The following is a 122,427-nucleotide window of genomic DNA, read 5'->3' on the forward strand; positions in this document are numbered from 1 at the left end:
AAAAGGCTGGATCTGAGTTATAACAGAATTGGGATTTTGGAGCCTGAATGGGTCCCAGTGCTGTCTGAGAAACTGAACACTTTAATAGTCAATCATAATAGCATTAGCAGCATTAGCACTGGAAGCTTTTCCACAACTCCGAATCTGAAGTATCTAGACTTGTCATCCAACAGCCTGAAAACACTGGGCAGCCCTGTGTTTCAGGAGCTAAAGGCGCTGGAGGTTCTCCTGCTGTACAACAATCAAATAACACAGATTGAGTCTTTAGCCTTTGGAGGATTGTACAAATTACAGAAACTGTACCTAAGCTACAACTTGGTCTCGCATTTCCCACTGGACTTATACGTTGGAAAACATAAACTGACAGACCTTGTGCTGCTGGACATTTCCTTTAATCACATCCAGACGATGCCTATTCAGCGCCTGAGTTCAGTGCCAGCCAAACAACTTAGTGGAATTTATCTTCATGGCAACCCATTCTATTGTGACTGTGTCCTGTACTCCATGCTAATCTTCTGGTATCAAAGGCACTTCAGCTCTGTGGTGGACTTCAAAAATGAGTACAGCTGCTTGTTGCAGTCAGACCCAAGAGGTCAAAATAAACTGCCTTTACTGCACGACAATGTTATGAATTGCTCTGAAAGTACTGTCAACAGCTCTTTCCAAGCCTTTGGGTTTATTCATGATGCCCAGGTTGGAGACAGGCTGATTGTACACTGTGACAGCAGAATCAGTGATACGGGCACACAGTTCGTGTGGGTTAGTCCAGACAATACATTGCTGGAGCCAGACAGGGAGACGGATAACTTCAAAGTGTTTCCTAATGGCAGCCTGGAGATAACAGAAGCCCAGCTAGAGAACTCAGGCCTGTATTCCTGCATTGCGATAAATAAGAAAAGACTATTAAATGAAACCATAGAAGTCAGAATAAATGTCAGCAATTTCACAGTGAACAGGTCCCACGCTCATGAAGCATTTAATACAGCTTTTACCACCCTTGCTGCGTGTGTGGCCAGTATTATTTTAGTACTGCTGTATCTCTATCTGACCCCCTGTCCATGTCAATGTAAGGCGAAAAAGAAGAAGAGGAAGCTGAACCAAAGCAGTGCCCACTCATCCATACTGAATTCTGCACTGCCGCAAGAGCTGCCAGCCGACGAGAAGAAGGCTAGCACTGGTAAACGGGTGGTTTTCCTGGAACCCGTGCACGAACCAAAACAGAGTCAGAATGGGAAAGTAAAACTGTTTCCTAATGACAGTGTCATTACAGAGAGTATCTTAAAAACTACTCGAACAAAATCCGACTCTGACTCTGTCAACTCTGTGTTCTCAGATACACCTTTCATGCCGCCAGCGTAGTTTGCTGCCTGTGTTTGTATCGTGCAGTTCCATTTCTGAATACCTCCTTTGCCTGTAGCAACCATCAGGACAAACAAATAAAAAGAGATAAAATGTTTTAAAAAAGGTATGTTTTGTCAGTCCTTGAACTGCGTCTTCTCTCTGTGCAGGCCATGCAACAGTGATATCTCATTTGGGAAAAGCAAAGAGCTTGTCATTATTTTGAATGTTTTTAATGCAAGCTTAGCCTTAGTTTTACTCTCTGGTCCATACACAGCAATTTCTCATGCATGTTTAGAGACACTTTCAGTGCATATAGCTGACTGCAGAGGCAGAGGCTGACCCCTATGCAACACCAAGTCATGCTGATAACTCAGCTCTTCTGAAGTGTGCGCAGAAGCAAACTCTCATGGCTAAGGAGAAAAATGTCCAGACTTTCTGCAATTCCTTTCACAGGCTCATAAAATCTTTACATATAATCACTAGGGGAAAAAAGTCATGATTTTTCTTGGAACGCCTGGCACAAAAGGATTAAATTTGCTACCAAATTTACCCTAGTAGCACTGGGTAAACGTTTGTGGCCTTCAGCCAATAATATATTTGCAAATAATTTCTTGAAAATATTAAATGAAGGGCCTTGTAATCATTTTACTCAAAACTTAGTAATGAGATTACTTGCAAAACATGCTTGTATTTGTTTATAAATATTTCATGTGATGAAAACAGGTAAAAGTAAACATGCTACCTTTGCAGTTGCCTTAGTCAAGAAATGGTAGTTGTCAGGCATGAGGACTTACACAATCAGCAGTCACTAATTAAGCTGTGATAACCCGATTGATTATAACCAGCTGTCTTAACCTCCACTGCTCACTGTATGCTTGGCATCACATGTGGCAAAAAAATCTGCCACCGTCACCAGGGCTCCTGCTTCATCTTAGGGGTGAGTGGCTTCTCTTCAAAGATGATTGTGAAGTCAGGGAAATATTTTAATTCATTACTTCAGTGGCACATGGTTTCTGCAGCCTTATTAAATTTGCTTCCTGAAGTTTTTGCTTAAAAGGGGAAATGCAGTATTTGGACAAACTCATGAAAATATAAAAGACTTTATACACTGTAAATTCAGAAAACACTGATTTTACCTAGACCTGGCCCTTGTCTTGTATGTACTGCTTTCTTTCTTGCATGTGTCACAGTCAAAGTTTATGAGTCTGGTAAAACTGCCCTGGACTGGTCATGCAATGTAAGTTGCAGGAAGCATGTTATTGTAATGAGCATACTGGCCTATTAGCTTTTTCTTTTTCTGGTCTATTAGCCTTTTCTTTTTCTGTTATATCTGCGTTTTAGTTGCTTTTTTTTTTTTTTTTTTTTTTTTTTGGCTTGCTTACCTTTGGGCTGGGCTGGACTTTTCCAATCTTCCTCACATTAACAAGCAGCAACTTTAAAGGAATTTTCCAAATAATTACAACTTACCAAAGACAAGTTAATGGAGCATGTCTGTCTCATTCTATTTTGGGGGAATATACTGAAAGGGTAAAGGATAAACTAAATCAGACTCAAAGGGCTACATGGTATGGCAACTGTAATTTATTTTCGAGAAGCTTACTGTAACAGCCACTTGCCATTTTTTGTGATTTATTTTGAGAGGCATGTCAACATGCAAAAGCTTATATCTGGCTGAGCCAAAGCTACCAGCAATTGATTTGCTACAGAGAAATCCTGATGTAGCTAATTGTTTGAAGACAAGCTATGTGACAAATAGATTAGCTCAGGAAACAGTGTCTCTGTATTGTGCACAAAGTATGTGGAATTATAAAAATGCTGGAGATTTTAACTAATATATTCAGGGAAATAGAAAATGGAAATTATTTTTCTAGGTAGAGGATAATAAATATTGAGGAGAGGAAGATGACCAGAAGTTTGTGTCTTTTATTTGTACATTTATCTGTGTAAATTTAAAAATAGTTTCTGCTGTCAAGCAGGTTAGGTTCCTTTCATAAAGCTTTTCCCTCTTTCATCTGCGTGCATGCAATAACCCAAAATCTATATTTTTATGTACAAAGTATGATGGAGAAACAGTGATTGTCTTTGCCAAAATCAGGCTGGTCATCTGTCAGTGTGGCAAAGGTTTGACATTGTCTCCTTCTCAAGGATTTTTTTTTTTTTTAAGATTTAACTAAGCTGCCTGATTTCCTAGTATTTTACATGTATGGTTGGTGAGTGGGTAGATGTCCTCTGTGTTGTGCAAGGAGATGATCAGTGACCCAGGGCCAAAAGGCTGAAATGGTGGTGAGGCAGAGGGGGAAGCAGAGAGACAAGTACTCCGCAGACACTTGTACAGATCACTTACAGCTCTGGGCAGATGTTATGCTCTGTTGTCGTACATGAGCTTGATTGACCCAGATTTCAGTGTTTACACAAGAGCGCTGATGGTCAGTTCCAAATTGGACAGAAAAAGAAAACAGGCAGTTGTCAGTATGTCTGGGAGGCAGACACTCTTCTCCTTAGCAGCTACAGCTGAGCAGGTGCACTCCACTGCTGTTTCCAGCACAGGGCAGTGGGAGTATCACGTATCGAATTCACTGAGCATGTTAAATCTGTATGGTAGTCCTAAACAAAAAAAAGGTAGAGATCCTTCAGCCTTTCCTCCACAGGGCTGCTGCCCTGCAGCAAAAGCATGGGGATTTGTGGGATCAGAGTAATCCTGACAGATGACTAGAGAAGCTGAGCATTGATCTAAACAGCAGATATTCACTGTGACTATTAACTGTGTATTTTACTGACTCCTTCAAAGTGCTCACAGTTGACACCACAAGTATGAACAAAGTGGTAAAAAAAAAGAAAAAAGCTTTTGAAAAGAGATGGCTTTTTTGCTGCTTCTTTACGTTACCATAGCCTCATGAGTTCAGTAGGTGCAAGTTTAATGAAGATTTTTAATCATTAATGAATATTTATCATATAGCACCAACACCATAATCCATAGCCCCAGTCCTCTCTCATCTTGGAAGGCTGTGGAAAGCCAATGCAGCTCATCAGTTTCTTTCTTTCCACTGCAATGTGAGCCCCGCCAGGGCTGTGAGCAGGGAGCCAGTGCTGCCCTCCAGCTCCATGGCCTTGCAGCATGCTGGTTGTCACATGGGCAGGAGGGGCTGCCCAGATGCCACACCTGCAGCTCCGCTGTGCTCTACTCTCCTAGAGAAGCTTTGTTGACAGGCCTGTCCTACAGCCATGTCTTTCCCATTAGCCTGTGTCCTGGATCTCCCTGTGATGTTTCCAGCAACTACAAAAAAGGTGAATGATATTTTTAATGCAGAGAGAGCACAGTTCTGTGAGGCACTGAATGCTCTGGCACCAATCCAGACACATCTTAAAATGGGTTTGCAGTAAGGCAGAGGTACCAAGCTACTGGCAGGAAGTCTATGGCTGGGGGTGGGGTCACTCACTGCCTCTGCAAGATGCCTGGAGTAAGATATTCCCCACAATGCTCTGATAACTCCAGGTGCTTTTGCTCTCCCTTGTCTTCTTTCCAGTGCCTGAGACCATGCCACACAAGGTCATAGGCAGAGCTCTAAGGTTTAGTTTACCACTGTGTCTTTTTTGGGGGCTCCTTGGAATATACATCCTCCACCACTTTAATGGTGATAAGCAGCTTTTCTCCTACTCAATGGCCTATTGCATTAGTTCCAGCTGTCTCATGGATCAAAAATAAGGGTAGCATCTGCAGGCAGCTCTGGGAAATTGTGTCCTTGCCTTTGTCTGGTTCCAGTACCACACATGCCTGCAGACATCAGCTTCTGTGGAGTGTGTTGGAAACAAGTCATGTAAAGCCAGCATGAAACCTCTCAGGTCAGTCCGGAGTGCAACAACAGCAGCTGCACAACCACATCGTCCCTGTGTTCTCTACCTGTAGTGGCAGGAGACAGGTAAAGCTGCTTGCTGGTCATCTCTTCTGACCTTGATAAGATTCAGTGTCTGACTCAGACCACCTCACTAACAATGAACACGTACAGTATCTGACTACCCCTCAAACACACTGAGCAGCTGCCATCCATGCTGGAAGCTGAGGGTGAACCAAAGTGCTTTCCTGACACCAGCCTTTACCCTGCAGTTGGTTTTGTCAGCCAATACTATGTGCTTTTAGCCCAGTAGTATACCTCCTGCTTGCCAGGCAAGTGGTGCTCCAGGTTAATAATGTGTCTATCTCCTTAACATCACTGCTTCGAAAAAATGGGATTTCTAATGACTGCTAGTTCTTGACAGTGTCAAAGAACTAACAGATTATATAGCTCATTCTTCTGAACAGCTAAAACCCTAGGGAAAAATTGTGATTAAACCAAAAACTTTTAATTCCGGATTGCACAAGATGATTTCTTCCCTCTAGAGTAAATCCACCCTGTTCAGAGTGCTTTTATACGTTGTCTAAAGCTTATTCCTACACACCCCTCGTGTCTCTGAACTGGGTGAAAATAAACCAGCCTTTATGGGCCACATCATATATTGTGGTCGTCTCTAAAGTAATGCAGCAATGACACTCCCCGTGAACTGCAGCCACTGGCCATCCCACCCAGCACACACTTCTGTTCTCATCTTCAAGGTTGAGTCGTTGCCATTTGGCCATGGCAGGTGCAGGGACCTTTTCCAGCTTCTTCCTTCGTAGTTTTCAGTGTAAGGACTGGCTTCCTGAAGACGATTTCTGGGTGTACTGCAAAGCTGCTGTAAGGGATTACTTGAATTGATAAATTAACTACTTCCAAGTGGCTTCTAAATAGTGAGAGCTGACATTGGTAAGTAGGAGCTCAGGATATACATTCAATTTACAGATTTAGCAATTTAGATTTTACTTTGTTTTTGCTCTTTCTGGTAGATAGTACTTGAATCATTAAACATATAGAGAAAGAGAATGCATATTTAAGGACTTTTTTTCTTCTGATACTCTTTTTCCATTTGTCCAGTGGGGCTCAGGTTTGAATAAAAGGAGAAATTTGAGGTTGAGGGGGATAAGGAAAGAAGTAATTTGATCCAAAGTTCACTTGATATTTTAAAGGGCTAATATCTTAGCTCTTGTCTTCAGTGGGTACATGTTAAAAATAAAAAAAAACCCACCAAGCACTTATTACCTAATACAAATTTAATGGGTATTTTGTAGGTTCTGTATGTTAACAGAGTTCTGACAGTAATAAAGCTATGAAAATGATCCATACAGAAATCAAAGCGTAAGAGTATTATTAATAGTTGTTTCTGAACAAGGGGCATCCCAAATTTGCTGAAGTGGTCATATCATAGAAAAAAGGACCATACATCTCTTCCTTACTTAAAAGAAATTTCTAATATTAACATTAAAGAACTGAACAGATGCAATGGAGAAAGTATTTTTCTTGTGAATTACTGGTTTAGGTTCTGATTTTATTAGGTGGATTCTTTGCCTTGTATGAATCTATTTTCCTTTCCTTTGCAGAACAACGTAATTAACTGGAATAATATTTTCTCATTTAGTTCTCCTAATGAAGTCTACATTTAGTAGGGAAGGCCGGGAGGGTCAAGAATGATATAATCAGCTCAACATCACCGAGATGTCAGGAAAAGTTAGTTGTGGATTTAAGTATTCTTTGATCAAACAGATTATTCAGGCATAAACCTATGGGTTGTTTTAATTTAACTGATATTTTCTGTCTCATTTGAATTAATTCAAAATGGCATATTTTAGGTTTTTTTAAAGGAGAAAGACTATTCCTGCAACATCTTGCATCAACTTAACTAAATTGATATAGAAACCATCAGTGATGTGAAACAACTCTGTTAGCGTAAAGTAACTCTGGTGTATAGAGAGGCTGTCCAGTCTATATGAGTATTTCTCATGGCAGCCAGGGGTCAGCTGCATTTCCTAGGCAAGCTCGAGCCAAACTTCATTATACAGACCTTTCCTAGAGAATCAGGAAGATGTTTTCTTCAATGAGATTAGCTTAACAAACTCAGTTGCAATCGCTATTTAGACCTTACCACAGATCCCATTTTGAATTCAGTGCTTTTATTTGCACTTTTGAACTATGCATGGAACATAATAGGCTGCTGCAGCATATATTCCTGATAGGGACATCAGGAGAGGGAAAGAGCAGTTGAGGGCGAGTGAACATGTTTGTTTGAGAGCTGCATAATGTGCTACGCTGCCAATTTCTCTCCTCAAGAGTTAATGGTCCTAAAATCAAAATACTCATCAAATCCAAACCAATTTTAGACACCCTCTAGAGAGGGGCAGGAGGCTCTGATATGTGAGAGCCTCAGCAAGTGCTGCCTTTGCATAAGAAAGATGTCCTTTCACAGAAACAAAAGGATTTCTAGCACTTTCCCTGGTAGCTGAGGTGATGTTGGCAATAATAGACCACAAAATAAATTAGCTCTGATAAGCACTGCTGTTGCCTGGAGCAGCTCAATTAGCCTTTTGCCTTTGGAGCAAGGGTTTATAGCGCTAGATAGAGCCTCAGACCAGGCAACATCTGACTTTTGTCCTCTTTGCTCTTTTTACCTGACACCAGAATCAGAGAGCCACTGGATTTGTTATATGTATTTATTTTACGCGAGTATTTAGAACAAACAAAATCTTGAGCCTTTTTCCAGGCAGTCCACCACTGCCTGTAAAAACACTGGTGGAAGGGAAACAAAGCTTTTCACCACTCAGATATGTAAGTCAAGGCTGGATCCTGTTGAAGGAGGTATTTTGCAAAAGAGCAGAGGGTATACTTGCTTCTCTGACCTTGTTCTGCTAAGCAAAAGTTAATATATTTGAGCTATTGCCTGAAATAATTTCAAATCTGATTTTTTAAACTGCGTTCATGAATGCAAGTGAATGACATTTGTTGTTGCAACTGTATCAGCTGATTTGTAATTTGGGGATGAAAGAATTTTGTTTTCTCTCTTCTCCTTCCCTTTTTGTCCATAAAATGATAATGCAACTCTTTTTCAATGCATGTGTATCCCCTCCCCTTTTTATTTTCAAGCATGGATAATCAGCCCATATAATTTAAACAAAATGATCATGTTGCGGTGAATGGTCTCTGTGATCCATATTTTCTGTAGAGATGAGCCAATTTGTTGAGTATGCTGTCCTATATATCATTTCACATTTTAAAAGTATATTTAGACATGCTGTTATTATTGTTACTACATTTGTGGCATGTAATTTTTCTAAAATTTCCTTCCCATTACAGATTAAAAAAAATGCAGTAGGATGTCAGAAAACACTGCATTTACTAAAAACAGTCATTTTTGTCCTTTAACGCTGTAATGTTTTGTCTTTTAGCAGTCCTGCCTAGTAATTCACACCTAATGCGGAGTCAGAGGGCTTTCAATAGCACCTGCTTCATATCAGTTGTGAAAACACACTTCTTCCCTTCACATAGCAAGGAAAACACTTCTAAGAGTGTGGAAGATACGTTCTGATCAGTTATTCACTAAGAATTTTATTATAGGGTTGGCAGTGTGGCTCTTGGCATTAAAATTTCATATTAAAGAAAACTAATTCTCATTAGTGCTCCGTGTGGAAAATTGCTGTTCCAAACTGCTGTTTGCTGGACTGGTTGTGATGAATTCCCAACTCAGTCATGTGCCTGTCACCTCGTCTAAGTGCCTGGGAGTGATAAGAATGCACATGGCCAGCTCTCCAGCACGGCCAGACCCTGTTCCTTTTATATTCAGCAGGGAGAATTGTTGGAAAGCATGCCAGAAGAATCAGTGTGCTGTGTACTTGGCACATTCATGGTGATTTATAATTGCTTCATAATAAAGTGATAGAAGGAAGTTTTAAAATTCTCATCATTATGATGCATAAAAATGTTATAAAGCTGTTCTGTCATTATTATGTCATTTTCATATTCTTCAAAAATATCAGTAAACCTCTCACTATCCAGTATATACAACAGTATCCAGTTAGGCCTATACAAGATACCATGGGCACTGGTAATAAGTCAAGAGTTACGGAGACATTTCCTGAAGCTCTGCTACAGATTCTGCTCAGTAAGGCATAACTTGTAAAATTTATGCTCATCTACTACAAGGAATTGAGGACTACACTAGCTTTCATTATCTGTGTGGTTATGTCACCTGCTGTATTATGCAGGGTGCATTTCACAGTGATGACGTGTGTGAGAGGGCCCCTCTTTCTTATCAAAACTGTTCAAAAGCAGACTGAAGACTAGGCCTCAGAGGAGTGCTGTTTTCTTACTGCCCAGAAGCAATGAGCTTCTTTTGTGGAGAGCGCAGGCTGCAATTTTTTAAAGATAGAAGCATTGCAGTGGGAAAATTTTGCCAGAAGAAGAATACTACCCTTTGAATTAAAGGTGGTAAAATAATGTTCAGAAGTCAAAAGTGAAAAACAAAAGCAGTACCTGAACCTCTCTAGGGGCTCAGGCTTTTGAAAATATATTAAAATTTTATACTGTCTTAGTAATTTTCTCCTGCATAGAGAACTGCTGTCTTAATAAGGCAGGTGCAGATCATTCATCCCACAAATAAGACCTTACACGTGGACAGAAAAGTACTTTCTGGTTATCTTTAATTGTCACCACATCATGAGTTCAAGCCACATTGCTCACAGTAGCTAGACCATGTTAATATTTATCCATGGTTTCCCTAAGAGGCAGTGGATAACTGGACTGATTTCTAAGAGTGGCAGAGGACTAGTGACCTGGAAATTTCTATAAATTTTTGTGGTTTTGAATAGATTCTCTTACTGTCTCCAAGCCATCACTTGTAAGATGCTGAAATGTTGTCACTGAAGTAGGAGCATTTAGGATTTTTATTTTTCCTCTGCAGAAAATGAAGTAACTAACTTAATTGTGCCCTAAAGACAGAATGTAACATTTTCTTCTTTAGAGATGTATTTGCAATAGGGTATGTGTACTGCTGTCAGCTTTGCCAATTAATATTTCACCCTTGTAGTGGGAGGAGAAGAACTGACACAATAAGAGGGGAAAATGCATGTGTATCTCTGGAGACTAAATATAAAAGATGACAGTTGCTCTATATGGTTTCCTAAACAGCCAGTATGGGAAACTGTGTTGTCATGGAGGGCAGAAGAAACACAGCTCTTTTAGACCAACTGCATGCTGTCAACAGAATGTACAGATGCCACATTTCAGGTATTCCAATACACTCATATAGAGCAAAGTAGGATTAGCCTTATCTTTCTGATAAGGAGTGCTTCTCTTTCCCAGAGCATATGAGAGGAGTTTGACCAGGCTTATAGGCCTTAAAAAAGGAGCTTAAAGTATGTCTAGGAAGCTGTAAGGTACTGTTCATGATTACTGATAACCACTGTGGAATACTGTGTTAATGGTCTTTTGGTAATATCTGCTTTAAAATCGGACTCTGAGCATCTTGTGGAGCTTAATTCATTAGTAGCTGCAAAACATTTTGATTTCTGGGGACAGGAAGCATTACAGTAGCCTTACAGTATAGTATGTTGGGGTCTTTCCATGCCTTGGATGCTTTTTGAATGTTTCTGTGAAGGGCAGTAAGCATACATTGCACTTCAGGGAGCAAATACGTTCACAGGTGGGTATTTATTAATGTACAGTGTCTGTGTTTTCAAGGAGATCATTACATTCTTGCTATGACTATTGCATTTTAACACAAGAACTCCCATACTGTAGCCTGCTGCCATCTACTTAGGTTGAAGAGAGATCTTTTCCTCCAGAAAAGGAGGCTTAGAGCTTCAGAAAGCCTTTCTCTCTGCACTGACCACACAGGAAAATGGAAGACTAATATCCTTGAGTATACATTAGCATGCAGGAATGTTGCCATAATGGACCATTTAGGTCTAGCTCTCTGAATTGTTTCAAAAGGCCATGCTCTTAGTTGTGACAAGTGCTTTTTCTGTGATATTCACACTGAATGACTCTCCAAAAACTGACATACGAAGCCAGTCCTTGAAGTTGAGCTGTGTGCTGTAGTAGCCAGAAAGGAGCTTTACTGATCAGTGAAGATTGGATGCCAGCTGACCTTTCCAGCTGCCAGAGAAATGCTGATTTTGGCTGTATGGAGTTGAAGCCTCTTACTGCTGAGAAAAGTTGTCATCACTGACTGCTCCATGGAGTAGCACTGGCATATTCCTGACATTAATCCACTGACACAACTAGAGTGTAGGCTTTGCTTTCTGTCAACTGTACTCCCTTATTTGAATAATAGCAGCATCTGGAAGTTTTTCTGGAGGTTTCTTTACATTTTGATTTTATTTAGTTTCTACACAAATTCATGAGTTTAAGCCAGACTTAACTACACTGTCCCTATGCAACCTCTTTTTCCTTTATTTCCTTCTCTCTCTGCCTCATGGGCATTACTCATAACCACAATGAGGCTGTGATGTGCACATGTCAAGAGGTCTAAGGAGGCCTTTTGCCCCTGAGGAGTCCCTGCAAAGGTGAATAATATCCAGGTATGATATGACAACGTAAGACACGTCAATTTATGACAGAATTTAAAACTGACTTTTGATATTCAAAGCAGGGTTTCTTGAATGTTTCAAAAATCCTCTGAGACTGTCAGTAATCTTTACATGAACAATATATATAAATATACTGTGTCTGTGAGCAATTTTAAGTTTTGCAGCTGAAGCATAAAGGCACTTCAGTGTTCTATCATTGTTTCCAATTTAAGAATCTCAGTAACAAAACCCTCTAATTTAGTCACCCACAAACCAGCAATCACCACTTCAGTGAGGTTGTTAAAGCCAGAAGTGAGCTAAATTTTAGAAGAAAGCACAATGAGAGAAGCCTAGTGATCAGTAAAAAGAAGTGTGACTTGAGTTTCCGAAATACTTAATCTACGAAATAAAGCACATCAGGAATTGTGGAAGGAGCTACGTCAAATGTACAGTGACAAACTTACAGGAGATGACTTAAAATATTAGGAGCAAAGTGCATTGCAATTGCATCAAGACCTTCCTAAGAACCTAAAATCAAAGGGAGTCATACAAAAAGTAGAAATAAGGAACATAATTAGATACGCATTTAATAGGAATGGAGAAAGTTCAGAGGGTAAGATGTTAACATTATTTTGGAACATAAAGGTAGCAAAATTATGCAAGGTAAAGTAAGAGAAGCAAAAGAAGGGCAAAGTAAAGCTTCATAACCTAACAGGCAATTCACAGAGTACTGAAGTGTTCACTGTCTTCACATAAAAAGATTAATTTCCGATCAGATACTTAACTACATTAAATTAAATGTGAAAATAGGAGCATGACCAGAATAGTGATAAGTTAAAAAATGTATGGATAAGTTAAGTGTAATTGAAGCCATCAGGTCCTGATGACATTCAACTTCACTTCTTTAAAGAAATACGAAAAAATCTCTGAAATGTGCTGTTATCTTTGAAAACTCGCAAAAGATGGGCAGATCCCATGCAAGACAACCAAATTCAGTACCTACGTTTAAAAAAGAACCAAACCAACTGCAAACAGAGAATTATAGATTATGCAGTGCAACAGCAGTTCCTGGAATTATTTTGGAAGAGGTGGTTAGGTAATCAATTCATAAGTGCCTGGAGCGTATTAAAATGGTAAAAACAGCTGACAGATTTGACAAGAACGAATCATATTGACCCTGTTCACTGCTGACAAGTTAACTGGCTTTGGCTGAATAATAAGGACAGCCTTTTGGCCACAAGGACAGTGAAACAATGGGGGAGACTATTGACTAACACTATTGCAGCTTTTTCTTTCCTTCTTGTGCTAGAGGACTTTCAAAAACAAGTTAGGCACACAACTTCTGTGAAGGTTATAGGCATCTTTGATCTGTCTTCAGTGTAGGGTATTGCACTAGGAGAGCTGCAAGATCCTTTCCAGGCCTGTAGTGTTACATCACCAGTGTTTGTTTAGGTCCCCTTTGCCCCATGACTTGCATGATGTGTTTTCTGCTCTGAATGCAGGTTACTGAAGATTCTCTGGGATTACATACAAACTCTTTCATCCAAAGTGATCTGAAATTGAAATTGTTCATGCGTGCTTCATTTTCCTTGGGAAACTTTAGCAGAAAACAAGCACTCATTTTCCTCAGAGGTTTGTCTTGACTTTGCTCCTTAAGTTTATACAAATAGTATTCTGAAATCTGCTCTTTCTCAATAGTGCCTCTGAAATAAATGTCATAAACAGGATGACTGATTAATTTGTTGGGGGACAAACTGTGGTCACTCCATTGCAGAACTGAATGTAATTTTTTCCTGAAACTGCCTCGCACTAAACATGAGCATGTTGGGAAAATCCTGGGCCATGCTATTGCTTTTGAAGCAGCTCCAGAGTGTCATTTGGACTCACTTTTCAAATATTTCCAGGTCACTGAACCACAGTATTGCCTTAGCTGTAAATGCTGATCATTCAAGATGAGTCTTTCTGTTTCACGGTTTCTACCAGTGCAGGCAGGTTTAACTTGGCCTTGGAGTACAGAGATACATTCCTGGGAGCTTGTAGGCTAAGGTTTGCTTTGCAGTAAACAGTCCAGCATGAAAGAGAGATGTGGTCAGTGGGATTGCTGCCAGGATTTACTATGACTCAGCAGGAGGAAACTGTACAATGTGGGTTGCACTTCTGAAAATGAGAGAGGTCTGTTTCCCCTCTCCAAATGTGGGCCTGTCACTGCAGAGTGCCCCAAAATGGAACCAAATTACTCCTCCCCACTCCCCTGAATTTGTGAGAGTGTAACAAGTTTTGAAAGACAATGTCGTCTTTCACTGTGTCTTACACATCTCATTTGACTGTCTTATTATTTAATGGTGTTACAGGTATGCAATATTTCAGGTAGTAAAATACTTCATCCCCAAATGGTGGGCAATCCTCATGCATTTCCAGTAGCACATCCTCTAAAAGGAAACATTAGTCTACTGAGTGAGCAAGGTAGAGTCACTCCACTACAGCATCTCCTTACTACATTTTCTGCCTGGTTTTTTTATGATACAGCTTCTTTAGGAAAAAAGGGAAGATACTAAAATATCATTAATAAGTGGAATATATAAGTGTTCAGACCCAGTGAAAGTATATTTTGCTGATCATATATTAATAAAACCAGAATTAGAGTCTGAACAAGCTTGTGATATTAAACACATCTTTAAAAACTGTTGTTTTATTAAAAAAAATGAGATTTTACTAAAAACTAATTGGCAAATTTCTTTTTAAAGTGGGAGCTCTTAATACAAGGTATATGTTAGCCTCACACAGATTTAGGCTTGATTGTGCTCTTTCAGATGGTTGCATCAGAGCATCAGAATAAACTATTAATAAAATTACAATAAACTAAATTGAGAGCAGAACTAGGGCCTTTAATATAGTCAGTAACCTCTTGAGATCCCAACGGCAAAGCAACAACAAGATGGAACTTTGCACAACTAGTAATATCCTTAATTTTTAGCCCAAGTATGATATCTGACTGAGAAATTTTGGATTTCCCACATTATTTTTTTCCTATTAAACTTCAGTATTCTGGACACATTCAGCCATCAGAAGCATGAGACTGGGCTCCTAAATAATTTATTTCATGTACTTGATGGAATAAAAATAGATAAGTCTTAACAGTGTTTAGCTGAACAATTTCTTTTTATGTAAGAGGATGTTTCCCATCCTTTAGGTTATGGACACTTGGCACTTGTGAGACTCTCAGATACCTTTGCAGGGAGCTGTGTGGGAGAACTGTAGATGATAAAGTCAGCTCTGGAGAGCACAAAATAGTGCCAGCTAAGTGGACAGTACTTTGGTCTAGGCTTCTCTTTTGACTCACACTGGAACTAACTGTATTTTAAGCAAGGAATGAGCCTTTATACTGAGTATCCTATATCTTGAGATTATCTGTGTGTCTTCAAGCAAAGTTACTGAGTTCACCTATGTCTTGATGTTTCACAGATAAAATGGGACTCTGCCTCAGTGTTTTCTGCATGTGGCCCTTGCTGCATATCTTCTTACCCCAGGTGTAGAAACAGAGATCTGGAATAGCTGCTTCCTGGTGTCAGGTAGATGTCTGGGAGGTTCGGCTCTAGATGAACTTTCAATTTTCTGTACATTTTGTAAAGAATTTTTTTTTTAATAATCAGGTTCAGCAGTTTCTTTTGAGAATATGATGCTATTGCAGAAAAGGGCAACAGTTTGCTCAGGTTAAACATGATGCCAGTCGTGGATCCCATTTGCATCAGTAAAGTCAAATCAATTCATTTCAGGTCAAGCAGGTTTAACTGAGATCAGACTCAGCCCTTCATAAGGAATCCTAATTGTGACCTTCCAGTACCCAGAGGGAGCCTGTGAGAAGGATGGAGAGAGACCTTTCCCAAGAGCATGGAGTGACAGGACAAGGGGGAGTGACTTCAAACTCAGAGTAGATTTGGATTAGATATTAGGGAGAAATTCTTCACTGTGAGGGCAGCTAGACACTGGAACAAGTTGCCCAGAGAAGCTGTGGATGCCCCCTCCCTGGAAGTGTTCAAGGCCAGGCTGGGTGGGCCTCTGCACTACCTGGTCTTGTAAAAGGTGTTACTGCCTGTGGTAGGGAGGTTGGAACTAGATGATCTTTAAGGTCCCTTCTAACTCAGGCCATTCAATGATTTTATGATTATATGACAGCCCATGTTCCTGAGGCTGAAAGTCACCTACATTTATGCATATTGGATGCATCTTTCAGACAGAGAACTCGTACTGTGAGAGATGTTTTGCTTCACTGAGCAGCATTTCACAAAATATTCCAACTGCCTCTCATATTTTCCAGATGCAATTTCCATTCGATTATCTTTTCTCCTACACATTATTCTGAAAGAGTTACACAAGGAAAGAAATCTCATCACAATGAAAAAACTACTTGTGATCAATATGTGTGCACTGATTAAGTTCCCTGTGGAGTCCTCAACTCCGTGTCATTCCTCTGAGCACTAGATTTTGCCTGTATATCTCTGATGTAGCCAAGATGTGTAAAAATTAATGTAAGCTGACAACTTGTTATTAGTTACATGTCTGAAGAGTCTCAAGTGGATTGGCTGTTCCTCCCCAAGTCAGTTGTGTCTGAGCCTTGCTAACTGACTCTAATCTTCCTGGTGCGTATACTAGCATATTAAGGGGCAAATGGTGGCTAGAGCTAGGGCTTTTGAGCCATATCATGCCAAAACAATTTTCATTAAAGCCACCTGCTATCATTATATTTCCTCAAGCCCAAATCCTTATATAATAATAAATGTATTTCAGAGGCAGTCCCAATGCTCTGCTCTGTTCAGTGGCTGTCAGAGCTTTTGCTGTGAGCTGGAAGGATGTGAATGCTGGCTTCTTGTGCAAGAAACAGGGCAGCCCACAGCTCTTGAGTGCCCAGAAAGAGATGGGGCACATCACTCTCCCACCAGCCATCAAGTGGACACAGAGGAGGGGCCGGGAGAAGGGAAAGAGAAAGGCTGGGGGCAAGAGGTAGAAATGTGAAAAGGAATGAGAGCAAAAAAGGTAATTAGAGAGGCCATTGCTCAGGTGTGAGCTAAGCCATCCCCATGGCACAGGAAGCTCCAGGGAAGCTGGTTGAGGTGCCTGAAAGCATGCTGGAGCTTGGGTGGTGTTTTGCTGCACCAGCTCCAAAAGGAGCCAATCTCATGTTGTTTGGATGCACTGTGCAAGAGTTTATACAGTTGTTATAAGCTATTTTGATTTAAGATCATTTTACTGTGATAATTTGAAAATATATAACATTGCATAGAAGGAAATATGTATTTCATGCTACATTTACGCATACAGCAAACTGAAATGAAAATAAATAAAACCAAAAATCTGTATTTCTGCGTAGCCAGCATAAAACATTTTTGGTACTACCATGGCCGTTTCCTTGTTGCAGTTTTTTCCTGTTGCAATTTATTCAGCTTTTGATACGTTCTTGGTAAAGATCTGTTCTTTGGCGTATTTCCAAAAGAAAATTATTCTCTAGAAAATCCTTCAGTCACCTTTATTAAAGGTAGCCTCTGGTAACCACCATCAAACCATTCTAGCTAAAATAAAACACATTCTCAGAGGAGTAAATCTGAAGCTGTGAGGGATATGGAATAAAATTAAATGTTTAATGATGATGATTTCATCTCTAACTCCTCAGGGAGAAAAAAAGCTGAGTAAAAGACCCATGTGTGGGAAGAAGTGGAGGGAAGGTGAATAAATAAACCAGAAGAAAAAATGTAGGGCAATTATTTTGTATAAAGCAAGTCTTTTAATTACCATGTTGAATTATGTTAAGATATTTCTTTATTATAATCAGAAGACTTTAGTAAATAAAATAAAAACAGGACATAAAGAGAAAACATTTCTGGGAGCACTTGTATAGTATGGAATAGAAATGGGAGCAGGTGCCCACAGTATTTATATACTTCAAGCATAACCCAGTTTAGTTTTAAGGACTGATGTTGGCTATATATTTCCATGGGAATGCTTGTACCTGTGACATTGGAGTACTTGAGACCTCCTTAAAAATTTATGGGGTTAAAATATTCCAATCTTTTCCTCTCACCATGGGCTAATTTTATACTCCATTCCAGAAAATAAAAATACCTGGCAAGACCTGGTGTTTTGAGCACAAGCAACAGCAGTGAGCAAGTAACTTCTGGCCTGGAGTTGAAGAGCCACAAGGTTACATCTGTCTGTACATAGGCATTCCCCAATATTATCCATGCATCTTCAGTATGACAATCTGGGATAAAGTATACCAAATTAGTCTCTGTATCCTTTCTTTAAAAGCACCTCACATTTTCCTAAGATTCTGAGGATATCTGTGAAATGGAGAAATTTTTCTGTGTGTCCTTTGTCTTATTTTCTCTCTTGCAGACAAACTTTTAGTAAGTTATATACTCAGTCCATGAAGATACAGACTGACTGAGATTTCAGAACAGGCTGAGTTACAAGTGTGTAAACCTAGAGTGACAGCTGCACAGTCAGTGATGTTCCTTTAGTTTCAGGCTGGTTCAGCTGAGAACAGATTCCAGCCAAACTGACATTTATGTGCACAGAAAATGTAGGTCTCCTTCCAAAGACCTGCCACTGCATGTATGAGGGATGTGTGAGCAAGAGGCAGAATTCCTGCAGGATTCTTCTACATCACAGATTGTCAGGTATTCAAACAGTTAATTTATGACTAATTTCTGTGGCTACACTGTGATTCCATGAGTGGAGAACATATGGTTTACAAAATACTGTCTCCTCTGAGCCACATCACTGTAATTTCAGCTAAGGTCAAATTTTACAGATTAGGTATAACCCTTCTAGAGTCTGCCTTATGTGTCTTGAGATCTGGAATTTAAAAATAAATCAGCTTATCTTAGCCCCTAAAAACATATATCCTTTCAAAGAATGTAAGCCATGTGCACAGGATGGAGAACCATGTTTTGGGATGTGGTTATTTAGAAAGGTTTCGAGGTTCATGGGAGAAAATCAATCATACTGAGGCATGAGTGACTGGGCATTGTCCAAAGCACTGTGCTGTCATAATCCTTACAAATTCAAATGGGAAACCCAAGTAGGAGCAGGACAGTAGGTTCCTTTGAGCCAAGAGTGTCCACTTTCTGGTCACTCATCCACATCTGTCCACTCATTGAGAGGAGCGTTGAGAAACTCTGAAGAATTCAATTGAGAATAACAGATTATAGAAGAGAGGGAAGGGAAGGGAAAAATCATTTAGGAAAGTATTTAAAGTCTGTTCCCAGCAGCTTAGTGGGCTTAATTTGTTGAAACCAAGGTTAGGAATGTCATGAGCACATCTCAGAGAAGAATTTATTCCACCTGATCTTAGCTGATCTAGTGTCACCTAGTGTAAGTCACCTCTTCCAGGCCTCTTGTGTAACTGAAGGAAAGTGTCATCACCCCAGGATGCTTTTCCTCCAGCAGAAAACAAATGTCCCAAACAACCTGGATAAATCATTATCTGTCTCCATGGGCCACGAGGGGAAAGTAAATTATTTATTCAGACTAGACACCTGATACTGAGACAAGTGAATTAAAAAGAGATAAATCTCCACATACACTGCATGGGAACAAAGCTATGCAGTAGCTTACTGGAGCAGGCCAGGGTTTAATGAGATCTATCAGCTAAAAGTTGAAGATAGACTAATTCAAGCTATAAATAAAGCAAAGGGCTTTAAAAACAGTCTAAACACAAATATCAGCTGTATTGATTTACTAGAAAATGCAGCAGATCCTTCATGACTGTTCATTTTAAACACAAGTTTTGTTGTTTTTTTCCATAAAATGCTTTAGCTCAAAAATGTAATTTCATATGAGTCTCCCATTAGTTTAGTAATGAGATTCAACTGCCCTGAGGTAGGGATCTAAATGTAATTCATTTACAGCTCAAATCAGCACCTCAGGCTGAGGTGCTTTCCTTAAAAAAAATAAGCACCTTCAGAGGGTACTGTGTTCAATCCTAAAAACAGGGCAGAGAAATTGTTTACCAGCAACACCTGTCTCCTTCCACTGTTTCTAAAGTGTGAGCTGGGCAATTCACATTGATATGGGATATCGAACTTCTATCTAAGTGAGATGATTTTCATACTGGATGGTTTCTCCTGGTCTGACAGCTCATGAAACTCTGACCAAAGTGATAGGCAGTGCTGTCACATCCAGTCATAGTTTGTACATATTCCTTCTCACTCATGCAGATCTTGTCATAAAACAGAATTCCCTCAATTTCCCTTATGCATATAATTTTCTTTCAATGCTCTTATATTTATGTGTTGACTATTGAAATACAATTATGTTGAGTTACATGACCATGTGGGAACAGCAATATTTTATTCATTGATTTGATTCCAATGCCCATTCTAAGCGAGATTAATTTATTTCCAGGTTTTTTTATGGAAAACAGAAAAAACTAAGCTATTCCCAGTTTTCTACTCTAGAAAGTCCAGTAAAGCAGGATAATCAGGACATTTTATTAGTGCATCCTCAGCTGCAAGAGTTCATTTGAAGAATCATCAGGCCTCTGTCATAATAGCATAAGGACAAAATAATGGTCATTTATTCCCAGCCCAGCGTTAGAAAACTATTTGTTCCACTATCCTGAATAATTTTAAAAGAAGGACATGTGAAAACAATGCTCTTCCTATCCTAGGCCTTGTCCTCTACTGTTCAGCCCTTTGTTTAGAGGGAATCTAAAATACCACTGCGTGGTTATATCTCACCTTAATGCATGCAGACAAAATTTCTCTCTCCACTCTCCATGTAAATGGAGACATTTCACAGACATTTTTAGAGGCACAAAACAACCTCAAAACGCCATCTTGTACAAAAGAAAGGCACTGATAGCAGATGTTTCTTCTGACTCTTGACTGATAAGAATATGACTCTTTCTGAAGTCTCCAAATTGCCCTTCATTAAATGCAAAAAGTGGTTTCAGAGTTCTCCTTCTTGCAGGCTTTGAGTTCATGCATTGGATCAGTTGCAAAGGTGACAGTGAAAAGCTGCAAACTATCCCCCAGGATCAGCACCACTCTGTCTTTCCTGCAGAGATCCTCTGAGAGAACGATTGTGTTTTGCAGAGAGAGGCAGCACAGTCTGTGCAGAAGAACCACATTTATCCCTCTGCTGAAGTGCTTTATGCATCTGCAGTGCTGGGACCAGATTTGCCTCTGCATGCCAATTTTTCAAAAGAAAAGCCTTGCCTTTTCCAGATTAGTGGTGAAATATGTTTCAGCAAATCAGCCAGACAAGCAGATCAGATACGCTTCCATCTGTACTGAGCCTGGACATAGACCTTAAAAAAATCCTCCTTCACAAAAATTTCTGTGACAAATTATAACATCTATTCACCATTGAGACAAGAAACCCTAAATATGGGAAGAACATGGTTAAATGTACCTTGAGAAAATTAGTGATAAGCATCACAAATTTGTGAGCAGATCAACACACGAGTTGAGGGCACCATGTTTTTGGGGCCATAGGATGCGTGCTCTGTGGAACAACTTGCAGCAACAAGGCCATGTAAATTGACTCTGCTGGCCCTGTTTCCTGATGGGGACACTTGCAGGTTCCAAAATGCAGAAGCTGAGCAATAGAGAAGAAGAGAAGCATACCTACAGTGAAATTCAGCAGAAAACCCCAGCCATGTCATTAGCTGGTATCTACATCTGAACTGGTCATCTAGATTTCTGTGATAGCTGGTGAACAGAAGCATTTGTCCGGGACGAGTTACATGCTCTTCGTGGTTCTGCTGACTGTGAAGCACGTCCCTACGGCTAGCTCAGGTATGGACTCCTGTGAAACCTATCCCAGAAAAATTGTCTGACAGTGCAAAGCCGCTGGGGCACAAAATTACCTGTGATAGAAGCATCAGCCCCATCTTCTGTTCTGTGTGCACGATTGTGGCTGAAGCACGCTGTGTGGCCTCTTCACAGGTGGAAGAGAAGGTTTAATCCTGCTCAACAGATGTTCCTCCCTGATTTGAGGCTTCTCCACAGGATCAGACTTCGCAGTGAACTCTTATGGGGGTACAGTCAGTCATAATCATGCAGTGCTAGAGGGAAATGCTTACAATAAAAACCACAGATGTTCATCACAAAATATGGCTTCATCAACCACAACATACTACAAAAATATACAAGGTCTTTAAATTGCAGAAAAGCTTAGGTATCTATGAGCCACTGAAGGAAAGTTCTCTTGGTAGAGAATATTCCAAACTATATAACCTGTGAAGCCTCCACATTTACCTAAACTTGACATTTCTGCTTCTTTTCTTTGTGTTCTTTTTGCACAAAGCAGGCAGCTGACAAAAATGTCACCTCCTTTCAGTTGCTGTGAGAGTCTGGGGAAATACATGCACGTGGAACTGGTTTACTGTTCTCTAAATTACAACAATAACATTATATTATTTTGTGTGTGTGAAAAAGAATTAATCTATCAAGAGCGAGACCAGAAGGGAACAAACTTCTTGGATGCACAAAATCCCACATTTGGGTTATCTCAAAGCCAAGTATATCTGAAACAATTCTCCAGAAGAACAGAATCAAATGAGGAAGAATAAAGTGTTATTGGCTCAAGAAGTCTTATCCATGAGTAATATGAAACTTGCTTTTAAACTAGTACTATAAAATTCATGATGACTTTCTTTCAAGGAAAGTAACAGAAAACAATTTCGTGTTTTTAAGTGAAATTCACACATTAGGCAAATTATTTTCAGATTAGTGGACCAATAATCTTGATTTTAATTTGACTTCTTTATCCTAGCTTCAAATAATAGAAGACTCACTGTGCTGTAAAGTATTGATATTGGCTACATTACTATGACATGTACTATACCTCTGGCTCGCCTTTGGGTAACTCGTCATATATGCACTCCCTACCAGCACTGAATTTGTCAGGGAATTAGAATAGGCAAGGGATGAAGTGAGCAGGTACTGGAAGTCTGCCACTGAGTAGTCACAAGTCCCATCCACTTGCAGGAGTGATCTTGGGCTGTGTTGTTGTTTAGGAACAGCACTCCCTAGTTCAGTGCCCCCCTACAAGGAGACTCTCCCAAATCAGATGTCGATTGATTCCTTCCCTCCCCCTCCAGTGGGAGACACAAAAGGCCGAGATTATGGGCTAAGAACAATTTACTGGAAACAGCAATGAGATAAGAAAATGAACAGTAACAGCAACAATACTAATAGCAGCAGTGTACAAAGAGAGGGCAATTTACAAGCAGAATGCTCACCAAGCTGAGACCATGAACAATGGTAGAAGGGCCCGACATCCACCACATTTTCCAGTGACTGGAAATGGTGTCCCTTCTCTCAGAAGTGTGAGTCGTTTCCCCCACCCCAGACATGAGGTAAGATGGTATGGGGTGACAGGATGTATTTGCCATGCCCACATGGCTCCAAACTATCCTCCCAGAGCTACTGGGAAAATTAACCCTGTCCTTGGCTGGAACTAGGACAGCCTGCCATCCATTTTTAGAAACACATAGTGGCTAGAACCCAACTTCTGGGTGTTCAGCAGCAGAAATATGGGAAATGCTGCAGGGTTCAACATTACCTTCAAGACCACCGTTCTCAGTGGACTATAGCAAATGGATGGAAGGCCCAGAAATCCCACTGAAGAAAGCCGGTGCACCTCCCTTTTTGAGATACTACAGATCCCTCTGATTTCGGGAGAAACACTCCTAGTTGTTGGAGGGAAGTCATCAGCCCTTCTTTCCTCATCTATGGCTCTGGACGGAACAGTAGGTGCATCTCCAGAATCCTCAAAGACTGGCAGAGGAGCAGGTGGGAGAACAGCCCATGGCATGCTGAGCTGCCCAGCAGGTTCCTCTCATGCACTCCAGGATACTCTCTTAGCAGTGGCTGGGGTTGCCATCTGGATGGACACAAATCTGGACTTTAGAATGGCCACAGGTTAACATTTGGAGGAAACTCTGACTTCTACTGTGTGTTTATTCTGGGGATACAGTTACTTTCTTTCCTAGTTATTTCTGCTTCTCACACTTTTCATGGTCCCTACAGAAATGTTTTCTGGCTCTGCAATGCTGTCAGTAGGCAGGGTCACCCCGTTTGTTGAACTTGTCATTTTTTTCTAGCACAGATAGAAAGTCAGCGATGTCACAGGATTTGCATACAGCTTGCACTTCAAGCTTAGCCTTTAACAGGATTACAACATGACTGACATACAAGAACTGATTAGAGGGAACATGCAAATATAGCCACCAAATGCACAGGTGCTCACTGCAATTTGATAGAGGCCAAAATTCACAGTGCGGTGCCAAGTTCATATGGTTCACAGCTAATTCAATGATACCTCTTACCCACAGGCAAGTTACAATCACACCACAAGAATTTCCTGCCATTTCTGTCTTTTCCCCTCAATACTCTCCAATATCTGTTTAATACTCCAGCTGCACAGCATTTAAATAGCTTTAAATGGCCTCCCGATTCTCAAAGCAAAGATTTTCAGCCTTCCCATGCCGTAAACTAAAGTAATTGAATTACCACCTTTCTCATACTCTAAGCACATCCTGTTTGTCCAGGTACAAAGACAGCAAGGAACACCATGAGCTCATTAATTCTCTTTCCAACTCTCAGCCGAAAGACCAGTCACTAAGCAGAAGTAACCAGCAACATTCCCTCTTGATGCACTAGTTCAGCACATGTTGCTGAACTAGTGCTAGTGAGATGTTGTTTCCTAGGAGCTGGGCAACCCTGCTGGTACACCAGAATTTTCAAAGTGTCATTTTTTAGTAGCTCTTAAATAACTCCTATCACAAATATTCACTCAATCAAGCTATTAGATTCTGAAACAAGAATATTAGTATTTTGCCTATGTAATACTAGAGTTAATGTTGAGAAGAGGTTTTTAAACAAGCATTTCTAATTTCACTGCAGCTAGTAATTACTGTTATGGCCAGTGATATGTTTTGACTACCATGCCTCATTTGCAGCAACCTTAAGTTCAGAACTGAAATACAAAGCAGGAAAACAGCAAATATTTGAATGACTTCCTGGGTTCTACGACAGCATTTTCATGTTTCCTCCAGTCAGTGCTAAATGACTGTTCCTCAGTTCCAAAGGAAAGCTCATATCTTTTTATTGATGCTGATTGCTTCTTTCACATTAAATGTGTTTCAGCTACAACTCTGTTGATTTAGACACCACAAACAGGTCTATAAAACCTAATCTCCACACATCTCAACCCAGTGTCCCTGTATCCTATTGACCAGACAAGAAGGGCAATCTCTGTGCAGAGGGACAGTATAGACTTTGTGAATGTGGGAGACTGTAAGCAGGTAAGTTAATGACACACTTCTGTGATTCTTCAGGAGTGATTTCTTCATTATTTAATATTGTTATCTCAATTATTTGAATGTCATTACTGTTAGCCATGGCTGTTAATAACTTGCTGTTGCCTTATCTCATGATCTTCTTTGCTACAGTACTAAGACAAAGATTTGCCTCATCTAATTTACATGTTCATCACGCAGTCTAAGCTAATCAGCTAGATTTTCCATAACCAGTGAAATATATCTAAAATACATATCTTAGTATCTTTGAAAAGCTTGCTCTGTGATGGTGTCTGTTTCTCTCGCCTTATATGAAAGACGCTAAATGACTGTCTTTGATAGTCTAGTTCCCCTGTGTGTTCCTAATTTAGCTTTGACAGCTAGAGTTAGGCAAGACAGATTCCGTACTAAATTGCCTTTTAGTCTTACATTCCATGACCTATTATAATTAGCATATGTAATGTAAGTTCTTCCTGATTTCCTTCTAAAACTATTTATTTTAAGCCATGGGTTGCTTGGTTAATTCATACATCAGACTTGGTCTTTCAGAGCTGTGCCACTTTAGTGAAACAATGGAAATAAAGAACAATGTGATTTTAAGACAGAGCAAAATTGTGCATTAACCAACTTTGCACAGGAAGGCCAAGTGAAAATATAGGGTAAACACCTGTTCAGAAAAATTATTCCAAAGGTGACCACCATCAGCCAAACTCCCCTTCTCCCTCATTCAGCTCCTCTCACCAATCACATGACTTCAGAATACAATTATGTAAGAAATGTTTTCACAGTATATTTATTTCCAGAGTCCCTTTATTACAAGGATTTGTTTTCTCTTGTCTAGTGCTTCCAGTTTCATCACTGAATAGAACACAGAGTATTTGTAGCTATGCAGGTAGCAAGGATCCCTGCTAGATCCATCTTGTATTAACCCTTCAACATAAAAGGGATGAAGAGCACCTCAAACCAGTCCAGCCCCAGTCTTCACTCCAGGCAACTAAGGGGAGAAGATCAACAGCAAGTCAAGCAAACACATAGATGACCTGTGGACACAGTACATTTAACAGGAATTTTTGATTCCTCCATAGTTCTGTCCAGGACAACTTTACACCTGTCTTGGCTCAAACTGGACATGAAAGCAATCATTTTTAAAATATCATCATTGCATTACTTGAAGGGACATAGTAGTAAAAACAGATTAAGACTATCCTGGGTCTAGAGGATATTGGGTGATTAGGTCCTCTGGTCTTTCTGCAAGACCTTACCCCGCACAATAAATATACAATTCCTGTTGCAAATAGCAAAGTTAAACACGTTCTTTGCAAACTCTGCAGCAGCTGGACCATGGAAAGGTCAGCCATGTGTGCAGTGGGTCTTACTCTGAAAGGTCACAAGAGATGCAAATAACAATGATATTTAGGGTGGTCCACACCACTTCTCCCTCTGGAAAATGTACACTAAGTCCGTCTGGCCAAACCTCTCCCCATCCTCCCTGTGTGCAGAGAGGGTAGGATGAAGGGTCAGCATTTTGCTAGTGGCTCTCTGCTAGGGGCAGTGCTCTGAGGGATGTCCCCTGCCACTACAGGCAGAGACGAGGCAGAGAGCACATCTGGGTCACATTGGGTCCACAAAAGTGCATTACAGACATAGCCAGACTATCTTTCTTAATGCTTTTCTGGTTTTAAGTATTTTTCCTTTTTTATTTTTTTATTCAAAATGCGTATACTACATATGTTCACCAAGGCTCTGAAATACAAAAATGCTCATATGGAAAGATAGGGTGTTTACACTTATTGTACTTTACCTCACGCTCTGCAGTTAATCATGCCTCAGATTAAACCCCTTAAAATCTAACATGAGTTTAAGAATAAAAATTATAAACTCATATGTAACTACTTCAGGATTGAGACCCAACTCATTGACGGCCATTGATCATATTTTTTCAGACATGGGAGAATAGCCGTAGCATTGCACATTAAGCTATAAATAACAAAGTGATAAAATCAAAATAAATTTTAAATAATCTCCAAATAGTATTGTAATTGGTGGGTTCCAGGAAATTTCACTTTGCTGTTAAGAAAATACCGTACCTTTAAGAGTTCAGTTCCCTACCTTTTAAAGAGTTCGGTTCTTATTAGTGCATCTTAATCTGTTTCTTTGCTGCAGGAGAGGTCTGACAGTCCAAGTCAAAGCACCCTTTAGAAATGCTGAAGCTCAGTGAAGCAGAGCAGGGAACACCCATGCAAACTCCACTGCTGGTGGGAATGAGCAAGTCAGGCATGTGCATCACAAAGTGACACAGCTCTTAACTGATGAGAGAGACTGTCAAAAGTCCTGAGTGGGAAAAGGTAACATCTAGTAAGGTCTTCTGTTACTGAGAGCACTCTTTCTTGTTTGTTTTACTGGAAATACTTAGCAAGACAAAATGCATTTGAAAGCTGCTGATACCTTCTGGTCTATTTAATGCCTCTCAGTCCCCTTTTCTACTGAGCTAACTGTCTGTGCACCTTTGTGAAGATTAAGCTCTTTATGCATACTTGTGAACTGATTTCCATTTTAAGGTAGACAGAATTAAATAAATTATCTAGGTATATATTGTATAATAGTATACATAAAATAAGCTGGAATGGTCGCACTGAATCACAGGAAGTTATAGAAATAGACAAAAAATCAGACCCACCTGCATAATTAAAGAACATCACCAATAAAACAAGGAGGCAGAGAAACACATTTGTATCAAGTTTGTTTAAATGCCAGCAAGTAACAGTGCACAATAGACAAATTTAGCATTTTGCCGATGAGAATATTTTTCAAATTAGCTGTTGATTTATTCCCTACAGCATGGTGCTTGAGAGGTTGGAAGGAAAAGTCTTTTATTCTCTGAGGATTATTTCCAGCATCCTCCAAACCCAGAGGCTGAGCAGAAGACAGATGGACTGGAGGTGATCTTTTGCCCTTCTCTCCCAGCAATCTCTCAAGGCTGCTGCCCCAGCACCTTCAGCAGCATGTGCAGGAGTGTTGGTGAGCACCAGGTGTGGACCTCAGCTGTGGCTCTCATTTAAGTTTCGTCCCACTGCCAGCTGGTGACAGAAGAGTCATTTGTCCTTATGGCCCACACTCAGCCAACAAACACACAGCTACCACACATGGGACATGAATCAGCTGGACATGCATTTTAATTTCATTACACTGGAGGGAAAGAAACCCATGTTCTTTCTATGAACTCTTCTCAGCAGCAGAGAGAGCCACCCTATATGCAATCACTGCTAGATAATTTTTTTTAATTGAGTAAGGCACTCAGAGATAAACGACTTTGCTATTAGTGCAGTGCAATGAAAATAAAATCCATGGCAGATGGTTGCCAGTGAGTCTTGCTCAGACACTTCAGATAAAAAGGGAATGGCAGAGAGACACAAGTGTAAAACAGAAATCGGTGGAAATTAGCAATGTTATGAATTCACCACTCTCTTACAGACTCCTTTAACCGCAGGAAAGTCAAGGTAATTGCAGATTTACTGCTTTCTGTTTCCTCCACTCTAAAAATTTTGTTTAAGTCTATTTTACATACAAAATATACTTTTTACTTAAGTAAAAAATTAAATATAGATGTCTAGAAACATGAAATAAAAGTATAACATAATATGCCTCCTTCACAGAAAAGGAAATAGTAGAGAAAAGTTTTTTAATATAATAGTTAGATCTTATTGTAGAGTTGTAGAGTCATTGCAAGAGATAACTATTGTCATCTTAAACACCAAAGACGAGTTTTAGAGTCATGCTGTTTGGACATATATTTTAAGCAAGAGGCCTGAAACTGGAGCAGAATGGAAAAATAACTATTTTTGCAAGCATCTCACACAAAGACAGACTAGTTCCATTGAAGAGTAGTATCTTTTATTGATTTATTTTATATTTAATTAGAACAAAACCACTTACCTCTGTTATAAGGATGTCATGAAAGACAAGAATATATGATTTAATATTCATGCGTGTGCCTATGCACATTTAAGTGCCAAGTTTATTTCAGCATTTTACTATCAGCTATCTCAATGTTCCCACAAGTAATGGTCAGCCCAGCCAAAAGCTGCCTGTGATAGAAATTGTGAGGAGTCCCAGGCTAACAGCATGCTGTGTAACTACGTATTTTCTTTTATCAGCTTCAAAATGGATTTTTTTCAATTTCACAGTAAGTTGCCTTGTTCTTCTACTATGGAGATGAATAGAAGTGCTATTTTTGTACCACATGTTATATAATTTTGTCAAATATCTTCATTAAACTAAATCAGTCCTACTCTTTTCAGAATCTACTACCTTCGTTTTTGGTTTTAATTGCATCTGTCAAATAAATTTCTAGATATTGATCAAAAATCTCTTAGAGCAGCTTTTCTTCCTGTAACTCCAGCTTCCAGCACTGAGGAAAGAAAAAGCGCATGACAAGATCTAGGTGTATTGCTCCTTCATTTCCCTCTTCATCACCCCCTCTAGTTTTGTGGTGGGGAAGTCCCATCAAAATACCCTAATTACTCACTGACTTATATTTTTATGAGAACAGAAAGAGGTTTGGAGAGATCTTCCTTGCACCATGGCCGTCTGACATCTGCGCAGTGTCATCCCCCATGGGGATGCTATCAGCCTTAGGCTGTGGCAGTGAACATCATAACCCACCTCTAGCTCCATGCCCCTGTCCACCATGGAAAAGGGGTGGGAAAAGATGAGGATGTATGACAAAAAAAATTATGGCAGAAATTTGTGACAAAATGGTATGATCATATGTCAATGACAAAAAAGTTAATGATAAAACAAGGAATGAGAATGCAAGGCAGATAATTAAGTGTACAAAAATAGACAAGATCCATATTGTAAAAAGTAAAAAAAAAAAATTACCAAGAACTGCTTATTTTTCACAAAGCCACAAAGGACAGCATTCTTACCATCATTTTTTCATTAAAATTTATTCCAGTAATATAGATGCCCAGACCAACTTCAACCTACATACTATGCTGTGCAGCTACCACTTGTTTTGAGGACTCAACTTGAAGAACATCAGAGCAGAGTCAATGCCACTGAAGCAGGGTCTCTGCTGGTTGAGTTTCTACTCCAGTCAAACAAAGAGCAGGAATGCCTGCAAGCCCCCACTGCATCAAAAGGTACAAGTTTAATTCCCCAAACCAGAATGATGCTCTAGATGGAAGAAAAGTGTTGGGAAAAATACATATCTCTCAGGAAGACTTTTGATTAAATTGATTTTGTTCCATAAAATTTGGGTGCAGTTTTCCCTCCCAGTGCTACCCCAAATCCTGTAAAAGCTGGAAAAGATGGCTGACTCTGTCCTTCCTCTATCACTGCTGTTTCCTTATATCAGGGCATTTTCTTTTTTTATTTTCTTTTTTACCACTACTAAAACAAATGAAGCAAATTAAGCCAAAACTTCAAGGTAAAATTTTTAGCCACCTTATCGGGGAAAGTTAGCAAACCACTTCTGTTTTTTCCTCAAAGAAGACAGGACTTTTTATCCTACAGCTCTATCAGTGAATCATTACTACTTCATCTTTGATTACATTACCTTCAAAATCAGTGCAACTGTCCTTCTACCAAATACTTGAATACCAGCAGGAATTTGTGACTAAATTTTCTGTGCCTTTTCCCCTTCTCAGTTGTTTGTCTGAGTGTAGCATCTTTTGGTCTTCGTGATGATATGGAGTGTTACCACCTAATATGATCAACTAAGAAAATAGTCTATTTTACTTTTTTGACTCACTAGCAACTGCAAAATGTAGTATTTCCTGGCCAGACTAAAAACTGAAACATTTTGAAAATATTGCAAAATCAAGTAGTAGAATTATTTGCAGCTGAGCAGGATTTTTTTTTAATTACAGAAATATCGTAAGTCACTGTGCTTTCAGTGCTGTCCATTTAAAAAAAAAGTAGTTATTTTATGAAATCAAAGGAGAGCAAGTAATTTCAGTTTGGAAAGTAAAGCATTTTACTTTGAAAAATGTTGAAATTAACCATTGTGACAAAGGGTTTTGACTATTGTTTCAAATATGCAAAATAACAAAAGCTCACAAAATATTTCAGTATCTTTTTACTTTCATTTTTTCCCCAAGCCATTTTTCTACATTTTTCCCTCAAAACATGCCCTATAATTCTGTTTTTATATTCTTGTTCATACAAAGCCGTATTCTTTCAGACCTACTCATTGCTGATCTCTTTTACCCTCTGGCTATTGAGGGAAACAGAGAGTGGATATGATTCCTAATAAAAAGCATGGGCTTAATAAATTTATCAAAAAAAAAAAAAAATTAAATCTGTTTTCTAACCTTCACCCAGCTCTGGTCTTTGTAAAAAAGTGATAAAGGAAATCAAAATTAAGCTGATGATAGTCCCAAATACGGCTTAATCAGCTACAGCAAGTGAGGTGATCATGGTTTGAAAAGTCCATGGTCTGTTACAAAAGCTTCCTGGGCTTTTTCTGTCCTAGGATAAACATTTTTCCCCAATGTCTCATTTGTCAAACTGCTGAAAAATGACATTATGCTTTTTTTTCTCAAGTTATAAATGTATTACAATTGACATTCTGCCAGAGAGAACTTTAAACCCATACATCTTAAAAATAGCTCAAACCCCTAACCTTTCTCACATAATTTTCACTCTCTTGAGCTATCAAGTCTATTTGTCTTTTGCATTCATAGGTGATCTTTCACCTTTGTTGTCAGGGCTCATAACAGTGAGTCAAAGCAGATAATAAGAAGTTCTACTTAAAACTTAGTCCTGCCAGAAGCTAGTACTGTTGTGATAGCCACAAACAGCCACAGGTGCAGTCCATGTGCTTGGTATCATGAGAAATGCAAACTTTGCAAAATGCCTTAGGGGCCTCGTCAATTCCTAGAAACAACATCTCCCAAAGAGGTTGGGAATAACACTGTGGTCTCCACAGAATGGACTTGGAAGGTGATTTCAAAGACCACAGCAAAGCGTAATCAAGGACATCTGAAACAGATCTGTAAAAGCAAATGCTTGCATTAGAACATTTTTATTTCTAATTCTGCACCTTGTTACAACACTGATATCTTATTAAAATCAATGGAGTTTGACAAAAGAATTAGACTACAACATTTTGAGTAATATAGTTCATACTTCAGTAATATGTGAGAGAGATTGAAAGCATCAGTACATTTCTGAACATATAAGTGTACACTCTACTTTTAATAGCTACACTTTGCATTTAAATTGTTTTATGCACTTCAGTACTTTGGGCCTGATTCCTCTTTTATCTGTTTTTATTCTGTGAGTTCACTTGAATAAAAATACAGATTAGGTGGCACTGAAAGTATTATGAATTTCTATTCATTTTACAGAATTTTAATGTCAGAATATACCTTATACTATTTCTCAAGGTGTTTTCAAAGTGAAATGAGTGAGAAAAAATTTTGCAGAGACTTTTATAAGAGCAGACTCTTGTTCCTTGTTATTCCCCATAGCGGCAACTTTTTTTGTGATTGCAAGTTCTTACCAGTTTTCTTGGTTTATTGTTTCTAGCCCTATTATGTTTATAGAGGATACAGATTTCATTAACTCAGCATATAAGGCTTATCTCTTCTTATTTTTTAAGTTGTCTCAGGGCAAATAGTGCTGTTCCTGGGGGAGAGTTGAATTGCTTGTGTTGAATTTAGTGCATCCATAACTCCTTCAGCTTTGTATTGTAACATACACAGGGGTAAAATCCATCTTTCAAGGTCTTTACTGCCTGACCAGGCTGGGAGGAGAGGGCATGATGTGGAGTAATTTTCCACTACTCTTTTTCCTGTTTTAACCAGTATTTATCCATTTGCTTTACTTCTTTCTTCAGGCAGATTGTGGTGGTTGAAGGCAAAGGTTTACCTGGTGCTCAGAGGTAGCAAAGAAAATGCCTCAAGTGCTTGCTAGTGCAGTCTCTGCTCCCATCAGGGCTGAGAAGGGCATGGCTTTGCGACATTACAGTGCTCTGTGAACTTGGTTAACCTCAGTGCATCCTCTGGGTGAGTGCATTTCAGCTATGCTGCAGGTGCCGATGGTGCCCCCAGGGACAAGAGCTTTCCTGAGCTCTGGCAACACAGCTGAGTGCCTGGAGCAGGACGCAGCTCTCCCAGCGCTCCCAGGGAGGGAGATGAGCTCCTCCACACAGGAAATTGTCAGAGAATCTCAGTTGTAAACCTGCTGTCCCAAAGCTCAGGCATTGCCTGACAAGGCTGGAAGCCCAGTGACACCAGGGATTAGTCAGCCTGTGTGCATCTCTGCTCGTGGGGAACACTGGTTTCATTTAGGTACATATGGACTGACCTAAACACTGCTTTTAGTCTTGATAAATTGTTCCAAAAGCCTCTAAGTGCATTCACAAAATCATTTTCTTCAGTACATGCCACACACCACATCAGGGCTGTGTTCAAGGGCCAGCCTGAGAGTGCCGGGTAATTCATTTGGTAGCACTTCGACCAGGCAGATAACCTGCAGGCATGCGCCACTCTTTGGATTCAAAGTCCCACGTGACTTTTTCCCGTGTCTTTAGGGAGAAAAGGTGGCCAGAATTGAAGGGTTTGTTCAGCCTGGAGAAGAAAAGGCTGAGGAGGGAATTGCAGCAGTCTTGCAAACTCTGCTCAATGATCAGTGTGGCAAAAAGACACATTAATGGGATACTAGGGTCAACAGTTGCTGAACTCTCGCTTAGATATCAAGGAGGCCTTTCTAATAGTAAGGATCACTAATGACTGGAAACGTTGCCAGTAATGATTTAGGTACATTTAACTCCGCCTAGGGACAAAGGGACAGACTGCACAGCCTCTGAAGATCCTATTTTACTATTAATTCATTTAGATTAGGCATTATGGCTTTTAATGTACAGGGCTTCAGTCTGGTTGTACGTTTTATCCATTCTGGTCTTTGGCTTTCTTTCACTGTGGAAATGAAGAAATCTCTTTCTCAGTCTGTAATTTGACATAAAGCCTTTTTCAGAAGCTCAAGCCGGCATATAAACTAAGCAGCACTGAGGCTGCTCAGCCACAGCCTGTCATGGCTCTTGTCAAACTGCAGAAACTGTGGCAGAAACACAGAAGAGCTGAGGCTTGAGATGGGCTAGTGCAACCCCCCTGCTCAGGTAGGGTCATCTTGAGAAGGCTGTCCAGGATCATGTTCAGATGGATTTGGAATATCACGGAATCAATTAGGATGGAAGAGGCCTCTGAGATCTGGGAGACCTGGGAGAAGAGGCCAACACCCAGCTGGCTACACCCTCATTTCAGGGAGTTGTAGAGAGTGATAAGGTCACCCCTGAGCCTCCTTTCTCCAGGCTAATAAAGAATGAACGCTTCCCAACCTCTCTGGGCAACCTGTGCCAGAGTTCAATCACCCTCCCTGTAGAAAGCTGTTTTCCTGTGTTCTGAGGGAGTCTCCCGTATTTCAGTTTGTACCCACTGCCTCTGGTCCTCTCACTGAGAACCTCTGAGATTAGTCAGGATGCCTCTTCCTTTCTCTTGTTCATCAGATATTTATACACATTGATGAGATCCCTCTGGAGACACCTTTCTTTTAGGTTTAACAATCTCAGCTGTCTCGGACACTTCCATGTCAGATGCACCCATCCCTTCATGCTCCTTTGCTCAACTTGGTTCCTGTATGTCCCTGTTTCTCTTTTACTTGAGATCCCAGCACTGGACCCAGTACTCCAGGTGTTTCTCACCTGGAGTGGAGATAGTGACAATGAGAGAAATAATAAAAAGAAACATAAATTGGATCTGAAATTCAAGGAGAGGGTAATTTGTATGAGGCTGTCACAAGTGTCCTGCTAACTGCATGGGATCAGTCAGCAAGATTTAACTGTGATGACTTCATATTTCTAAAGTCACCTTTTGTCAGCAGAATATGTTATTATTCATTAGCCCAAAGGAGGGTGAGATAAATTCTATTTAAGAAAAATTTCTTTTTTCTGAGAATGCAAGTCTTCTCTTTTTATTGTTTTAATTAAGTTAACTTCCTATTTTTTCCTAAACTTCCCAGCAGCATTATTAAAAACAAAAACAACTCAACAGACAACCATTGCTTGAAAGGAATTCTTGCTCCTCATTCAATATTGAATGAACCATAGAACCAGCCACTAAACTGCAGTATCTTGCCCAGAGATATTTTACACTGTGTATAATACCTCACTACAAGAACACCTTCCTCTTCCCCATCTAATTAACACACTATCTGTCCACAGGGCTTTTTTAGGAATTTTTAAACCACTTACAATTGAAATGACACAATAAATGATGAGAGCTGATTGCAAAAGAATACAGAACAGTTCCTAATGAACAGGAAGAAGATCCTGAAAGCATATAAAGGCTTACAGCAAGTCCTTCAGACAAACCCTTTTTTAAATTAGACAGGAATGTTTAATTTTCTCGCAAGGATAAAAACATTCTTCATTCTGTCAAACCAACATATAAGCTATAAAAATAATATATATTCTGTCATCCTATCTGGCTGTGTCCCAAAACACAAGGGTTTTAAGAAGAAAGGTACTTGGAACTAACACGTTTGTTATGAACATCCCTCAAGACCCAGAATATGCTTATGAAAGGAATTGAACTATTATAAAGAATTTTATAATTCCATTTATTCCCTCTTAAATAAACTAAACAATAAAATTCTAATTACTGATAATTCGAACCACTCCTTAATAGAAAGCTTTATTATTTTAAGAATAGAACATTTGGTCGTAACACGAGTGAAGCATCTGCAGTAGGAGACCAAAAAAGAAAGCAAAGACTGGGTTTATCTACACCCTGAAGAATGATGGTGTATTTTAAATGATTTACCAGAGCCCTCTTTCTCCATCCTTCCATTGGATGTCACCTCCTCACATGCTGTGCCCCAAGGATGCTGTGCAAAGCACACTCTTCACTCCCAGGGGGTTGCTGGCAGGTGGGGTTGAGAAAGGCCCCAGCCTGCAACCCATGAAGGTGCTCAGGGCACAGAAGTGTGTTACCCTTGAGCCAAAGCCCTTTGGTGAGACTTTCCTCAAGCAGAAGCTTGGCTACACCTGTTCACACAGTGCCTAAAGAGATCCCGCAGCTGCATCTCCAGAGTCCCAGGCTTGGAAAGTTACCTCGTTTGGAATAACTGAACTCTACCTGATCATTCCTGGAAGCTGCAGTGTCTCTCAAGCCCCTGTATGTGTTGAAAGCTGCCTGCAGGGTATGATTTTCTCTCCCCAAGCGCCACATATGCAGCACAGAGACTGCACTTGGTAATTTAGCACAAATGATTACAAGATTTGCATGATGACACTGACAGTACAGGTGGGATTCATCCTGTCAAAAAGTAGATATATATAATATACAACCCATGAAGTCATCTAGACTTCTTTTGTGATTAAGGGAGATAGATGAATGCTTCTCAGACATGACCTGCATAATATATTTTAGTCATCTACCTTTAGATTTAGTGAAAAATGTTTCTGGAATTCACTAGCCCAGCAGCCATACATTTGTCTCAAATGTTACTTCTTCTGCAAATGTCTAATTCATTTCTGGAAAGGTAAAGTTATCTCTAAAGGAAAACACATAGTTTATGCCTAAATTGTATCCATTGACAGCCCTTGAAAAGACAGGGCAGTGTAGGCACAGTGTATTAACTGGATAACAGAGGTAATTCTGAACAGCTACTCTTCAGTCTGGGATGGAAGGGCCACTGATAGGATGGATGTCATTTAAAGCAAATGCCAATAGAGCCAGCCCACATTGCAGTATGCTTCCTTATATTTCACAGGCAAAGTCTTTTAGGAAGGTTTCTGGCAATTCTAGTATTTTGTTATTGGAACCATTTTGTCCTCTCTGGATTGTGGAGTCAGTTGCTCTAGCTATCATCAATCAAATCATAAGTGTTACAGCAAAAGCCATAAAATTTATGATGACATTTTTGTATTTCAGTGCCCAGCATTTCAAACTCTCCTAGGACAGAAGCAAGTGAATGGTTGGTCCCAATGACATATTGTCTCCTCATATGATCCAGCTTCACTTTCAGTCCTGAGAGGGCTGCCAAAAATTTAACGTAATTTTACCCGTATTTATCTAAATGTCTCAAATCAAGCCCATGGCATGTGAGGTGGCAGGCTAATTTAATTAAAGGGAATGGGAAAAGCACATGGGAAAAGGAACAAAAAGAAAAATTTCTGGAGTTATTTTTAAACTTTGCATGTGTCTGAACACCTCCAAAGATCTGGTTGTTACTCTGGACTGCAACGAGACAGAACACAGGGAATTGTTCTTCCTCAGGATAACTAAAAGCCCAGAAGTTCTTTGCTCAGATACATCCACAAATGCAGAGCAGAACAGCATTGCTGCCCTCCACATTCAACTCTAAAAGGAGAAAGAAACATTGTTCAAAAGGAGCCTTTTCTTGTTTGCTGAAGAACTCACCCTGTTTATAACTCACACTCAACAGCAAGCATAACCCAGCTGCTTCGCTCCTCCACAACCAAGACAAGCTTGGAAGTAAGGCTTAAGGTGAGGTTTAACATATGGCAAACATCTTCATAGGGGATGGTACAAAATCAAAAGCCCCCTGTGCACTCTCAGAGACTCCACTACATGTAAGTCTGTCTCATAAAATAGAAAAGACACAGGTGGAATCCAGGTGCTGCTGAGGAGATACCACTCCCACCAAACTCCAGAAAGCCATGCAAATCCTTAGTGGATAGAAGTCACTGGTGATGCTACCCTTCAAGGTATCTTCTTCCCCAAACCCTTGTTTTCTCGTGATTGATTCCTCTGGTAATAGCAAAATGAGAAAGCACAAGAATTCTGGAAAACACGTTCACGTCTCTCTGCGGTCTTTTCAAAAATGACAATTTGTTAAGGTGGACTTTGGGGCCCTCTAGTGGCTTTGGAGAGACATTAGGGAAGAGGCATGACCTCTTTCCAAAACTCAGCCCTACCACTTTCAAACCAAAATACAAACCGTAATTTGAGTTCTTCCACCACTTCCGGTAGAATTAAAATTCTTCATTATGCTGTGTCTCTACGTTGCTTTTTCATCAACTTTTTTCAGTGAAGTAGGACTAAACTGGTTGTTGCTCTTTGCCATCAACCTTGTAGAGCCAAAGGCTGATTGTGGTCTCAAAAGATATCCTGAACTCCTCTCATCAAGAGGAGAAACACTCCCAGTCTGTCACAGATAGGGCAAGTCTATAAGTTCTATGACCCCTCAATGCTTGTGCAACAAGAGTGGGACAAGAAATTGGCTTTCATCTTATTCTGCTTAAGTGCAGTGACCTTTTTGCAGGGTATACATTTCTAGTACAGCTTTTCTAGTCCTATCTTATTCTATAATTCCGCAACCTGGAAAACAGGTCAGTGTGCACTCTGAACCTCTTACTGCCAGGTATGAAGATGGCCCAGCATGTGAATTAAGCTGTAAAGCTGCTCTACAACCAGAGCAACTGCACTCTTCATTGCCTAAGCCCTGGAGGGATGCTGCAGCAGGACTGCACTGTGTCCCCTCAAATGTCACATGACCTGAAGTCTGTCTCAGGCTTTGCAAAAAGGGCTTCGTTTGAAGCACAACACCATATTCAGCAGTAAAGTAAGGGGTCATTCAAGTGTTTTCTCTTAAAAGTACTGTGATGTTTTGCAAGACATGAGTGGCTATGAAGAAGAGGGAGACTCCCTTTTTGCAAGGAGTCACATGGAAAAGATGAAGGATAATGGGTACAAGTTCATGCTGAGAAGATTTGATTAGACACAAGAGAAAAATTCTTCAGAATGAGACAAATCAGTCATTGGGGTAATTTCCCCAGGAATGTGCTGGTTTCCCCAGTGTTTGACTCTTAAGGAATGTCTAGAACATGCTTTTGCCAAGAAAGGTTGGATGAAATGATCCCTGAGGCCCCCTTACAACCTGTATTCTATGAAATTTGGACAGCTGACTCTTCATGCAAAAGTTTTGGAAGCCAGACTAAAGATTTCTAAAATCTTTTTTAACACTTGAAGCTGTTTTAAATCAGTAGGAGGAAGAATTGAAGGTACTCAGTGATCTTGAAATAGTTACCATAGAGGCAATTTCAGTGTTGCTAACTGAGAATGTTTGAAATTTGGGGTAAATGTCTTCCACTGTATAATCATAAGATTTTTATTAAAATCTTGACAGTGTAGTAAAGGTATTATGGGTTTCTTTTTGCCTAATTTCTGGTTTTCAACCTCCTGTATAGCATTTTATGTATAAAACTTTCTTTAGACTCCAGCTAGAAACCTATTTTTATGTAAAGTTGGAGATTTCGCCCTTAGAGCTCCAGAGAAAAGCAGCTTCTAGGGAGGACTCACAATAAAATCACAATTGGCAGCAGAACAATTTACTGCTGCTGTCTTACTCATATACATCTACTGCAGATGTTCGCAAGTCTATTTTTAATCAAGGAAAATTTCATGCCACATTTTTGTCCAGTTTCAGAAGAGATTTTAGAGCACATATAGGCTAGAAGAAAGGTCATGTTTGTGCTGCAGATTAGTTCATGGACCGCTTTCAGCAAGTGTGATAGGACCCCCCAAAAGACCTATTGTGGTCAGTGCAAAGTGGGAGGGTTAGTTATGAACTAAACATCTTCAGCTGACCAGGGTCAGACTGTCAGTAATCATTATAGACTTGAGACCCAAGATTTGGTAGACATGACCCCATTCAAAGCTGGTGCCCTCTCTCCTCTCTCATGGAAGCCTGGTTTCATGACTTGGCAGTGCTGCAGAGAGGATGCAGCAAGCTGCGGGTGACAGCAGACAGTACATACGTACAGCACAACAGCATGTCAAGCAAAGGTACCTCATCCCTGGACACAGCCTAGCTGCCTGAGAACATGTTTTATTGTGCTAAGTCATCAAGAGGAGGCCAGTGCTGCAGTAGGACATCAGTACTGCCTCTGGTAACAGTTACCTGTGCAGAGCACGGCATCGTGCTGGTCCTCACACCTTGAGTATGAACCAGCAGTTCCGATCTCCCACTGGGAAAAAGGAGCTGTTTCTTTAAATGTATCTCCTGTTCAAAGCCTGGTTTCCTTTTTGCCTTGTTGGCTGGGGAGTCTTTCCTTTGCTGATTTCACACCAATTATCGCCTTTACTTAGATAATAAAGCATAAAGGCTTGTGCAGACTTGCAAGTTAAAGCAGATTTATGCAGAGTGCGAATTTGCACCACCTCAATATCTGTTTCTGAATAATTTCCTATATAGACAAGCCCATGCTATTATATGCTACAGAGAGCAATCCCCAAATCTCTCGTGGGATTTGTGATCCTAAGATCACAGTTAAACCAGCTCAGCCTACCTCTAGCGGGCAGTCAGGAAAGGACTTTCCAAATGCCCCAGATTCCTTTCACGAAGGAGAGATGATGGGGAAAAAAGGGTAGTGGCCAGATCACTGGAAATGCCTGAAATACTGGCTGGAGATCTCAGGGCTGCGCTTCCCGGGTGCCTTCAGCACCAATAGTGGCAGCTGTTCTCCACACTCCTTTCCTGAGGAAAACTGAACAAAGCAGGAGATGTAACCTTACGCACCTTATATTTTGTCTGCAACCTGAATGCACTTTTCCTCCCACATGCTGTCATACTGAAATAACATCTCATCTGTGAATCCATTTTCCTTTATGTTCTTGTAGAACATTGTTTCTAAATGACCAAAATGGAATAAAATGTACCATGAGGAGCCCAAAAGAATCAAATTAGTGGAGAAAGCTATTTAAATGTGCAACATTTTCAATTTCTCTGACGCTCACAGGTGAAGAAATGAATCAGTGGGATGTTAGAAAATGTTGCACTAATTGACCTGACTGTGGCATTTTCTTTAGAAGTCACCCATTAAATCACAAATGCCTGCTCAGTAGGTGTGGTAATGTATTGTAACTGTTACAGTGCTTCAAGTACTTCATCCAGAGTATGCTACAAGTAAAGTTCTTCCGCCTGCTTATGATCTTATTCTGTATTATTACATAATTTTTTCTAAGACTCTAATTTCTTAGTTTCACAAAAAGATGGTGCAGTAATTACTCTAATTGAAGACCTACAAATGCCACAGTTTTATTTTGCACTTCTCAAAGCTGATCATGGCATTTAAAACTAAAACTATTCAAGTGCTAAATAAAAGCCAAGGGAAACCTAGTAAGGCGGAGAAATTATTATGAGATATTTGATATATTTTTTTTTAAATATCCAGTCTGTATTTGAATTTCTGGTTAAGAATCCATTGAAGTAAATGCAAATGCTCCCTTTGACTTTCTGTTTCTTTTCTCTTCTTTAAGAATCCTTGTCCAAAATATCTAGTGATAGCCTTTGGCAGCAAGAGCGTAACTAGTCAGTGGTTGTGTGTTTCTAAAGATTCCTTTGTTTCTAGAAGTTAAATAATTTGTATTCTGCTAAGCTCACTACACAACTTCCTCAGACATGGTTTTCTAGTGGTTTCCAAGCTTAAGCACATCTGCAATGCTCTGCTGTAAGCCTTAGTCCAAAATCCAGTCACAATGAAAATACAAGAATGTTAAGGGAATGTAATGGAAAATAACTCTAAAATATATTTATGTGCTACTATTCATTCATTGGACTAACATATTTACAGCACTGGGCCAGCATTTGTCAACCTCACCTCTTTAGGAAGTTACTGATTACACATGAAGCATGAAAAAGAATTTAAGAAGAATCAAAGATGAAAAAGACTTCTGCAGGAGAGTAATATATAGCAACTGTGAAAGCTTTCTTTAGAAAGAATTTAACAGAAACATTAAAAATAAGCAGGAGTCAGACAAAAATTGAACCAAACTTTCCTGTTTGCTGTTAATCATAATCTAAAGACTTGGGAAAAGAACTCTATCACTAAACAATAATAAATAAATAAATAAACAAATTTCTCTTTGTCCATTGTAAATTCTAGCATTCGGCTGGAATTTGTCAAAGAACCATAGTTGTCTTAGAAATTTGGGGTGAGGTAGCGGGAAAAGGATTAGCTAACGGTTCTGGTGGAGAAGATATGTGTGAAAAGTTGTTAATAAAGCAACAGAAGGGTTTATGTCTTAGGACATAAAGCAACACTAATTTGTATGGATAGAACATCTATCTTAATGGGAAGATTTTTCTTTATTGCCCAGTGTCATGCTCCTTCCTCTAAAGGATGTGTCATGAGCTGGCATCAGGACCGGAATTCTTGGGGAGATGGCTGCACTGGGATCTTCTAACAGGGACTCTTGATCCCTACCCCATCAGGGACTGAGGTCCTCACACAAGTGCAAGGTGAACCTGTGTGTGTGTATCTTCACATCACCTCTCTAAAATAAAGAGATGGGAATCTGAAGCACAAAGACTGAGTGACTTGCTCAAAACCATCAAAATACCTTCTGCAGAGTGCTGAGAGGCTGTTGTTTAGCTCAGGTCCTCAGAGCCCAGCCATCAGATTCATGTGTCCATTGCACTGAACGGAGGCAGTAGCTGCAGCTAATCTGAATGTCAATGTGCTCCACAGGAGGCCTCAGACTCCTCTCCTCATCCAGTCTGAGAACATCTACATCAATTCTTTGTCCTTGCATCCATTCTCCCTCTCTCTGCTACCAGGTAAGCCCAGCAAGCACACCTGCACTTAGGAATTGGGAAGCCCAGTCACATCCTTTGAGAAACAGGTCTCTATCACTTGCAACATGGAGTTATTTGCACACTTACAACACAGCTCACACTGGATTTACATTGTGAATTTGAAATACAGGGGACAAAGGCCTTCCAGCTTCCTTAATGCAGTCCTGGAGTAGGAATCTGTCCTGTCTTTCCCAACTGCTACAGTGATATCTCTGTTGCTGGAATATCTGTTTCTCACTCTTCCTTAAATAGGTGGTTGTTCTCAGCATGCAAATAGTTTCACCAAAATAAGCTAGGGGCAATGCAAACACTTAACAACTCTGTATACAAGCTATGTTTCCCTTGTGGTTACGTTTTCTTCAGTCGCTGAAAATACTTGTTTTCTTTCCCTCCATGTCTAATTAAGCGATTGGGTTTACTGTTCCCTTATTCTGCACTGCTTCCACAAAAATACAACTGAGAACCCCACGTGGGATGTTATTTTTCATCCTTTGGTCATCTGTCAATCACTCTAAGACTTCAGCTTGTCCTTCAAATCCTCATAAATAAGAACTCAGCATTATAAAGTGGAAATCCATGTTTAAAAGGTACTTTCCAATATAACTTGCCCTGTGGTGTTTCAGCTCAGGTTTCTCTGTCCTCTAATTTCTCCACTTTATGGTGTTTTCTTGATAGCTATCTAGAAACTATATGATTCACAATTAAAGAATAGAAACTTTTGAAGATTTAAGAGAAATAGGAAATGTCTCATTGCAGACACTTATTTTAAACTGTTTCCCTAGAGTTAAGAAAAGAACTTAAAATACAGACACATGCACATGCAAACATAATTTAAAAATTTTGAATAACTAGCCTTATGTTTTATACCAGGAATGTAGACTGGAGCAGAGGAATTACAAACTTGAATGTGTGACTAAAAATGTACATACAGATGGGAGAGTATTAGAATCCATGTTGCTTATTTCAGAACAGATGGAGACTACTCTGTATTACAACTATTATTTGGGGAAAACACTAAGCTCTGCAATTCCCAAATTTAAATGTAACTACAACAAAGCAGGCAGTATTTTTATGTCAGTAATCAGATGGCTTTAGAGGAAATACATTTAAAAAATGCATCTGATTCACATAAATAGTTCTGTTGCTTTCTCACAAGTGCCTAAGCTTTGGTAAAACAAGGACCTTAATCACCAGTTCACTCCTTGTACTTAATAAGACAGTCTAATCTACTCTTGCTTTTTAAAATCTCTTTTAAACCACTGTTCCCTGACTCAGGGTTTTCCTATTTGTATTGCAGGGTGATTTTAGGGCACTCAAGCTGATATGATTACATTAAGATGCAAAAAACTCACAAATACTTAGTTGGCCAAATGTCAGGGAAAACTTCCTGGTAATTAACACTTTGTTGATTATTAAATAATTCTGCATTGGAGGAAATGGGAACATCAGCTCTTGGGAGTAGTTTGTCATGAGACTAAGAAATAAATTATATAGTAGGTTACTACTCCCTCTAATTTCAGTGATACAGCAGTTACAGTTTGAAACTGAGCTTCAATGAAGAGTTCTGCAAAAGTATTTGAACTCTAAAGATTTTACAATGATCTCTGAAAGAAACCAGATGACAGCAGAATAAAGAGCACTGATTTGTTTAGGCCTAAATCAATGAAGAAAGAGGTTGTAGGAGGTTATAGTGGGGTGGCTGTTGGTCTCTTCTTCCAAGTAACAAGTCATGGGATGAATTGAACTGGCCTCAGGGTGTGCCATGGGAGGTTTATATTGGATATAAGGAAAGATTTCTTCTCAGAAAAGGTTATCAAGTATTGGAACCAGCTGCCCATGGAAGTGACAGAGTCACCATCCTGGAGATATCTACAAGACATATTGATGTCGCGCTTAGGGATGTGGTGCAGTGGTGAGCACAGTGGTGCTAGGTTAACTGTTTGACTTGATGATCTTAAATTCTTTCCCATCCTAAACAATTCTATTATTCTATTGTCAGGACAGGAGAAATGGCTTTCACAGCACTCTTAATAAACAGGATGGAAGAGACATTAAGATAGGTTTATTCACAAGGGTTTGACATTAATCAGACCCATATTAAAAGCCAGTAAATGTTGCCCTGTAGAGGATTTACTCTTGAGGCTTTCTGGTTTACAGTTATTGTTTTCGTTAAAATAAATATGCCTTGGTTATTTAATATATTGCCATTATTTGAATTATATTTTAAAAAAAGCTTGAAAAGAATTAGTATATTTGGTTGGTAACTTTTTCAATATGACTGATTTTGAAGTGTCCATATTAATAGGTCAGTTTAGTCACATACTGGAAATATCTTTAAAATTTAATAAGCCTCACCCTAAAAATAATCTAAAAGTGTACAAACATAAATTCTATATCTCAAAGGAAATATTTTCTTTTTATTGTAATTTCCATACAACTATTTTTTATCAGGTGGAATACAATGCAAACAGAATTTACAAAGGCCAGACTTGTTGCCTTTCAGTTTCCATCTGCAATGACTGTCTTACGATTTTCAAATATCAGAAGCATTTTACAAACAGTATAATAGGCCATTATTAACAGTTCAATGCAAAAATTAAACACAATTAGTTGAATTTCTAAGGAAACCTCTGATTCTTCCTCTCCATTGACTTGAAATTAAAACAAATCCAAGACAGCAGGATGAAGTCAGTCCACAAAGAAGGACTATTCACACATTTTCTGAGTTTGATACGGGGGTACCCAGTCACATTGTATCAGCCCGCTGCTGTATCTAAGCTCAGGTAAATACCTTGCCTAATGAAGCTTTCAGAGAAGAGCTGAAAGGACAGATTTTCACATCCCAACTCCAAGACTGAGCCATACAAGACTGCACATCTCTGAAGGAAACAAAAAGAAAAATACTGTTGTCCCACTCTCATTTTAATAAGGGACTCAGTGACTTCCTCAAATATCATTGCATGCATGTTTCTACATATTTACTGTATGAGGATGCCAATATACTGATTAATGGGTGACATATTTATGCAGTAACAAGAGCCACATTTCCTACCACTTCTTGCTGTCACCAGCTCTTCTAGCTGTGCCTTGTCAGGATCTTACCAAAGGGTTCCTTAGATTTTAACTCAGCTAACTCTCTTGTTAGCACTGTCTTTTGTAAGTTAAGATATTTCTTCAATGTCGAAAGAAAGACTATGTTTTCCATTCATAACCATGATACTTCTATACCTTTCAGGAAGAAGTCATGCCCGTGTTGAAGCTTTTTTTTCTTTGCCTAACAGTATTTTGTGCAATGCACTTGTTCTGGCTTTTTTCCCCACAGGAACTTCCCAATATACAAGAAATTATTTGGACTTCAAAACTACCAAAGGGAGCATATCACAGCTACTCTTCTGTTAGTGCAAGGTCTGTGAGCCAGTGCTATCAGCTCTGCAACCAAATGTACTGTACTCAGCCAAAATTGTATCTACTGGGCCTATAGCATTATTTAAAAATATTTAACTGTCAGCAATATTTCTGAAAGATTATTGCCCCTTTCAAAAGCACACCAAAACTACTGAGGCAACCAGTTTCACATCAAAACATGCAGAGTAAATTAACTGCCCATATGAACTGAGTTTGCTACAGAACTGAAATTTTTCCCATCAAGTTACAGTGCCTCTTTTCCAAAATGGCTCTTCCAGTTTGTGTCATTCCCATCCTGCTCCTTGGCAAGTATGTGATAGAAGTAGTAATATGAACAAGTTCACAGGTATTTAGCATCTCTTTGCATTCACAGGCTCAGTTCTACTATTTGGGAAGCCAGTCTTCTGTTCCAGCTACTGCAGTCAGAGTGAGAAAATTATGTTGTGCAGCTGATGGAAATCGTTGTTTGCTCTTTTGGGTACAAAGAGACAAAATAAGTGTTTCTTCCCAGTTTTCCTTTCCCTGTGCAGTTTCACATCTGAGACTTTTCTCAAAGCCATATTTTCCCAAAGAGAGGTTTTTTTACTGTCTTGTCATTTGTTCCTTCTTTATTTAAATCAGAAATGAATGGCTTATCAAAATTGCTTGAAGTCCTTAGGGGCCTGTGTGGCTGAACATGCTGCCAAAATAGCTATTGAAACTCTGAGGAGGTTAAATTAACTGATGACAAAGATTTCAGACAGTGACTGTCTGACTGCACTGGCACTCTGGTCTCCATGCAACTGTAGTTTGTCTCTTCCCAGAAAACAGTAAATAGTACCCACGTGATTACTAATATAGCAACAGTCTATGTGCCTATCAGATATAAAGGACTAAAGGACATGGGAGTTAATATAGAAGGGAAAAATATTCTTAGCTGTACTCTTGTGGTAGAGTGAAACAAAACCTAGACATGCTGTGCAAGTGTCCCCATGCACTGGCATGTTTTTTCATCACTTCCTCAACTCCTGTAGCTGCTGGTTGGTTATGCCAGACTTCCTCCCTGGATGTTTTAACCTTCCTCAGAGTGACCAATTGAAGCCCTTGGCTGGGATGTGGTTCCTATCCCACAGCAGTCCAGTGAGGAAGTGATGAGCTTTCCCTCAGCAGCACTCATGGGCTTTGCAGGGAAGTGGTATTTTCCCTTTGCAGTGTTGCCTCCAGCAGTCTGGATCAGTGCATTGAAAGACAACTGCCATGACCCTGGCAGCACACCTGTGCTACCCAAAGAGCTTTGGGAAATCATGAGAACCAGAAAGTTTTGTGGAACAGACTGAACAAACATCTGTTGGGAGCTCTTGAGGTTACACTGATCCTCTCTTGACGTGGGTGCTCACTGAAGACCCCTTGTCACACAGAAAGTGCTCTCTCAAGTGCCATTCACATTCTGCTGTTTGGGATTCCCTGACACTCGTACAAAAATAGAGTCAAAAAGACCAGGGTAACACTGAAAACAATAAGGCCTAAGGTGTTAAAGAGCAACTGGATCTATACAGCTGTCCTCCTGTGGAGTCAAAAAAACTGTCCAGACCTTGAGCCAGTCTCTGCTCCTGGGGGACAAAGTGCAAGGTCTAGGAATTATGGATCATAGGTATGGACTGTCTTCTGCTAATAGATTGCTAAAATCATCTTGTGTTTGTGTTCTGGGGGCATCTTTCTACTGAAATGATGAAATAGGATGTAAAATTAACTTTATGCTATACCACTAGATGGCAAACTGGCAGTGTGATACACACCAGACTGCCTATCACAGACATCTCTGATTAGGCATATTGTGAAAAATGCAGACTATCTTTATGCAAGTTAACAGAGGCTTGATGATATAGAACAATGAATACTTCAACTTCCATGTTATTCATGATGTTTTACGTCTGGACAACATGGATCCTACTGGAATCATTAAAGATTTCTAGGGGAAAGGGTTCACATGGCCTTTCCTTTTCATGTCCCAAAGCTGGGAGTAAGCACAGCTGTGTGTCAGAAAACACTGTAGTGGCTTGATCTGGAAATAAGTCTGGAACAAGACTTATTTCCAGAAAGGGGCTGTTCCACAAGACTGCGGCCTGTGGAAGTACTTCAGGATTGCAGTCAGACTCTTTCCAGTGTATACATTTTGTAGAGGCATCAGTACAAGCACAAAGCTCTTCTAGCAGCCAGCACTTAATCAGAGTAAAATTTCATTATTTAGATAACATTATGAATGTACAAACATTTATTTCAAGTCTAACAGACCCAGGAGCAGCTGTAAGGAAAAAAACATTATTTAACATTTCATTTCCTCTTCACCATATGCCAGCAAGCACTTGTGGTCAAAGCTTCTAGGGCATCAGTTGGAGAATAAACTGGCCTTTTGATCCCTTCAAAGAATTTTTTACAGTAAATCCAGGAAGATGTCTTCTCTGTACCTCTGGCCACAGAGCTGGAGGGGCCGCTGCCCTGTATGCCTTTGGGATCAGGAACAGCTACGGGAACAAGCATGACAGGTTTTGCAGGTTTCTGCCATTGAAATTGCTGCTCCTGCTCTGTCTGCCTTCCTACAGAGGTCTGTAGGGGCAGAGAAAATTTAGAAAAGTACATTAAAGAGAGGGGAATGGCACCAAAAAGTCCCCCGAGTGCTCTCAGTCATTTCCCCAATGCTAAAATGAAGTCACCTAAGGATGTAGTTGCTAACAGTTGGTTTTCCAGCTCAGAAAATCTCTTAAGTTACAGAATAAGCACTGAAAATGCAAAATGCTCTGTAATGCTACTGAGATGTATGGAAAATTAGTAAGAGAGAATATGCTCACTCAAACCAAATGCAACCACATAATGACTCAAGGACCAAACAGAAGTGTATGATGGCAGAGATGCAAGTCACTTGATTTGCTTGGACGTATTTAGTCCCTTGCATTTGGTTTATATAAGAAGATGATTATGGAATCAGGTATTTCCTTGAATACAAGTGAGGATCTGCAAATTTTGGACAGAGAAGTTTTGCTTTCCTGTGCACCAGAGAGTCAAAACCCAGAGAGCACTCCTCTTGTCATAGCTCCCAGCCTGCTTTATCCATAACCAGCAGACCCAAAGACTTCCTGAGCTCTCTCAGGGCCATAGATAAAAACTAATCCCTTTTGGGTTCCTGCCTGATGCCAGTTGACAGAAACAGCAGTTAATCCCCAATTTTTACTCTAATTACAAACTCCTGCACTAACCCCAGTGCCCATGCGTCCCAACATCTGTCCAGGCTTTTGTGAAGTGCTGTTTTTAGGGACTGATTTCCTTCAGTTTAGCTGTCATCAAACAGTGAATCAAGACCTCCTTTTGCAGGACAGGATTTGAGCAGGGTTTGTTTGTCTCAGGCAACAATCCTACCCCCAGCATTTAGAAGTTGCCCTATGACTCTTTTCATAACAGCAAATTAAAATATACTGTGTTATCATTGTTGTTGATAAAATTATTATTAGTTTTGGAAGTATTTATTTCTATTTTCTTTTTATTCACATCTGGAGGATCCAGAGAAAAGCAATAGCTATATACACAAGTTTTTGGGTACATAATTTTATTTTTTGATCTATAGCAGTAATCGGAGTGCAAGAAAACTGCTTAGAAGTCACAGCACTTGCTTGTAATGCGTTTTTTATGCTTAGCCTGTGTGTTTAAGTCTTAAATCATTGAGACTAGTCTCACACTGTAGAATAAATACTTTTTCATTAACTAGGTCCTTTATTGTGCAGAATAAGTACCTGAAGAGTTGAATTCATCAGATGCCAAAGGTTGTTGTGGGCAGCTCCCACTGCCCATTTCACCTAAGATTGAGCTCTGGAAGGGGAAAGACTGGGGGGCACATGGGATATGGAGCATGGGACAACAGCCAGAGGTTAGAGAAACAACACGACAGTCCACCTCTGCCCCCAGCCAGCAGGAGCAGTTGTTCCAGTAATCTTTGCTCTCTCCACTTTGCACCTGTTCTCAGCCCTCTGTTTTGCTCCTGTCCCTTTCTTTTCAGTAACAGAAGGACCTTAGGCCCTGCCAGGCTCCTGTTCATCACCTCTGAGGCAGTAAAATCACTGTTTAATGCATTTTTGAGAGACCACTGGAGCTGACTCAAGTTGTCACCTACACACAAAAAGCAGACTGCATTAACCGAGCTTCAGCTGCAGCTCTGAAAGCAATGTGATTATAACAGCTTTAAAAGACAGGACAGTCTGTAATTAGCAGAGGGTTTTTCCTGGTAATTACATTAACCTTTGGTTGAATATTACTAAACCCATCACAGTGCTGTTTTTATGATCCCCTACCAAAGTATGCCTCTGTAGGATTGTGAACCTGTGTTGGTCAATGGAAAATTCCACATCCTTTCATGCATCCTACAAGGGCCTTGCTTTGGTCGAGTGCCACCCTGAGCTGCGCCTGTAAGGTTTTACAAACAATGACCTCGCTGGCTGGAGGGAATCCAGCCCTGATAGTAGCATTTTCAGTCCTTCTTTCCTTGTGCAATGAATGAAGAATGAAAAATGCAGCTATTCACGGAAGCAGCTTTGTCTGATAGTAATGACCTGGGTACTAATGTAGCAGTTTGTCACACGATATGTTCTGTATATTGTTATTTCCCATAGTGTTTGTTTGCCTCTGTGTTTTCCAAGTACAGGACTGCATAAAGTGTTCAATAGAACTCTAGGCATTCAGAGAAAATGGCGGCCATGACTACAGCAGAAAACAACTAAGCTGGAAAAATATGCAAACATTCCTCATAAAAATCCAATTAAGATATTAGCTGCACAAATACACAAAAGTTCATGAGAGGTGGTCTGGCACTACAGATTCTTCCTTTGCTCATTTAATCTTATTAAGTTCACTCCATATAACTGTAGTCTATGATGCAGTAAAATACCACTTTAACTTACCTTAGTCCAGCTACTAGTTAAAATGTCATGAGTGCACTTATGAAAGCAGACTACCTCTGAACAAGCTGAGAGATCAAAGTAAGAGAAAAGTTATTTTCATTGAAAATAAAATTAGAAGAGATAAACCTTTTTACAATTTTGTCTGGTTTTCTTTCAGAATTATGAAAATTATAATCCTGATGAAGATTTCTGAGTAAGAGAAAGGAATATCAACTGAAATAGTCCTGTAAGCTGTTGAGAGTAGAAGCAATCCTTGGTGATTCAGATCACCAAGCTTTGGGGGCATTCTCTGATTTATCTTGGCTTCAGTTCCCTACCAGATAAATGGGCATATGTCTTCCTTCCCCCAGCCTACTTTTGTGTTCAGACCAAAATATTCTTGGGGCAGCAGGTTAGTTAGCTGTAGACCTCTGGGTTGGGTTCTTGGCTGAACTTCCATGTGCCAGCATAATCCCATGATAGCTGTGTCAAAATAAAAAGGGGGATTCTCCATAATGTTTACATCAGCATCATTCTGTCACTGTTTTATCTTTGTTTTATAAGCGCACACATTTTGGAAGTCTCCCATTCTAGGTGTGTAACATATTCCTTCTTCAAGCCCAGGTGGCCCATTCCTGGCATCAGAGCTGAATATAGAGGTTCAAGTGCTGACAGGACAGAAAGACGGGCAGTTGCACACCAAATTGGGGGTTCCTCTGAAAACTACAGTACAGGGACTGTCCAAAGTAATGCACCTGGTCATGTACCTACTTCCTTTCTCAGCACAACCAAAGGACTTTTTTCACACAGCCACTTAGCTCATGAATAAAAACACCACTTTTAGGAATGGATTCCAGTAGTGATAGTATTCCTTCTCTGCTAACTTTTGTTTCTCCACTGGTTCATTCTTTGGCATTTCATCTACTTTTTCTTCAACTGAAGGGATACTTTAGTTATATTTCCCTTTTTTATTAATATTCTTTATCTATTTTTTTAACCTGTAACTTGAAGTTTTTGAAGGATGCCTTCAAAATTAATTATAAATAATTCCTGTTTTCTCCATTCAGTGCTTAGCATCTTTCAAAGTGACAGAAATATGGTAATCAAGGGAGTCGTATCTCTATCTCCCATAGCATGGTAGGCTTAAGAAAACACGATAATTTATGAGTGGAAATAATATCACCTAATAGCAGGCCCTGAAGTCAGGTTTCTAAACTCATGTTTACTGGGGAGAATTGGGCACTTCTGGAGGATGACTCATCTCTGCTGTATCGAACATCTACACTAATATTAGATGAATTGCATCATAGAAACACTTATTCACATTTTAATGACTATAAAAGGAGTTTGGATGAGTAGCTTACAGTCGTCTTCATTGTGGACATCCAGAACTGACTAACATGAATCCCATGCTGAATATTCCAAGTTCCAGAAATTTTGGGAACGCATCTACTCCTGGAATGTAGGAAGATTTACAATGCAATACAAAAATCTCAGGTAATTCAGCAGCTTTTCCAAATATTTTTCTTATTAACAAGCCACAGACTCTTAGTCTTCTGCTTCAAACTTCTGATGAACTCAACACTTGAAAGCTGCAGTGTGGAGTTCTTCCTGCTGTGTAGCCACACACCTTGAGATGGAAAGGATCTCCTACTGCTTTACTGTCTGAGACAAAAAAGGCCATTCTGTGCTATTATGACTACATGGTACAGGAGTAGAAAACTAGGGGGTTTCCCATGCTGTGATATACCCACGTCATGGGATGACAGCTTCCATCTGGAGCACGTCTTACATCTTACCTTTCTGCAAACTGACTCTTCTCCACCAGCTTGGAGAAAGAAGGAACCACCAGAAGGGAGTTCTCTGAGTTTTAGTTCCAGACCAAACCCCTTCCAGAGGCAACAGAAGGAGGTAGACTTCTACAGACACCAAGTCAGAATGTCTAAATAACAGTCTCTTCTGGGGCCCTAACTTGGTCTTTCCAGGACTCTGAAAGGAGGGTGAGGAGATTATCTTCCTGAGGCTGAAGAGAGTTTCTCATCTCTGTGGAAAATGGTCCTTGAAAAGGGAGTAGTCTGTGTTCAATTTATCAGCTTTGTCTTCCAAACCAGAGCCCCAGACCTCTGTAGCCCTCATCTCAGCCATTGTCTGAGGGGCAAAAGAGCAACAGTGAGCTGTCATCAACAGCTGTGAGCAGAACCAGAATGAGCAGTAACTTGTCACCTAAATCTTCCATCACTGGAGAAATGGTCCTCATATGGTGAACCTCTTCTTCCATTTGCAGAACCATTTCTGAAGGGTTTTCATGAATGCTGTGTCTTTCCCACCAGTGTATTTAATCAGATCATTTTTCATAGTTAAAAAAGACCTCAAATCAGCTGAAAATTAGATAAGATAGCTAGATAAAGTACTTTAATTTCTCACAAATGCTTTCTCATAAGAACCAACCTAAATCCACAGCACTTAGATTAAAATCTGGAATTTCCAAAGCAGATACAAATTAATCTGTGGTGCTGCTAATTACTTATTTAATGTTCTTCAAGAATTTGGTAGAGAAGTTTATATTTAGTTTCTATCTTTATATGAAAATGGCAAATCTTCACCCAAAGCAACAGCACAGAAAGCCATCAGAAGATTGGATGTTTGCAGAGTTTTAATGAAGTAGAATATACACTGTCTATATTCACAGGATATACACTGTTAGATTAACAACATTTGCAAGGCTGGAGACATGGTGTTGTGATACCCCTCATTTCCCATCCCTACAAAAGTTTGATTGTGACTGTAAAGGGCATCAGACCTCATGGTTTATATATAACACCATGCATAAATAACAGCACAGCTAGAAAAGGGCATCCATGGGATAAATTTGGGCCTGCCAGAACAACAGGAAATAATTTCAGATAGATCTGGCTGGTAGCAATAAATCTTCAAATAAGGCTCATATGAGGTCTTCTGTCTTTCCCTTCATCTTTTCTAGAAGTAAGAAAATATTAGGTTCTAACCCCTACCACTTCCTGGAGTAAATGAAGTTCTAACATAAATGCCTATTTTCATCTTGTTCTCAATTTTTGTTTTTCTTTTAACTTCAAAATAACATGAAAGGTGCCCCAGAGAACCACAGCTTCACCTAGTTTTTTACATATAAAAAAAATTCCACTTAATAGTCATAGGGATACAAACTTCATCTCCAATGATACATTTTACCTCTGGTCAAAAAGATTAAAAACTTTTTTCTATAGGTCCTAGTTGTCCAAGCCATGTCAGGGAGCACTAAAATTTTACAGCCTTGTTTAAAATCCAGTATCACTATTACCTCTGGTTAATTTTTAAAACCTAATCACCATCTGTTATGACTACAAAAGACACAGTAAAAGTATTCTTTTAATTTTTTCCAAACCTTCTAAGAGATTAGTATTAGGAGGTAAATTATCTTGTGTTGCCAGAATACTGAACTGCACTGCTAAAATAGAAATTGATCATGGGAAGTCTTACTACTTACGGAAAAAAACATTTATTTGATTGTCAGTAGATTTTTAAACACAGATATCCTCTTTTAAGACATCATACAGCCATCATACACTTGTGGTGGCTCGCTCTCCAACTTTTTGTTTGGTGCTATGGTGCCCGTGTACAAACACACACGACTCTTCGAACAAGAGTTTACTCAGACAGGTCTTTGTCATATCCTTGTTCAGTTCCAAGGTCTCAGCCCTCAGCTTGGTTCTGCAGCACATTGCAGTTTCAGTGCCAAGGCTGCCTGGCTGCCTTGGAGCACAGGTAAGCCAAACCAGAACTGTCTGTGTCTGCTCACAGCAGGGTAGCTGTAGTCTCATCTGTAGCAGGGCTTCCAATGAGAATTTCATATGGAAAACACATGTACAAAAAACTATCTGTAAAAAGCAAAACTTGAGTGATTTATTTTTCCCCCCCAGGATCCTTCTAATTCAGCATTTTTATCTTCAATGTTTACTAAAAAATAAAGATTAAATTTTGGTGTGCCTAGTTAGGTATTTAATATTAGTCTCTTTCAATGGCATAAATTTTTAACAAAGGCAAGACTTACTACTGAAAATGCTAGTGAAAAAAGATTATTAGTTTTTTAATATATTTTTTTGAATATTTTTTCACAGTTTTAAGAAAGAAAGAAAAGTATTTTTTTAACAGAATAAAATCATAATTATGGTGATTTTCATAAAAGGAACAACGGAAACCCAGAAATCATATAAAAAACTGAGTAGGGATCAACTTCAAAGGTCCTTAGATACCAATGACTAAGAAATTAGTTAAAACAGTAACTTTCATGTCTCATACCGAAATTATTTACTGCAAAGCCCTTGCTCGGAAACACCAAAGTTCGCACAGTTTTGTCCACTTTTGCTCCCAATCACATTTTTATGTGTGTGGTTGTACTTGACACACCATATGGCAGGTATTGCACAACTCCTGGTGGACAACAGAAGTAGGAAGAAGTCGTTGGGACCTCAGAGGCATCAGAGCAAGGAACGTGGCCGTGGGAAGAAGGGCTGAGCAGGCTCCCAGTGTTGGAAACACCACCAGCACAGCTGCCAAGTTGTAGGTGCCCACAAAAGCACAAGCTAAATGGAACCTTATCTCTCCATTGTACCACAAACAATTTTTTCCCCTTTATCGGTATTTTTATCTCCATGCTAGGACCCATTCAGCTCTTTTACAAAGAAAATCCTTGGATAGGATTCAGATTCAAGCTTCTCTTTTTTTTTTTTTTTTCTCTCCAAACAAAGCCTTTTTATAAGTGTGCAGGCATTACACAAGACGCCTTCTTTTTCTAAATTTTCACTGAAGTCAAATCTCTTTGTACCGTATAATTAGGCAGCATCTGCACTTCAAGCAGACTATGAGACTGTAACTCCCTAACACCCAAAAATGAGAACAGGATGCTACCATCAGACCAGAGAATCAGACCACGATTATACCCTAGGTCTTGAATGTATATGCCAGCTGATTTAAATAAATAGCTTTAGATAAATAAACAATGTTGGCATATATCTGCTGAGTAAGTTGTACAGTCCAAAGTTAAAGAAGATAAACAGAGATTAACCATTTCCAGTTTGGATAATCCAAAGTTTGCATGTTTTAATTGTCCACCACTAAATGTACGGTGGGAAACTGAATTCTGTCCACCATTGCATTCCTGGTTTGGGGGTTGGTACAGAATGGACTAGTAGCATCTGCACTGAATTTAATCTTGCTGCATTTTCTCATTCAAGATGGAACCTCTCAGAAATCTGAAGGTAAGAAGGAGTACAAAAAGGCCTAAATGCATCACTATAACAACGATGTGTCCCAGGAATAGACTCTTTCTCTGACCATGCAGTCACCTGCTTCATGTTATTATGACAGCAACAGCAAAGGAAAATATCAGAAGAGGCTCAAAACTACCTCAGTGTCCCTATTGTCAGCATGTACCATTAGCCTGATAATCAGTGTATCAGTGAATTGTATCACTCAGCAAATAAAGCTTTTGAAGCATTAGGGGGTGGGGTGGGGGATGTGGGTTCAGACAGAAAACCATATATGCTGTGTCTTGCTATCACATGAAAGATAGCAGTCTGCTGCTTTTTTTGTTTTGTTTTAAATCAACAGGTTTTGTAATGGCTTTGCACAAGTACAAACGAGGTTATTCACATGTTTCTGCGAATATTCTTGTTCTTTTCCAAGTCACTTGGTAATTAAATGCCATAGAAATGTCTCAGAAGTATTGAAGTAAAAAAGCCATTGAAAGATTAGAAAGGCAACTGTTCCTTAAACCAAGTTTTCAGTTCCTGTAGATTCCTTTACTATATTTTTAGTAATTTAAATTAAAAGAAATTCAAAACTGTTATTTAAAAAAAACAATGCCTTTATTGTCAAAAGTACCTCATTCAGCTCTTTCATCTAGGTGATAGGATATGTCTTCATGCATTTGTTAAATTAAAGCCACAAGGAACAGCTGTATATACAGAAAATATCATCTTATCTTTGATAAAAGACAAGTTTCCCAGAAAATTATCCAGTCATGAAGGTAACAATAAATGTGGAATTCCCCACTTCCTGTGGCATATTGATCCCAATAGTCATCAACAATATAAATGTGTCTCTGTCATTAAAGGTTCTTACTGGATAGAAGCAACTTTTTCCCTAAAAGATCAGAATTGAAGCAAGTTCCCTAGGGAAGTTGTGCTTTGCATCCATGCAGGTTTTTAAGACCTGACTGGATAAAACCCTGAGCAACCTGATCTGAGAGGTGATACTGCTTTCAGTAGGAGGTTGGACTGGTGACCTCCTGAGCACCCTTCCAGTCTGAATTATCCTATGATCTTATGATACTATAATCCCAACATTAATTTCCCTGTCTCCAGTTTACAGGCACTGGTCTTAGTTAGGCCTCTGTCGTCTACTAGGCTTACCTCTGCTGAATTGTGTCTCACTGGAGTGCTCACCCCCTGGCCACCAAGGATTTTCTCACTCCTGGCTCTGCAGCAGGAGATCTCCAGGCTCCCAAGATGCAGGTTGGTGAACCTTGGAAAAGCTCTCACCTGCATCACAAAACAGACCACAGCCACAGACCTTCTTCACTCCCTGCCACGCAGACTACCACAAATACGTTTTACTAAAAAAGCACACCACAATTTCCGGGCTGCCCTATGCCCAACTACAGCAACTAATTGCAAAAAATATTTGATGATATTTTCTAATTATTAAAGAAGATCAAATAGCAAAGCTAATCCAGATACAGGATTAAGAATAAGGGATTCTTCAAGACATGATAGACAATCATGCTAATACACTGCTTGCTTTCATATTAAAATAGAAATGGTGATTAAGTTTTGAAATTAAGAAGGTAGAGTTGTGTATCATGTGGAATGAAATTATATATATTTCAGATGCTCCTCTTAAAAATTGCAACAGAACACAAAATAAGGGATTTCTTTCAATTAAGAAGCTAGAAAGAATTTTAGTAGAAAAAGTGGGAAAAAAAATATGAGAAAAGTTAATTTGGTCTCTTTTATCTGTAACAGGCATTCTTTAATGTTTTGGAGATAGCGATTAGGCTAAGTACATTAAATCTAGTGTTTAATAAGATTTTTAAGAAGTTAGGAAGTCTGGAAAGAGATAAATAAGTTTAGACAAAATATCCCGGTTTAATGTGGTTATTCTTGCCACCTATTAAGGATGTGACTTGCAGTGACCAAGCTCTGTAATTATTTCAGCATGATACAGAGAATCATTTGAATGAAAGAACCCAGTTGTTTGAATTTAGGGCTGTATAATAGTCCCTTTCATAGTAAAAGTGTGTTTAATGCATTGAAACCAGTTTGAAGAGAGAAATTGTCCCTGTTCCCATTTTTTTTTCTATTCATTTTAGACCTGGAGATTCTTCTACAGTATTCAGGAAACCCCACTCAGAAAATGGGAAAAAAAATCTGATCACACTTAAAATACATACTGCAGTCAATGCATTGCACTACTTTGATAACTACAGTGTTAACATTTGTGTTTCCTGCTGACAGTTTGGTAAAGCATTCCATGCAGCTATTACAAGGCACAGATTTTCAGTGTAGTTTTACATTTCAATCATGGAGAAGCGAGAAGTAGAGCTGCTATACATCATCCAGGATGATATCAGCAGTGCTGCAGAAAAAAGGCATTGATATATCTTTGCTAGAAGATACGGATCAAAATGTGATCAGGAAAAACTCTAGCTTAAATAAATATGAATGAAAATTTATTCACTTACTCCTTCCCACTCCATTTCAGTGGTGTGATCCATCACTTCAAAAGAAGCACCATTATTACTTTGGAAGTCTTGTAACTCCTCCATGGGATTTTAGGCTCAAGATCATAGTCCCAGATACCAAGGCAGTGTTTACCTAGTTAGATCTTCTAAAAAGCCATGAATGTCTCCTAGGTCAGAATAACAAATCTTCCTGTTCTTCACTTGTAGCTTTACCATATCACCTGAGAAAGAGTTGAGGGAGAAGAGCTGGAATAAGGCTATCATACAAGGATGAGGTTCTGCTCTTAGTTTTTCATCATGTGTTTAAAAGCTTGGCAGGATACAGCAGACAAACAGGATTTTCTACAGAAAATGCTGATTCAAACCAGACAGAAAATACACCCCTTCTTGTTACCGTTGGTACTCTTGGAGAGCTTTCTGCTTCATACAGTGCTACAATACCACACCACTGACACCACAATGCAAAGAGCAAAAGATAACAGAAGGAAGAGTAGGTACTATGGGTATGCCATCCAGGCACTAAGCCCTACCACCCCAACCCCCCAAAATCCCCAAATAAGCCCAGCACCAGTAGTTTGTCCCTAAATGGTAAAATTAAAAGGTCACTATTAAAAACAAGAAAATAATCTTCATTATGTAGTGAATCAGAGCATATTTCAACCATATGCTGATTCCTAATAAAGTTCCTAATGAACTTTAAAATATAAAATATATAATAGAATACAAACCACAAAAAGATCCTTAAAACAAGAACAAGAATGGTATGTCTCATTTCTTCTCCTTTTGTATTTCTGATTGGCAATTTAAGCATTTCCTCATTTTCTACAACTAAATGCTATAGCATCTTGAATTTTTTTTTCTGACTTTCTCCTGGGACATGAATAATGCTTTTTCATTGTTTGACTTGCTCATCAAGGAGTTTTCACTGTGGCTGTTTAAAATCTTACTTCTTCATTCTATCTCATCAGTATTCTCCCCCTGTACTTGGCACTGATGAGGCAGCACCTCAAATATTGTGCTCAGTTTTGGGTCCTTCACTACTGAAAGGACACTGAGGTGCTGGAGTGTGTCCACAGAAGGAAAATGGTGAAGGGTCTGGAGCACAAGTCTTATGAGGAGATACTGAGGGAACTAGGCTAAACAGTCTAGGAAAAAAAGAGTCTCAGGGGAAACCTTACTGCTCCCTACAACTACCTGACACGAGGCTCTGGCAAGGGGGGAGTCTGTCTGTCTGTCTGTCTGTCTCTTCTACCAAGGAATAAGTAATAGACAAGAGGAAATGGACTCAAGTTGCACCAGGGGAGGTTTAGATGGGTGTTAGCAAAAATTTCTTCACCAAAACAGTTGTTAAACATTGGAACAGGCTTCCCAAGGAAGTGGTAGAATCACCAGACCTGGAAGTATTTAAAAGATACATATATGTGGCATTTCAGAACTTGATTTAGTGGTGGACATGCATTAAGAGTTGGACTCAACAATCTTAGAAGTTTTTTCCATCCTAAACAATTTGTGATTCTAGTCAGGACAGGAGAAATGGCTTTGACAGCAATCTTAACAAACAAAAGAGAAAAGACCTGGATCATATGGAGTCTCACCACTGGGTTCAGGTCTTACAGTTTTTGTAATGTGCATATTAACTGCTGATCTGCAACAAGTTCCCTCTTGTTTAGATGATTGCTTCATCTGAAAATTAGGACAATGCTCCACAGTTACAGTCACAAGAGCCGCCAGAGACCCAAACCCCAACTTTGGCCTCCCCTGTCTCCCACAACTACCACAAAAGGACAAATTTTGCAGGTTGCAGAGAACCAAAATCATGAGCTCAACAAAAATCCAGGAACACAGCAAAATAATGCCCAGTTTCAGCATCAGTTACAACACCATGCCATGGACAATGTTTTCCAGTTCAGGCTTCCAGGGTGCTGAGTAACAATCCAGGAACTGAAAACTCACCTATAATGATCAAGACTTTGTGAGAAATTTTCTGGATGACAACTTTTGAAGTACTCTGGATGACATTAAGGAGGATTCACATTACTTGAAAGGTATGAAGTATGTTCCCAAAAATCACTGCATTTTTTTTTTACACAAAGTCTGTAGCTTTACTCATGGGGAAATCAAAGCTGTGCATGGTAAAAGGATAAAATATTTTGAGCTTGAAATCCAGCATACAGTTTGTGTGGGGAAAAAGAATATTGCACAAACCAGGCATAAAAACCACTATTCAAGAGGTTGTGCCCCAACATAAAAGGATTGGTTAACACTAATAGTAAGACATTTAGGCTATGAGGAAGTTGAGACAGCAGAGATCAATCACTGTTTCTATAACTTAAAACAGGGTAGTAGGGTAGCACCCCCGAAGAACGAGCTTAGTTAGAATGTGGTTCAACACTTCCTGGTGACTCCAGGTGCTCTGGCATCGTGATGTTCAGTGTACTAAACTCAGTCTTACAGTCCTCCAAACTGGGAACCAGGTAGAGGACAAGGCAGGGCCAAGATGGTCTCAGATGGTCTCTTCTCATTGATTCAGGGGTGCCTGAAGAAACATAGCAGAGCAGCAGCTCTCAGTAAGCAGCTGCAGCCATTTCCTCATCAAAATACTGTGTGATGATTATTCCAGTAAAACCAAGGATACAGCAAGTCAGGCCATTCAGGGTACAGGATATACCTACATGATCTTATACCTCATGTCTTTGCTACAACCAGTGCAGAAACACCTTTCTTGCCCAACTGCATGAATAAAGTTCTACCTCCTTGTACTCAAGTTATATAAATACTCTGAAACCAGTGCTACTTCTGAGTCATCTCACATTCCAGTTGGGTCAAATGACAGTAGACAAGCAGAAGTACACCAACTCATTATTCAGATTTGAGAAATAGCTGCATTAAAATGACAGAAAACATGCTTAACCCTAATGACTGTTATTTAGTCTCCTCACTCTCACCAACCATGTGAGGAGAAATAAAATCCAAATGCTAATTTTCAGCTCATGAGAGTAATGCTTTTTTACAATACTCAGAGTTGGGTTCTTTTCTACTTGTCTCTTTGACACACCAGTACAAAAAACAGCTGTTTGGAAGGGAAGGGGAGGAAGACTAGCTGAAAATAACAGATGGAAAGGGTTCTTCTTCAAATTTGAATGGAAAAGCAAGTTTCATGGCTAAACTGTCTATATCTATTTACGCATAAGTCAAAAATAATGCAGAGCGAGGGGATCTTCAACTATATTTTCTTTAGCGATGCTGCTCTTGAAAACCCTAACAGAAAAAAGCCACCTTGTTTTGACCACTCTAACTCAGCCAAATACATTTTCCTCCAACAGATTTATTTTGCCCTTCCACACTCCCCATTTTCACAACAGAAAGCTTAAACTTTGAAACCTTTATTCACACTGAATGGCCTTAAGTAATCATACCTCTTTCAAGTGAGCCTTCAAGAAGGAAGCTCTGTGTCAGCTAAGGTTTCCAAAACTGGCAATGCATGAAAAATTCTTGTGTGAAACCCAGTCATTAGGCCGTATCTCATCATGTACCAACAAGACTTTTTTCACAGATGATTTCCAGTTGTGTCATACTTACCCTTTAAACATTGTTTCAGAGCTCCATCTCAAAATGAATCCACAAATACAAAGCAAGATGGCACTTATTTTCAGTATGGATGTTGATGATGCTAGAGACTATGTCTAAAAAGCACAGAATTAGGGAAAACATATTATTTTAAATTGTTGGTCAAAATTTAAAAAAAATCAAGCTCTGAAACATAAGAAAGGGTCATATTCAGGACGTAGAAAGGACCCTTGACATTTCAAATACAAGAAACTAACTGTCTTTAGCAGGTGCACTGTAAACCTCTTCTTGGACTGAAAGAGATGGGAAAGTTAAGTGTTAGCACTATATTTTTACATATGTTTCAATAACAAGTTCATTTTTGTCATGTAGGCTATATGTATACTTGGATATCTATACTTGGGGTCACTATAGGTTGACCCTATAGTGACCCCAAGCCTATTGCCACAAGCCTTCTCTGTTTTAATCCCAGGACTTATGCTCAAACACATCTCTTAACACTAAAACTTCTACTGGACTCCCAAGAACAAAGTGCATTTCTACCAAGCAACATTTTTTAAGGAATATCTTTAATTCACTGATGGAGTGCCTGATCTTAACAGAGAGATTCATCCAAAGTCTTTCATATTGTCCAGTTTCACTCTTCCAAACCATTATCAGAAAAAAATTTCCATCATCATTCACTTTTGCTAGTAAAAAGAATTTTAAATATTTGGCCAAATTTACGTAAAACTTCATTCCTTGTACTAAACTATTTTTGGGAGTGTTTCCTGTTTCCAGTTATAAAGCTTCTTCATTCCTTCTACACCTAATCAATTTCTCAAGATGCTTAGATTATTTGTTCAGATAGGGAAATTTTGAAAGTGTTCAGTTTGTGTCTACGGTTCTAAAAGTGGCCTACAATTTTAGTTCTGCATTACCTTTTTTTCTCTAAGTTGATCAGGGGAAAATCAAAGTCAAGACACAACTGGTACCAAATGGATTGTTAGAAGTGATAGCTGCTTGACCTCAGTGTTGCACTTTTGCCCTATAAAACTGTAGGAGTCGTGGGCAATAACCCAGGCTGGTGAACAATCCTATTGTCTCAAGAAAGTAAAAAGCTGGAGAGTCATGGTATTACAGCACCATGATATTCACAAGTCTGTACTGATACTCTGAAGCAAAATTTTCAGCATCATGATTCAATGTAAATAATTCTTCGGCAGAATATTCTAGCGAAATTTGTTTGGCTCATATCAACGTCAGATGAGAGAAAGAAAACAATCACTGGGTCAAATATTAGCCTAGGAAAAGTAGTTACATGCTCTCAAAAATGGTACATAAAATCTCTTACACAACAGGTAAATCCTTAAAGTTTTACTGGGTTGTAGGACTAAAAAAAGATCAGCCAATTGACTGCATATGGTTCAACAGCTGCTTCCTTTGACCTGCCAAAATCTTTCCTGTCACCCTGCTAAAGGAAACCTGGTATTTATAATTTTAATGAATGGGGAAACTAAAATTATTGGATTATCAGAACTAAAACTACAAAATGTTAATCACTTTTTAGACATATTTATAAATTTTATAGATATTGTCTAGTTCTGAAGAGGTCACCTTCATGACACCTCCAAAGGAAAAGGAGCCAGATTGTCTTAGTATTGTTGGGAAGGCTAAAGTTGGAAAACAACACTGCTGTCACAAGTCATGTTCACCAAAGAGGACAAAGAAAATTCCTATCACTTGCATGATGGCAAAGAGAGAACGAAATCACAGGTTGTGCCAGAAAATCACTGTGAAAATTTTCTTAGCTTGGTGTTGTGTGACTTCTGCTCCACTCCTCGCTTCCTATCAATATGAGAGTATTCTGCTTTACATTCTTCATGTATCATCTTTATTAACAAATTCTTTTCTAAAGTCCTCATTAACAAGTGATCAGTCATGTTTTCATGATGTCCTGAATTTCTTGCTAATTTATATTTCCTTGCAACTGCCGTGACACAGAAAAAGCTTGATTACTTGCTTCTTAGAAGTATTTTCTTCAAAATTAGAAATTTGTCTCAGGGCAAAAGTGAAGTGTGAAATGTAATATGACAATATGTCTCATCCTACTTTAAGTAACCATGAGAGGCAGCTAATTTGGTTTCTTAATTTGAAATTATTTATAAATGTGGATGTCCTTCATCTGGAAACTGTCATCAACTGGGCAGATTAGGTTGGCAATGCTGCATTATCAGGGGCACCAATATTTCAGCTAAGGCAAAAAATCCCTGCAGATTTAGACTTAATTAAGAACTAGCTAAAAATTTGCTTGTATTTTTGAAACTTTTGAAATGAGGCAAATAAAAAACTCAGCACTTGTTCAGTTATTTCTATTCAATTGAAGAATTATTTATGAAAAACAGAGAACAAAGGACTTTATAAAGTTTATAGAAAGTTTTCTTTCTGAAATTCAGCTAATTCTTTTCTGATACCTAATTTCTACTTTCAAGGATCTTTTGAAACACTCTAATACAAAAGAAATGAAAACTTTGTTTTAAAAGCAGAACAAAGAAAAAAAATAACAAATTCAGATTAATTTTCTGCTCTCAGAACTTTTGAGATTCCCTAACTCCAGAAGAGAAGTTATGTCTCAGAAAAATATGCATTTTAAAGGGACAGTGAGAACAAATAGAAACACAAATAAAAAACCACTTTGCAGTCCTAAATAATGATTTCAGAGAATGAAATAAATCATTTCTACCTCATACTGGCTTGTTGGAATGTAAAGTCAGTAGGTCTTCTTCCAAGAGTAAATTGTCATCTACAGAGCAAAACTTGATGGTTAAACTATATATTAGAAAACATGTCCCCAAAGAAAATTATCAAGTTTTTCAGCATTCCATTGAGAGTCTTTAAACAGAGAAGTTCATGAACTTACGGGACAGCAGGAAAAAAAACCTAGATACACCAAAGACTTATAATAAGCAAACATAAGCCAACCTTCTGTTTCTCTGCCCAGTGTGGAACAGTCATAAAGCAAATGCAGAGAAAACCAGTGATGATAGCTGCTGTTTATATTATAATGGAGTGTTGTGTACAACATCATCAGGGCACCATATCTCGTTTGGATAAAACCAGCATTTTCTGACCTCTCCTGTCAGCCTGACTTGCTTCACCTTCTCCCCATCTGGCAGATTAGCTGTTCTACAGGAACATTAATCTTACCTACATCGGAATGTCATATTGAATTTAGGGATGAAATATGCATTTAATATTATTGTACAGTTTATAATGATTTCTATGTTGAAGTGTTTCAAAGTTTGAGTTAATATGAAATTAATATCTGTCTTCAGGAAAAAGAAAGTATCCATACTGTTCAAAAGTTATTTTCTGAGGAAGTTCTGAAGTCATTGAAGTGCGTGAAGTCCTTTACTAAGCTTTGCCTCAACGTCTGATGGCGTTGAAACTCTTGCACTAACCATTTTTGCATGCAGAATTTGAACAACATTTCCTTATTCCCCCTTTCTTAGGTCATGTTTCTTAACCTCTGTAGTCTCCTCCTTGTCTAACAAGGGCTTTGGAATAGGAACAACTATACTCCTTCACTGCCTGGCCTACCACACATAAACTCATAAAAGAAAATCTTCAAATCTAAGAGTTCTAGGAACAATGCCCTTCTCTGTAATATTCTCCCATGTATTTCTTAATTTGCAAAATCCATTGTCTACTATCACTAGGCACGAAGACACAATTTCAAACTCAAGCTTGTGCACCCTCGGCTTTTCTCTGCTTCTTTGTCACTTTTGTCTCTGAGCAGATTCCTAGGAAGAGCAAGTTGTGATTGACATTTTAATAGCTAACTTTCATTATAAAATTTCACTGGGGACCCAAGAGAAATTATCGTTACTGGTATGAACTAATAAAGGCCAGACCATAAGCCACTAGCTTCAGCTGGGGAACAGCAAAAATACAAATTTCATTCCGACGTAATTGCCAGTAAGAGATTAACTTTCCTATAGCACTGTCTAGAAATAGTGTAAGACTTCCTCCTGTCAAATCCTGAAACTGAAGTGCAAAAACTCACACAGATGATAGTGGAAGAACTTCTCTCCCAAGGCAAATGGCACACATTAACATCAGTAAGGTTTTGCAGAGCTAAGACAAGAGATAGGATCCTGCAGGCTGTCCGACTAAATTTTTAATACCTGTGGTGTAGATGATGTATCCACTCTTTAGGGGCCTGTGGCCTCCACAGATTTTATAATTCTATCTTCCTAATTTCAAATCATGTCCAACCCCAGATGTGGTAAACATTCATAAAAATCAATATACAGGGTTAAATCATAACCTCCAGGATTTTTGAGATCCAAACTGGATCCTTGATCCCAAAACTCAATTTTTACCCTGCTTAAGAAGGCATCTGCCTTTTGACATTAATCTTTCATCTCCTTTACAGGAGATGAAGCAAAGCTTTCCTTCATTTTGCTTTATTTTATCATATCTTTGATTGTTGTATGTTTTGTAATTAAACAAACAAATTGTTTATTTAAGGAATCTTTTCAGAACTTTAAAATTTCTGCAATGTATTGTTTTTTCTGAATTTCTGTCCTCAAGACATCTGGCTCCAGATTCTTAACTACTCAGATAATGAGAAAGACTGAACAAGCTGATTTTTTGGAAATATTTAAAATCCACTGCACTTTATAAGAATCTTGCAGGAGCAGTACAGTGACACAGTTCTGTGAATATTTCTTGTGACTGAATTTCATTTTTCCCTGCCCACCATATTTTGTGTTTATTGTAATTATTATTAACTATGTCTAGCTAAAATGTAAGTATTATTGCTTAAAAATTTTACACTAAGTCCTGCACATCCCTTAAGTCATGCTGAAGGTATTCTCAATGCTTTCCTGAGCAACCAGAAGGAAAATGTTATCATGTCGGTTTATGATGTGATCAACAGTGCGTGGTTGTTTGAAGCGATACAGCAGAACAAAAGCCTTTAAAGAAAAGTAAAAAAAGAGCTCTCCTTCCTCCTCCTTCACCACTTTCTTTACCTCCTTTGCTCTAGAAGGTAATGAAACTCCTCAAATATCAAGTCTCTAAAAGCTTCTTAACATATTCTAAATTTTTTCTCAGCGATTAATTTCTTAAAGTAAGATAAGAGCACAGTGAAAATGTTGGCACTGTCCAAAATCATTAGTGTGGTAATTTGGCCTGACCCAGCTACAAATAACATTTATAGGTAGAAGAGAAGTGAAAAAGTGGGGGAAGCCTCACTGCAGCTGCACTGGAGAGACAGGGTGCAGGAGGTGAAGAAGAGTCCCCATGTTGAATCCACATAGCACCAGGAGGCCGTGGGCAGCAGGAAAAATGGGGCCCTCCTATGCTGGGTGGGAATGCCGTGGCAGAAGACAGCAGGAGAAGCTGTGTCTCCCAAAAGAGAACAAAGCATTTATGTATGTAAAGCTCAAACAGAAACTGAAACCACAATTTGAGAATGCTCCAAGATGAAAGAGCCACATTTACCATTTGGAGAGGGATTAAGTCCCAACAATAAAATCCTCAGACTCTAAACAAACAACATCTGGACTTCAAAAATGTCTTACTTGACAGTAAGAGAAATTTTTTTTTTTTTTTTGCCCAAGGCAAAAAAAAAAAGGAAAAAAAATCTCACTCTTAAAATCACAATCCACAAGAGCAGGTGCTCTTCCATAAACTCTGCAAGTCAAGACAAATAGATGTTGGAAGGTGATGCAAGAATTTGAATGAATTATCAGCTTTGTAAGAGATTACAGATAGCATTCCACCATGCAGAATATGGAAAGGAAGATGGAAACAGCAGGAATGCTGAAGTTTTCCTAAGATTGTAGCCCAACAAACAAGAGCTGAAAGCAGAAATAGCAGAAGAACGTGTCAATACACTGAAAGCAAATGAACATGTATTTATATAACGTGTCTAAGGCAGCATAGCACAAGGACTAGTCATTTTGACAGGGAAAGAACACTAAACATCCAGATCTTAAGAAGTGTGGTTCAGTGGAATGCCACAGCAACAGCACACTCTGGCTTAGAATGAATCTGAAGTTCGTTTTTTCACTGAAGGCAAGAGCTGGAGAATAAGAAGAAGGGGCTATCTAAACTAAGAAAAAATGTATAATGTCTTGTAGAAGGCAGAGAAACTCTCACTAGAATAGATCGGGAAAAGGCTGTTTATGTCTCCAAGATGCTGGGCCTCATCCTGAAGCTACAAAACAAGCTGCAGAGATCCTTGCCTTGGGATAGCACAGAGTGGAGAAAAAGATAAGGGACATATACTGTCTTAGGTGAACTGACTTCCAAAGACAACCCTTTCTCTGAACAAATAAAGAAAATGAGAACCCTGAGTACTCTGCGTTATGGCTAAGGTAGCTGCCTCGGGTAGCCCAAAAATTTGAATGCTTGCAGTATCTTCCTCCATCTTCCATGGACATCCAGGCTAATTAGATAGCATGGCAAAGGCAGCTCCATCACCATTTAAAAGGAAAGCATATACAATTTCATGGAGCATTAAGCCCATTCTTAATGATTTCTTCTGCTGCATTTTGAGAGCCACAGCAGAACAGAGCATGTCAAAAACAGAGGCAGAGGGGTGCCTACTTTCTGGCTCCTGACTGAGCTGAGATTTGACTCAGATGTCAAATTGTTCAGACCCTTCAGGAAAACGATTCAGAAGTGTACAAAGGTATTATTCTAGGCTGTCCAGACAAAATGTAAGATGCTCTTGGAAATTAGTCACCCTGAGAAGTCAGGGAGCAACTGAGCATCATCATCACACATTTTGGAAAAAAACTCCTAAATTCTGCTTAGTCAGTTACTGGAAATAGGCCTGACCAAATACATATTCAGGTTTCAACTAGATAGAAATGCCAGGACAAATGATCGACATCCATGGGTTATCCACGCCTGATGCATCAGCATGGGTCTAATGGGTGTGTTGAGAAAGTAATAGATCCTACTTGTTTTCATTCACCACTTCCCTTGGGAGACACTGTCTGCCTCTCAAAAAACAACTGCAGTCTGTGGAAATTCCTAAGCCCTGTATCTATTTCCCTGATGTTAGGACCTGTGAGACACCAAGCTCTGGAAGATGGTGAGAAAAATATTGACTTTCCCAACTTCAATTTGATACGAGGTAAGAAGAAAGCTGGAGAGTGCACCCAGACCAAAGGTCTGCAAAGATCTCCCATACCCAGCTGTTTTGACATAATCGCTGTTTGTGTCTCAGACCATGGTCTGAATTGGTTCAGCTCCAGGTGTTTCACCTGAACCACAAGATTTCTCTGTATTTATATTTTAAACAGATCAATGTGCTGAAGTTTACATAGATGACATTTTGATCTGACTTTGTATTTACATAACAAAAAGCATGACAGATGGCTCAGAACAACTTAGGGAAAAGCCCAGCTTGATGGGTTAATGCTAAATAAACAGGACAAGAAGTTAAGTTTAGACAGATGAAAGAGGGGAAGAAAAGTTCATGCAGGAAGTCATTCAAAGAAAGGTTACTTGTCTCAGGAGTGCTAGAAGTAAAAAAAAGTTTCCTTGGAATGGTAAGCACCCCAAGAAAACACATCTAATTAGGCTGCCTTGGTCAACAACCTGTAAACACTTCAGAACAAAAAGGAGCAGGGGTTGAAAGTGATGGCTAAATGCCTGAGACACATTACAGACATTAGCAAGAGCTCAGCATCACTGCACTCACACAGAAAAGAAGGGCCTGCTTGTGTATTTATTGTGGAAAATGTAGTCACAAGGCAGGTGCAGGATGAAAATAACAAGTCATAGAGCTTTTAGGCTGAAGCTGGCTCATGTCCTACTGGTCCAGAACTTGAGCACACTGCGTTGTCAGCATCCTGCAGTACAGAACTTGGACATCGAAGGCAATGACAGCCTTTCTTTTCAAGCAGAGCAGACCTAAAGTGTAGAACATTATGACACTGTTAACATTCTATACTCATTTTAAACATGGACTGTAGATGTCACTGTGCCATAGGAAGACATGCATTAGCAGTAATTATCCAATGCAGTAATAATAGGACAGCAGTTTATACAGTCTATCCATCTGAATTTCCAGACTGGATTTCCTGGCTACACTGGAGAAGGGGTCTCTCTGTTCCTGCTGTGGAAAGCAGGCCACTGCCCATCTGAGACTGCAAAAGCAGGGAAGCCGGCAGGGGGGGTGAAACAGACAGATGCTGACTTCAGACATGCTGTGGGGGCTGGGAGACCAGCCTCCCCTTTGGCAGCTGGTGAGGGATGCTACTGTGTAATATCTGAAGCTCTCAGATAAACCAGGTTACTTATTGAGGAGATACACTATAAACACTGTACTACTCTGTGTGCCTCAAAGAATTTAGTGTCCAAGCAGTCTGATTTCTCCTGACTTGGACACCAAAAAGGCCAGGAAACAAAAGATGTTTTTGAGATCTGGAGCACTGACAGATTCAGGGTAAACCTCCTGCGCAGTCTGATTGATATGTGACTGCAGTACAAACAGATATTTTTCATCCATTTTGGTGCCAGTATCAATGACACTCCTAGCCAGTCTTGGGGTGTGGAAGTCCCACAAGATATCGATTCTGCCCTGGAGCTTGTAATCCAGGATTTAAACTGCTTGCCAGCAGCAGGAAAATAAGAGGTGTCCCAGGTCTGCCTTCAGGCCCTGCAATCACAGCCTTTCCAAGGAGAGAGTCCTGACTTATTAGTAGAGAGCTTTAGATACCAAACAGCAGCATCCCTAAACATCTGCATACTGTTCTTATTTAGGATATTGGACACGGGCAGGTCTGAACAGCAAGGCAGCATGTTCAGCAGCATTCTTGCTACCAGCAGGGGCTGTCTATCTGTACCAAGGACTATTAATTTTAGTCCCCCACTGTCTTCCCAGAGTTCCCCATAGCAGTTGATTGTCTTGCCTGGAATGCACTTCCCTGGCAATATTAACATCTAGACACAGTACTGCTGTTGGGCAGCTTATCCAGCTAACCAGTGGAAATTGTCCCAGTGGAAACATGGAACAAGGCTGCTAAATATGCAATGGGAAATATGGTGCACTGTGGCCCAGGGTTACAAGCCAGCATCTAGATTTTGGGATGTCAGGGAGAGGAAACATAGGAACTCTTCAAGCCAGCAACACTATGATCTCCATGTGATATAGCTCTAATGTTGCTAACTGCTGTGGGTGACACATGCCATTGCTATATTGTTGTCCTTGTTATTCAGAAAAATACAGGAAAATATTCGAAAAAAGATGGGATGGAGCAATAACAGATAATGCTGAACCTGTTTTCCACTGGAAACTGGCTTAACTGTCTGCTGAACTCCTGTTTTAAGAGCACAGTGTGATGAGACATGGACATTGTGAGTCCAATTCTTTTCTTGTGTTAATTTAGAAAATCTTCATTTCCTTTTGTACCAGCGTGACAAGACAACGAGATCTAGGGGCCAGAAACCCACTTGCCCTAAATCAGCACTGCTGATTTGTCAGTCTTGACCCACATTGTCACTTACCTACCTAACTCCTAGTCATGCTGCCAGTCCAAGAGCAGAAGCCCAAAACTCAGAAGAAAACACAACATAGGCTGACTAAACATAGTCTGCCAGCCTGCTGCTGCCCCTCAGTCTGGCTCAAACCAGCATTGTACCTATCCCAGGGTACTGTGCCATTCCTGTGGCTGCTGTTTAGATGTAGCACTAGTGCAATCTAAAGGCATTATAACGGTAAGATTAGTGTCAACCTCCTTTTATGTTCATTGGAGTTGAACAGGGAGATGTGTAGACATTTGTAGCACAGATTTTGTTCAGAATAGGGAAGAAAGGGGTAAAAATAGGACATTTCTATGGAAATTGAGCCCTCACACTATTTTTTGGGCAATTCTACACATAGTTCTGCATTCTTTTATGCCTTTACACTGCACTGACTGGCAGTAATCTTGGATCATTCATTAATCACACTTTTCTGTCCTGCTATTGACCTGCTGGATTGTAACTGCAGCAGTGCATGTGTGGTCTCTAGAGGGGTCCCCCTTGTGAGGAAAAAAAATCAGAGAAGTGCCTCCCATCCATCTTGATTGTAATTGTGAGCAGAAGGCTGTGCAAAGTCACACAGACTAAATTTGCTTCCACTGACTCATGGCTGCCTCTGGGAACGCTGAGCAAATGCAGCTGCTGAGCAGTCTTTTAAGCTGCTTGGTTGCAGTTCGATCATAATTGCTATCAGAGAGCCAAGGGATGCAGAGCTTTTATGAGGAGTTCATATACAATATCTTTAGTAGCCCAAGGGGGAGATTCCTACCCAGTGATTTTCTCTGCACATCTGTTCACTTACCTCCTTTTTTGCATACCTATTGCTATTACTAAGTCCTATTTCTCCTGAAAACAAAGAAGTAAGGGAATCTGAGCAATGCCACAGAACCAGATCACTCTTTGATGCTATGTCATTCAAGGGAGGAAGAGAATCAAAACTGTAATTTACCTCTTTGTTTGTTTGCTTAGTTGAACATGTAAAAATCACAGGCAGAGCAATTGTTGATCCCAGATTCAGCAGGGCTTTGAAATCAGATTCAGGACTACACTGACAACTTTTTATATTAGTTAGGGCTCTTGTCCTTTTTTTGAAGCCTCACATGGTGCCAGACACTACTCCATCCTTCTGGAACAGAACACAGAACTACGGGGTCATACCTCTAATGCAATATCTGCATCTGTGCCATCAGTAAGACATATGCTATGAAACACCAGTGTAGACCAAAACACGCAGGCATGTCAAGACGGAGAACCCCTGACAATGTCAATTTTTGTTTCTTGTATTATTACAGAGGTCATTCACTTCCTTTAGTTTTTGCTAAATCTGTATGAAACATGGCGGATATGAAATATCACAGAATCATAGAATCATTAAGGTTGGAAAAGACCTCCAACCCTTGAGTGAGCACCACTATGTCAACTACACCATAGCACTAAGTGCCACACCCAGTTTCTTGAACACTTACAGGGATGGTGACTCCACCACTTCCCTGGGCAGCCCATTCCAATGCTTAACCATCCTTTCAGTGAAAAAATTATTCCTGATGTCCAGCCTGAACCTTCCCTGGGGCAGTTTGAGGCCTTTTCCTCTTTGCTCTGTCACAAGTTGCCTGGGAGAAGAGACCAACCCCCACTTTGCTACACCCTCCTTTCAGGCAGTTGTAGAGAGTGGTAAGGTGTCATCTGAGCCTCCTTTTTTCCAGGCTAAAAAACCCCAGCTTCCTCAGCCATTCCTCATATGACTCACTCTCTAGACCCTTCACCAGCTCTGTTGCCCTTCTCTGGACTCACTCCAGCCCCTCAATGTCCTTCTTGTAGTGAGGGGCCCAAAACTGGACACAGCACTCAAGGTGAGGCTTCACCAGTGCTGAGTACAGGGGAACAATCACTGCCCTGGTCCTGCTGGCCACGTTATTTCTGATCCAAGCTATGATGCCATTGGCCTTGCTGGCCACCTGGGCACACGCTGGCTCATGTTCAGCTGCCATTGGCCAGTAGTGACAGGACTGGCCCAAATACTGAATGTGGGGGAACCCCACTAGTGACCACTCACCCATTGGATTTAACTATTCATCATCACTCTCCACGTCGAGCCATCCAGCCAATTCTTAACCCAGCTAAGAGTACACCCATCCAAGCCATGGGCTGCTAGCTTCTCCAGGAGAATGCTGTGGGAGACAGTACCAAAGACTTTACTGATATCCAGGTAGATGACACCCATATGTTTTCCTTCATCCACTAGGTCACTTGGTCATAACAGGAGATCAGGTTGGTCAAGCAGGACCTGCCTTTCCTAAATCCATGCTGGGTGGGCCTGATCCCCTGTTTTTCTGTGCGTGCTTCATGATGGCACTGAAGATGATTTGCTCCATAACCTTCCCCAGCGCTGAGGTCAGGCTAAAAGGCCTGTTGCTCTCCCGGACCTTCCCAACTTGTTGCCAACTGGATATCCAGTGGAAAACCAGTGGTTAATTCAGCTCAGCAGAAATAATGTCCATCATCACTTGACCAAACAGGCACGACAACGGAGAGAGTGGACAGAGTGATTCCCTCCATCGGCTAAGCCAATACAAATGCACAATAGGCTGAGGTGAGAACATCTCATCTCTGAAGATTCCTTCACTTGTGCATGGTCGTCCTTTCCTCACAGGGCATGTGCTCCAACCCGTAACCATCCTGGAAGATTGACTCCTCCACTCAACTCCACAGTTGGACTCCTCCATTTAACTCACTCTGGCTTATGGAGGTCCTACTTCTGCTGGGTTAAGAGAGTGGGAGTGGATCCAGTATTTCAAATGTGATCTGGGAGGTCCTATCTCTCAGTCTACTGGCTGTGACCCTCTTTGTGCAGCCCAGGAGGCCACTGGCCATTCCTGCTGCCAGGGCACAGGGCTGCCCACCCTCAGCTGCCCACCAGAGCCCCAGAGAGATGCTTCCCAGCCAGGACCACGACCCAGCCTGGGTAGCTGCAGTGGGGCTTCCTTCTCAGGGGCAGTGTGGGTATTCCAGCTTTGGTATAGTGTCCATAGTAACTGTCTGTCAGTAAATGGTTGAACCACAGAACCATGAAAGACAGGCCTGGATTTGAGCAGCCTGCTCCAGTGGAAGATGTCCCTGCACATGTCAGGGAGGTTGGAACTAGATGGTCTTTCAGGTCCCTTCCAACCCAAGCCGTTCCATGAGTCTATGAAACTATTCTATGAGTGTCTAAATCATGTCATTACATTGACATTCTTTTTCCTTTGTATTATGAATAGCAACATAAATCTCTTAAAATAATTTCATATTTATTAAAAATAACTAGCAGAAATCTACTTCCATGTCTATAAACACTGATTAATTTCTCTGTACATACATATACCTTCATAACATCCTTCAACTTCTTTGAAGCAGCACATAAGCAGTACAGCTGTTTGCCAAAGTGTGTCACCTTCACCTTTGTCACTCCTAAGAAATTTATCAGTGACACAAGAGCCCCTTGGCCTCCCAAAGCTGGAGCAGGAAGAGCTATTCTTTGTGACTTTGTCATTGCAGTCTTATTTCCAAGTAAGAGCTTAGTACAGGTTTAGAGAAATTGAAGTCTGTTTCCCATTGTCTTCTACTAATCCATGCAAGATATTCTCAAATCCCACCTATGCTTTTCCAGAGCAAGGTGGTGTGGTCTCTGTAGCTCTTCATAGCACAGTAAGGCCTCAGACATCACTTTTTGAAGGGTAGTGGTCTCTCTTTTCTGGACAAATGAGAAAAAAGTCAGTAACCAAACTTTTGAATGGTACTAACTAAAGTCAGTTCCCAAAGATATTCCACTAAAATCTCTTTGAAAGTGTGACATGGACTAAGGGTTCTCTTCAGCAAGTCCTGTTTGGCATACCCTGGAAGCATATACAGAATATCTCTGGCAATTATGTCTTCTATGACAAGATCTGCATTTGGAAATAGTAAAGTTATTATGTGAAAGGAAGGTCAAATACTTAAAATTCTACACCCTCAGAATGAGCCTTTATCTAGTCTGGTATCAGAGATGTCAGCTTAAGAGTTAATTAAAGGCAAAGTAATTACAAACTGCTTCACAACACCTCCCATTCTAGTAGTTACAAGTTTGGGAACATGCTTAGCTGGAGTTTACATTTGCACCAGGTATTTAACAGGCACTGATGAGTTTTTGTCATGAATTTGTCATTATTAAGTCATTTTTATTTATGGTTTCTGAAACTTCCTATTGGAATGAGTCCTACAGTTTAACTGTGCTTTCCATGTGTGAAAAAATATTCACCCATAACATTACTATAGAAACTCACCGTCCACAGTAAAAGGAAAATAAAACTTCTCCTTAAAAGAGAAGCATAATCTTATGCTGCAATAAGATTGGTAATATTTTCCTCTTTTTCATGATGCAAATAACTCTCTGTGGTTTATAATGTCAAAAATTCGAAAAGAATGCAATGAGTGTATAATTTCTACTGTGTAGCTTTCTTTTATTTTTGATGCATCACACTGGCATGTTTGTGTCTTTCTAGTTGGAAAATAGCCATTACGAGAGGTGTCCGGATGGAAGAGGGGCTTGTAGTCATCTCACCAGCAGCTGTGGGCCGCCAATGGTCAAGCAGGGCAGAAATCTGCTCCAAAGGCAGCAAAGACCCCGGAGGGTCATCACCCACTGCAGACCCAGCACCAAACTGAAGCTGCTGAATTTCTCCTACAAATGCAGCACCACGCAAAAAGCACCTGACTTGTTTCCATATCTGGCTTGGATTTGGAAATAATTTGGTTGCTTTATGTGCAACAAACTCTAATAAACATCCTGAAGAAGCTCAGCTAAATCCTGTTTCCCCAGCCTCTGGATTTATCAGTGAATTTTCATCACTTCCTTATCTTTCTGCTCCAAACAGCTGATGTGCATCAAAGGAATGTTCTGGGCAGGGACAAACCAACCCCTGGTGTTGCTGCTCGGGGAGGGCATGATCCCATCCAGATAATTCCCAGTGCCCAGGCTTACCTGTGGCAGAAAACCCTTACAGCCTATGGCATGGGGTACTGCTGGGCAGTGCCCAACATACTCCATTTGGGCTGGATCCTTGAAAACAGTCAGGTGTCTCCCCATGTACACACGGGCTGGACTTACGCATTTCCATTAAGCATGAGATTCCCATTCCCCATGCAGCAAGTGCTGGCTGGATATGCTCCTACCAGAAAAGTCATCCTCAGACCTCTTCAAAAAAGCTGGAGGCAGATATTTGGTGCTTAGGCCTTCTGCTGCTGACTTCTGGCATGGGCTTTGGCTTGTTCTGTGGACCTCAAGTGAACCATAAAGATCTGAAGGTATATCTGAAAGAAAACCATGTTTCAGAAATAAGAAGGCTGCAAAATGACCATTTCTGTCAGGTTTTGCATTGGACACTCAAGATTGTATTGTTTAATGTATTTCTGAGTTGACAGTGCATTGGAAGACCTATAGTATCCCTGGAATAAACAAAATTCCAATTTTTAAGACAAACTGATAGAACAGAACAGATAATTTTTAGCTCAGGCACTGAGCTGAGCACAGTCTAAAGAGTTCTCCATCTCAATCCAGACTGCAGACAGAACTTCTAGTGTGCTAAGCCCTGCACTTTTCTGTTTTGGCAGTTTGTATGGTTTGTTGTTACTCCAAATGTTTTTTGTTAAATACCAAGAATAATGAGACACAATTTTCTTCCCAATGGACCATGACACATAATGGTTAAATCTGCTAAAAGGAATGTGTACATACTGCCAGCAATCGAGATGAGGTCAGTGACAGAAGTAGGGGTGAGTGGGCAAAATGCATACACAAAAAAATCCATTAACAGTTTTGCTAATTACATTTTTGTGCTAATTAGAATCAGAAGCTAGCCAAGAAGAACTGATCAGAAGAGCCAATGGTCGGTTGCCACTGTTATTTTCTAGAGTACTTCTGTTAAACATCCACATGAAAAGAAAATGATCATGACTTCAGTTCAGCAACTGTTCTTGCATGAGACCACAAACCTACTTAAAAAAAACAAGTTGATTTTTCTTAGGGATAGTCCAAAAGATCCAAGTGCAATGAGGATCTGGGCATGTTCCTGTATGCATCAGTCTATGTGCACCCCTCGTCCTGGTATTGAGAGTCTCCACAGGCAGCTCAGGGCTGTGCCATACATGCAAAAGAGTTTAATCACCTGGCACAGGTCTGGAAGGTGGCATAGCACTTCATTAGGGGACTCAGCAGAGCTAGGCGTAAGAGTTTTGGTATTCAAACCAGCTCCTGTCAGCATCATACAGTCTGGGGACATCCTGATGTAGTGTTTAATTGACAAAATCTTCAAAGCTTGTCCTTTACATAGATGGATATTACCACTCTTTCAGAAGTAAGGCATAGAGACAAGGGATGGGCTTTGGTTGAGAGCAAGCAGGTAGCTAAGTTCAGGACAGAGAATCTCTGAGGGAGTGGTGTCTCTTTTAACTGTTTCAGAAACATTCAGCTCTGAGTACAGCTCTGCACATGACAGGTCAGGCTGTCCTTCTTCCCCCACCACTTTAGTCTAACATCACTAGCTGAGGCTTTTATTAAAATTGCAATGGTAGATCTTCAGGATTTTGGGGGGTTTTTTGTGTCTTTTGATAGGAGGAAAGATAATGAAATACCAGACACATTATTCAGCAAAGTGGCTGCTACATCATAGAGACCCATGTCAGGGTTTGTGAACTACAAAGGAAATAAGTGAATGTAGATCCATTTAGGCTCTGTTTGCTCAGAATTCTTGGTCACCATCCCAGACCATTACAATTTCACAGGACATAGCAATGATAGTTGTCCTACAAGTCTACCCATCTGTACTTAATAAAAGTTTGTATTTTAAGCATTGCAGGACTGATCCAATGGAAACCACAAACCTATTTGGTTTCTCTCACAAGAAGTGCCAGACAGCAAGCAGGAACTGAGGATACCTCAATAAAAAAAACAAGAAGTCTGACCTATCTCTTCTGACAGAGTATAACTTCTCTCAAGATGAGACAGTTTCCTCATGAGATCACTGGGAGCTTGTGCTAAGTCTAGTAACAATAATATTTTTACAAAAGAGCAAGAAGGGCAGGTACATAATTAGCTGCCCAGTGAAATGATAATATTTTTCTTTTTTTTCTTTTGTGATAAATGACATCAAATCTCAAGGCTGGTTTTATCAATAAAGGTTTCTTCTTTCTTCAGTGCAGTGATTTACTGCATCCTTTAACAACATGAGTCCCTTAGTGCAGTATGTTTTAGTTTTAATGCAATCTTAGGTAAATATATATGGAATTTTTGATTCATGTGGTATTAGAAGCACTTCAGAATGCTTTGTTTAACTTGTAATGGCTATGTCCCAGTCTGAAGAATTAATTCTACTAGATTGTAGAAAAGTCCACAGAAATCATGTTACTTTCACACAAATAATCAGAGTTCTCTTTACATCCCTATGCATGGTAACAGTATTTTTGCTGTAAACAGGTTCCTGGACAACAGATAAGTACAAATCATACTTATGTCTTTGCTCTGAACTCAGGCCACTGGAACATCATTAGCACAACAGTTTGCACTGTGGCCCAAGCAATTCTGTGAGAAGCTGTGCTGAGAATAACAGTGTTTTAACAGTAGATAATCGATTGCTTTGGGGGTTCGTGCTAATTATGAAAGCTATAATTTATTTGGCATTCCAGGCTGAGCAGGCAAAGAGGTTACATGGTTTTTTATCCAAATCAGAACTAAGAGATTTCTGCTTAGCATCATCTACTTTTGGTATGTCAAAGTGAAAATGAATCAGCCTTCATTTCCAATAGACTTGGATGAGTTTGGTTGCTCATTTCCTGTGGGCCATGTAGATTTAAATCTGTCACAGTATAAATATAGGTGTTTAATATCCATTTGTCATGTTTATAAGACTAATTATATCTTTAGGCTGTAACATAGTCAACTGTATCCTAATTGGTCTTTTTGCTTCTATTAATTAATTAATTATGATTAATTTTCATAAAGAAATAATTTGGAATTGAATTGGCATAATAGAAACTGAGTGTTATAAAAATAACTTGGCAAAATGCCCATTTTAGTCTATTAATTCTGCCAAGTGAGTTGATAATAAGATTGAACTGGATTTGAAAGATTAGAGAGACTTGGTTTAGAAGGACATGAGGGTTAGTTCCATACAGTTTTTCAGCTGCTTAAAGGCAGACTGTACTGGAATTTTTGTCTGTACTTTAGTGATGAACTCTTTCTATAATCTTCTTCTGGCAGAAAAAAATAGTGCCAAAATTTAAAAATATATATATATAATAGAAGTACCTGAAGATTTTTCTTTTTCCACTTCAGCTTTGGATGCTGAAATCAATCCACACACAGTCCCAAAGTTTATTAACACAGAAGCTTATGTGTCAGGGCCTGAGGGATAACTGGTCAGGTGGCCCACATGCTGCAACAGAGTACTCGGACTGCTCAATTTAAAATGTTTTTATTTTATGTTGCAGACCATAGGCAGAGGAACATGGCAAAATTAAATCAAAGGGCTCAGTGCAAGACCCCTTGCACTTGTGGCTTCTTTCACTGATTTTGCAGAAATTGTTTCTCCCTGTTTCAAGTACAAGAGAAACTACACAAATCATTGAAAATAGAAGTGACTGGCCATAGAAGGAAATAGCTAGAAAAAGCAGACAAACACAACCCTGATGAAATCGGCAGCCTTCTCAGACCATCAGGTTTGTCTGTTTGATGGATGATGAAGCCCTGTTTGCAGCTTCTAATGCCTATTTTAAATTTATCATTCATATATCAAAAAGTCTTTGCAAGTTCAAATGTGTCTTCAATTTTGTTAAGACAGATAAAAAAAATCACTTTTTGTTTCTGTTTTCAGCAACACTATTATAAGGCATTGTGTGAACCCTATTAAAAATGTCTTACTATTATTCCATGGTTGCATCTTTATATGCATACAGGTTTTCCCTGCACTTGTGGCACCCAGGTTAAACATTTTTATAGCATGCCCAAAGCAATGCACGAAAGCAAAGAACAAGAGTTATCAGTCCAGTATATCCAGAAATATATCTGACATGGTACAGTCCTTTTTAGTCAAAGGCCTGGGGACAGAAACTGTGTAAAGCCATTTAGTCATGGACTTTACTGTCCAGATACAGAGCGGGTTGCACAGAAAAGCTGCAGATGTCCCATCCCTGGAGGTGTTCAAGGCCAGGCTGGGAGGAGCTCTGAGCAACCTGGTATGGTGAAAGGTGTCCCTGTCCATAGGAGGGGTGTTGGAACTAGACGATTTTTAAGGTTCCTTCCAACCCAAACCATTCCATGGTTCTATGATATTTCCTGAGGTGAAGATTTTGTTTGTCTCTTCTAACAACCTGAGCCAGTTTTAACAAGCCTGGAAATTCATACCTGTTTGTGGGCCTTCTGAGGGCAGGTGGCTGGAAGGAGACCTCCAACAGGGGTTGGATGTTATTCCATGAAAATTTCGTGTTCTCCACGAAAAAACCTGATTATTCCCCTTAACAATCAAAACCCTGTCAGGATGACAAGCATTCACTGTGTCTTGCAACCAGGAGGAACTTACTGTGATTGCTTCATAAGACTGTTATCCTGTATCTTGGGGATTAGGCTCTCTGGAAGAAACACCTCCTTCTAATGTGGCTGGCAATTCAGTAAATCTGAATGTTGAGGGTAGAGAAGAAACATCAGAAGTTCTGAGAGCTGCTGGATAATTGGTCTTTGCCGCCTTTCAGGTACTGCCTAATACTCCTTCCTGATTCCCCTGCCAGAAAGATGAGCCAGGTGTGTGCAGAAAGGAGAAGAAACATGAACTGTGGCAGTAAACAACCTGACATGTGGAGGTGTGGATTGGAGCCCACGCAGCAGCTGTGTTTTCCCTCCAGGAGCCTTGGAGAGTCCTGGCCCTTTCTGCCAGCCCCATGTCCTGGCATGACCCAGGCCAGGGCTTGCAGGCATCACACAGCCTGGTTTCCATCGAGGAAAGCAAGGCAAACTTGGCACACTAGCTCCCAATTCCCTGTCCAGCTGGCTGGACACAAAGCCGAGCAGGAGGAAACAAGTATCTGTAGACCCTGCTGTGAGCTGAAATGGAGGACATGAATCAGGTGTTCCCTTCTCCCAGCTGTGTCAAAGGCACTGTAAACTCCGAGAAAAGAGAACAAACCTGGGCAACAGTGAAGTAACATTGTAAAGCTCCTTTGCTGCACCTGTCAGAGCCATCAATATTGTTTTATGACTAGTTTTCTTGTTTCCAGAAAACATATTCAGTAGCCAAGGGTTGTGGGTCTGTGCTAGTTCTGCCCTTGATTCCAGGTGTCATGCCTGCACAGCCTTCCTTGAGGTTTCCTTAGATGATGCGTGTCTACACTTCTGGGTGGGACACATCACCCAGCTACTATGGGGCAAAGGACAGAACAAGGGATAAGAACAGAGCAAAAGATCTCTGTTTTCTTTGGGCTTCTAGTGCAGAGAAGGTGAAAGGTGGATATGTTTCACCACCTTGCTTTGATGTGTACTGAGTTAAAAAGAAAGGCCACAAGAAGGTGACTTCCAAATATAGCTTAATGGTCCACATTTAGGTCATGGATACATTTTGCAATCATAATAAATCTTAAAATAGGTCAATATATCTGCTGTTCAAGATGGACCACAGTTGTAGAAAAAGGTGTAAAATATTTTATTCATAAGTCTAGCAAGACTGGGAACTCAATCCAAATGACTGTGCTGACCTACTTTTCGTGAATACCTGATCTCACACAGCTGTGCTGCTTGTCTCAAAACCAGTAGCACCACAGGTGAACCTGTCATTCTGTCCACTTCAGAGTAGTGAGTTAAAACATGACTTTTAGCCCCAATGTTTTTTTCTTTGTGTTTTATTGGAATTCATTGCAGTGATAGAATGATTTTTCTTTGTTTTTACTATCTGATTTTGGTCAGACTTGCTGGCTTAGTACTTGCTGAATGTAAAAAAACCCATCAGAATGAAGCATTAAAATAATGTTGCTGTCTTTCTTGGAACCTGGAATCGTACCTACTGCAGCATCACTACAAAAAATATGCAAAATACATATGCTTGTTCACTGTGTTTTAAAACCATGTCTTGTCAGTGATACACTCTTTCTGTGGTGGAATTCAATATCCTGAAGTGGAAATTTCCTATCAATTAAGTCTTTTTAAAATTAATTTATGGATACTTAAATTACTGTCACTTATTTGAAACCTCTTACAAAATGGACCTTGATATTCTACAGATCTTTGTAAAAAAAAAAACCCTGAATTTGGCACTCCTCTCCATTTTCCTTTTCCTTCTTGTAAGTAACAGCTTTTTTCTGTATTTTTATTCTTCACCGAAACATGGTGCTCTCCTTTTTTTTTAAATAAAGAGCAGCACACTACGTGTTACATGCACTAATGAATTGGCATTTATAAAACAGAATGTATACCGTATCTAAGACAACTGTGAAAATGCCTGAGTTGCTGCACTCTCTAAATAGAGCACAATTATGGCATACGGTTGGAGTGCTTTTATCTGTACTGCCACTGCTGGAAATTTAACTGTGTATGTGACCTGAATATTTAGAGCTCAATGGAAAATTCCATAAACGCAGTGTAGCTTCAGAGCACCTAACAGCTGTTACAAATATTATACTCGTTATACACCATTGCTAAATTATACATATGAAGTCCTTCTCCCATTCTGGGTGTATTCTATCACTTCTGCTTCTGCAGTATTTTAACAGGCCCTTTGAAAAATGCAACAACTAGGGGCTAAGTAGCTTGCATAATAATTCAGTGGAAGTCTTTCCTGTCCGTATATTCATACTCCTTCCTGGCTGGGCACAGTTAATTTTCAAACCCAAAAATGCAGGAAGAAACTATATCATAGGTAGACCACATTTACTGTGTGCTTTTGTTTGCTTAGTTTGATATGCATGGTAAAAGCCACTACTTAGCTGAGCAAACACAAAAAGGGAGGGAGCAGCTTTCCAGTGTTAGAATGTTTCTTATTATAGTCGGATGGAGCAGAGGTGTAGTATATCCATGGATGCTCCCTTTCACTCTTGATTACTACAGGACTACACTGACGCTGCAGAGAATCATTGTAATAGGAACGGCAGAAACAACAAATGAGAGATTTTATGAGAGCAAAAGAGAGATTTTGTAAAGCACTGTGTTTAAAATAACACAGCAGTTTAACTAAGATTACACAGGCTGCAGACTGGCTTCCTAAATAGTGATTTTTCCTGCCTCCTACTTATAGTTCAGTTCCTCCTGCCTTTATGCTGTTGCAACATATTAAAAGATTCTTTGCTGCAGAGAGAAGCAAAGTGCTAAATGTGGTGCACCCAACAGCCAACCTGCTGCTGCAGCACTGCACTGGCTGCATAGAGAGACAGGGCAGGTGAGGAAGTGTGAGTTGGCATCCACCTAGGAGTTCGTGACTGCCAGACTCAGTCTCAGTAACACAGAGGAATTAAAGTTAGTCTAGAAGTAATGGCAGTTTCTCTATCTAAAAGCCAGGTCAGTGCGGCAAAGTAATATCTACGTGGGGAGGAGCCAGGAAGGCTATAAATTCCAAGCCCTTGTCTATCACTGAGCAGGACCACATCAGTCCTGACAGTACTTGTCTAGCTTGGTTTCACAGTCTTCCATAGGTGACACCATCTCTCAAGGCCATCTGTTCCAGCACTTCTCTGTCCTTGCCCTTCTAAAGTGGGGATTTTGTGTCAAATGCCTATCATGAATCTTTATTGTAGCAGTACATGCCTGTTACTACTTGCCCTAAAGGAGCGGAAACAGAACAGATTGTCCCTTTCCTCACTGCAATATTGCCTCTGCACACTGTTCCTCTCAGTAACCCCTCATTAGTACTAATAAGAATCATCTCCTCCATCTGTGGTATGGCGAGGAGATTGTATGCGTGGCTCTGTCAGTAAAAATGGGAGACCAGAGACAGAGAGAACTAACCAGCTGTCTAAATCAGGGTAATGGCAATCTGCCCGACGTACTAGTGTATGTCAAAGGAGAGCTAAAAATAATCCTTGCTCCACTGAAGCTCTTGAGCATTCCTACAAGGAAACAGTCCTTGAGTACTCCTCATCACTGGGAACATGATTGTAGGAGACCCTTCTTGTAGAAGACCCAGCCTTATGGATGGATTAGTTCTGTTGGTTAGAGCACAGTGGTAATAATGCCAAAGTCATGGCCACAGGCCATTCACTTAAGAGCTGGACTCAACAGTCCTTGAGGGTCCCTTCCAACTCAGAATATTCTGTGATTCTGTGATTTATGCAGATCAGACTATTTACAAGCACTGCAAGTCAACAATTTTAGGAATATATTTTTTACCTGCTAAACTCATGAGATTTAAAGTCAAGCTAATGTTTAAAAGAGGTGATGAAAATTACTTTATTATTGGTTCACAGCTTAGTCCTGTGACCACCTCACATTTCAATACAATTGAATTGGATAATTGCACTACTGAAGCCTTTGCTCTGTGTTCCCTGTCCCTGGCTTCTTTTGAATAATGCAGAGACATCAGAGAAGGTTAATGTCATTGACTATCTCTGTTCTTGAAATACTTTGCATTGTCTCTGGGTCTTCACCAAACTGTCTAATGGACCACATGTTAAGGCCCATTTTGAGGGTCAGAGTCATGGCAAAGGTAACACTGTGCTCCACAGCCATGTCAAAATAATGTAGTCACATCCAAGAACCTTCACCAGGGGTTCCTGACAGTACAAATCCTGTCAGCCAAATCCAGCCAAAGGTGAATTTGATCTCAAAAAAAAATAACTGGAAGAAAATATAAATTTTTTGAGTGTTAAATGAGAAAAATATTTGAGGATATGACAGGGGATGTTTAACCAAAAGGATTTGGGGGAAAAAAAATCACCATTTTTTAGTACAGCAAATACTCTCTAGCATAGGAGACACAAAATATCCCTGACCACTCAGGTATGATTTATAATGCCCTCATGTTGTCAGTAGATTTCTCAGTTCAATGAGGTGAATTACACAATGTCATTAAAACTGAAGCAACTCATGCAACTTGCTGAAGCTGCACTTTATTAAAATGCAATGGAAATGCCTTAATGAAGGAACTTTCTTACAGTCATTCTCCCTTCAGGAGAGAACAGTACATTCATGTTCTGACAGACAGAAGGAACCCCCTCCTGTACACAGGGAGTGCTGCTGGTGGAGCGGGGACTGAGAGCAAGGCAAGGATCGGCTTCTTTCCCTTACTCACACACTCACACCACCCCTGAGATGACCCAGGCAGGGAGCCTGGGTGCACCGTGGTCTTACATGCCCAGAGAAACCCTCAGTGGCATAAGCAAAGCTGGAAACTCCACTCCTCACATCACACTGGGTACAAACTTCTCAAGGGGGCTCATGGACAGATAGAAACGTGGTCTCAGGGGTGTGGGGAGCCTGGGCCAGGGCCCAGTGTGGGCCTGGGAAGGAGGCATTGTGCCAGCCCCAGCTTTGGGTTAATGAAAACATGAGTGACTTCTGAGAGACTCTTTGTACTCACTGGGATTGTAATTTAAAGGCCCAGGTCTCTTCCAGTCCAACACGATTAGCATCACCTGCCACTTATTTCCTTCTAATTGTAATTTCTGATGTAAAGCACCTCTCATAGCACTTCAGTGACTTCTCTAAATTTCCCTATTACTATTTTGACATAATAATAACAATTTTGAGACTGTATTTGAGACTTGTTATTTAATTCATATGCAAAACAAAAAATATTTTCAGTGTCAGGCATGTTACTGTCTTTTTATCACACTAAGTTAATAGCCTCACTCTCTTGAGAAACTGAATATAAATCCTGGTCTTATGGTACAAAGCATATTAGACTGGCTTTTCTGGGATTAAAATTTTGGCTTTATCTTGAATTTATGACCTGACATTTTTTTCAATGTTCTACCCTGCTGCTATCCTTTCTCCTGAGGGAACCCTACTCACTTCACCCAGAGTCACTGGAAGTTATTGAAGAATCATAGAATCATGGAATGTCTTGGGTTGCAAGGGACCTTTGAATATCACCTAGTCCAATATAGTCCAAACCCCTGCCAGGGGCAGAGACACCTTCCACCAGACCAGGTTTCTGAAAGCCCCATCCAGCCTTGTCTTGAACACTTCCAGGAACGGAGCATCCACAAGATTTCTAGGCAACCAGTTCCAGTGCCTCATAATCCTCATTGCAAAGAACTCCTTCCTTATATCTGATCTAAATCTATTCTCTTTTATTTTAAAACCATTAATAGATTCAGTACCAGAGACTCCAGAAACCTTACCCTCAGCAATGACATCATCAGTTAGCATTACCCTTTGGGAAGCAGTATTTTGCTAGTTCTCCCAGTTTAATTGCACATCTCTGAAAAACTCAGATCCTGGATTTGCAGGACAGGGAATGAGGCATTTTACAAGAAAAAAAAAATGTTTGGAAAAGGGAAACTATAATGGACTGAAATACCACAGCACAGATAAAAATTATTTAAATGTTATTTTAAAGCCCTTCTGATTTCAAAACTAACCTGAAAATTTTGCTTCCCTCTGACTCATGATACTAATCACAGTGAACAAATCCTAACTGTGAATATTTGTGTACTTAATTCCAATGCCTTGTAAAGGGAATGCAATTGACAGCTACCGTGGCTGTATTTGGAGCAGTACTCGGGGTCTTTTTGTTTAAGTGAAGGATTTTCTTTCACTGGAGAGCAGAAACATAAAGTTGTTTTTTGTTGCAGTAATGTGATAAACCTGGTATTTCCATCACACCTCCCATCCTTATATTCACCCTGATGCCTTTTATAATGAGAAAATCTCACTAAAAATCTCTAAAACTGTTTTGTCCCCCACAATTGTTTTGGGTGAGGTTAGAAGGGAGGGTGACTGGCAGGAGCAGGAAGAGTTAAGGCTCCCAGGCAATACAAAGCACATAAAGTACTATTGATCCAGCCCAGCCCAGCAATGACTAATGGCCATGGCAGCCATGTAACAACATGTATGAAAGCAGTTGGTGTCTCCGAGCAGCTCTTTCTTGCAAGTCCCAGTGACACTGAGTGGTGACACCTGCCCAGTGTCTTAGAGTGATAGCCATGCTTGTGGCCAGGCTGGAACTCCTTGAACTGGTGCTGCTGGGTCTGACCTCAGAGCAGACAAGCAGAATGAGAAGATGGGGTTCTTGCACTGTTGCCATAACCCCTTCTCCCTGCAGTAGCAGCCAGCTATACCAGCTGTGGATTAGGACCCCGGCGTTTTACGGGGTCCTGTAGAAAGAGTAACAGAAAAGTGGTAACAGAAATTGTAACAGAAAAGGGATTCTGCACTAAGGAGTTTCCAGGCTAAATACCCACCCTGTACATAGACAGCTTCATTCCTTAAGCTACCTATCTCGAGTCCTTTTCCCAGTTAAAAGCATTTTTGGAAATTTAAAAGGATAAAAATTCAGTTCCATCTTTGTTTTCTAGTCCTTATTTCATGTCTCAGAATTCCATATGGATAGTTATTGATAGTTATTAACCCATGGAGGTTCTCCTGTACTTTTTGATTTCTATCTATCTTACCTTGTAAGAAATAAAGCCTGAAACTGAGTCAGCAAAAAGCATACAGGCAGCAATTCCCCATCCTGTGTTACATGTACATAGCAAGAATAAACAGCAGATGTCAGCACTAATCCAGAACTTGAAATCACAGAATCACAGACTATGTATGGAATTTAATCAGACCCCACTTTACTGTCCTCAAAATGCATATGATTAGAATGTGAAGCAACTCATCAAAACTTCTGCTTGGAAACACAAATATATTTATATTTAAAGAACCTTAATAAATTTTATATGTCCCTTCTACATACTGAAATACTCCAGCTAGCAAGGGAACATGTGTCTACAGATAGGTTTTTTGCTTCAACTGTGCCCTAAAAGACCACTAATTCCATACACCTCCCTAAAAATTGAATTATTTTTTTTGAAATGACTTTAGAGGAAATAGTTTGGTAAAGGGCAAGCACAAAGGTTCAAGAGACACCTAATGAGCAAGAAGCAGGCCTGAAAGTGAAGGACAGAGAATCAGAAGCCTCTTGGTGCAGTTGGCTGGTGGGGGCTGTAGTTCAGCCTTGCTTTGGGGTAGAACAGAATGGGATAAGTGAGTGAAATGGGTGTAAGAACACACCTTGTGCAGCCAGATGTAGAAGACTCCCTATCTGTGAAACAAGACCTACAAACCACTGATGGTTTTCCTGGAAATAAAGCATAATTTAGCAGTGCAAGTACACACAAACCATGTGCATCTGCATGCTGAACTACATGAAGATGTGGTAACAGGCGAACAGAATCCTCCCTGCCTAGCCACCACCACTTTGAGGTCAATGCATGATGAATTCCTTCTGAAGGACATGCAGCATGCACTAACACACTGCCTCCCAATCCCTGGAAACTCTTTCACCTCTTGAAAAAGAAGAAAAAAGATCATTTAAAATGGGTTAGAGATTGCATGGGTATTTCCTGCCAGCATGAAGCACAATGATCTCTTCATGGTTTTGACCACTGTCACTAGAGATACAAGAACCTATGCAATACCTATGACAGAGCCCAGGACTGCTCTTTCCAATATCTGTGGTGGGATCTGTCAAATCCTGCAGCAATCTGATGTCTGCAGTAAATCCTCCCTGATAAGGCTGCTCCTAACAGGAATCTTTCAAAAACAGGAAAATATACTAGTCAAAAATAGTAGCAATTGTTACATCAATGCTTAGAAATACGTGGCTTTATTCTGGTGCGTTTTTTTTCCTAGCCTTCAGAAGTGTGTTCCATCAAAATCAAAAAATGATAGGCTTAATGGATTTCTTATCTACAACTATAACTTGGTCTCCAAGGATCACGTTCCTCAACTGACATTGAATGGAAGAGGACAAGAAATATACCCAGGATCAACTACAAAAATAGCTTGGCTATTTAAAATCATATTAGTTCTGGTTACAAAAGCAAATTGACAGCTGTTTACATTATGAACTTAAAAAACTCAGATAGTTCCTCCTGAGCCAAGAGCTAAGTCTCAGTCTGAACAAACTGGCAAGTTGCCCATAGCTACCTTTATTTTTCAGCAACCACCACCACATTACATCCAACTGCCTTTTCTTGTCATTCTTTGCCCCCTGAACTTCTTTGCTCTGTTATTAAAAAAAAAAAAAAAAAGAGTAGACCAATTTGGTTTGATTCATCTTCTCTGACCAGAAGAACATAAGAGGTCATCAATCTTAACTTCTCTGTCAGCACAGATATGTCAAATCAGAATTAAGTGGTGGAAAAATTGTTGAGGGAGAAAGTGGAAAAAACAAGACAAACAAAATGGAAGGCAGTTGTCAGAAGAGAGGAAAAGAAAGAACTACTGCTGAGCTGCTATGCTGCCACTAGCTGATGCTCTGTCAGGCTAGAAGCTTCATTTTTCACGCAAAATCAGAGAAACTGTGATACCTGAGAAGGGCTGCAGGATTTTCATTAATTCAGAGAAAAAATAGAAAATTAAATTAATTCTCCTGGGAATTAACAATGCTTTAATCTCCATTTCTTTAATGACAGAGAAATTCTCCTTTGAAATTAGTTGCATCATCTTTTCTTCGCAGCGTACTCCAGTGGAGGATTACAGTCTTCTCCTGCCTTCACCTGTGAACTGCTCTCCTCAAGGTGTCTTCTCTCCTCTTAAGGGGTGACTGGTTCTTTTCCAAACTAAAGCACAGAAGACTGAATTTTCTACTCATTTCAGCATGCTCTTTATGCACAACAGATGCTCTTATGCATTACCCCAAGGGATAGTATGAGCTCTGTTACACTACGAAGATGAAGAAATTCCAGCAGCTCCACAAGTAAAGTTAAATCACACACTGTCTACCATAAATGTCCCACATCTAGACTTCTGATATAAAAAGTGTTGACAAAAACTTCACCTGCTCTGGATTACCTCTCCAGCAATGACAGAATAAGAATTAAAGTACGTTGGATGAATAAGTAGTTAAAATTCTCTACTCTTAGAATTCCCTGCCAGCCAGAAGAAACATTGAATAGCTGATGGGTGACTTTTCACTTACCTCAGTGGCAGGCAAGGTTAGCTCCAAACCAAACACAACACAACAACCTGACCACACATACACAAGGGTGACCTTTATGTCAGAAACTTCTGTAAATATTAAAAGGCAAGTGAAAAGAGGATTTTAGCCACTGAAGAGTGTCTAGGAATCTGGGAGACATTGAGGACAACAATACAAATGCATAGTATGTAGAAGGTTCTGTCTTGCAACATATCTGGTTTTTATATTTGCATATATTTGCAACATATCGCAAAATATCCAAAGTAATTTCTTTTCCCCATCCATCAGTACCTTTTCTATCCCACATGGACAAGGTCTCAGCCAGACCTTTCTCATCAGAAGTGTACCTCATTCATGCACTGGGTGAACAAATAAACTGCATTATCTGTGATTTGAGAGGGAGGAGGGGTGCATTTAAAAAGGGGCAGAGTTGCTTATTATCTAAGCAGTGTTGGCTTGTGTTCCAAGTAATTTTAGTCCCTGCAGTCATTTCACATGAGAGCAAGCAGCAGCCAGAAGCTAGACCCTGCAGAGCACTTCCTCCTGATGTCCCTTCCTCTGAATCCTCCCAAGGCGGAGAGGACAGATGTTTCTGGGCCACTAGTGCAAACAGGGACCTTCAGATGAAGAGACCCCAAAGTCTATCAGATGTTGCTGACAGTTTCCAGTGAATGAATATAAATTAACATAAATATGCCAAAAACTTCATCCTGGTGGAATGGAACAAGAGAATCATCTAACGTAATGAATGCAAACTTTTTCAGTTCACTGCTTGCTTCCTGAAATTGTTCTGGGCTACTAAAAAGTAATTATTGATACACAGAAGTGTACTGGGTGCTAAAGGGAGCTTTCAAAAAGCAGAGATTTTTTGAAGGTAAAGCTGTAATTTGTGTGCAAACAAGTGAGACTGGTTAAATTTTTTCAAGCACCTTTATAAACAAGGTTATTCATGAAATGCTGAGTGAATTGGAAGTAGGTGGTTCTCTCAGGAATGCTATCATACATTTTCTTTAAAGGAGCTTCTGACCATTCAGTAGCTCCTTTGTGTGCCTTTATTCCTTATCTGTGATCCCATCTGTCACAAGACCTTCTATGTCCTTAAGTATTACCCCTTATGTGACCACTCCAGTATAAAGCAGATTAAATATTTATGTGTGACATAACTATATGCCAGTGGGCAGAGTAAGTGAATATGAGAATGCAGGCCTGTGCAGTTACATAAACGCCTGACTTCGGACAGAAAAAGATGCAACCTTCATCTGCTTGCAGGGATACCACAATTTCTTGTTTATCACTTTACATCACAGAATCACAGAATTAACTAGGTTGGACAAGACCTCTGAGATCATCAAATCTAACCTATGACCTAACACCACCTCATCAACTAAACCATGGCACTGAGTGCCACGTCCAGTCTTTTTTCAAACACCTCCAGGGACAGTGACTCCGCCATCTCCCTGGGCAGACTCCAGTGCCCAAAGGAGTTTATCAGGTTGACAGGTGTGTGCCAACCATCCTTTTTTGATAAGAACACAGACATTTTTGGATTTTCAGGACATTTGACTTGTTTCAATTATCAACAGTGGAACATATTCTAGCAGACGATTCTTTAGGCAGTCCTCTTAGAAAAGTAGAATTTAGCTCATTCATCCATTCAGAGAGATACAGTGATAAAAAAAAATTGTGTGTTCTATCTAGTAAAGACTTTTATAATTTCACACTCCTTGTCACAGTATTATCACTTGCACTTTGTTTTAATAACGGATTGCTGCAAAACCATGAGCAATTCTTTAATATTTTGCATTTTTCTTACTAGCTGCCCACTGATTCAAAGCCTTATTTAAAGAGAGATTGACTCTTTTAATCCCAGCTGACCATAGGGAAAAATTCACAATAGTATCTGAGAGCCTCATACACATTCAAGAATTTAGTTGCACATACTGGCCATGAGAAGGGAGCTATTATTGTCCCCATCTTTGTATTTGGAGAATTAATGCATTGAAACACTGAAATCAGATTTACTCTAAATGTCTATTTTAAGAAAATGAGGGTGTGAATGTTACAGCTCCAGCTCTAAACAGTGATTTTGCAGTAATTCCAAGTCAAACACTTGGGATACAGCTTCCAGGTCCCTTGTGACCCTCTTATTCCTCTCCTCCTGGACTCATGAAAAAGCAACCTTTGCTTCAAGATCCTCCCTGCCTTCCGCTCCTTTTGCTATGATTTATACCCAAACTTCAGAAGAGCCTTTGGGCAGCAAGGGATTGAGATTTGAACTAACCACAGCTCAATAGAGAGCTGGCTAAGTAGGGATCTGAAGTTGAACTTCTCACTTCTTGCAAAGTCATTATAGCAAAAACCAACGACCATCTCCATCAATACTTGGACTTAGTTGAATTTGAAGGAAGCTTGGTTTTGTCAAGCAAGGTAAGTTCAAGAAGTTACTTCATGGAGGGTCTCTTCATTTTTGGACCCTAAATGCTCTCAAAAAAGATGAAGGTGCTGAATTAGTCAGTAGAAAATCATAGGCATACCCAGGAAGAGGGTATTTTCAATGTTCTTTCTATCCTGTGCATTTTTATGTGCTTAGTATTTACTTCATTTCCTGCTGAATTCTCTGTTCTTTAATGCCTCTAATTCAGCCTTGCTCTGAAGCTGCACCTCTGCCCAACTGCTCTATATTTTATGGTATACTCTTAAAAAAAAAAAATTCCTTTCTTTGTGTGTCCTCAGTATCTTACAGAACTCTCTTTCTCACAGCTGCCATCCTGCTATTCTGTTTTTTCTCCATATATTTATATATATTCTAGGACATCTCCCAGGCCATATTTTGGTTCTTTCTGGCACAGCGAGAGATGATCTCAGCAGATCTAGCTGTGACGTGGGGACAAGTCCTTCACATCTCACAAATGGCTTGCTTTGCTTACCCAGAAACAGCAAGAGCCAGGTTGTTCCCAAGAAAAGATTCCTCTTTCACAGAGGAGTGATGTGTCCTCTGTAATATTCGATCCAAAGCCACAGGTGGTGCTCTGGCAGCAGATCTCAGGGGCAGTCTATAGCAATAGTTGCAGCCTCGGATGCTTGAACACTCATGAAACATGCCAAAGAACCTCTCCTTTTCCACCGAGCTCTCCGCAGGGGTTCTGAGTATGGCATCCCCCTCCCCTGTCTCTGTTGGGACCATTTTCCTTGTACTGTTACACATCAACAGAAAAACCAGAAAACCATGGTACACTGCTTACATTATCAGGTGTATCTACCTCATCCCAGTTGTTGACATGTACAAGTTTCCTGTCCTACTTCTTAACCTAGTACTTCTGGTTACTATAAAAGATATGCTTTGCAAAAGATCACTAACCCATACAAGGTCTGAGTCTAATCCTGTACACCTAAATTCTACTGAAGTTAAGACATAGGGACAAAACTGCTGAGAAATTCAGATGGAAACCCAGCCTGGCTTGGCCAGAAATGCTGCTCAGCTCTGTCATCTCCTCCTTCCGCACCAACACAAGCAGCCTGTGAGCCCTTCCCATAAGCCTGATATTTCCATCACAGCACAATATCCCTGCCTTTTTCATGACAGGTAGCCACTGTTTATCTTAACAGTATGAAACAAACTGGGAAGACCTATGGGAGCAGTGTTACCTCCAGATCTCTGCTACCTACTGCCCCAGCTGGGAATACCCTGTGGCTGAGAGCACTCCTCTGCTCCTGCCCAGCACCCAGCTGAGGCTGTGGGGCTGGTACACACGCTTAGTGCCCCATGTCCCTGAGTGTGTGCTGTGGCTGTCCCTCACAAAGGTGGAGATGGACTCATAGGTTTCAACTCACTGCAGCTTCGCTGCCTTGGGACAACCACAACACCACAACCACGCTATTATAATTAGTAACACACTGCTGTTTTCCTATTCTTTTACAGAATTTGTCCATAGCCTAAGAAATGCTGTAAGATAACTCGGCTATTGTGTTACTTCTGATATTACTTCTGATTGCTCTATCACAATCTGCTGAAATAGGCAAAACTATCCCAGTTACTGATGCAGCCGAAATCCAGTTCTATGCCAATATTTAGCTCTTAGTTGTAGAGGAAATTAAAAATTATTTTTAAAAAATTAAATACCCAGATAAAGAAAACAAGAATGTTCAAGATATCTACTTCTCCAGAAAAAGAAAGCAACATTTTTATTTTAAATATAAACATCATGTAAGCAAGGGGGGACTGTAACCAGCTATGCTCATGCTTTGCATGATTGATGATTTTAATATTTTGATGCTTCTAATTTTTACATCCTTTTTTATTTGTTTTTGAACATTCGAGGCGGAGTGGGAGTTGTACGCATTTAAAAACTCTGAAAAGCAAGAACACTGGCCTAGAAATTCTTGGAAAGAATGTAGCTGTGCCATGTAGAAAGGAACAGCTTTGATGTATTCGAGGAAGTGCTCCTGCTGAGCTGGCATTTTATAATTTGTTTCTGTCCAAACCAAAGTGCTCGTGCTGATTCATTAGCAAAGGGTCTGCTCTTTGCCAGATCACACTTCTCTATGCCAATCTGCTTTTGCCAGCCACTAGCAGTTCCTCTACACAGCATGTGCATAGCTTCTCCAACACGGCCATGTACTGAAGCCAGTGGCAAAGGAATACCAGGATTGATTTTGCCTTTAAAACAGACTACTTAAATATGTGGAAACATTTGTTAGAGTTGTACCAAATTCCAAAGATTTTCAAGACCTGCAGTTGGCATGACAAACATGTGCCAAAACCTTTTTTCAATTAAGCAATGCAAACATGTCTATTTCTGCATCAAACATGCAGAATGTGTTGTGGTCAGATGCAAAGCTGTCTTTGGGCTAAATGAACACTATTTCTACTGTGAAACTCCTGACTCATTTTCCCTTGTTTTGCAACATCTCTGACTGTCATCCTCCATCTTCATTTTGTTCACCAGCAGCACCTGCCCATCCTTCACCAAAGCTTCTATTCCACTTAAGAGCTTCCACCTCTTCCCCACATTTGGGCAAAGGAAGTGATGCCTGTGGGGCTGTCATAACACAGATGAGACCCTCCCATTTTATAAAATGTTATCCTTCTATTGTAGCTGAACCCTAAAAGGGAGAAGCTGAATCTCCCCCTAGCAACTCTGTTTCTTAACTTCAAAATTTACATCAGGGCCCAAGTTTCCTGCCATCTGCCCTGCTGGCTGCATATGATAATTCTTTTATGTGGCTTTTGTAGCGGGGACGGTGAGAAAAAGCAACATAGTTGCATCCTGCAGTCCAGGAAGGAATGGAATTATTTATTAATTTCCAAACTCATTTATATAACCTGGTTTTCTTGAATGGCATAAGGTTACTTGTCCTTGACCATCCACCTCTTAGAATGATTGGTTAAACCCTACAATACCCATTTCAAAATATTTCTTCAGTCAGTATCACAACAAGCTGCGCATAACAAGCTTGCAGGTGCGAGATACAGTATTAGTTTACAAAACCCTCTCACTGTTTACAGCTAGCGTATATGTGAGAGAAAGACTTTCACACGATGCTGGCAGAAAGCTGCAAAATTTCTCTGCATCAGACTTTCAGCATCCACGCCTTTATCTAAAAAAATAGCTTATTTTCTAATTGTCTTAGCAATCCAGTGTTTTTAGTATTTTTAAAAAATGGTTTGTAAAGATGTCTAAAAAGAAAAGGGACTCTATTATCTCTGATAATATCACTGGTGTTACAGAAGTGTTTCAAAATACCTTGGTCTTTAAAAGATGCATCTTGCAGGAATTACAAGTAGGACCACCAATTGCACCTACAGAGAGTCAAGACATGCCCTCCCAGCAAGGCAGAGCCCAGAGCTGTGCTGGGCAGCGCGGATGGGGAGCTGCCTTCCGCAGCCAAGAGCTGCCTCCCCACTGCGGGAGCTGCTCCTGAATATGAACCTGTCCTCTTTCTGGCTGCCTTTGAGCTTTTTAAACTAACACCTTTTGCCTCGCTATTGGAGTAGTATAATAATATTTTGGAGGAAAAATACCAAGTGCTGAATATTATCTGAGAGTTTAAACTAGGGGTGTTGAAATGGTTTTAGCATAAAAACACGGTAGGAACACTGGACATCCAGGTTGACTCACACTATTTACACCAAACTCACTTTTAACATGGGTTACCCAGAAGGTTTTCATTAAACAAACTGATACCACTACATGTCTATTTTGCACCTCTGGAAGTGTAACTGTTCCTGTGTAAGAAAGCTGGATGAGACTGCATATGCAAAGGCACAGAAGTCTATGTTCAGTGTCTTCCTAGATCAAGGAAACAACCCATTGTGGAATAAACCAGGCACATCTGAAATTAATTTTCTACCTGACCTCCCAAGATTAAAGAGCTTTTCTTGGTCTAGTGTTTGTTTGCAAAATTATGTTAAATTATCCTCTTAAATGTGTGCATAAGATAGATGCATGTTTCAGTATCTGGGTGATACAGGACTGCTTGATGCAGGGGCAAGGTGATATTTAGCTAAGCATTAGAGACATGTGAGGAGCTGATGCCTGTCTAAACCTGTGATTTACCATAGCAAACAAGGGACCGAAGGACACATGATTGTGTAGTTCAGCAGTTAATTATGATGGGAGCAAATTTGAATTCCTGTTCTAACTTTCAGCACCATTTCTGCATTCTGCATTAAACTATCATCAGTTAAAATAAAAAAATAAGTAATGGGAAGGGAAGCTTGAGTCAAGGTAGGTTCTCTGTCCTCCACAGCAGAGAAGTTCTCCTGGGCATCCTTGCTCTTCACCCTGATTTCTGGGAGGCCTATGAATCCAACCAGCAATATGGCTCCACTCAAGAAGACAAGTGAGAGACCAGAAAAAGGAGAAGCTCTCAGGGTCCAGCCCATGATATCTAAAAGCCAAATATGATTACACAGAGATCCTCTACACTTGATTTCTTCTGCAAATTTATGGATAGCCCAGGTTTTCCAAAAATTGTCATCAGGCTTAAACATTTCTAAGTAGACTTCAAGGCAAAAGCAGATACCTTTCAGGGTAATCTAGGCCTAACTCCTTCCCCCTCAGCATCTATGTAGAGAGACTACAGTATCACAAAACTGTCGGCAAGTGGCAACACGATACTATACTATTTGTTCAATTAGTTACTTAACACACAGATAGACTCAAGATAATATGCACAGCTATATTTCCAAGGTCTTCTGGAGGCAGGCCTCAGCTTACTCTTCATATGCTTTGAACAAAATGAAAGCTTTGTGGGTGCAATTCATGGTCAGGCTTGACAGTCTATTAGCTTGGGCCACACAGCTCCTGCTGGACTCACGGCATGAGCAGAGCAAGGGGACAGCTGCCTGAAAAGGACAATTTAGATATCCACTCATATATTGCTCTCACAGCAAAGAGTTATTGACTTCATAACGTAGAAATCTGAAAAATATATCATTTAAACAAACAAAGGAGGGTTAAACATACTCACTGATTTATTTTCTTCTCCACTGCAAATTCTGTAATTTTAAGAAAATGTTTGAGCCACCAAAGATTTAAGTAGCTAAAGACTGAGACACAGCTTCACCAAAAAGTAAGCATCTTTCTGAGGAATACAAATAGAAAACTTGAAATAGCTGTTATAATTTAAAAACAGATGGAACCTGAATCTTTAAAAACATATTTTACACTTTGTACTTCATGACTCCAAGGTGCTGCCAAATTGCATGAGTAGATGGCAGTCAAAGTAATAATGGGCATTTTCACTTGCTCTCTCCTCTCATACACGTATCACACACACATACAGAGAGAGAGAGATGATTCATGGGAGTGGAATTTGAATGAAAGAATTTCTGGGCATTTGCTTTTCTATTTTACTCTCTAAGGCCCTCAATTCTTCTAAGAAACAAGTCAGCCCTTGTTTTATTCCTTGACACATCACGAAACTTAGATTAACCTTGCATTGAATAGAAATTAAGGATGAGTGATGGAGTTTAACAGATGACTAAAATAATATTTGTCTTTCAAACACTAACTGATTACAAAGCAGGATTGAGCTGTTAAGGAATTTAAAGTACTTAAATGCAAGAAAATGCATAACCCCTCAGTGGTAATACATATCTCCATTTGCTAAAGCTCCTTCTTCCTCTCTGCATGGTCATCCTGATACCTACATACCTTACATCAAGGCACAGTAGTCGAAGGGAGGAAAGAAAAGAAAACTAATGCTCATCCACGTATATGCTAATGAACATATGGGGAAATTTTAAAAGAACAACACACTTTACATTTCCTCAGCAGAAAAGGTTTCAAACCCTCAAACCTGGCACTTTGAAACCTGAAAGTATTCATCTATTATTCAGGTACCAAAATATGTAAATTTCTTTTATATCATTTTGAAATAAATGGGTTTATAACATGCACTAACAATTTGCTGCAGTTAAGTCAGAGGTATTCATTCCCTGAGGAGCTGGGTTACCAGCTCTCCACCTTGATTTTCATGAGACCTTCACATTTGTATTTTTCTGGCACATAAAAATATTGCATCTTGAAATGCTGTCTATGCTATCTTATCTACTGTAAAATTGATAGCTTGCATTTCCCCACCCAGTGTTATTTCCTTCTACAACAAGATCTGGTGGCTAAAATTTAAAGTCCTCTAAAGGTCCCTTCCAACCCAAACCACTCTATGATTCTATGATTCTGCAGTTCCGTGATTCTGTGGTTTATTCAGAGGAACAGCTATATGCAGAAATTTTTGGACACCTTTTATGTTAAAGAATAAAAATTAATATTTTTTTAATTAAATGAAATGAATTGTTTTATCTGGAAACACTTTTTAAGTTTCAATGCTTTAATCAGCATTAGAAATCTTGGTTATACCTAGTTGAAATCTTTTTGAAGTTATTTCAATTGATCTACTTTTCTGCAATTTTAAATGTCATCAAAATGCAGTTTTTCAAGTAGTCACTGATAAAATCAGAAATCAATGGTGACAAAATAATTTTTAAACAAGAAACATAGTAAGTTATAGAAAACTCATAAACTGCAAATAAACCAATTTCACCAAATACATTGCAAACAAAAGAGTGTTTTAATAGATCCACAAAGAAATCAATATACAATGGATAAAATTTTGCACACGTAGATTCAGGTTTTAGATCATTTCCTTTTCTCATGCAACTTATAATGTAATGCTTTACTATACTGGAAGTTGCAGCTTCCTGGAAATATCCTTAGTCCATTTGATGTCAGCTTGTAATTTCCTTTACTTTTAGTGTATATACTTAATGCTACTTTACTCTATTTTTCAAGTAGATGTTATTTGTACTGTCCCATGCCCACGATCCAAGAAAGTGTTAATAATGTATATGTTTACATGCTTTCCCAGATATTTTTTAACTGCAAACTAAAATCTGAACTCCACATATAAAATTAATCTTTAATTTCTCTTTTCAAACTTAGTATTGAATTGGCTTTTTCAGCTTCAAAATCCAAAAGGTTTCTTTTATTCCATAATTAGTAGTAATTATGATTTAACTACGTTTTAGGTATTTTATTTTCTTCCCACTCAGGATATAAGTATTTCCACAGTGACAAATAAAATATGTCATCTCATATTTCACAATAAATAAAGCCTGAATAAACATGGTAACAGTTGCTGATGAATTTAACAGATAAGTCTCTGGATTTTAAAATCTGCTATCAGTCATTAATTGCAACAAAAGTTTTATAATCCCTTTGGTCAACAACTATGAGTTAATGACAGCCACAAGGTAGGGCAGGTATTCAAGTTCATGGGGTCATCTCCTTTTCTTCTGAAGCTGGTGGCATTTTGTTCTCTAGCAAACCAAAGCAGATTGATTGCAAAGAAGTATTGTACTAGTCTCAACTCTGAGAAATCATCACTAGGAACAGTTTTAAATTATCACTAGATAAATCCCTTTTTTCCCTACGTTGTAGATGGAGAGTCCAGCATTTTAGTGCTTTCTGCATAATCACATGGTGCAGTCTGCGGCAATTTAGTCAGACACGATGTTTGACTTGTGTTCTATCATTTCATTCTGAGCTTATTTAACCCTTCCTTGACATTGCTGTAACATTGTGGTCAATTTTGAAACCATGCAATTATTGAAAACAAAAGGTCATAATATTTTTCTTTTGAAAATTTCTAAATAAATATTGCAATTTTCTGGGCACTTCTAGGCTCAAATTGGACCTCAATCCTTGGTTAGCTTCAGCCCATCTCATATACAGCATATTCTAATCCCTCTGGATGTAAATTGATTTGTCTGTGGGCTCAGAAAGGGTTATAACTTCCTTAAGAGCAATAGGCTACTTCAGAGAAGTGAAAACAGTTAAAATGCCACTCAGATGTCTATATCCAGTCTTTTCTTCTCCTGTGCTTTATCCTGTGTGTTGGATTTCCAGAGCTGTCTATGACAAGAAAGAATACGGACCTTCCAGACTATTGAAAATCATGTTTTGAAAAAAAAATAAAAATAAAGTAAATCCTACCAAACCAATAATGAATTTATGTTATTTTTTTATATTCCTTATGGATTGCAGCTCAGGCAGAACTAATCAGTCCCAGCCTGCACTAAGATTAGACTGTCCAATACTTCCCATTACTGACCTGTGATGTAAGTTCCCTATAACTTTGTCCAGTTTTATTTGGGCTAGATTTTTTCATGGCAGATAACAAGCTAAGATAAACAATTTATATGCCTTATACATAACTTCCATGCTTCAACTGCTAAAGAATGATCAATATTAAGAAAAAATATGATCCGATAAATCTCTTCAAGTTTTGAAATAAAACCTAGAACTTTAGCAGTGGGCTTGTTGAGCTGGAGGAACTACCTTCCATAGCCGGCCAAACAAAGACTTCTAGAAAATGTTGAAATGGGAACAGCAACAGTGAATAGAGGAACATCATCAAATATTATGCACATTTATAAAAGGGACATGACCTAAGAATTCACTGGCATTCTTGATTCTTTCATTTCTATATCCTTGGAGAGCCTGAACTCACACCTTAGAATTCTGTTAGGATAATTTTGTGTGTATACTGATGTGTGTTTTTCAGTTTAAATTATAAAATAATCTTTAAAGAGAGATCAGGAATATAAGGCTACATAAACTCAAGAAATATCAGCCATAAATGGATTGTATAAAAGTTATATGAGCAAAACAAGCAAGATTGTTCTGCTCATTTAAACATCTTAGTTTCAGAGAGGCTTGTGAAACAGGTTGTGTAAAATTGTGAAACAGATTGTGTTAAATAAGATTCTCTCTTCATCTTGCAAATTTTTCCCCATAATTTATTATAAAACATATACCAGATAATATAGTTCATGTAAAATATGGTACATTGAGTCCTTTCCTAGGAAATAGAACAACTATGCTGAGTCCAGCCACTAATTAGTCCAATTAAATGCAAAGCCAGACAAATAATTTCACTTTTAACCATGAAATCCTGAGTAGACTCCATTTTTACTTTATGAGCAAATGCTTATAACTTGAAATATTTAGAACTGCATTATCCCTAAATATATCCAAATTCAAATTTAGTTCTTGCTGAGATTTTGCAGTACTCTGTTTAAATTAGAGCTAATGAAATTAGCTTAATAAAAGCTAAAACATGAACTATGGTGATACTACTATTGGCATTTGAATGTTTAGAATAAGACTTATGTGTGTGTATATATATATGTACATAATAAGGCATTGTAGATGGCAAGATAAGTAGCCGAGACAGATGAGAAAAGTAGACAGATCTTGTTCCTGTCATTGGTATTAAATTCTTGCCAGAGCCTTTGCAATTTATTTGCAAAGTCTGCATAGATTTTAGGATGTTGGGACAGGGGCTTGGCAGCTGAGTTTGTGGTTCTGGACATCTTAAAATATTAGCCTCAGAAATTTTTTCTAGATAATATTGCCTAATTTTCCTCTTATTTATTTCCCATGCTCATACAGAAAGCAAGAACTGATTCATTCTCTTCAGATTGGTATTTTTTGGAATGTCACTATAATTCTCCTCCCTTCATTTCGTTACACAAATAACGTTGTTATTTATCTTATGGTTTTCCATCTTCTAATTCAGGCAAATATTAGTAATTATGTAGAGATTTTAACTTAGCTGCAGTAAACCTTTCTCCCTGTACCTGGATCTGCCCAGCAACACCTTGCTCAGTGGCTAGCACATCTCCCATGAACGCACCAGTGCCCTGCACATGCCAAAAAATCTGCCTTTAAATGGTAAGAAAACACCTCAGGCTGCAGCCCAGACCACATTAGGTGCTTGAGCTTGGCCTCTGGTGGTGTGTGGAGTTCGCTGGCTATGGACCTTTGGCTAGGGCTGCCTGAGACAATCAGGAGTCTGAGTGTTGACACAAGGGGGGAGGGGGTGGGCGGTTCTACCCTATTAGCATGTTTAATAACATTTTAAATTACTTCTCAATGAATCTCAAGTTCAGGACAAGTCAGACTTTGTTTAATACACACTGAAACTAGAATAAATTAACACAGATACTTCTTACTCTATTCTAGACTATTATCAAGATCTCCTGCTTTTAAAATACAGTCATCAGTCTTTTGATATGATACTGTTCAAGACCACTTAATATGTGTAGTTCCTTTAGAAAACAATATTTCTCCATGCTTAACATAACATTCCTGGAACAAGAAGTCATTCTGCATTTCACCCTTCCAGCCTCAGAAATCAACTGTGCTTGTTGCATGTGTGTTTTATTTTGTTTGGCTCCATTTTTCCCTTAGTTTGGAGATCAAAAAAGTGAAGCTGTTCTGTAAAAATAAGGTCTGTGTGAGTTGAAAGGAAAAAAAGGGAAGAGAATGGGGAACATTTCATTCTATATGAGTTGTACCTAACAGCTTTATTAACAGTGTGCTTCAGATGTTTTGCATTAAAATTTAATATAGAGAATGCTGAATGAGTTCCAAAATCAAGGGCATTGTTGGATAAATGCTATCACTGTGCCCAAGTTCTGAATTTTTCTGACATAAAATTGCTTGCCTGCAATTAAAGGTCCATTATTCTACCCTAAGGCATAAGTAAACACTGATAATAAGGATTCAAATTATCATAATGGTTTGTATGAATTCTATCGATTTTTATTCTCTTAGTTTTGCACTTTTAACAGCCATTATATAGTGATATTAATATTGATAATTACTACAGGCATACATTAAATACTCTATTTTAGTCTCATCCCAGTATCAGCCTGTACTTACAAGCAGTCTGTCTTCCACAATCTGCTCCACCATTTTCTTATTGTACATTTTTAATTTTTGCTCTAGAGATCCATCTCTCTTACTTTTCCTGCCAAGTCATGATACTCTCTCACTTGTCCTGTGGCTAACATATATTTTCGCAGGATAAAACACAAGTGGGCTGAAAGGAAGGACTGAGGAAGGGAAGGAGAGAGCTAAGAGACTCCTGGAGAAAAAGGCGTGCTGATTTTCCAAGTGCAGGGAAGATGATACAGCTGCTGGAACACACTGGCTTAGAACACTGTGACGGTTTCTTATCTATTTTTGCTGTATTACCACACATCAGTAACCTCATAAGTGTTTCCTCTTTCAAAACATCTCCATTTTGGCTCTGAAAGTGAAACGCCCTGGAAGGTTTGAGCTAAAAAAGTGGTAGGTTTTTATGTAGACTCAGAATAATGAAGCCATGCTTTTCCAAAAATAAACTAATTTGAAAGTGCCAAAAGACTTAAACTCTTGTTACTGACTTACTTTTCTTTGATTTTTTTATTTCAAAAGAGAGGAATAACTACAAAAATAGACCTGGAAATACTATTTAATCACAAGAGCAAAGTATAATAGATATTTACCCAATTAAGAAATCAAGAGGTAGAAAATACCAAAGGTTGTATAACCTTAGTTCACTTTTCTAGACATGGCTATTGGTGATTTGGTGAAAATAAATGATGCTCTCACTACCCCATGTTTACTGAGCTGCCTGCACAGCTCAAGCAGAAGCCACATGGAACAGCTCTTCCCCTCCCATTGCACTGCCTGGAGCAATAGCCCAGCCTTGTCCATGGGACAGGTTAATATTTTGTGTCCTCACATGTCAGTCTCTTACTGAGGCAACATTATACAGGATTCTATGGATTTTAATCTGTATAAAATTTAGAGCTGGTTGCATATGATCGGACTTTACCTGGTCTTTGTGATTGTTTGTAGGGATTGTCAAACATTCATGCTATCAGGTATAATCCTTGCTAAAAATGCTCTTCAGTGTGGAGACATCAGCACTTGTTTGATGCAGTTTTCTGTATGCAATATGTATTCCTACTGTTTAAAAACACTTATTTCCTCTCAATTTTATATCTATAAAATAAAGACCAGTAATTGAGTGTACATTGCCTGTATTCCCAAAGTGCATTTCACCCATGTGATGGGCATAGTGTTTCAATGGCCAGTTCCAGAGCTAAGAAGACATGAAGTGCCATAATCAGGGTGTTCATGTGCCCTTTAATGCATTGTTCTGCATATTCTCTGGTACGTAATAGCATGCATTGTTTAATTAAATGAGCAAACACATTTGTCCTCAGGAAAAGAGTACATTTGCAAGTAAAATGCAAAATATTTTTAAGCAGAACCCAATTAATTTCTGAGGGCAATTTGTCTGAATATTTGGGTTTGGGGCTTTTTGAAAGTTGGCCTAGGCAATTATGGTAATCCAGCAGTATTACTCTGTCTTCACTCTCATATTAAAGGCATACTTCTGTTTAAAGAAACTTCCATTTATTTTTCTCCTTGGGAATGTATGTAGTTAGTACTGGATCATAACTGGGTATTTGTGAGTCTTGATTAATTTTTCTTGTCAGTAGCCTTGATAGGGAAAAAAGGTATTTTAATCAAATGATTTAACATTATCTAGGCAAGAATTAAGTAACCATGTTCATACTATTCTTATGAGAATTTCGTTAACCCCAGTGAGAATATTCATCTGAAGGAAATGAACAAGATTAAGCTTTCTGATTGCTAACTAATTTGTGTGATGTCAAAATGGATGTCCATGTAGTCTGAATATTAAAAAATGAGCTAAGGATAGAATTTTGATTCAGAGGATTTTTCTAATTTAAGTGACTGCCAACTCATAAAACGCAAGGTTGTTTCTGATAATGCAATCTAGCAGTTCATCTAATTCAAAAAGAAATTTGCTAATATGTGAATTTTAGCACTTTTTCCCAAGGAATGTCCTTTGATTACATTTATACATTCAGGGTTGCAACCTCAAGGCACACAGTGACAGGATTTTCTCCACTAATCAGAGCGAGAGATGATTTGCAATTGAACCATCTAGAGCAGCAAGACCTGGGACAGGGTTACAGAAGAATCCACTAAACCCCGAAAATTCAAAACTAAACTGAGACTTTGTCCTTTATTCATCAGATACCACAAGTTCTTGCAACAGGTCTTACATAACCCGCAGCAGATGCTGTAATACATAAACAAATTGTATTGAGCTAAGAGAAAAAAGAGTCAATGCCTGTGAATGTCTTTGGTTTCATGAATTTGGTTTTACTCCTGGAAAAGAATTACCTTTCCAGTGATGACTGGTAGGAAAGATTTACAGAGGCTGTGTTAACAGATACATTTTCTGCCACATGTAGATTTTTACCCCCTGGGCAGAAAAAAGTGAATATTCAGATTACTGTGATTATCAAAATTAGGACTCAAGTACCTATTTATTTTAGGCTACATATTGAAGTAGCCTAAAAAATTACATTAAAAATAAAACTTAAGTGCATCATACCAGCCAAATCAAGCACAAAGCCATTTCTTCTAGAAAAAATTCTGTGTGAATCTCTGGTTTGTGTGGAACCTATTTTAATAAGCTTTTGTAATTATCTTCCTTTTCCCTTAGTCTACATGTATATCCAGTGAGTCAAATTACACTTAAGATAAAAAGTAAAGTTCCACTAAATATCTCTTTCATCAAACCGAAGGAAACAGTGAAGAGAATCACATTTCTCACAGGATGTATCTGCAGAAGGAACTGTAAATGTCAATGCACATTCCCCATGGCTCAGTGTTTCTTCTCCTGTTAAATCTGTCCTGTTACAAAGTACAAATAATCTTTAAGCTTTGTTTCTCAATGCTCATCAGGGTCTCCAGAAGGGTTGCTGCAGCACTGCATGATGAGCTCAGCGCTCTCAGCACAACTGGTGGCATGGGGTGGCAGGGGGACAGCCACTGGGAGAGGCAGACAGTACTGGGTAGCTGACAATCCAGACATCAGAAGGTCGCCATGAACCTTACTTGTCCCTAAGAACCAACAGTGCTGTAGCTAATTATTTCCCAGAGCTGGAATCTGGGGTTTTGTGGTCCACAGCCTGAAAGAGCTCCAGGGACAGCAGTCTGTTATGCATCATTACCTTCCTTCTACTCTTTAATAAATGAGAAACAAAACACAGTGAATTATAGGATTGAGCAGCTGAACCTGTGTTCTGCCAACAGTGCTAGACCACTGCAGACAGGGAAGGGTGCTTCACATGTGCCTTTGGATACAACTCTGTCTTTGCCTGACCCCACCTGTTACCATTTTCTTGAGAGTATTTCTCACCTGTCATGTGCCCCGCTACTCCTGGCTGACAGCAGGAATAATTGCAGCTTCTGAAAAAACACTAGAGCAGTCCCTGTTGGCACCTTTTTTGACTGTTGTCAGGCCTTGCGCCCTCTCTGCTTTGCCCACATTTCTCTGCCCAGTGTAAACTGTCCTTGCAAGGAGTGAGCCCTCCCATGATAGGCTCCATGGCAGCAGGGGGCTTGATCTCTGTGTTTGAGTGCAAGTGGGTTCCTGACCTCTGCAGAGCTTCTCTGTGGAAGCTGAACATCTCAAAGTTTTTGTGCTCTGTCCAAAAGAATTTTATATCCATCAGACTTCCACTGAGAAAATGTATTTGCCAATTATTATATGGAAGATCGACTTAAAAAAAAAATTTGGAAGGTTTTATAATTGCAAAAAACTGGCTGAGTATTCACCTTTGTCCAGGACGGAAAAAATAATTAGGAAACTGACTTCCTAGATTTCGTCTGATACCTCACAAACACAGAAGCAGAAAGGTGAGCATATATCCAAGACAGCCTAACTGTTTGCAGAGTTGTGTTGGGACCTGGCTCGAAAGAGATGAGCTTGGGACCTCCACAGAAGTCCCCTCCACCCAATGCACACAACAGTCTCAGCATCAACACAAGCATAAGGGCACAAACAAGTCAAAGACGGCAGAAACACTTGAGTCCATCACTGCTGACAGGGAAAAAGGCTGTGCCATAAAACACCTCAGCTGGACTGATCTACAGCCTGAACTGGAAAGACCAAAGGGGAAAAGGTTGTGCAGGAACAGCAAGAAATGAGATGTCCCACCCCAACTCTCCTATGAGCATTTGTTTCAAAGAACAGCTGTTTTCTATAAAGCTGACTTGGAAATTGGTATCTTCCTACTTCTGAGAGAATTCATTCACTTTATCTTTTTACTGGCAAAAGTACTGTTGTTTCTTTACATTCCTGCCAGCCCTGCAGAGCCACCTCAGCACCGAGGAGGTGAACCAGAGTCTATTTTGGCATAAAGCAGAAAGGACACAGCTTGATCTCAAGATCCCAGGGTGGATTTTCAGTGCTGGCAGTCAAGAAAGTCAAGGTTTTATTTGTAAATTAAAAGAGGGGTCAACAGGAAAGTCATTGGAGAAAAAAAAGAAAAAAGCCAATATGGAACCCTACCATGCCATTTATAGTCTCTTTATAGACGAGACCATAGTTTGCGGAATGTAATTTGAGTTATAAATAATATTATTGTTTGTTTCAGCCAAAAAGCTGTGGCTCATTCAATTAAGAGAATGGATGTGTTTGTGTTGTGTCACTCATTATTTCTTTGTAAAATATATCTGTAATGATAATCTATGGAAATGTTCTTGGAGTGGTAAGGAAAAGGATAATAAAAGAACTTACACAGACATTTTCCAGTAAGAAAAATACCTGGGGATTATTTTATCTCTTTATTCCCTTAAATCAAATAGCTGCAAGCAAACAAACAAAAAAATCCTATGCCAAAAAAAAAAAAAAAACCAAACCACACAACAAAAACCAAACAAATTTTAAAGAAAAAATAAATAAGGGAAGAAATGTGAATTGGCAGATTTGATTATGGAGTTCAATGTTAAAAAGGGAGCATTTGTATCAATAAATCTGGGAGAGAGGCTTAGTCATTTTCTAAATCTCCTCAGCACCCAGCGTGTCCCATTCCCTTGGGTGGTGTGAGGTGCACACTCAGCAGTGAGCCACACAATGTTGTATCAATCCGTAACGCTCGCTTGTTTCAAGCACCATTGATGAGGAATTACTATATGATGTCAAACAGAAATGTTCACTGAGAAAGAGAAAGAAACATTCTTTTTCAAATATTACAATTGTAAGCACTATGCAAAAACACAGATACAGCAAGAAATAAGTCACATTGTCCAGAAATCTGAGATGGCAATAGCAAAAGATTCATGGTATTTCTCCGAGCCATGTAATGCTGACATTTCATTTTTATAAAACTGATGATTTTTCTTCCCATTAAAAAAATTAATAAATTCAATTTTAAGAAAAATAAAACATTAAGCACTATAAAACAATAATTTTAGCATCAGGTTGCAATATGTGGAATAGATTGCTTCCACCAGGATTAAGGCAGGTGGGGGAAAAGTCAAGACAAAATACATTCTTGTGAGGGAAGGATAATGAGGGGAGGGGATGTGATTTTATTTTTAATGAATGGGTTCACCCAGCGAATATCTACAGCAACATGTATAGCAGAAAGTCCTGAACTATTTCCACAGCTCCATAAGTGGCTGTTGTTTTGTACAGCAAAAAAAGGCAGTGTGTGGGAGACAGACAGGGCTCTCCCCAGTGGAGCCTGGTCTGTCCTGGTGCCAAAGGCCATTTTCAATAAATAGAAAGAGTTATAAATAGAAACTCTGTTGAATACAGGATGTCAAAGGCAGCTGAACGTGATGCTGGGCACATCACACCCCTGACTGTCACTAGTTTCAGAAAATGGTATACCTTGGTCATGCTTGTTTGGAGAGCCATGTAGGCAGACATTTGACATATTTTGATAAAGTTTGTGAAGGGTTTAGTGATCTGGATTTGCAATAGCAAGTACAAGTGTGGTTATATCCCTGTGATAGTTAATCACAAGGGTCTCAAGCTAATATAAGAAACTCAATGCCGTGGTGACCAGGCTATTTCCATCACTTAAACTGAAGTGTGTAAACCTGGGTCATGAGAAGTAATCTAGAATGTTACTGTTTTATAATAAACATATTTTGGCCATATTATTATTATCATTTCAGTCACCTGAGGACCACAACCAGCAATTCCTCATTTCGGGAGCTCGTAAACTTGTGGTGGATGTATCTTGAATCAATCAGCCAGGCAAAAAACCAACCAAACAACCAACCACAAACAAGCCAAAAAAAGAAAACCTAAGAGGAGTAGAGATGTCAAGAAGCCACAGCAGAGCTCAAATACCCTGTGACAATCTCTGCCACCACAGAGTCACAATTAACATTATCCCTAAGATGAGCAAAGGGACAGTCAAAACTGAGCACAGTTAGAAGTTTAAAGAAAGTTTTGAATGATAACAAAGGTGGAAATTGTCACACAATTTCTCAGGCAGGCATTTTGTGGCAGGGTTTCACCAGTGCCGATTGAACCACCCCTTCTCACCTGAGCAGCTGCATATTTTGCACCAATAGGTAGCCATGGCAAGGGGAAAAAAATAACCTGAGATGAAATATAGCTCCTTGCACAACTTGTCTGGGAGGAGGCCACCAGTCCTGGTGGAAGTCTAAGTGGAACACCTCTCCCAGGCCCTGGGCCACTCAGCCTGAGCTCCCACCAGGATCACAAGGCACCACCACAGAGCCAGAGCGGGAGCTCCACCAAGCAGCACTCGGACTCATGGGAAAAGTGAGCCCTTGAACCCCATCATAGCCAGGGTTACCTGGGACCAGGGCATGTCCCCAGTGCACAGAAACACCAGGGAACAACCATTCAGTCACTGAACATCATCCCTTAACCCCAAGTATAAATAACCTTCCATAAAAAAATATCGTAAACTAATGGGGAAAGGGTGTTGTAATAAAAATAAGTCGCATACGAGGGGATACATTTTATCAGTAAATTTTTAAACAGATTTTTAAACATCTTCAAAGAACAAACTTTTTAGTTTGTAAGAACAAAAACCATTTCATTCTGATAAAATGTAGACATGCTGATTGACGATGAGGTTTTTGGGCTGAATAAAATGAGTTGAGGTTTTAACTAAACCTCTGCCTCTGCTACCAAAAATATCCAAAATTTATTTGGGTTTTTTTTCACTTCTACAGCACAGAGACAAAACCTTGAACAGTGATGAAAGAATGTGGCAGAATTTTATTTTATGTGACAGAACAGAATACTTGCTGTCTTCTTTATCAGTCACCTCAGGCAATGTGAGAAAATGGGTGTTCCCCATCTACAAGTGAAATCTGGGAAGAGACAATAAGGGTGTTTAATACAAAGAAAAAATCCAAAGCAATATCATAACTTAGTTCTCCTTGCAGGAGTAAATGCTGACATGAATTGTTGAGTAAAGTAAAAGAAAGATACAGCAGAAAAATCTTAATTTCAGGAGGTATAGCAACCCACTGGAAATCATTAGGATCTCACCTTAGGCACTACCTCAGTGGTTGGTTTGAAGTTGAAAGTGAAAACACTTAAGTAAAAAAAAAAACAACAAAACAAGCAGTAACTTTGTACATACAAAGACAGGTTTTTTATGCAAAACAAGAAAAGCCAACCTGAATAAAGATAAATTGAAGGGAGATATATTAGCTGATAAAATTCAAGATGCAGAGGGACAGTGAACAGGAAACAGTAAAATATCTAAAAGTGGGGGGAAAGACTGTTTAGAAGAAAACCTATTTCCAACTTTAACTGTATTCACAAAACTCTGCTGAATATCTTATGGTGAACATTGCTATTATTGCAAGATCTCAAAACATCAGCAGGAGGTGGCCTAAAAAGGACAGGTGAGCTTCCTGGATTACTAGGGAGTGTAAGGATTCACAGTGATATTTAGGAGGAGCTCAATAGCATGTTTGTCACTATTTTTGCTATAGTGAATTGGGGAGTTATCTAAACTTATATTTTGAGCCAAAAACCATTACACAATGAAAATACCATCCAGTAATACATTAATTGACAGAGCATCAAGTTATGCTGCTTTTTTTTATACTGTAGGGCAAAGTATTTTTGAAAGACAATTTGGAATTGATAGATGTTTACCTCATACTCATGTGTATTTCTTCAGAAACATTTGCCGTATCTTAGAAGCAGCATATCTGCAATGTGATGCAGGGGTTGCTATGGTGAGTTCACATCTCTTATTTAATCCTGTACCTGAGTAAATACACATTGTAACAACCTCTGTTGAAGGTGCTATTAGTAAAGTTATGTCAGCATTTCTATGAAAAATACTTGTTTTCCTGTTATGATTTGGCCAAAAAACAAAGAAAACTATTCCTAAACCAAATCCACAGAAGCCCTTTGTACTCTTCCAGTGTATTTTTAGCACAGCACCAATACCTTTCTGAAGTCTTCAGTCATAAAAATCAAAGTAAAAAATCAATGCATTTGTTCCTATTATTTAGTAGTTAGTAATTTTGATTACAGTTATGGGATTTATCATTTAGAAAAATCTTTAGGAAAATTTGGGGGTTAGTTTTCATTTCACTGTTCCAGCTGGTACCAGTGGTCATTCAGTCAGGCATTAATTGCAGCACTTGTTTTACAGCCCGTCTGTACTGCCAGAATCACATAAAGACACTTCTGTACAAAGGAGAACCAGGTCCTTAGTTCTTGTATTTAATGATTCAATCTAACTAAATGGCATCAGAAGTGTAACTTGTAGACTCCAGTGCAATCTTTTCGAGCAATTATTTGAGTCACTTTCCAGCCTAACATTTAAGCAATGAGTGCTTAGTTGGAAATAATTGAATACTTTTATCTTTTTGGCACCTATTTACTGTCATAATCATTTACTTTGAAAAAGAATGAGTAAGTCTGTGAGAATATTTTTCTCCATGAGCTACCCTGTGTATGTCAGGACAATTCTTGTATACATTTTTAGGTTTATCTGATTAAATGTTTTCCTTTCATTGTCATTTTTTAACAAACTTTTGTGGGAAATGTCTACATTTGACAAAATCCCTTAAAACAGATAACAGTATTTTTGAAGCAAAAGTGCTATAAAAATATTTCTAAACACATATATGTTTAGTCAAAAAGTAAGTTTTAAGGACCTGGGAAAGTCAAAATTTAGCATAAAAAACCAAGTAAGTTTATCCAACTTGCCCATAAGGTCTGATTATTATACTGGGAATTGCATGTGTGCTTTCATGTTGACCTTGTGAAGACTATACTTTTAAGTGAAATGATCTCTTCTGTGCTTCATGTCAGCCAGTAAGAGCGGATGGTCATTTCTGAAGTGGATGAATAGTGTGGCTGAACAAAAAAGTCTTCCTCAAAAGTCAAGAAGAACATGTTTGGATGGAGAAACTCAAACAGATCATGAATGTACATCATTAGCTGGTAATGAGAAGGAAAGGCTATCTTTTGAGAATTTATTCCAATAGTCAGAATGAGAGATGTGTAATAGGTTTCAGATGTTGCCGTGGCATAAACTATAGAAGCTGGGTCTTTTACACAGCTTAAATTAGGGCTCTTCATGTTAAATGGAATCACTGATATTGTTGAAATAATGTTGATGGTGTCTTGGGGAGTGGCTCCAAGTTTTAAGTGCTACAGGATTTGGATGTTACTGCCCAACTTGTTGCTCAGTTTCTGAATAGGATAGCCCTCAAGCTCTCCAAATCAAATACTACAGCACTACAAGTTGAGAAATGTCTTTTCAATCTTCTGCTGTAAGGCCTTCATTCCAAAAACAAGCCAGTATCTGACATTGCAGTATTAGGGTCAAAAGCAGCAGCAGCAACACTAAAAGTTGTAGGAAGTACTGTCCAATAACGTAAACAAAGGAACAGTAGAACATAATGAATTTTACTTGTCTTGTGGCATCTGCCTATGAGTAGAACATGACTAAGGCACCAGCCTACCCACATTTCAAAAGAATTATTGCTATGAAGACTAGTAATTAATCTTTTTTCTTTTATTAGGATGCTGTATTCATATTTTCCATACCAGTTATTTTCAGTTGTATTAATCAAAGTACAAAGAAATCCTTCTAAGACAATCAGTCAGCATGTTGTTTGTTTCTCTATCTCTTTCCTTCACTTGTGCATAAAAGAACTGGAGCAAAGGAGGACTGGAAGGAATGAAATAAGTTCTACATTTAAGGATCTCCATTGGAAAATTCTCAGACCTCAAAGGTGAATGTATTATCATGTATTATCAGCAGGGTAAAGCCTGGTAGCTCTGTCCATCTCATGTGTGATAAGACAAAAAAGAGTTTTTCAAATAAACAGATCCCAGAAAACAGCATCTGAGCTGTCTTGAAAAATCCAAGAGAAAATGGCATGGTTCACCACAGCAATGTGTTAAGAGCCACCTCCCACCATCCCTTAGGCACCCAGTGTGTACATGCTGAAACAGTTGACACCTCTGGCTTCCTTATGGGCATTACCTTTAGAATACACTCAAAATATAACCTTGAGATGATAAATGTAGAGAATAAAAGACATGGAAGAGATTTAAAAAATCTTGGTCCATGGTTAAAAATTCATACCAGCATATAGCATTTTTTGTGTGTGTCACTTTTCTGAGCCACAATAGATTAAAGTTATCAATACATATCTATTGCTTTGGCTTAGTGGTAAATCCAGAACTTCTTAGTGACAGTCATTGGTGGCTAAAACTTCTTGATGTTAACTTCTTCATTCTTATGGCAGAAAATTTCAGGTAAAGTTAGAAACACCATGTTGTGTTTTTCTTTACCAAAAGTCCTATGGAGCACCAGTGAACCACAGATTCCAGACCTTGAAAGTCATGCAACAGACTCTCTTGATGCACAATTTGACATGATTTTCATCTACTGCTATGAACTATTAGCACCAGAAAGCAAAAAAATCAAAACTACAGTACAAAGACTTTCATCATTATCCACATGCGTAAAGTACAGAGAAGGGAAAAATTCATCATCTTGTTAATATTTTGAATTTCACTTTCATATCATGGAAAGCAAAACTTTCTGTAAAATAACAGACAATAAATCATATCATGATAAAGAGTTCAGAGTTTGAAGGAAGAAATAAAAAATATAAGAGTTATGTGATTAAGAAACATATAAAAAAATTTTAAGAATATTGGATGAAGTTCAACTATCCAATTAAAAGATGAATGCTCATGCAGCATATTAGCCAATCAACAAATTCTACAAACACTAACTGATTTTCATAAAATCATTGTGAAATAGGGAGAAAATTATTGTCACACTTTCCTTCTCATCAGAACTGAATATTAGGTCTCAAAACATGTCTCACATCACTACCATTGAGTCTTGCAAATAGTAGTAGTAATAGTCAAGGTCACCATCTGGTCTTGATGATTCAGTTCGGATTTCACAGCCACCATGGACAGTTTCTCTATACACTATTAAACCATCATTTTGCTTCAAGGCAAGGTTTTCTTCAAAGCAAATAGAAAATTTCAAAACATTGCAACAAAAGGTATAACATGTTCTTGCTTTCCTAGAAATCTAAAAATTATCTTAACTTACAAAGTACCTGTGATTCCTAATACAGCTTGTTTTCTCCTTTTTTTCTTTAATTTATCCAGAAATTAGATCTGAAAATTTAAAAGTCATTTTTCAGACATTAGTGTTAAAGCCATTGCAGGGGACGAGAAAAAATGGGGTAAGTTAGCCAGAACCAGAAAATTCCACAATGAAACCAAAGATTGACATCTAAGGAATAAACCTGTGTTCCTCAAGCTCACCACAAGTCTTGTTAGGACACATGGTTTTACCCTTCTGCTTTTAAGGCAGATTAGTGGGTAATGTTCTGATTATTGAAACTGAGAGAAGCAAAATTGCTGGATGCCGCAGGAATATGATGTTTTAGTATATTTTCTTTTTACAGTGAAAAAATTAGGGAATGACAAGGCTACTCAGAGAGATCTTTGCCAGTAATAAGACTTTAGTCTGAATAAATATCTCAGGATTCAGCCCATGTTTCTACTTTATGGTTTACTTCCTACTAATTCCAAAGCAAGTGAAAACACAGAGCAAACAAAAGAGTAACTAGCTGACAGACATTTTTAGTTTTGTTTGAAATAGGTGTCACAGTACTACACATATCTTAAAAGCATGACTCATCTTGTACCTTTTTGTTTCTATTTTACTGTGGAAAATATCATTCCTACACTTCCTACTTTTGTGTCACTTAGTGTACCGTTAGATCAGATCTTTCTCCATGCGAGAGTGAAGTTTGTCATGAGCATAAATGCTGCCCACAGGAGTAGAAGGAACATTGAGCCAAGTCCTTTCTGACCATTTACACCATCGGCCTGTGGTGGAGGAAAAGATGAGTGACACCACCTCAGACATCATTACCGATTCCTTTGGGTTTGGAGCTATAATGGTTGCAGAAACAGTTCCAAGAGAGAAGGAGCACTTTAGAAATTTCTTCTGCCAATTAAAGTTTTTCACGGGGTGGAGAGATTCCCAGCCAGACAATGGCAGAGGAAGGGCTAAAACAGAGTCCAGGAAGAAAGTGTAAAGTATGACTGGCTCAGGAGGCATAAATTTTCCACTCTAGGTGAAAGCATCAAACTTAGCACAGAACTGGGGCATTTGAAAAATCTCTGTTATCACTGTTCCTATCCAGGATGCTGCATGAAACTTTGTGATAGCTAGTCGAGCTGCGCACATCATAAAACCCATGTTATAATTCTCAGTTTTTTACAGCTTAGCATAAATCAGAACCAGATCTGAAACACATTGTATAGCTTGAATTGGAGTTACAGTCTCAATACAAGAAATACTTGTTTCCTCTTGCCAAAGTGGTGAAGCTTGAGTAGATCTTTAACATCAAGCTAAATATGGACAAGAAGGAGGTCTATACACAAACACTTCTGGAAATAGAAATATATTCATTTTCAAATAGAAATATCACTGAGCAGTACACACAGACATTGCATCTGTACAGGAAATGGACATTTCCCACCTTCATAATTACATAGGACTATAGAAAGTAAATTTCTCACTTACCACATAGCAGTACTTGCAATAATAAAACAAATTTTATCTTCTGAGTCTCCTTATTTTGCTGGAATGGAGGTGGGGAAAAACCCAGCTCAGTTCATCAACATGTTTAAATAGTGTCTTTCAGAAAGGATTCAGAAGCAAATATGTACTGTTGCACTGGGCAGCTGCTCCTGCGGATTTCCAGTTAAACAAACATCTATTGCAAGGTATGTCTTCTAAAGAGGTTGTATTCTCTAGGCTTTTTCTAGGGTCATGGTCATCACCAGGGAATTGTGGTTTTCAGATTTATGAAATTACTAGTTGGTATTTGTGCACATTTGCAAAATAGTATAATGAACAATAGTGGTGTATGAATATGCAGCACACATAAGCAGAACATTAATTTCCTGTGAGAATTGTTTTCCAGATTTTACTTCAAACTCTACTTAACAGAGTCAAGCAGAGTAAGCAAAAAAATCTCACACCATGTTAAACATTTTTAGCATTTGAGGGGAAAAAAAGAAATGGAAACTAAGGGTGACAAAATAAATATACAATATAGCTCTGTTTTAGCAATACCTGTATATTTAATTTCTGATTACTTTCTACAGGCAAGAGCAGAGTAACGAAGGATGAGTCTTTGCAGGAATGGTGCCTGCTCATTGCACTGTGCTCACAATCTTTCCTGCCATGTTCATTCAATCTGTTGAGCCAGGAAAAAGCTTTACTAATATGATTTGATTAAAAGAAATATTAATTGTGTACTGGAAGTCAAGAGCCACCTTTAGTAGTTTGGGGTTTTCGTTTAAAAAAAAAAGCTAATATACTACCAGATTTTTCTCATTAAGCAGCATTTTAGCAAGCATGGTAATACATTTGTTTTCAACTTCAGAAGGACAAAGTTCTCCAATTTAGAGATCTTTTCTGAGTGCTTCTACAACTGTACAGAATTACAAGGTCTCAGCTACTGCCAAGCCTCTGTACTCACTTCTGAGTTAGTGCTCAAAGTGGAGTGAAGTGTCTGGCTTCTTGTCTGATTTTTAGCAGCTGTGTTTGAATTCAAAGTTTGATTTACAATTATCTCACTTTGACAGAAGCTTGATTACTTGGACTATGAAAAGGTTCTTTATGCTGTTTTGTGATAAACAGGTTTTTTTTCATCACAGGTTTTGGCATTAACCCTACTATTTTTTTAATTAAACCAAAAATATTAGGTGCTTTTGCCTTAGTGTCTAGTTACCTATTGGATTTTCTCATTTCAATGAAGTTTTAGCACAGGTAAAATACAAAATCAAATTTTCTCCAAGAGTTCTAGTGAGCAAGGACTTTGATAAACTCTGTTAATTTAGGATTAAAGAGAGAACTAAAAGCCAGAAGTAAAGGCCCTTTGATAGCAGTGGGGGATGAGTAATGTAAAATGTTCTTGCTGTGGACTAATCAGAGTGTAATTGCTAAAGGAACCAATCTTTCATTAATTGCAAAGGCAGTAAACTCAATCAGTCACAGTGTCAAAATATTGCAGTTCAGTTGAAGAATTTTATTGAACTAATTGATTTAATTGTTTTAAGTAATGCCATTATAAGAGTCATTATTAAGAAATATTATTCTCAATATAATTTTCTGAAACATAAAAACTTTTTACGAGGCAAGTGATTTTCATTTCAAAAAAAGATGAGACAATGGTTTTGATTTAAAAGAGCATCTTGACTAGGCTATGTTTCATTAGAAATTACCAGTACTTGATTTTGGATGTCATAGATAATGTAAGGCACTTTGTAACTAAGGGGTTCTTTAGGTACATTTAGCCTAGCTTAAACAGGTCTGATAGCTTTTTCTGAGTCCGAAAGTTTGTTTCATCTAATCTGCCTAATCCAGATATAATGGGCCAGGGATGTCTGCCTTGTGCTTTTGCACACCCTCCCTCCATTCCTGTTTAGCCATGAGGGGACACTGTTCAAGTGCTGTACTTTTCTTGCTAGTTCCAGAATTCATTTAAACTGTAATAACCAGTCCTGGCTTACCTTCCAGTCCCCTGCCTGCTTATTGCCATTTGCATCTCTCTCTCCCATCTGCCACAGGGTCATGCAGCCACACTGTGAGTGGGAACAGGACAACACTCTGGGTTAAAACTAACCCTCTCTTTTTTTTTCCCTCCCATATGTATTTATGACTATTTGCAGTCACTGGGGAAGCAAGGAGAGTGAAAACACTGATTGGGTCAGTGGGAAGTTGGCACTGCCTCTTTTAGCATCAGCATTTGCTTATGTTGACTTAAGGGAGTTGTGGAACTACAGAATTAGCATCACTCCTATGAGGCTCAAACCCAGCTGGGATCTGTGGAGCAAGAAACAGGAACCCAGATATGTCAGCCACTGGTTCCCTTCCTCTCCCAACAGCGTTTGGGCTGAATGAAAAATTCATCTCATTGACACCAGTTGTGATGCAATATCTCTCAAATTCAAAACCAGAGGGAGAGTGCTGTATGTAACCCTACACAGACTGCAAGTGCAGGATCCTGGCTGTATCTGTGTAATCTTTCTGGGTCTGTGACAGTGACAATAAATATTGACATCATTGCAAAGGCAAGCAAACTGTTTGGGAGTTTTTCATGCAACCATGAACCTTTTGCATGTTTCTAGCAATATCCCTTTGGTTATTGAGTCACAGAAAATCCTGATGACGTAAGTTTTTTAGGGCAAGGTAATATAACTTCTTAGATCAAACTGCAGAAATCAGGAGGAAACAATCACATTTCTAGACGTACAAAGGTAGAGCTTGTTAGTCTTTCAGAAGTGGTACAAAATCAAGGGGGTAGCAACAGTGACTGAGTTCTCATGAGATTACTTTCTTTGACTTTTATTTGTGTTCAGAATGTCACTTGACAGACTTTCTTCCATCAAGTTGTGGAGTCAGTGTAGCTCAGGGGTCCAAAAGGCTTTGGCCAAAATGCCTTGAAAGCCTCTTGGTCAAAGTTATGCAGAAACTCACTGCAGCTGCAACATGAAAATAGGGTTCTCATTACTGTTGCTTTATCACTGTTATTTTTAGCTATTACATATATATCTCCTGGGGCTTTTCATCTCAATCAAACACTATTATGCTAACAACCATACAGGCAGGTAGTACATGACTCTTTCTAATTCACATTTTTTTAGGAATGAATCGAGTTAAAATTCAGGAAATCTTAGGACTGGAATTCACGAAGGCACTTCCCCATGAAAGGCCTCTCAGGATTAGGTGTGGTAGTGAGAAGGAGAGGACACTGCTGGGTCAGATACAGGCTACCACCACATGAGGCTGCTAAACTCGGTGGTTCAGTGGCTTGATCAGAGAGGGCAAAGCCTTGCAGAATTCTCTCAATTTGGTCAGTGCAAAAGTATGTTTTGCATAAGGTAGCAGGAGGGATATAAAAACATGACAGTGTAATAAACATGTTTCAGCTAGTATAATAAATAGAATTCAGAGCCTTCAGAGCTGAGCCAGATCTCTCTTTCAAAAGAGGAAAAGTGCATAGCCAGGCATTGTCTCATGACAAATGATAATAATGAGCAATAACAATAACATGAATCATAGTTATAAGTCATCTGGTGATTTTATTTTTTTTTTTTTACAAACTATAACGCATTATAGAAAGCCACTACCATGGGGTACAGTATACTATCAAGACAAGTATGTGGAACTGATAGAGACAAAGTTTTTCTTGCTATGAAGTTTCAAAAGAAAAAATTGTAGGAACAAGAATGTCACGTAGAGTGTCTTTAACCCTTTTTGCATCATCTTTTGTTTCATGTGGCTTTTTTACATCATTAAATAGCTGATAAATGGCAGACAGCTTTTCCTGAGGACTTTGCATGCTCCTCTGCTGCTTAGCCTTGAATGTACTTATCCCTGTGATGTCCAAGCAAAACAGGGATGTACTGCATTCCCAGTTTTGCAGACTGAGTACTGTGGAGCAGAGAGTGGATTAGATTCACCAAGGACATTGCAACACCTGATTCTGAGCTGTTGTGATTTTACATGAAAGGTATGTTTCAGACAGACATGCATCAGCACTACCCATGCTCAAAGTCAGTCCAGCCCATGGAACCCTTAGGAGTGCAACAGAGGAGAACTGAAGCTTTGTTAGGCTGTCACATCTCATATCAGTAGGTGTATTTTTGGTGTCTTTTGAACAGACTGGGCAGATTGAACAGTGAAGAAACTGACTTTACAGAGCCTGAGTTGCCCAGGTGCTGAGCTGTGTAGCCCTGCCCAAGCAGTGGCCATGCCAGACAAGACACTCTCTCCCCAGGGAAAATGTCAGTGCCTAGCACATTGGTGTGTGAGCACTTACTGCCACTCTGGTGGCTAACCTCTCCATGAAATGTTGCCTTAGAGGTGTGCTCAATAAGGAGGAAAAGTCTGCAGCAGAACCAGGAATGAAGTTTTTTTGCCCTGGCCTAACTGCAGGACACCCGGGGAGCGCCCTGGGAATGCAGCATATCCCTTGCACTGCCAGAAGAGTGTAATGGACTCAGAATCTGCTGGGCCAGAAATGTATCAGTTTCACCTCTCTTTCATTGGTTTTAATAAATGGGAAATTGTAAGGTGACAACACCCATATGTCTCCAAAGACATGCTTTTACCCTTGTGTGAAGATCAACCTTTTTAAGAATGATACCTCATTGTGACTGCTTCTAAAGAGCTGACTCTGCTTTCAGGGTCTGAGAAATGTTAAGTGGTGCAAAGAATTATATACTGTTCAGACAGCACAAATAGCAGTATTGGTCTCCCACAAAGTCTGCTAGTGAAAGGGGAATCTGATTGTTTTCTCAGGCTGGTTTTAATCGCATCTAGTTTACACAAACATCTTGTTACTTTTATAAACAGTATTATAGTCATGGACCCTATATATTACTTGTGCCTCTCTGCTTCCAAGAAGAGCCTGTCTCTCTCTTCATACTCCCATTAGGTAGCTGTAGACAGCAGTAACATCCCTACTTATCCTTGTTTTCTGCAGGCTAACTCCTTCAACCTTTCCTTGTATGCCTTGCACTCCACCACCATTTTGTTTTACTCCTTCCTAGGCAAGCAAAACTCAAAATTACCTGATGGAGGAGAATAATTTCTTCCACACTGTCACGTTCCACTGTGGGGAGCTGCATAGAGTTCTGTTAAAAATGCATGGTCGGGAACGAAACGAAGCTGAAACGAGGCAAACGTTGTTATCTGAGAACCATTTATTTGCAACGAA

The 122,427-nt window shown here is 39.4% G+C and overlaps 1 protein-coding gene and 2 long non-coding RNA genes across 12 annotated transcripts in view; 1 reads left to right on the forward strand and 2 right to left on the reverse strand.

The window, feature by feature from the left end:
* AMIGO2 (adhesion molecule with Ig like domain 2) overlaps positions 1-1,468 on the forward strand; it is an 8,877-nt gene extending 7,409 nt beyond the window's left edge. For all 5 annotated transcript variants that reach the window (XM_042017900.1, XM_042017902.1, XM_042017899.1 and 2 more), the window contains one exon: positions 1-1,468. This exon is cut by the window's left edge and continues 280 nt beyond it. In XM_042017900.1, coding sequence (XP_041873834.1) covers positions 1-1,359 — 1,359 coding nt within the window. In that variant the 3' untranslated portion in view covers positions 1,360-1,468.
* Positions 1,469-25,832: 24,364 nt separating this feature from the next.
* On the reverse strand, positions 25,833-27,253 carry LOC121659629. The gene is made up of 2 exons (XR_006014402.1): positions 27,165-27,253; positions 25,833-26,049 (listed from the first exon to the last, which is right to left on the reverse strand). It is a non-coding gene; the product is annotated as an uncharacterized LOC121659629 (long non-coding RNA).
* A 17,800-nt stretch (positions 27,254-45,053) lies between these two features.
* Positions 45,054-117,400, reverse strand: LOC121659628. 6 transcript variants are annotated; one of them, XR_006014399.1, is made up of 7 exons: positions 117,219-117,394; positions 77,013-77,150; positions 75,187-75,555; positions 62,310-62,413; positions 58,864-58,951; positions 57,400-57,528; positions 45,054-53,349 (listed from the first exon to the last, which is right to left on the reverse strand). It is a non-coding gene; the product is annotated as an uncharacterized LOC121659628 (long non-coding RNA). The 6 variants fall into 6 exon arrangements; XR_006014397.1 differs by lacking the exon at positions 45,054-53,349 and adding an exon at positions 53,932-54,864; XR_006014400.1 differs by lacking the exon at positions 45,054-53,349 and adding an exon at positions 60,684-61,266 and having other exon boundaries at positions 55,634-57,528; positions 117,219-117,400.
* Positions 117,401-122,427: the final 5,027 nt, after the last annotated feature.

The sequence above is a fragment of the Corvus kubaryi genome, unplaced genomic scaffold, assembly GCF_017639235.1.
Source record: "Corvus kubaryi isolate FWS band 111438036 unplaced genomic scaffold, C.kubaryi_AGA036_p1.0 137, whole genome shotgun sequence".
In the NCBI taxonomy this organism is placed as follows: Eukaryota; Metazoa; Chordata; class Aves; order Passeriformes; family Corvidae; genus Corvus; species Corvus kubaryi.